Source organism: Hoplias malabaricus, chromosome 13, assembly GCF_029633855.1.
Source record: "Hoplias malabaricus isolate fHopMal1 chromosome 13, fHopMal1.hap1, whole genome shotgun sequence".
NCBI lineage: Eukaryota > Metazoa > Chordata > Actinopteri > Characiformes > Erythrinidae > Hoplias > Hoplias malabaricus.
The window spans coordinates 38,410,850-38,526,207 of NC_089812.1; the positions used below are offsets into that span (position 1 = coordinate 38,410,850).

At 41.8% G+C, this 115,358-nt stretch overlaps 5 protein-coding genes, 1 long non-coding RNA gene and 1 gene segment (V, D, J or C); 3 read left to right on the plus strand and 4 right to left on the minus strand.

Moving 5' to 3' along the window:
• Positions 1-7,877: 7,877 nt before the first annotated feature.
• On the minus strand, positions 7,878-21,104 carry farsa (phenylalanyl-tRNA synthetase subunit alpha). The gene is made up of 13 exons (XM_066642315.1): positions 20,929-21,104; positions 18,491-18,628; positions 18,040-18,138; positions 17,774-17,892; positions 15,615-15,707; positions 13,980-14,108; positions 13,702-13,817; positions 13,532-13,616; positions 13,350-13,449; positions 13,065-13,233; positions 12,826-12,903; positions 9,299-9,413; positions 7,878-8,474 (listed from the first exon to the last, which is right to left on the minus strand). The coding sequence occupies exons 1-13, from the start codon at positions 21,079-21,081 to the stop codon at positions 8,369-8,371; spliced, it is 1,500 nt and encodes a 499-aa protein (XP_066498412.1). The 5' UTR covers positions 21,082-21,104; the 3' UTR covers positions 7,878-8,368.
• A 7,552-nt stretch (positions 21,105-28,656) lies between these two features.
• Positions 28,657-29,587, plus strand: LOC136664501 (immunoglobulin lambda constant 3-like). The segment is given in 2 exon segments: positions 28,657-28,744; positions 29,271-29,587. Coding segments are annotated over 2 exon segments (405 nt in total).
• A 5,447-nt stretch (positions 29,588-35,034) lies between these two features.
• On the minus strand, positions 35,035-40,607 carry ankrd40 (ankyrin repeat domain 40). The gene is made up of 5 exons (XM_066643005.1): positions 40,104-40,607; positions 39,229-39,377; positions 38,553-39,119; positions 38,251-38,432; positions 35,035-37,582 (listed from the first exon to the last, which is right to left on the minus strand). Exons 1-5 carry the CDS (start codon positions 40,235-40,237, stop codon positions 37,436-37,438), a joined length of 1,179 nt encoding a protein of 392 aa, XP_066499102.1. The 5' UTR covers positions 40,238-40,607; the 3' UTR covers positions 35,035-37,435.
• Positions 40,608-43,313: 2,706 nt separating this feature from the next.
• tom1 (target of myb1 membrane trafficking protein) lies at positions 43,314-55,708 on the minus strand. 3 transcript variants are annotated; one of them, XM_066642884.1, is made up of 16 exons: positions 55,557-55,708; positions 53,202-53,286; positions 51,530-51,608; positions 50,964-51,113; positions 50,743-50,877; positions 49,784-49,918; positions 49,298-49,414; positions 48,981-49,114; positions 48,085-48,124; positions 47,855-47,987; positions 47,676-47,739; positions 46,787-46,859; positions 46,547-46,618; positions 45,512-45,571; positions 44,570-44,609; positions 43,314-44,397 (listed from the first exon to the last, which is right to left on the minus strand). In XM_066642884.1, exons 1-16 carry the CDS (start codon positions 55,606-55,608, stop codon positions 44,312-44,314), a joined length of 1,455 nt encoding a protein of 484 aa, XP_066498981.1. In that variant the 5' UTR covers positions 55,609-55,708; the 3' UTR covers positions 43,314-44,311. The 3 variants fall into 3 exon arrangements, 2 of the variants coding, with proteins under 2 accessions (XP_066498981.1, XP_066498982.1); XR_010795222.1 differs by having other exon boundaries at positions 44,358-44,397; positions 46,530-46,618; XM_066642885.1 differs by lacking the exon at positions 46,547-46,618 and having other exon boundaries at positions 43,315-44,397.
• LOC136665315 (uncharacterized) lies at positions 49,037-51,132 on the plus strand. Of its 2 annotated transcripts, none has more exons than XR_010795224.1 (4): positions 49,037-49,192; positions 49,304-49,393; positions 49,559-49,940; positions 50,779-51,132. It is a non-coding gene; the product is annotated as an uncharacterized lncRNA (long non-coding RNA). The 2 variants fall into 2 exon arrangements; XR_010795223.1 differs by lacking the exon at positions 50,779-51,132 and adding an exon at positions 50,042-50,464.
• A 14,012-nt stretch (positions 55,709-69,720) lies between the features above and the next one.
• Positions 69,721-105,910, minus strand: zgc:171844 (uncharacterized protein LOC100151763 homolog). Its single transcript, XM_066642760.1, has 6 exons — positions 105,775-105,910; positions 86,226-86,349; positions 80,690-80,763; positions 78,454-78,568; positions 75,365-75,435; positions 69,721-71,706 (listed from the first exon to the last, which is right to left on the minus strand). The coding sequence occupies exons 1-6, from the start codon at positions 105,851-105,853 to the stop codon at positions 71,588-71,590; spliced, it is 582 nt and encodes a 193-aa protein (XP_066498857.1). The 5' UTR covers positions 105,854-105,910; the 3' UTR covers positions 69,721-71,587.
• LOC136664332 (uncharacterized) lies at positions 96,205-98,127 on the plus strand. The gene is made up of 2 exons (XM_066641465.1): positions 96,205-96,339; positions 96,733-98,127. The coding sequence occupies exon 2, from the start codon at positions 96,809-96,811 to the stop codon at positions 97,745-97,747; it is 939 nt and encodes a 312-aa protein (XP_066497562.1). The 5' UTR covers positions 96,205-96,339; positions 96,733-96,808; the 3' UTR covers positions 97,748-98,127.
• Positions 105,911-115,358: the final 9,448 nt, after the last annotated feature.

The window sequence follows — 115,358 nt, forward strand, 5'->3', positions numbered from 1 at the left end:
AGACCAGACACAGAGGAAGGGTTTCTGAGAAAGAAGGAGGAACGTCGTCCATTAAAATGAAGGTAAGTCTTGGTAAATGTCTGTTTTAACAAAAGTAGGCTACGGGTTTCGCGGTGAGAGAAGTGTCGACCATTTTGTTGCCTCAGGTGCCTGCTGTTCACGAGCCACGTCACAGTGGACGGTCCTCTACTGAGTTACATTTGGAAGGACACATGAGTGAGAAATAAACCTTTTAAAAGCCTTAATGTCGTTTTTTGACTGAAATTGTAGGTTTTCCTTGGTCCAACCGGGGCCCAGATCTGTTTATACTTTCTAGTTACTTTTAATCCTGTCAGAACAAAACCTTTCTTATGGCCTCAGAGGCAAATTGACTGCACCTTATCTTTTACATTGTATTGAATTTTTAAATTGACCAATGCTCTGTTTGTATTAGCTTTTAGCTTAAGTTAAGGTTTTTGGAGATACAAGGCATAAGAAGCTAGGAGGCATATATATATAATCATCACTATATGTCAATTAAAACAGGTTCTGTAGCTCTGCATCTTTTCTCATACCTAATATAAAATGGGTTTAATAATGGGTCTAGAGAACGTTTGTTGAGTCTAACCATTTTCCAGCTCAGTTTAGTGGTCTAATTATGGCTTTATTCTCTTGTCCTCTCTCCTAGAAAATGATACAACACTTAATGAGACGAATGAAAGTCTTCTTTTGAAGTGACCAGGGGCAGTTTGTTAAAAACAAGCAAGAAGCTCCTCACCGTAACCGAGCGGGATAAAGGAGAGTCATGAACTCCCTGAATGTCACCAGTTTTAATTTCACAGATGAAACTGGACATGCCTATCAGTACTCCTTCCCCGACGAGGACGCTTTGTTCAAGGAGTACAAGCCAGTGACCCGGGACCTTATACCACTCCCCAAGGCAGTGCTCTACCTGTTAATGGGGGCTTTAGTTGTGGTTGCTGTTGCTTATGCTATAGTGGGCCATCTGATCAAGGACCTTGCCAATGATGTAGTGGGTAAGAAGACACTTTTAATATCTGTAATAAAGCTTCGTATTAAGATTAAATGTGTCTTTTTTAGAAATGCACTGAAGACTCAGCGAGGACATTAGTCAATGCCTCAATAAATGTGTCCCTTACAATCCATCTTACAGATACAGTTCCTCTTTATCACGGAAAAGTCATAAATTGAAGGCATGTCTTCGGTGCTGGTAATTTTTGCAGCTACTTTTTGAGTTCAGCACCAAAGGTCAGCCTCAATCTAAAATATCTATTAGTTCAATTACAGTTTAAAATACGGAGCTTTCATCATAAACAAATGTAAATATATAAAAATATTGTTTGCTTAAAGTTCCTATCTTGTCTAAAGATGCAAAAGGTGCTGTAATATTGTCTATTATTGTCACTAAATGTTGAAAGAGTGAAAATCTACTTTTAAAAATGTAACATTGATTTTAAAGTCAAGTTTTGTTCCCTAAAGTTACATTACATTCTCTTTTCCAGAATAAGAGATGAATATTTGTACTCTTTCATTATAGAACTGTGTAAAATAAAAGAACATAGAAGTCCTGTAGATGAAATAGGGCATCATTCATTCATTCATTGTCTGTAACCCTTATCCAGTTCAGGGTTGCGGTGGGTCCAGAGCCTACCTGGAATCATTGGGCGCAAGGCGGGAATACACCCTGGAGGGGGCGCCAGTCCTTCACAGGGCGACACACACACACCACACTCATCACAGACAGTCACCCGGAGGAAACCCACACAGACACAGGGAGAACACACCACACTCCTCACAGACAGTCACCCAGAGGAAACACACACAAGGAGAACACACCACACTCATCACAGACAGTCACCCGGAGGAAACCCACGCAGACACAGGGAGAACACACCACACTCCTCACAGACAGTCACCCAGGGGAAACACACACACACAGGGAGAAGACACCACACTCCTCACAGACAGTCACCCGGAGGAAACCCACGCAGACACAGGGAGAACACATCACACTCCTCACAGACAGTTACCTGGAGCGGGACTCGAACCCACAACCTCCTACCAGAGCCTACCTGGAATCATTGGGCGCAAGGCGGGAATACACCCTGGAGGGGGCGCCAGTCCTTCACAGGGCAACACACACACACACATTCACTCACACACTCACACCTACAGACACTTTTGAGTCGCCAATCCACCTACCAACGTGTGTTTTTGGAGTGTGGGAGGAAACCGGAGCACCCGGAGGAAACCCACGCAGACAGGGGGGAGAACGCACAGGGTCAGGGTCCTGGGGTTGTGGGTTCGAGCCCTGCTCCAGGTGTCTGTGAGGAGTTTGGTGTCTTCTCCCCATGTCCGGGTTTCCTCCAGGTGCTCCAGTCCAAAAACTCACATTGGTAGGTGGATTGGCTCATCAAATATGCCCATAGATGTGTGTAAATGTGTGAGTGTGTGTCACCCTGTGAAGGACTAATACCCTCCTCCAGGGTGTGCTCCAACCTTGCACCAAGTTATTCCGGCTGCGGACCCACCGCAACCCTGAACTGGATAAGTGGTTACCGAAGGAATGAAGGAATGAATGAATAAAAATTTCCCATTAAAACATGCCTTGGGGAACTCAAAGATGTTCTGTGGTCTTCATATATCTTCATATCCGGACCTTGCATCCAGTTTTTGGTCCTGGATTTTGTAAACATTGGTAGGTTTGACACTGGTTGGTGTATCAGTTACGTAAAGAGATCAATTTACCAGTTATTGGAAAATCCAGGACTAGAAACTTGATTCAAGTTCTGAAATGAATGACCTCTGTTGACCTCTATGACATTATTCCAAAAAATGATACAATTTTCAAACCAAATCATGTAACACTACATATCTCTTTTTTTTCCTCAAGACTGTGTGCTTGGCCCAAATGAGGAAGATATGGATAAAGACAGTGAGTTAAGGTGTATGTCCCCACACCACATCCCTGCGGCACTGTCCCTGTCCCACTCCAATGCCTTCCACGTGTGGGACCAAGATGACGTGGTAATACCCCTGCCCTCAGACGACAGCCCCCAGACCAGCCCGCTGCTGCTGGCTGCCATCCCCTACATCCCCTCCTTCTTCCCACATTCCGGACACTCCCACATCCCCTCGTCCGCCAGCACCATCAACAGTCTGGGGCAGCCCAGTAGTCCTGGGGCAGCCACGTCTATTCCACGAGACATCTAAAAGAGTGCACATTTATCATCTCTTGCAAACAAGGTGAACTTTACAGTTAATGTAGTGCATCAAAAGGTGTGTACACTAAACACTGGATTGGAAGTCCTTTGCAGTTTCATCCAGGATTTGACCAGTGAATGGAGACCCTCTCTTGAAATTGCCTCAACGTTGAAGGCCTTGACAGAAAATCATCTAAATCACGAACTAAGAAGATCATTTCTTTTGAGGATTGTTAAATGGGGTAGATGCTGTGGTTCTTGTCTGACAACATGCAAAGTCTTAACCATCAAGGTAAATTCACGGTCTTGTTTGTATTTGTATATATTCAGACACCACTAAAGCTTTTCTGCATGCCAAGGTCACTTTGGATATGTGAAATTTGCTCGGTTGCTGAGCCTCCATATTACTCATGTTTCTTTGCTGTTGTGTAAGATGATTTGCGAAAGCTGCACGTCCTACAAGACATCAAGACAGATCCCAAAGAATTGGGAGGATTAGCAGAAATGATTCAAGGCTTGTATTCCCAATGAATACAAGCGAAATCGAACCTCCTTTCTCGTGTTATGCAACTCCTCAAGTCTGTCCTTTACATTCCAACACAAATGAAAAACCCATCAGAGGCAATGGGTCTCAACAGAGGCTTCATTTTACTGCACTTTGCCTCTTGCAGCCTGGAGCTCAGTATTTAGACGCTCTAATCCTCTAACAGCATGTCAAAGTGGAAAGGCAATATGGGAAACCGAAGAGGAGAGCTTTGCCGTCCAGAAACAGTGGTTCGATCTGGTTCGCTATGACGACAAAGGTTCAAGCAAACACACATTTCAAGGAGCCTTTATGACAAGTGATGAGGCCTTTATAAATGGACAAACGTCACTGGACATTGCCAACAGAATAGTTCATCATCCTGTAGATAATTTAGATACAGGCTTTGGGCTAATGCGGTAGCATCTGCAATAACACAGTATTAGAATCCTTGAACGTTTCTTCAAGTCGTGCCATTGATGTTAGATCAAGAACTCTTTCTCATTTTGAGCAGGTATTTGCTTGAGCCGACCTGTTAGTTCATCATTTCACCAAGTTGCTGCTTTGGACATTTAATGTGGACCCTATTCTGCAAAACCCGAAGGTACAAGAACAAGTAGGTTGTTGATTTCATATCTTTATGGTGTCATTGGCCTATCATTTTCACCTCCTTAAATAAATCTGCAAAGCAACACTACATGTTTGTGGACACCTGCTCCTTTCTGTTCAACATTTCTTTTGAAACTAATGGGTTAATAGGTTGTTTGTCCCTCATTGATGCAACAATTTCTCAATTACTCTTCTGGGAAGGTTTAAACTCAATGTTGGAACACTTCTAGGTGATGGCAGTCAGCCAAAGGGGCATTAGAGAGGTCAGGGACCGGATCACAAGAGCAACTCCAGTTCATCCCACACGTACTGAATGGTGCTTCATCACAACTAAGAACTCAAATCCACTGCTTCACAGTGACACCGAGCATTGAACAAGGCGAATTTAATCATCAAAAGCTTCCCACTTCTTTTTAAGTGTTTGAACATCAAAGCAGCTGAAATTCAGAAATTACAAAGGCATACACAAACCTAGAACATGGTGTTTACCCTAATGTAATTTACTAATTATATTGAGTTCGTTGTTAGAATCTATTTGGAAAACTTGCCGTTTTGTGGAGGTGGTTTATATAGGTCCCAACTTTCAGACCGTGGGGTTGGAAAACATTAGCTGAAAGACTTAAGAAGTTACGACATTTCGCTAAGTAAACACGACGTATGTCTAATCCTTCACCGTCACAGAGGATTCCCTCAATCCCTAGCATAGATGGCTGGCGAGCCAAAGGATTTACATGCCATTCAGTGACTGTCTGTGTCAAATCCTGGCTGTTCAGTGACTACCAACAGACCTAAAGAGCTTCCGGTAGAACTGGAGGACAAGAAGCGTTGGCTAACAGAGGCTCATCTGTACGACCAAAGTAAAATTTTATTGAGTAACATTATTATTATAACCCACAATTATATAAGCAGATAATTGAAAATGATTTTTCTGGGTAATTTAACAAGGGCTTCACACTTCTAAAATCATTTGAACTGGTAGAGAGGCCTAGGATGTTACCATTAAAAGGAAACATACTGTGGGGGGAATTAATCCGCATTTAGCCTTTTATTGGAGTATCTGGGGTGCGTCTCAATCCAATCGTCTTTAAGGGCACGTATCATACTAATGCCACAAGTTAGCACACTTCCTTGGGGTTTTATTGGATCTGTAGCACACTTGTGGGTCAAACAACGCGCCAGTGTTCTTACGCTGTCTCAGTGCCTGTTCCTTTAAATGTTCCAAAGTTATCCAATGATAATGACCCTCTCTTTACCTCAACAAAGACACATGGTAGTCACTTCTAGACATTTTGGCTTCTTTTCCATCTCAGTTCTCACCCTTTTGCTCGGTACAGTGAAAATGTTTACGTTAATTCAATTCAAGCTGATTCAGGTTCATGTGCTGTTGAAACATCCTTACAGTCCTGAGTTCTTCCAGTGTCTCACAAGGTGTTCTTTCTTGATATCATCGTTTGAATGACTTTTATTTACCCAGTGTTGTCCTGTTACTCAATTAGAACAGACCCTTAGTTTATATAATGTTGTTTTGTACTGAAAAGGCCCAAACTGCAAGGGTTGTAATAACCCTGCAAAATGTTTGTAGTAAAAAAAAAAAGGGTGAGAAATTATGCATGTTTTTAAAGGGTCTCGTATTATATGTAATGTTCTTTTCATGGGTTGGTTATGGGTTTGTATAACAGGGAGTACAGTACATATTTCTCAGCACTCATTGTATTTGTTTGGCTCCATTTAACCTCGTCTTTGGTCTCTCACTTGACATCAGAAGCCGAGGAAATTGGAACAGCTCAATTACACTATGCTTTCTGACTTTTGTTTGTGGGTTGGTAGGCTCCAGATACTCAATTATTATGCTACTGCACTGAAATAACATTCTCATTATAATTTGTCCCTTTTAAACAAGACAACACAGGAAAAAGAGGAAAAATTCCCTATTACAAATAGGGAATCATCAAAATTATACTACACCCTCATCTGAGTTACAGCCACAGACCTGCTTTTAGGTGAGAGCAATAAGGCATGATTACACAGTGCATGGAGAAATTAGACAATTAAAAAAAAAGGCAAAATTTTGAATTCAAGGAACATGGTTGAAACGAGAGCTTCTCTGCTTTGTTGCCGCTCACTTGGGGCTGAGGTGAACGTGGCCTTTTTGTCATTTAACGTAACAGGCACTGAAGCAGGTAACTGGGAACAGGGCCGTTTAAAGATGGTTAAGAACAATGCTGTGGTGTTTGATCCTTCTGGTATTTTGACCAAAACGTGTCACAGATATTTCATTGAAACCCAGGGAACTGTGGTGATTTGTGGAAAAGGTATAATCTGTTAATTTTATCAATGATGATAACACTTTGGTAAATCAAGCCCTGGACCGTGACTGCTGGCTTTTCAATATAACTTTAGTACACACTGAATACTAAACCAATAGAGCTTTTTAAACCTGATTTCAGCACAGTTGTGTTTATGAGAACAGTATCAGTGGTTTTTATGTTAATGTTTGGAGTTAGATTTTTACTATTACATTTGTATGTGCTGTACACACTGAAGCACCTTAAACAAGTTAAACACACACACACACACACACACACCCTCCCCTTCATCTGACCGTGTGGTGGATTTAGAGGGTGACATTTAAGCTCAACGTCTTCACTGGAATTACACAAATAACCTTTAAGTAGTCGACCTGTTGAGCAGTTTCCATTCAGACCAAGAGATCCTCTCCCACACACAAACACACAAACCTGGCCTAGATGTCACCCAAAAAAATGTTTAACCTGAGCTACATTTCGTTAGATACTTTGGCTGATAAAAAATTGACATATTTATGGTGAGGCAGGGAGCAAAGCAGTTGGAGTATAAAAAGTGTTATGTGACAAAATCAATGCCACTAACGAGACACAGAGAGACAGACAGACACAGAGAGAGAGAGAGAGAGAGACACACAGACAGAGAGAGACACAGAGACGCAGAGAGAGAGAGAGACACACAGAGACAGACAGACAGACGCACAGAGAGACAGACAGAGAGAGACAGACACACACGAAGACAGAGAGAGAGAGACAGACGCACAGAGAGAGAGACAGACGCACAGAGAGAGAGAGAGAGAGACACACAGACAGAGAGAGACACAGAGACGCAGAGAGAGAGAGAGAGAGACACACAGAGACAGACAGACAGACGCACAGAGAGACAGACAGAGAGAGACAGACACACACGAAGACAGAGAGAGAGAGACAGACGCACAGAGAGAGAGACAGACGCACAGAGAGAGAGACAGACAGAGACGCACAGAGAGACAGACACACACGAAGACAGAGAGAGAGAGACAGACGCACAGAGAGAGAGACGCACAGAGAGAGACAGACAGAGAGAGAGACAGACAGAGACGCAAAGAGAGAGAGACACAAAGACCCACAGAGAGAGAAAGAGACAGACTTCAGTCATTTTAAATTGCATGTGCTTTTAAGGGCACAAACACGCAAGGCACAAACATAAAATAATGAACAATTCACACTGATTTTTCAAAATGTTTAATTTATCATTTCTATGCTCTAAATGGTTCCCTTTGAAGTTCAGTTGTATTCTGAGTTGTGAAACAAACCGGGAGAATGACAAGACGATTTTTTTGCAAGACAGCAATATAACATTAAATATAACAGTTGTTTTAAATGATAATAAAAGGAGAGTGTTGTGTGAGAGCAGGCTGATAGAAACTGTGCCCCTGCACGAGGATAAAATATGACTGTTTTATAATCAACCAAAAGCATGCTGTAACAGTGGAAATATATCATTCTGCATTTAAAAGACGTCCACATCAAACGTTTCTATCTTGCAACACTACTTTCTTCCCATCATTCGCGCGTGCGCCTCACTCAGAGACATGGACAGAGGACTTATACAGAGTGTGTTATTGAGGAGGTTTACACAAAGCACGATGCTGACCAATCCAGAACACGTCAATGAATCCATGAGGTCGGAGTACGAGGAGACAGGTTTTTGTTATGGGTGGCAGCCTGAAAGGGTCCCTGAATGCAATTTACGAGTCCAGGCGACACACCGGACTGTCATATACCATCTGTAGGTTCACTTTGTGCCCCACTAGCTCCCGGATGTTGTTGATGCCGTACTTGATCATGGTGGGTCTGAGGGGGGGGGGGGGAGAAAGTGTTGAATGTAAGTTTCATTTTTAAATATTGCTGTGCCTGCCTGTCCACACACCCACACACACACACCCACTTCCTTGTGGAGGTTACAAACAATATGTGGAATTAAAAATAAATAATAAAAAAACTCCACAAACAGTGCTTTTATCGTTGTTGCGCAACAGAACAACTAAATCTGGATTCTCCATTTAACCCATCACTGGCAGTGAAAAAACACACAGCAGTGGGCAGCACATGAAGAGCAGTTGGGGTTAGGTGCCTTGCTCAAGGGCACTAAAGGTGTGAGTGCAGATCGAGGAGATATTCCTCCCAACTTCAATGTTTCCTGCCGGAGCATAAAGTATAAATTACAGTAACCCCCAAGCTCCTTTAGGGCAAATAAATAAATAAAATGACAAACTTTCTGGATTATCTTCATATGGTTTATGACAGCTATAAGTGAATATAATCCAGCTGTAAGCATTTGGGAATAAAGTAGGGCAAACGGGAGGAGGGTGTGGACTGTGGGCAATCACACAAAGCTGGAAAGATCCAGATATTTTCCACACCCCTTTCAGGTTTGACACAGTCAGCTTTCATTAAAAGATGAAACAAACATCAGGTGACGGAAGCAGTTAAGTGGGCACAAAGCATTTAGTTTAATGTTTAATTCACTCACACACACACACACACACTGATGAAGTCGTCCAACTAATCTAAGGCTGAACTTAACAGACAGTAATGCAGAACTTTATACTGCAACCGCTGAAGCAATTAACTGTGTTACTGTATTAACACCAGACATGCACCGGCCATCTACTCACCGCTCTAAAGACAGGCCCCAGGCAATAACTGACACTCCCTCTGGCAAACCCATAGGCAGCAGCATCTCAGGTCGGAACACCCCAGAGTTCCCAACCTCCACCCACTTCTTCAGTCCTGAGAGAGTGAACGAGGGAGAGCAAGTGGGAGAGAGGGGTTTGATTAGTTCTAAAGATCAGTTTGTCATAACAGACTCCTAGCAGAATCATGGGTCCTGTAATGTGCACAAATTGTCTGCACGTTTCTGGCTACCAGACTCCACTGGAATTTATATAAAACCTTGTAATTCATCCAGAAAATGCAAGTTCTTACTGTAATGCTGACATGCATAATGTATTGCATTCATTTGCTTGCTGAATTCTTTTTGGACAATATACTATTACAATTGTTGACAGTTGATTTTCTGATACAGAAATCCTTCAAGCCTTAGACCTGTGGCATAATTCAATTTATAAAGCCGTCCTTACATCCAAATGAACAGATCACTTTAATAGAGAAGTTTGTAAAGACCATACAGTGATCCCTTGTTTCCCTTGCTGGTGACTTTAACATACATATCGACAATCCCAAGGACTGTTTTGCCAAGGAACTACTTGCCATATTGGACTCTTTTGGTCTTTCACAGCATGTTACAGGGAGTACTCATTGTCATGGTCACACGCTGGATATTGTTATCTCAAAGAGTCTCAACATATCAGTGACTGTGAAGGACGTCGCACTGTCAGATCACTACTGTGTGTTCTTTGATATGTGGGCCTCACCAGTCATCAGAGAATTAAGAAAAGGATTATAAAGGACTGCACAGCTACACTTTTCATGAGTAAATTGTGCACTACACCATGTGAACGATCCAACTCTGTTGATGATTTGCTGAATAGTTTTAATACAAAAATTGTCAGTGTAATGGATGAGATTGCGCCAGTTAAAATGAAGGCCTTGTCTTGCAAACAGAAAGCACCATGGAGAAATGCTTCTGTTGTTCAAATCCAAAAGAGGGAGTGTCGCAAGGCAGAACGCAGATGGCGTAAAACAAGTCTTCATATTCACAAAGAAATCTACAAAGATAGGCTACGTCAATACAACGCGACAATATGCAAAACACGACAATCCTATTTCTCTAGTATCATCAACAATAACACTAACAACAGCAAAATCCTCTTCACCGTGGTCGACAGACTTACTAACTCACCCACACCAATGGCCCCTGAATTAGTATCAACTGAGAGATGTAATGAGTTTGCATTCTTTTTTAACACTAAAATCCAGAATATCAGACAAGCGATTAGTACATCTATATCCAACAATGAGTCTGTACCCTCTCCATCACCTCATAAAAACTCCTTAGTTAAAATGTCAGAGTTCAGTACTGTTGATAGTAATATTTTAACTGACACAGTTAATCATCTCAAATCATCCACTTGCAGTCTTGACACACTACCAACCAATTTTTTAAAGAGTGTGTTTCACACTATAGCACCAGACATACTCCACATTGTAAACACCTCACTCATGTCGGGGGTTTTTCCGAGCTCACTAAAAACTGCAGTTGTAAAGCCTCTTCTAAAAAAGAAAAATTTAGAATCTTCTCTGATAAGTAACTACAGGCCAATTTCTAATCTACCGTTCATGGGCAAAATCATTGAGAAAATAGTTTTCAGGCAAATCACTGGTTTCTTGTCCATAAACAGTAGCCTAGACAAATTCCAGTCCGGGTTCCGGTCTAATCACAGCACTGAGACTGCTCTAATCAAGGTAATTAATGACATCCGCTTAAATACAGAGGCTGGAAAGGTATCTCTTCTATTACTTCTTGACCTTAGTGCTGCCTTTGATACCATTGACCATAAGATTCTTATAGATAGACTCGCAAACTGGGTTGGACTCTCAGGAACAGTCCTGAAGTGGTTCATTTCTTACCTGGAAGGCAGGAACTACTTTGTAGAAATAGAAAATAATATTTCAGAGAACATGCCAGTAACCTGTGGTGTCCCCCAGGGCTCTATTCTTGGTCCACTTTTATTTAATTTATATATGCTTCCTGTTGGCCAGATTCTACAGAACTATGGGCTGTCCTATCACAGCTATGCAGATGATACTCAGATTTACATGGCCCTGTCCCCAAACGACTCTGGCCCAGTTGACTTATTAAGCAAGTGCCTTGAACACATCACAAACTGGATGGGACACAATTTTCTGCAGCTGAATAAAGATAAAACTGAGATTATACTATTTGGGAATAGCACTGAGAGACAAAGATTGGCTACGTATCTGGACTCGAGAGCCCTCAAATCTAAAGAACTGGCTCGCAACCTTGGTGTATCAATGGACTCAGATCTCAGTTTTAGTCTCATATTAAAGCGGTTACTAGATCAGCATTTTACCATCTTAAGAACATCAGTAAGATTAGAGATTTTCTGACTAAACCAGACCTAGAGAAACTTATCCATGCTTTTATTTCTAGCAGGATTGATTACTGTAATGGTCTCTTAGCTGGACTTCCAAAAAAGACCATTAAACAGCTTCAGCTGATTCAAAATGCAGCTGCCAGAGTTCTCACTCGGAGCAAAAGAAGAGATCATATCACCCCCATCCTCAAATCCTTACACTGGATACCAGTCTGTTATAGAATAGACTTTAAGGTGTTATTACTGGTTTATAAATGTCTCAATGGGGTAGGACCAGCGTATTTATCAGATCTGCTACAGAGATATGAGCCGAGCAGAGATCTCAGATCTTTAGGAACTAGTCAGTTAGTCCTGCCTCGGGTCAAAACTAAACATGGAGAGGCAGCATTTAGCTACTATGCCACTTTTAAATGGAACCAGCTGTCTGAGAATATTAGAAGTGCCCCAACGTTAGACACATTTAAATCAAGACTTAAAACTCTCTTGTTTGAGCAGGCTTACAGCTCAGTTTAAAATATTCTGCACTTTTCTGTAACGGCATTTTATTTCTTTTATTTCTTTTCATCTATTGTCATTTTAAATTGTTTTAATCATTTTAATCATTTTACTCTTTTTATGTAATTGTCTTATTGGAATTTATGATTTTACTCTGGCTTTTAATGTAATTTCTTTTTCTGTAAAGCACTTTGAATTGCTTCTGTATGAAAGGTGCTCTATAAATAAACTTGCCTTGCCTTGCCTTTTAGCAGGGGATGCGTTCCAGGGCCACCCCCGAAAAACGAAGTAGAGGAAAGATATTTTTTAATGTATTTAACGAGTATTTGGACTTTTAAACCCCTCCCTGTTACTGTTAACAACCCACCCTTTGCATTAAACAGTCGTTCTCTAATGTTCTTCAGCTGGAACTACATGTGATATCCCACCAGTTTCTTTAATAGAGTCATTCCTAAGCTGTGATTTAGCATCAGTAAATTTCACTTGGATGTGGACGTGAACAACACATGTACTGTACGTAAGAAACACTTGTAAATGATATATTGTGTCACCTACAGCCCCAGTCTAATACATGGAAATAATAAAAAAGCCCCCTTGAAAAAACCTGCGAGGGATTACAGCTGTTTTACCTTCGTGATAACTGAACACTTCCATGCTGGGTTCAGTGTAAGGGTTGTAAGCTGGCTTGAAACGCAACTTGGTAATTCCTAAAAATAAAAGGAGAGAACTGCTGAGGTTTGGGAATACAGGGTTCTTGAGAAAAATGCCAACAAATATCTATACACTGCAGCTGATCACATTCAACTGACTCTTCTCACGACTCTTTGATCACTTCCCTGGAGGACTAGTGAAGAAGAGGAACGCTCACCCAGTTTAGTAAAGAACTGGTGCAGAACCCCCATCAAGTTCCCCAGTGTGAGGCCATAATCAGCCACAACACCCTCAATCTGATGAAACTCCGCCAAGTGGGTGGCGTCCAGGGTCTCGTTTCGGAACACTCTGTCTATAGAAAAGTACTTCACTGGTGTGAACTTCTCCTAAAAGAGAGGGCAAAGGCTATATCTTACTCTGCACATTACAGAAGGGTGTACTTTTAAAAGAGCTGTGAGAACAGTTGCACAGTAGAGAAGAGGGTTAGAAACTCTGCGTTTACCTGTTGTGCTAGTTTGTAGAGCATACGTGCGCTCACGGCTGTTGTGTGTGTGCGGAGAATATTTTTCTGAGCTTCTTCGATCTTCCAGTCGTACTTGTACCTGGCCCAAGCAAAGGAAAGTAGTTAATAAATGTATGTGGTCATTAGCAATGCTCTCGTCAGAGTAGAAGCAAGTATCTCACCCCTGGGATCCATAACCTCCTTCAGAGTGAACCTTCTTTACCCTTTCAAGGTAGTCCTGGGGAAACTCATGAGCCAGGGCTGGATCTGGAATATTTTAGATCAAACGGAACGTTAGCATTTTTACATGAGGTACAACATATTTAAAAAGGCAAAGTGTGACGTTTCCTACCCGACAGGAAGAAAGTGTCATGCTGGTCTCTAGCTGGATGCTGCTGGGGCTGAAATAGGGAGTCAAAATTCCAGAAGGAGCTCTCAATGAAGTTATTGGTGGGCATTTCAGTGAACCTTTATGAGCAGAGAGGTAGCCATTTTTAAACAAGAATTAACATATACATAAATTCTGCATTGAATTCTAACGTTTCTGTCCATTTTTCTGCTTTTGTTTCAGCAGCTGCATTAGAAGATTAACAATGTAGATGTAATAAAAACTGTGAGAGGTGAACTGACCCCATCTCCAGGAAGATCTGTCTGAATTGTGTCCGCACCTTCATGAGGGGGTGCAGGTGGCCCGAGTCTGGAGCCACGCCCATGGCCTCAAAATTATACGGCTTAAACTTCTTCTCCCTCCAACTTCCACTAAATGAAAATAGAAATATACATGCCTCAGTTTAAGCTGAATTTACAACTCCCACCGTTATTTTCCACTTTAAACACAACAAACAAACAAATAAAAAAACAACACAAACTACTTTTATTGTCATTTGTGGGCGTAAATGAAATATATAAAAGTTTGTGTGAATATTTACTGTTCATATATAAATAATAATTAAAAACCACTGGATGAGAATTTTTAAACGACAGCTCTCACACTCTCAGCTTTAGGGACGGTGCTTGAAGCTTGTACTAGACTAGTTTTGAACGACATCTGTAATCAAGACCTGCCAAATGCGATATTAGAACTGGCACAGTGGTTTTAATTTGTCAAGTTATTGGCCAAACCCTGCCATCACATTCTGGAACAAGCTGACCTAGGCATTTCAGGTGCTAGCCTCGTATAGTGTCATCCTGGGCGAAAGTGTTTAAGGCCCAGGCAGATCAGGACACACACAACAGGGCTGTGATTACGCAAAATATAAATGGACAATGAGCAGGTGTTTGGAAAAAAAACCAATGAATCAATGTGAAAATTCCTCTCACGAGTGAAAAGTATTAGAGAAGATTAACTTGAAGCAATCGGGACCTTTCTTTCCTGCCTGTTTGACCAGTAATATATATAAAAATCTAAAGGTTTTTCTATCAAACAGCTCCAATATAAAAGTAAATAAATGGTAATTCAAATTTAATATAGAAATGTCTGCACTGTAATTTTTTAAAGATATAAATGATTTGTCATTTGATATGTTCTAGAGAAGTAGTGTGTCACAAACGTTCCCAGCCACAGTGATCATCTACTGCTCAATGCCTTAAACATATGATTGCTGGGAGCCTAAACATACCATTTTACATAATATTTTCATAAATGCAAACACACAAACTGGCTATTTTTCTGATGTACACCCCAACCACTGGTTCCCAACCCCAGAATTTTAATTGTTTCTCTACAATACACCATTTCACATCAAACCATTCAGAATTACTGTTTTCATTTGTTAGGATTCACAAAGAACTCATCAGAATATAATCTAAGCAATCGACGACACTGCAGATAATGCCAAGTAATAAACTACAGTTCATTCAAGACTTTTCATTCATTCATTCATTATCTGTAACCCTTATCCAGTTCAGGGTCACGGTGGGTCCAGAGCCTACCTGGAATCATTGGGCGCAAGGCGGGAACACACCCTGGAGGGGGCGCCAGTCCTTCACAGGGCAACACAGACACACACACACACCTACGGACACTTTTGAGTCGCCAATCCACCTACCAACGTGTGTTCTTGGACTGTGGGAGGAAATTTAATCCTCTCCTTTTCCCCTGCAACAACACCCTCCACAATAAAAGTCCTCCTTTTGCACTACAGTTTAAGTATATACACAGTATTAACTAATTATATAACTAAACACATACGAACATTATCACAAAGGGCTCCACCAGCAAAGAGCTGTAACAAGCCCCTGATCGTATGTGAGGCCTTTGCTCACCTGGCAATCATCTCTGGAGTGAGTTCTGTCTCCTGTTTTGTGATGGTGGTGCTGAAGTTGCTGCCTTTAGTGATCCAATAAGACTTGACAGTCCTGAAACCAACCCAGAGGACACACGTTAAAAACCTGGAAGTGATTACAGTGAGCATTCAATTTTGGCCAAACAATTAGCAAAGTGTTTCTGATAAACACAGTAACAGAAAACGTCAAATCACATTTCAAATATGTTATAAACTTGTAGCTCCTTTTTTGATATTTTACTTTTACTTGTGTACCTTTATCAGTTAAAGATCCTTCACGGCTAAACGTCCTTTCAGACCCACGACACTGAGTTTTCATTTCACAAACGGAGAGAGATCCTTAAACTCTATAAGTTTTACGTTCTATCGTTCAAAGACGAAAGCTTTAAGTTCTGTTTATCCAACGGGGACAGGTTTTGTGCCCCAACAGATCTTTAGTCCTATTTTTAGTACTTTTTTGGAAACTTATATTTTCTCCCCCTTGTGCATTTCTCTTTCCCCTTCCTTACGCAAGTGGATTATCTCCTACATAATCTTCTCAGAAATATCTCCCATAAAAATGAATGCTAATACTTTATGGCCATTTGGCTGGAAATAAATGAAGGGTGGACTCTGGCTTTTGCACATTCTCCTTACAGAAAGTATGAGCTCACAAGCTTTAAAGCCAATCCTCAGAGCGTCCATAACACACTCTATGAAGAAAAAAAACTGAATTTTTCCAATAAACATTATACAAAACAGCCAAGTCTCCTAATCCTAATACAGCAAAACGGACAACACACAAACAGCTCAATCCTCATTCCTTTGAGAGCGGTTTAGCTCAAAGACAGGACACTGATGTAAGACACTGATCAGTTATGATGTGGAGAAACTGGATCTAAACGGCACTGGGCTAGGATACACATCTAACCCCTCTGGGTTCATGTGCACCGCACTGCATCCATTTGGGATATTAAAAAACCATTCGCTAATACCAGTCAAAGCTCCTCGGCTGGAGCCAAGCCATTTGGGCCACACTCACACACAGAATTGTGGGCTGAACAACTTCTACTTTACCATACATTTATTACAAACACCGCTTGCTTTAAGATAGATGAAATTGTAGTAAAAACAAGGATGCATCAGCTACAGAACTAGCCGTTAAAGCTATGGCACCATACAAGCCTATGACAAATGATTGGGAAGGTCAAAAACTCCATCTGGATTATATAAGACGGGTTTGTTTTTTTATCTTTTTTCTCTCAAGATATTACAACTCATTTGTGTTCGTCTTAACACCACTTGATCCAAACGACTTGGCCATCGCTTGAATCCCCTTTACACACAACTCCAAAAGCAGAAGGGGCTTAATGCAGTGAACAGTTACAGACTGATAAAACACTAGTGAATGTAATATCCGTATCATGAGTGATCCACGCTTGTCATACAAGTCATGTCCAACCAATCTGGAGGTCTCCAAATCTGATCCGTAACAGGCCCTGTCTGAATCTGACCATTAGAACAACACGATGTATGAATGGAGTGTGATTATCCAATCCAGAAATATCAGTTAAATTAAAACTAATAAAATGAACATGGCATCCCTTTATCTTTCGATCGTCACACATCCTTTAAATGGCCTGTTCATATGCTTTCACAATATTTCAGTCTAATGTCTAATGTTTGTGACGTTTCCTCATGAAGAATGACTAAAACCTTATGTCATTTAAGGGACATTTTTTAAGCAAATTTCCACGTAACACGCAAACCTTTAATATCAGTGTTGTGAAATAACGACTATATAAAATTATGAGTACGACCCTCACAAACACTGATTCAGACAGACAGCAGTGCACTTTCAGCCTGACAAAAGCATTCACGCACCCTGATGGAAGATAAGAACCATTTAATCAGCACCTAGCGCCCTCTGCTGGTCAATGGCTGTATAAGACCATGCACAGAATCAAATGAATTAACACCATGAGCACTACCCTTCTTTACAGCTTTATCAATGGTATATATTTGCAAAAACTGTGGAACACAGCATCCGACTTCAGCAACTGGAAAATGACGTGTCGGAGACACTGCCATGGAGACACATCTCCATCAGACATTGATTTTAAAGCTACAATAACAGCTAGAGAAAAAGGCATATCATACACTTCAGTGAGCAGTTTACGTTTCTTGAGTTCATTCTTCTCTTTCTCCTCCAGCTGAGAAGACTGACCGTTCTTCACCTGTTGCATTTTTTCCCTCACTGTGTCCTCAATGCTCTCCACCTGAGACACGGACACAGACAAATGTTTTTGCCTTTTCTCTGACAAATGTGAATGAGAATTAGATCAGTATTCGGTCAGTTAACTGTAAACTGTTTAGTCTTTATTTCATTGAAATGTACTTTCAGAGAACACTGAATAAAAACCTACTGTTCTGAAAACTCGGGGACCTCCTTCATGGCCTTTATCAAGTCGGATCCATTTGTTGGACATGGCTTTGCTGAAGCCCACTTTACCACTGGGAAGTTTCTAGAACACAAGAACAACACGTACACTGTGGGATACTAGCGTTAAATGAGTTGAATGTTGACTTACTACAGAGCGCCGTACTAATCTCTCAACTTCAACGGTTTGATTATTTTATTACTATTTTATATCCACTTCCCTCCAACAGTTTTCCCTCACTTTTAACTTCTTCCAGTCTTTCATCCTTTCTTTTTTAGGCAGCTAGCAGCTAGAATTCAAACAAACACACCATCTTCATGCCTGTAATCTTTCAGCATTATCATCATAGAAACCTAGAAAGCCCAGCTCACTGGTTCAGTTTTAAATCTTAAAGACCTTGTCGTGATGGCTCAACCAGATCTTTCCTCTTTCTCACCATGAGTTGGCTCTGGGGTAGACCCTCTTCAGGAATGGTGTTAAAAACCCGGGCCTCGTGGCTTCCATGCTCCGCGATCTCACTGCCCTCTTCGGTCAGCTCCCAGTGCTTAGAGGACCGCTGTGTCGCCTCAATTACCTGTGTTCATCAGATAACGGGGATACAACATTAAGTTTCTGATGTCACGAAACATAAAGGCCTGTGTAGATGAGCAGCACTAATGTTTAACTTACACAGCTCAGTATGTTGTTTGTGGGGGGCTTAAGAAGATGGCACATTAGTGCTCCATTACCATTAATATTGGCCCTTAAAATAACACTAGAGTCTTTCACACATGACCTCCAGAGAATTTCTTAAGCCCTATTCAGACGGGATTAGTTTTACCTGTGGACGAGGGGGTAAAGTAATTATTACCCGAGTATCTCAGTAGTTTTAACCAGAATAGTCCGAACAAACCATTCCAGTCCAGGAACGGAGGAAATGAAGGAAGTGTTTAGGGATGAAATATACAGCTTAAAGTAAAAGCTCAACAACTGAACGACACACCACACTCAAATCCACAAAACAACCTGCAGGTGGCTATGCTTTGTCCACACCAGTAGCCTCCATACGTGTTATGAACGTGTGTCGTTACCATTACACGATTTATAACATCAGTTATAATAACTGTGTGAAGGATTAGGAAAGTTTTTTGCCTCATTCCCGCCCGTTATCTGCTATGAAGGACTAGTTGAGGGCTGTATGATTTTGATGGGAATGCTGATCTCAGAACAGTTGTGAGAGTCTAAAAGCTCCAGTAGCTCTGCTGTGTATGATCTACATTGTGTGACGGCAGTGCGTGAATCGAGTAGCCCCTCCCATCTCCGTTATATTCACGGCTATTTCTGATCCAGTGCGAATCCACCATAAACTTTACATTACCCCAGCTCCCCATGGAAAACTAATTCCATCAGAATAGGACTTTAGAGAAACTCAGGAGTATTGGGTCCGAAGACGTCCCGGCACATTTTCTGCGTAAGGTGCGCTCTCGCAGCAGAAAATGTACCACATGCTTTAGGCTGACTCTGACTTCACCCACAGACTTTACCAGGGCACGAGGAGGAGAAAGTCCGGGAGGAATGTTGCAGGAGGGTTGCATTCACACATACAACTCCTCCTGGTAAACTCTGGAACATTTCTCTATTACCGTGAACGTGTGAAAGGAGCATTGATAAGATGTATTGTTATTTATGCTCTTGGGCTCCCCCTACAGCTGCAGATATTTTTGATAATAAACGAAAACGGTTCTGCACACCCAAACCGATACGTCATAATATTAAAATTGCAGTGGTGTAAGAGTTGTAATGATCTCAGTGTCACTGCTGGACTGAGAAGAGTCATCAAACCGCGTCCTGTGCGCAGCCTGCAGTGACTTAAGAAGGTAGTTGCACCTTATAGAGTGAAAACTGTGGGGGAACAGTGTTTTAAAACTCAAGGAACACCGCTTTGTCTGATCCACTCACACAAACGAATAAAACACAAGTGCCTCAATGTCACTGCAGTGCTGAGAATGATCCACCACCCAAATCACACTTACGGTGTGGTGATCTTTTGAGGGCCCTAGCCATTAAAGAACAGAGTGAAAGAGGACAAACAAAGTAATGCAGAGCAACAGATGGACTACAATAATTAATTGTAGAACTATAAAGTGCTCCTATATGGTCAATGGAGTTAATGAAATGATCAAGGAGTGTAAAAAGAAGGATGTGATTTTTTTCTGTGACTTCCCATTGTATTAGTAACGTTAATATTTTCTCGAATATAAACTGTTGTGCTCGTCAGTCATAACGTGCACTTTCACTTCTTCGAATAGCAGCCAATAAAATGTCAATATACAAGTCATACACGCACTGGCTCACTAATCACAACACTCAGGACATGACATTTAAATCTGCTCACAATTCAACCGACCGTCATTGAGCAGCAGATCAACGAATGTCAACCTACGAAAAGAAAACCGCAGCTTTAAACCATAAAACAGACATAAAACAAAATGTATACTTCGCGTGTGTCTTATACACTGCCCGTATATTTTCACCAAACGAGGCTTTCGCTGATGAATCACGTTTTGCGCTAATGTTGCATCAGTTCAGTCGGGGAGCGAGGAGCTGTGTCCCTAATGGCTCCACGCCCCCTTCGTAGTGCGCAGTGTGGGTCAGAAATAAACAGATCCTGCACCCACAAAATTAATAATATATGTAAAAAAATATGTATTCAGTCAAACAGATATGGCTATTTATCTAACATATCCGTATGCTACATAGATGTAGAAACAACGGTTTAAAGACCTACGTAGTGCACTATATAGGGAGCAAGGTCTAATTTGGGATGTATCCGCAGGGAGGCTGAGTGGCGGTTAGCTTTGGCATGTGTCCTCAGCGCCGCCGGGATAAACTCACCTCTCCAAGCGCCTGCAGGCTCTTCACAGCCCCGACCACAGCCTGGTGATCCACCCCGAGGCTGGAGGCCACGTCCTGGCTGTCCACACCTCCGTCCACCTTCTCCACCAGCCGCAGAACTGCCTCCAACAGCCCGCTGTCCGCCATGCTCATATCCGCTCGAACACAGTCAGCCGTCAGCCCCGAGAAAGCCCAGTGACGTCATCAACGAGCACCGTATATACTGGAGTAAAAGAGTAGCGAATCCATTTACCGTAAATGTCTTGTAAGAACAGCGCACACAAACACCCTCTGATTTCATCTGTGGCATATCTCTAAGATTTACTTCACATCGCTTTGGGTTGAAAGCGTGAAAGCGTGAAAATTTCGGCGTAATAGTTTAATAAGGTAAAAATATGATTTACTTGCTCGTAAATAAAACATGTAATTGTACTGTAGGCATTGTACTGAGCTACACAATTAATTAAATAAAAATAATCAGAAGATAAAATGATATTAACATCAACAACAGTACCTTTAGGGCGGCACGGTGGCGCCTCAGGTAGTGTCACACAGCTCCAGGGGCCTGGAGGTGGTGGGTTCGATTCCCGCTCCGCGTGACTGTCTGTGAGGAGTTGGTGTGTTGTCCGCGTGGGTTTCCTCCAGGTGCTCTGGTTTCCTCCCACAATCCAAAAACACAAGTTTCAGGTGGATTGGCGACTCAAAAAGTGTGTGTGTGTGTTGCCCTGTGAAGGACTGGCGCCCCCTCCAGGGTGTATTCCCGCTTTGCGCCCAATGATTCCAGGTAGGCTCTGGACCCCCGCGACCCTGAACTGGATAAGGGTTACAGATAATGAATGAATGAACAGTACCTTTAACAATTGAAAAAACTATGTAACACTAGAAATTTGTGCACATGGCAGTCCCTTTAAAATCACGTTACCTCTAATCCATGTTCATCTTAAAAAATATACTGTACACTGTGCTTTAAACCATGAGCGGTAACTAACCGAACGTTAAACAGAAGTAAACTAAATTATTAAATAAACTCTGCAGTCTTATGTTTTCTGTTTACTTTATGTACAAATAAGATACTAATAATTAATTGTATGTTTAACAGGTAACTTGCTGTTTTGTGGAAAGTCATTTGCTACAAAACTGAGGTCCTGGTTTAAGGGTCATATATAGAGCACAAAGTAAAATTCGTTTGAATGTAAACCATTTAAGGAAGAAGTAGCAAAGAGTAGGTGGAAAGAGGATCAGAACTTCATCATTTAAGGTGGGGTTTTAAACCTATTCGAACATATCTTCAGCACGAAATGGAAGCAGCTGCACCATTTAATATCCGTCTCTATGTTGGCTCATTACCAAATAATCTGCATGAATTATGATGTGCTTCATATGAATCTGTAACTGTAATTTCATGAATCAGATAATAAATGTGTTAACCTATAGGTCGTACACTACGTTGCCACCAGTATTCGCTCGGCTGCCTTAGCACACGTATGGACTTGAGTGACATACAACAATGGCATCCACTCCCTACAACTGGTACTAGTTACAAATGTGTACAATTACACACAGGCAACACTCACAAAAAACATTCAACAATTAACAGTTCAAACACGAAGCGAGTTCAACAGCACAAAAGGTAAACGATCGAGTGAGGAACCATTCCCCCCGTGTGTGACGTAACCCCCTCTTTTATAGCAGATGATTGAAGCATGGACACGGGTTCCGGCATTCAGCATGCAGTCAGTCAGGAACCCAGGACTGGATCCTAGAAGATATGGACAGGACAGGACAGAGATACAAGAGAAACATCCATGCCCATAACAGGGAGGTCCTGGCGAAAACAGTGGTGTGGTTATTTTCACTCTACCACATCCCAAACCTGAGATATGGCGACCTTTTCTAGTCCAGAAAATGTATAACTTGATATATTCAAGATGGGATTCCTATTTCCAGTGAAGGTAGGTAAACACATGAGTAGAGTGGTGTGATCAGAAAAGCCTGCTCAGTCCAATATATCCTACATTAAATTTGTATTTGCCCAGGGGGTCTCAGTTCTAATAAATTAAACAATTCTTACTTCATGTATTTATTTTTGCAATAATTCAAGAATAAAGAATAAAGTCCAGTGTGGAAAATTCCACTTCTTTCTACACAGAAGAGTAGGGCTTGATTCCTTTCTTGGGGAAGAACAGCAGTCTACACCAGTAAGAGTCATAGGGCAGGACTCCTAAAAATACAACGCCTTACATCAGCGTAACACCCGTCTGCATGGGTTTCCTCTGGGTGCTCCAGTTTCCTCCCACAGTCCAAAAACACTTGTTGGTAGGTGAAGTGTGTGTGACCCTGTGAAGGACTGGCGCCCCCTCCAGCGTGTGTTCCCGCCTTGTGCCCCGTGATTCAGGATAGGCTCCGGACCCACTGTGACCCTGAACTGGATAAGTGGTTTCGGACATTCATTCATTCATTGTCTGTAACCCTCCACCTACCAACGTGTGTTTTTGGACTGTGGGAGGAAACCGGAGCACCCGGAGGAAACCCACGCGGAGTCACACGGCCCCTGGAGCCCTTGGTTTCGGACAATGAATGAATAAATGAATGAATGATCTCCCACCATGAAAATAACCTGAGAAAACACATTCCATTTCTTAAAAGTTCTCTTGAACAAGCAAAGGGTCACCAGACTACAGTATATCCCTGATTACCAGTGTTACCTTTGAGTGCTGTTTGCTCTCATTACTGCACTTTTAATTGAATGATATTACAGATTTTCAAATCCACTTGTCTTGTGCTGGGACTAGACCACAACACTCATCCATATCTTCATCTCCAGCTCACCCAGACACCAGTGTTTTAATCTAAAACTGATACGCTCAAGTTTAGATCAAAATAACTGCATGAAGTGACACATTCTGAACACAGGCTTCAGATTTTAATAGATTTCAGATTTACTTCACACAGTCCACATGCTCGGTCAATGTATCACTACTGTATAATGTTCTGTGTGATTTCTTTAATGTCCTGGTACTGAAAATAATAAGTACTTAAAGGATGCTGCAATGGGAAATGAATTACATTTGGCCTCCAGCTTTTACACAACACAGAGGGTCATTTCTTTAACTCTGGTTACACGGTCTTCTAACTTCCTCTGAGTGAAGGAAAAGTACCTTGACAGGAGTGAATCCGTGGTTTCTGACTTAATGAGTACTGAAGACTTCCTGTGTAAGACAGTAACTCAGACAGCAGGTCTTCCAGTGCACTGGTTCTGTACTGATGTAACGTTACACAACACTCTCAGTCACTGTGTGGACACTGACTTCACAGATAACACTCAGCTCCTCACTGAGGGGGAGACCAGAGGGAACACACAAATCACAGCAGTGATGTAACCCAGCATAAGAGGGAGCCTTAAATCAACAACACATAAATATACCATATTACATATTAACCACAAACAACAACTGTAAATATATAAAATATTTGTAAACTTTTATTACAGAATTGTGTAAAAAAAAAACAACTTTGAAAAGAAATTGTGCTGATGAAATGAACACAGCTTAAAAATCTACAGTGAATAGAGAATATGGTACAATTACGGTCCCTAAATAACGTACTGAACATGTGACCGTTTTTCTGAGAGCACTTTATAACACAGAATAAGGATTTTATTTGTCTTGTTGTTTATTGTTTGATAAAAATGATTGATAGAGATTTAAACTTGGAGACAGACATGAAATAAAGGATGATAAACAGTCTATAATTTCAGAATCTAAACCTGTTTTGCTCTGTTGTGTTTTGGTTGCTGATAAATATGTAAACAGTTTTCGTATTTCAAAACTATGCTTCAAATCAGCTGTTGCTGGAGTTACATTGTTCTCTATAACGTCTGCTGCAAATGTTTGGGTGCTACGTTCTGTTGATTTTCTAACTGAAAATAAGTTCCAGTTCTCTACAGAGAACACACATCTCAGATTTTAAAGTCACTAATTATCTGCTGGATTTAACACATATTACAAGGAAAAGGACATAAATGAGGTCTGAGTAGAATTTGGGCAGTTTCTTATTGTCTACAAAATAAATTTAAAATAATTTAATGTTGTGCCTTTCATACTGAAGACTGGGCCATAATTGAGTGTGTGTCTTATAAAATATTCCTGCTTATTTTTACTTAGAGAATGAAAAATACTGAGAAAAACTTCTGAGAAAAACTGTTGTAAAATTAAGCAAAACATGCTTAAAGTCAGAAAACAAAACACTGGTTACGTATGTAACCATGGTTATGTGAATAGTGGATGACTGCCAGGGCGGTGCCAAAAGTGGATGTATCCCTGCCGTGCCACGGCCAACCGAGAGCGTATGCCAACGAAGTCACTCACGTGACACAGCGTGAGAATCCCACGCAGTATATAACTGCTCGGATCACGCTGTACTGCCTCAGGGACCTGGATCTTCTCGCCTCTCCGAGTGACCAGGAACCCTGGCGGTCATCCACTATTCACATAACCACGGTTACATACGTAACCAGTGTTATGTTTCATATCTCCTGACCGCCAGGGCGGTGCCGAAAGTGGATGACGTGTGCCAACAATGTCACGAGGAGGATTATTGACAGTCTGCGGCCCGGGATAGAACTGCTGTAGACAGCCCCTCTGCAGCTGCGATGTTCACACTATAAAATCGGGAGAAGGTGCATGGTGTGGACCACGTAGCCGCCGTGCATATCTCCTGCAAGGAAACACCTCGGAGTGCAGCCCAGGAAGTTGCAACACCCCGGACAGAATGGCATAAGGGGCTGATGGACATAGCATGGAGCTCACACCTCCGCTTAACTGTGCAGACGGCTATTAAAAAAGTGGTCTTCAGGGAGATCCACTTGAGGCTCACCTGTTCCAATGGCTCAAAAGGTGCCTGACAAAGGCTGTCTAGCACCAGTGAAAGGTCCCAAGGTGGAGACCGAAGTGTACGAGGCGGGACCAGTCGTCTCGCCCCCTTCAAGAAGGACGTAATCAAATCCTGAGAACCCAAAGAAACACCATCAGACAGCACCAAGTGGTGCGACAAGGCGGCCACATACACCTTAAGTGTAGAGGGAGACTTCCCTTCATTCAGTTGTGACTGCAAGAAGGACAGAACTGTCTGTGCATGAATGCGGGTCCAAACCTTGGCCAGCGCACCAGACCTCAAAAAACGTCCATCTGCCCTTGTAAAGGGCACGAGTAGAGGGGGCCCTAGAATTATCAATAGTGTCTTGCACCTGGGGAAAACACGACTCTAGCCCAGTGGGGGGCCTAAGGGCCACAGCCACAGTTGAAGCCGTTCCGGCTGGGGGTGCCACACCTGTCCTCTCATTTGTGAGAGCAGATCTGTACGACTCGGTAGCTCCCGTGGTGTACCTTGAACCAGGGAAAGCAGAAGAGGAAACCATGGCTGGTATGGCCATCGAGGTGCCACCAAGAGAACCCGATGGTTTTCCCAGCGTACTCTGTCCAAGAGAGCTGGAAGTAGTGGAAAGGGAGGAAAAGCATAGAGTAGTGCCCTTGGCCAGTCATGGGCTAGGGCATCCTCGCCCAGTGGGCTGTCTTGCGGCTCTTCCGAAAACCACAGGGGGCAATGCGTGGTGTCCCGTGAGGCGAAGAGATCCACCTGAGCTTTCCCGAACAACTTCCACACTGACTGAATCACCTCGGGATGCAGTCTCCATCGTCCTGGGTGTATGGTGTAGCGGGAGAGGGTGTCCGCCACGTTGTTGGAGGAGCCAGCCACGTGTGCCGCTCTGAGAGACAGGAATCTTGGGTAAGCCCATGTCCACAGACCCTGGGCAACGCTCAGGAGCTTGCGGGATCTCGTTCCGCCAAAGTGATTCACATAATACACCGCTGACATGTTGTCTGAGCGTACCAAGACATGCCTCCCCTGAAGAATGGGAAGAAAATGTCTCAGAGCAAGCCATATTGCCCGCAGCTCCAGCATGTTGATGTGGCTCTGGGCCTGCCGGTTGGACCAGAGTCCCTGAACTGCCCTTTGATGACATACTGCCCCCCAGCCAGTGGGGGACGCGTCTGTGGTAATCACTTCCCTGCGGAAGGGGATGCACCCCAGCCTGACATCTGACTGGAGGAAGGTGACCGAGGTCCATATGTTCAGGGCAGAAACACATTCTCCTGAAATGTGGACAAGAAAATGCCTGTGATGCACTGCGTCCAGCCTTAAGCTGGTGATCCACATCTGGAAGGGTTGGATGTGGATCCTCCCCAGTGCCACCACCTGTGAGGCTGCGGTAAGCAGTCCCTGTAGCCGCAAGAGATCCAAAAACCGGACCTTGCGTCCGAGTTTCAAGCGGCGGATGGCGCAGAGTATGGCTCGAGCACGAGCCCAAGGGAGGGATGCTCTCATAAGGCGTGAGTCCAGTACCATTCCCAGAAAGGTGATGGTTTGGGTCGGAGTGAGCACGCACTTGCCCCAATTTACAGTGAACCCCAGTGCCTGTATGTGCTGCAGCAACTGGAGTGCGCACGCTGTTCTGTCGGGGCGCACACAAGCCAATCGTCGAGGTAAGGCAGAACTTTCAGTCCCTCTGCCATAAGTGGGGACAGGGCGGCACATACGCACCTTGTGAAAACCCTGGGAGCCAGGGAGAGGCCGAATGGTAAGACACGAAATTGGTACACCTGATTGAAGGCAAACCGGAGGAAGCACCTGTGCTCTGGAGCAATGGGAACATGAAAGTAGGCGTCTGCAAGGTCGATAAGTGTGAACCATTCTGCCTTGTCGATCATACGAAGGGTGACTGCTGTGTGCAACATCCGGAACGGTAGAACCTTTAAATAGGCACTTAGCCGCCGAAGGTCTAAAATGGGTCTGAGCCCACCATACTTTTTGGGAACCACAAAGTAAACAGAGTAAAAACCCTCTGTCTGAACTTGAGGGTCCACTAACTCTATGGCTCGCTTGTCCAGGAGAACTCGAACTTCCTGGGAGAGCCTTGCTGCCCGGTGTGGGTCTTGAACTCTGGTAAACAGTGGGCGAGAACTTAGGGGTGGCCGGCGGCGAAACTGCAGCCTGTAACCCCTCGACATGGTCCTGAGGACCCATGGATCTGAGACCATCCTGTCCCAATAAGCTTGATGGAAAGCAGGGAGGGGTCCAGTCACCGGCCGGGATCTGCCATCTAGGGGCCGGCACAGGAACCGTGGAATCGCCTGGGCGGACCTGGGGAGCTGGTGTGCTAACCCGCCGTCCTTGGTCATGACTCCGCTTTCTGTGTGGTGGGCGACAAAAGCTCTGTGATGAAGTTTCCTTGCTTCTGTGAGGGAGGAGCGGCGCTCCAGGGCTTCCTTGGCTGCAGGGCCAAAGAGATAACCAGGAGCCAGGGGTACTGATCGTAGTGTGGCACAGCACGGCTCGGGTAACGAGGAATGGGCCAGCCACACTTGACAACGAGCATGTAGACTTGTGGCCACAAGCCGTCCAGTATCATGGGTCATATAGCCAGCTGATAAAAGAGCCAGATTCAGCAATTCTTCTGGAGCGGTGGGGTCCTCTGCGGTAGCAGGAGGGTTCTGAAGGGCTATGAGCAGGATGCATAGCGTGTTCAGCAGTGAATACAGCTAATCTGAGATAGCATTGCCAAAGAAAAAACCTCTGCGTCACGAAAGCCGTTCCTTACCGGCGTATATTGCGTGGCCTCAGTGGATTCGGTGTACCGAACACTGAGGAGCAGAAAGGAAAAACGCGTCGATGCCTAGCGCTGTAGCCCTCGGTGTACCGCGGCTTGTGCGTCTAAAGGCTGGAGAAAAGTACTCACCCGTTAGGTTCGCGGTGATTCGTACTGCATATAGGCTCGTACCTAAGCTCTGGTGTACCAGGCTATGTATGGCGGTCGGCTGACGTATCCCTCGAAGAGACGTGAAAAGAAGAAACAATAAACAGCTCTAGAGGGCGGGAAAAAATTCCGAAGCTCAAGGCCAGCTGCGCTCAGTCGGCTTCCAAGGCGAAAAGAGAAGAGGCAGTACAGCGTGATCCGAGCAGTTATATACTGCGTGGGATTCTCACGCTGTGTCACGTGAGTGACTTCGTAGGCATACGCCCTCGGTTGGCCGTGGCACGGCAGGGATACATCCACTTTTGGCACCGCCCTGGCAGTCAGGAGATATGAAACATAAATGCTTTTTCATGGTGTTTCCCTGTAATCCTCCTCACTGTAACACCATATGGAGTTTTATTAAATGTATAGGTGTTTACTATCAGGACATCATTATACTTTCAATAACAGCCAACAGTCAATCAAACAGTCTTTAATTCTCATTGTTTGTAGTGTATTAAATCATGTCTTTATCTGTTTCTCTGATCAGACGCTTCTGCTCCTGTTCTGACCCTCTTCCCTCCGTCCAGTGAAGAGCTGAAGTCTAACAAAGCCACTCTAGTGTGTGTGGTCAGTGATATGCCCACTGGGTTTGCCGATGTGAGCTGGCTGGTGGACAGTAAAGCGGTCAGCAGTGGAGTGACCACTGGCTCTGCAGAGCAGCAAACCAATAAGAAATTCAGACTGAGCAGCTTTTTGACCATTGAGAGGTCAGAGTGGGAGAAAGATAAAGACGTAACGTGTCAAGTGTCTTCTGCCTCAAAAACCGCCAGTAAAAAGTGGAAGAAGTCTGAATGTATCGTCTGAACCTGATCACATCTGATACATCTTCATTCTTTTATTCTTCACAGTAACAGAGCTTCATAGAAACAGTAGTTTAACGTGTAGTGACAGAACGCTGACGTCATTAACAAACACTGTATCATCTCCTGCTGACGTAGTCATTTATCTTTTCTGTTTTATAACATGTTTGTTTGCTGAAGTTTAATAAAATGCATTACTAAAGAAACTGTTGTTCATTTTTCATGGTGATGGAGAGTCCAGTATAATGTTTTAGATATTAATCAGAGACCTCAGCAGCTTAATGAAACACATGTAAAAATAAGAGTGAGAATGACTAAAGGAGTGAAACATGTTTCTACAGGATTATAAAATGATAAGATTATAAACTGACTGTAGAGTGAAGAGAGATATGGACATTCAGCTACACTGAGATGTTGTGAAACCTGTGGTCACTGATAATGTCACTGGAAATGAAAAATAATGATCTAAAGCAGATCAGAGTCAGTGGTCACTGTCCAGACAAGTGCAGTACAGAGAGTGAATTCAAATGTCAGGCTCCAGTGAGAGATTCAGATCCTGAGGCATAAACTACACTCAAAAAGAGCTAAAAGACTTAAGTTCATATCTTTATATTTGAGTTTTACTGCTGCTCAAACAACGCTAAAAAAACGTGTAAGTCCTTTTTATGTGACATGGAATAAACAAAATGTCGAAAAGGGGATGTGCTCAGTGACCGCGTTGTGAACCGTAGACTGTGACCTATGCACTATTAGTAAAGACCGCCGTCTGTCCGCAGAATTGAGACACACCACACATTAAGACACAGGCCACACCTGCTCAATTCTGTGCTGTTATTTTAACTCTATGCAAATCAAGACAAGTTTCCATTTCTACTTTCAAGCGTAGAAACCCATGCTGGTAACAAATGCAATGGTGTGTTATTGTTTTTTTTTATTATTATTATTGGTAAAAGAAATTAACTTAATAGTTGAAAATAAAATTAAGTAAAATTATGAAGTACATGAGAGTGGTCTTTATGGTGTTTGTATATGAGTGACCCCTCCCTCTCTCCTCCTGACTCTTATAGCACACCCCTGCTCTCTCTCCTCTATCTGCTCATTTCTTCTCTCAGCACAGAGAGTCATCACACACTGACAAGATGCTGCCAGCACTCTGCACTCTCTTCACTGCTCTCTCATGTAAGATTTCACAACACTGGAGCTCCTCAGCATTTACCTCCATCTAATGTGAGCATCAACTAATGTAACATGGATGCTGCTTTTATTGCAGGTGTCAGTGGTGTGACTGTGGTGACCCAGAAGTCCCCTGTTCTCACAGCCACTAAAGGAGAGAAGATCACTCTGCACTGTAACCTGGGGTCTGTTACTAACAGTGGAGTACGTTGGTATAAACAGGTTCCAGGAGGAGTTCCACAGAATGTTTTGTATTTTATATGGATCTGGCTTCTCGTCTCCTAAAGTCACATCAACACACTCATCTCAGTCTGATTACACTTTGATTATTGATACAGTGGAGGTGGGAGACTCTGCAGTGTATTACTGTCACACATATGACAGCTCTGTTAATGAGCATGTTTCACAGTGATTGACACCACGACAAAAATTTGTAGAATAATCTACTCTTTCTCACTCTCACCCAGTCCCTAAAACACACACACAGACACACACGGGATGTGTATGGGTACTCGAGTACTCAGTTAACAGTTTGGGCGTCAGTGATCACTCTTTAAGTCTCTGTTACCACTGGATCTCATGACGTCGTTCAGTAAATCTGGGGTTAAAAAAGAGAAATCAGGTCTGACTTAGAGAACAACAGCGTGGGGTTCACACTGCGCAGAACCAAACTACATTACAACAGTGTGTCGGTTTGATTATCACAACTAACCCCTAAAAAGGCAGAGACAGAAATGCTGTCCTTACATTTTGTAGAAGGTTGTTTACTGGTAAGAGACGTTGAGCCAGAGAATTAAAGACATAACAGAGAGAGCAGAAAGGCTAAACGAAGAGAGATAATGGTGTTTAAATGTCTGGACATTTACGAGGACAGGACAATAACACGTCGTTACCAACAGGAGTGGAAACAGGAAAGTCTGGGACAACACTGATCCACAGTGAGCTCCTCTCACAACAGCTTCTGCGGGGCTCGCAAAACACGGTTTAATGAAGCATTTGCGCCGCCTGCTGGAGGAAAGTGGATTGGCAGTTTTCATTGTTGCGTGTTTTATCCTTTCATTAACTGCTCCTGTGAAGTGAATATAAAAATTATTCGCAATGCACACACACACACACACACACACATACTTGACATGAAAAAAATCATGCTTTGTCAAAATGCACTTATGAATCTTAATATCACTTCAAATTACAAATATCTCACCAGAATTGATTCTGACCTAATCTCGTCGTGACTTGTGGGGACATTTCAGGTTTGGAGTATATTTGGGGACCGAATATTACACAAATCACCTGTTCTCATTCTTTGTGGGGACCAATTTCATTTTGAGAGAGAACTGTGTAATCTATAATTAATGCAGAAAAACAACTAATCCAGGCCGATGCATTCGTTTAAAGATTAATTTATTAACCTTTAACATTATGTTAACTAATTAGTTCTTTTATTAACCACTGAAAAAGACTGGGGATAGGCACAGATGTGTACATACTGTAGAAGCAATGACGTTAGCCAAAAACTGAGAATAAAACACAATATAAATAAATAATACCTTGAATAACTGATGAGCTTAGCTAGGATAAAGAAAATCAAAAACCAATATGAACACACACAATATACACTCAGAATCATTGACATGAGACAGTCCATCTATGATATTAACCAAGAACTCCATTACGAACACTGTACTTACACTCGCTGTCCATTATATTAGTTGCTCTTACCATGTAGGAGCACTGCCGTGTCTGATCCACTCATACCAGAGCAACACATACATTGTGCTTGTGCAATGCATGGGACCTACACTACTGGACTGTTTGGTCCCTGGTTGGATTTTCACCACCACAACCTCACCCCAAGAAATGTATCTAGAATCAAAACAATGGCATTTGGAAACCACAACAATGGTGTCGATAACATTAAGAGTTGTTTACTCATGGTGTACTGGCGTGTTGTTCCCAATCCCCGTCCTATTCCCATAAAAACACACACACACACACACACACACACACACACACACACACACATGAATCCAATGTTATTGGATTCTGAAGGGCTATGTTCTGGTCTATGGCAACACTGGGATATTTCTCAAAGGTCATTTTTCCCCTAACCCCTAACCAAAATGGCAGCGGTCAGTCCGAGTGTCCAGCTGACCCCCCCATGACTCCCTCTATAGGTTAAACTATGCATTGAACAATATATCATCTTTGGGGATCTGGGGGCCCAATGGTGATGTTTTCCCCTAACCTCAAACCACTTAAGGTGGAATCGGGTAGATCCACCTTAACCACCCAAGGGATCTGACTGAGCTCTGGAGGTTAGGGCTCTGACCAACCAACGCACCCCCAGACAGCGTACCACCCTCCCGGCCTTACTTCCGGGGACTGTGGTGGCTCATTTCATGCCTAAGATGTAAGCTCAAAGTCATGCAGAAATTTAAGGTTAAACAGGGTAGATCCCCCTTAATGGTTGCCTATTGGAGCCTATTGAAAACCTTGTTCTCCGGTTGGGCCCGTAAACCCACTCTTAAGCCCCCCTCCCACTGATTAAGGTGATGGACTGATAGTCCATTGTGCTCTGCACGTGTGGGTTCTAGTCCCACCCTCGTCGAGTTGGCGTTCAAGGGTTTGCTTACTTAAAAATACTGTTTGATGAGATTAGCGCTCAGCTACTGAGGGCTCCGTCCTCTTTTGTTGGATCCCCATCACTCTGTTTCAAAGACGTTGGTCAAATGTTCTTTGTAATTCTTGTTTTGATTGCCCATAGATTGGTTTTGTGTCAAGATTTTGGAAGGTAGACGACAAGATGAGCAGAAGTGATCTGAGAATTCTGTTTCAGCAACACTGTCAACAGCTCTGTCAATAATACATCTGTTTTCATAAATGAGCTGGTGGAAAAACAACGTGCCTGACAAGATGGCCGAGAGATTAAGGCCATGGACTGCTAATCCACTGTGCTCTGCATGTGTGGGTTCAAATCCCACCTTCTTTGACAAGTCTCTGTTTAGTAGTCAACATTCAAGGAGATGTACTAGACATGTTTACTTGGAAAAAATCTGTTTCATAACCATTGCTCACAGCTGTTATACTGTGACCTCCGTTCTGTTAAGTTGGATACCCATTGATTTTTTTACTGTTACAAAGTGCTAACGAGGTTGACGTGTTGGTCATATGTTGTACGGTTACCTGCAATTTTGGTTTTGATTCCGTATAGATTGGTTTTTTATCAAGATTTTGGAAGGTAGAGGGCAAGATAAGCCGAAGTGATTTGAGAATTCTGTCGAGAACCCTGCCTGGGTTCGAATCCCACCTTCATTAAGAAGTCTTTGTTTAGGAATTGGCATTCAAGGCGACGTTCTAGACACGTTTACTTGGAAAAATCTATTTGATAAGCATAGTGCACAGCCACTATACTTAGAACTCCCTCCTCTTACGTTGGATCCCCATCGCTGTTATTGTTACAGAGTTTGACAAGTTTGTCTGCTGTGCTCTGCACACACGGGTTTGAATCCCAGTTTCTGTGATGAGCATTGCGATAGTCGTCACTGTTATTGTTACAAAGTGTTTGAGATGTTTATGTGTTGAACGTGTTATACGGTATTCTGCAATTGCGGGGCTTTATTACCTCGAACAGTGACGTGGTCTTCATCGGGATTTTTGTAGGTAGAGGACAAGATAAGCAGAAGTGATCTGAGATTTCTGTTTGGGCAACACTTGGAACAGCTATGTCAATAAGATATCCGTTTTCATAAATGAGCTGGTGGGAACAAACCTAACAAAGTGTTCGAGAGGTTAGGGCAATGGACTACTATTCCATTGTGCTCTGCATGGGCAGGTGGCTTCTCAGCTTCATCGACATACGTGTCCCTACAGAGCTGAGAATGTCCTTTCACCCAAGTCATACCAGGTGTGTAGTGGTTTGGGCCGTTGACGTGCAGGGTGAAATTTGGATTAGAAATTAAGCAGAAAAACAGGTAGACTGCAGTCAGTAACTGGAGAAACGTACACCTGTTTGGTCAGTAGAGCTGATAAAATGAACAATGAGTATAGACATGTTTCTGTCTTCTTACATAAGAAATAATTATTAACACCTGTGGTTTATTTACTTTACAAATATAGAGGTTTAACACAATTTTATAATATGGAGCTAATAATTCAGATTTTAACTGTATTACACAGATATTGACAGGTGACACATTTATACAACCTGCTATGCTGGGTCTGATGAGCAGGTAAAGCAACTACAAATGATTGGTAATGCTTTGTTGGAAAAAATTCTGTAAATTTAATTATTTGCAGGAATGGATATTAAATAAACACCAAAACTGAAATACCCTTTCCCCTGTCAATGAACTCAGTTGAAGACTAGCAGTAAAGGCAAGATCAGTGCACATTACAGTGCAGTTTGACACCAGAATTGACTCAATCTTACCCTCTACTGGTATATCTGAGAAAATGCATACCGTTTTTTTTTTCATTTTGTCATAGACATGCAGGTATTTTTCTAAACAATTACCATTTTATTTACTGTACTTACTATAAACGAACAGCAAGCAAAAAGAATTAAACAAGAGAAATGGTGTTTGAGTGTATCAAAGTACACAAAACCTACACAGAACCAGAGTCCAGATTGACACATTATATCAAACTGTATTCGTCTTCTAGGACATAACCGGTAAGTACACTGTTAAGATTTTTCCACAAAGAAGGCTTTCATCAGTCTTACACTTGAGACACGTTTACTGTCCAGCTTCCTCAACCCAGCTCCTTGTAAGAAAAAAGGAACCAACTTCCATTTAAACATTTTAAAAAACCCAAGGAATAATATGCCACTGCTGAATCATTGCTGAATTATGCAACACACCTGCGTTCGCCCTGATTCTGCTATAAGACGGATCAATAAACATACAGACTGAGAAGCACTTGGTTTCTTTTGTCCATCCTCTCAAAATTCAACTAATACAAATAGCCGAGAAATAGAATAAAATAAACCACATAGTTTTTAATATAGATTATATAAAACTATCTATATTACACAGCATTGCAGTATGTAAGTGGGTTTAAAGGTCACAGGTTCTACATTGTTAATCACGTAATAAAATAATTTCTAGAATTTTTAAAAGAAATAATTAAAAGTTTACAATTTAGTGTTAAAATGAACAGTCTTGAGCAAAGTAAAATATATGCAGCACATAACAGCAGCCCATTCGCCTTCACTTTATACGCAGTTAATTAATGAAGACTGAGCCCAATTTATATCTGCTCACAATCTACACAACTGCTAAACTGGCTCCAAATATAAGCAAATCTTATTCTGTTGTGTGTGTGTGTGTGTGTGTGTGTGTATGCAGTTAATATATTGAATAGAAAACAGAATTTATTCAGACAAACATTACAAGGAGTTCTTGCAAATAATTAGTAGAACCAAGTACAGCACTCACTTCAGAGAATTGTACAAAGTGCCAGGGCTGCAAAAAAAAAAAAAGCATTGCTTCCAAAAAACATTAAACTTTAAAGACGTTGAAGATGTTTACAGAGAACCATATTCAACATAGTAATGTTGTCTTGCTTACTACGTTAAATAAACCTTAAGTGAGGAAAATGAGGGACATATCCGTTCATGGAAGCGCTAATTAACCATGTTGTTCCAATCTTACCTTCCACCATCGTTCTTCAATAAAAAATATCATAAAATAAGGTTTTTGCTACATTTTTCAGTAAAGAACAAATATGGGACATTGTGCCTCCACACAAGCTCATGATAATGATTTGGAACTGACAGTTTCACCCAAAATTTCTACTGGTTTTTGGCTTGGTTTATAGAGGCTGAAGGAGCAGCGGTGACACTGATAAAGTCAGGACAGCTTTAGTGAATTTAAATGAAAATTTAAAAAAAAAAACACACAAAGTATAAATCCCCATGCATTACTGAAATAGATTCATTGTTGTTGTTGTTATTTGTTTTTAAGTGCAAAGGGAATTGTCTGGCAAACACAAAAATATCCTCCTTTTGTACTTCTGCCTGAAGCATTGAGTAGAGTAACTTAAACATGCCACTGCACTTTAAAAAGGAGCTCTCATTCAAACCCATTTGCAAAGTGTTTTGCCAACGCAAACATTAAGGTATATTAGCCACTAGATAGAGGACGGTGAATACGTATGCTGACGGGGGAGACTTAAAAACTGTAACGAAGTGCTGGTACAGGTCGGTTTTCCAGGTGTGCCCTTTTCAAACCACACAGTGGCCTGAAAAACACTCACAGCAATCTGCTTACTTCACATAGCCCAACAGCAGGGGAGCTGGTAGTACTGAATACTGTAACCCAATGTCAGAAACACTCTCAGTATTCAGAAACAGTGGGCTTCACAGCATGAGGACGCCATGATCCATGATATATATCTGTGTGGTTTTCAGACATGAAATGAAAGTAACAAAAGTTACACGAGAGTATGAAAAAACTCAAACAGTCCTCTAAATTGTTGCAGTGACCATGCATAGGTAAAGTCCACAGGTTTGGGGCAAAAGGCATGTGGTTAATATAGTAGACACTGATGAGAACAAAGGAAGAATGGCATGTGACTTTAAGAACTGAAACTAGGTATGAATTGGGCTTTAAGGGCTAAAATCCCCAGGTGGGGAGCAGATTAGGCCACCTCATAGTAGGTTCAGAGCAGGGAGTTAATAAGTCAGTCGGGATGCTTTCATGTTGTAGCAGGGCCTATCAGTCAGGCCTCCCGGGCCTCCAGAAAAGAGAGACAAGCTTTCTGCCTTCTCCAGCACAACTTCCAGCTCCTGAAAATCTTGTAGTCTAGCTACGTCTTTGTCCTGCCACGTCAACACAAGAACAGAACAAAGGATAATTAGTTGTACATATCAAACGGGACTTGCAACATACCATCTGACCTCTGGAACAGTTACTGGTTAGAGAATGACACCATTTATCAGACACTGCGCAACATGTGATCAGTGATAACATCTTGCTGGTCTGGTCTATTCGGATTCCATAAATGCTTATCCTGGGCTGCTCACTAGCACACACAATACTTTCCCTGCACATTATTTTACCTTCAACTGTTGTAGAAAGTTTAATTCTTTCTCTTTTTCTACACTAAACAAATAAAATAAAATAAAATAATCACTGTAGATCAATGCAGTTAAACAAGTACTGCTCTCCTGGCAACCACTGGATTGCCGGACGGAGAAGCATGATTTGTCACTCCAGAGAACACGTCTCCACTGCTCTAGAGTCCAGTGGCGGCATGCTTTACACCACTGCATCCAACGCTTTGCATTGTGATGGTGATGTAAGGCTTGAATGCAGCCATTGGATGGAAACCCTGGAGCAGTATTTACCTTTAATTCTTTGTTCTCTAACTCCTCTGACAGGCGCAATTGTAACAGTCAACGACTGGTTAGAGGTTATAACATTGTGGATGATTGGTGCACAATAGACCCTTATTTGCAACTGACCTACAGATATAAAACATACATACCTTTCTGAGCATGGTGTTAGGCAGCTTGCGAATCTTCTCTACATGTTCGGCACTGATGTCAAGCTCACGACAACAGACACGTAGCAGCGCCCGGTACGTCAATTCCTGCCGGTCAAGCTCCACTTCAATGAAATCATTTTCTCTGGCATGAGGGTTCTGGATCCTCACCTTCAGCACTAGTTCTGAAAGAGGGAAAAAGACAGAAAGAAAAATAAATTAGAAAAACAATAGTTACAGTTACTTCAAGCACCTTGCAAGTCTTTCAATACATTGTTTTCTGGATAAACATCAATTTCACATACCATGCACATTGACGGGGAAGGTGCTGGTGAAAAAGAACGGCTGAAAAGCAGGCATGGAACCCCCAGGCTGTGAGCAGTTTATCTGCTGAGGCAGAGATTGCTGTCGGGTAACTGCGGGGTTAGAGATGGGTGTCTGACTCGTGCCTGCACCTGGTGAGGAAAGTGGAGGGCACACGGGGCCATTCTGGGCAATGGTATGACTGTGGGTGTATTCACTGTGGTTGTTATGGTGCATTTCCGGGGGCACCTCCATTGACACAGATCCGTTAACCACTGGATTTGGCACAACGCCGTTCTGCTCCACCACAGAAATAAACGGCACCGCTTGCTGGTTCTGGGTGTCTGGATACAGACTCTGGGGCTGCTGTGGTTGCTGTTGCTCTTGTGTGGGAGACAAAGTGGCCGGCTCAGAGTCTACAGCCACAGAATGATCGCTGGTGCCATTATGAGATACATGATGCAGATCATCTTTATTCATCTTACTGAAGAAGAACGGTGGGTTAGACAAATAGTTTGGAATGATTGGCAGCTCCGGTTCCTTCACTTCAGGCACATCATCTTCCTCGACTGTAGGAAGATAGACATTGGTAAACTGCAGCTACTGGAAAAGGGAAAAAAAGGTGTTCAACCATAATATAAAGGTTCAAAAAGGCAGATGTTTTCGCCGTATACATACCTCCAAGTAATCTTCTGATTTCGGGTTTGGAGGTTAATTGAACAGCTAGCTCATCTTTTGCGGTGAGTATTTCTTTGTCAGCTCCAGAGTTCAGAAGGTATGCCACAATGTGTTTGTGGTTTCTCTTGCATGCCCAATGCAAACATGTCCTGTGTTTGAAGAAAAAAAAACACAAAATCATACAAAATAAAGTGTATACAAACATATAGCACACTACATTAAAGAATTAAAGATACTTAAGCATGTTAAACTATCGTAACATACTGTTAGAGCTCAAACCTTGCTGGTTACTACGGTCTTCTCCATCAGTGGAATTTCACCTGTCAGCTTCATCTGACACAAGAAAAGTCGCCCTTTTGTTTTATTGTGTGGTATAATTGTTTTTATTTTTAATGTGTGTATGACCATGAAACAATAAACAACATTTACAACATTCTTAGACTCTTTATAAACCTACTGCTAATGAAGAGATGAGACAGTTTAAAGAAGTGACAGTTTAAAATAGATTCCCAGGGTCTTAAGCTCCTTATTTATGTTCAGCAGGCAATTAGAGAGCGGGCAAACGTCCTAGAACTCTTACAAAACAAACTCTAAGCGGTGGGATTTATTTATTGCGTCGTCTTTGTGTATAAGACGGAAAAGTACGACTTTAACTGCATCAACAGAATGCCGCTAGGACCAGGAGACAAGTCTGTAGGACTGAGCTGGGAGCTATGCGGCTAAGCTGCTAGTGCTAGGGTGGAGCTGAGATTTATGCGCTTTCCAGTGGAAATGAGGTGAATGTTAACCGTGTAAACACACTAATGGTGTCTACCGATTCCGACCAAATAACTCAACACAACCGGCTATGTTCGTAGGCGTGTTTTCCCACCTACCATCCGTTGATTTCGTTCTGAGAGTTGACGTTGACTCCGCTCTCGACCAGAGTTCGCACTTCGTCGAGGTCTCCGATAGCGCTCGCCTCCCTCAACCGCTCCTGCAACTCTTTATCCAAAGAAGATGTGGACATAATTCGGCTCTTCGGCGTTTAAACTCTCATAAGAACAGGTCTATGTACACAGTCCTCTGCGGAGAAGTCGCTAAATGATTCCAACCCCCCGACAGTACGCGCCGCTGTAACGCTCATGAAAATGTTTGCGGGCTTTTACGTGATATTAACGGTTGTAGACCCTCAATACCTCAGCGAAACACGTAAGAGCATCTTACATTTGTCAGAAGAAAAAAAATAGAAAAAACAACAACGTTTTAAACCCACTTCCAGCAGGGAGGTGTTTATTACCCTCGCCGACTCGACAAGTCCCCTCCCGGCTCTGAGCGCTCTCCCATTGTGGGGGTCAGTTTACAGTGAAACACAGAGGGCGAGACATTGGTTCCTATCCTCACAGCGCTGCTCGGCGGCCCCTGAGAGGCCTGCGGACTGTTTACTCTTTTTACGACCACACTATAAAAGCATTGTTTAAAAAAGAAAACACTGCATGTCAACATACAAATATATCAAGTTGTTTATATTGTTACTATTTGTTTTAATTTGTATTTCCCAGGCGAGTATAGGCTGTGTATTCAATAACTGTCAGCTCTCAATTCAAACGATATTTTCAGTGAAACTGCTTAGTACTGAGCTGTGAATTTCTATATATATATGAACTGCAGTGTGCCCTTAAAACTAATTTGAATAAAGTTGATATTTCTTCACGTGACTGTTGAGACTGTAAAAGTGGTTCTTCATAGGTAAAAATAAGTTTCATAGGTATTCTGAAACTTACAGGCAGCTTGTTTGAACTACAGTGGATTTATGTTTTGTAGCAGGAAGGTTAGTGCCACCTGGTGGGCTTTTTTTTTCTTTTTCCCTTTTTTTTTTTTTTTTTTTTTTTTTTTTTGCTTTCCAATACAATAAATAAATAAATAACTATATATGTATTTTATGATTTTGGCAAGCAAATATATATCCGCGAACTTACATTTCCATTTCGGCATAGCTGCTCGAGATGAGGGTGGGTACATGAGCTTTGCCTGACGTAAACAAGGACTACTGACGTGCAGACTGACCAATTAAATGTTTACAGAGAAGGTTATCGACCAATAACGGTAGCTCTACAGTCAGACCGTCCAATCAGAAGATTCTAGGCTACTTCACCACGCCCCCTTCTCACTCAGGCGAACCAAATGGAGTAGGAGAGGGCGGGACTAGTTTCTAGAAATTCTGTGTAAGCTCTAGAAAAACAAAATTCCGGACGTTTGTGAAATTCCGCCCGGACATTTGTTTAAGTCTAAAAAAGAGGACATGTTCCGGTAAAAGAGGACGTCCGGTCACCCTAGTGCCTAGTCCCTATAACGGCACAAATACACGGACACACCTGACCGTTAACGACTTTCTGACGAGTTATCGCTAGCTAATCAAGTTGCATCTGCGCAGTTTTTGTGTTTAACATTAACTTAAGAAGAAAACAGGCCATTCACTCATTAAAGCCAGAACATGGTACTGAATTATAGCTCTCACACACAGCACGTTTTATCAGCCAGACCTTATAAAACATGAAATAAGTATTTTTATATAAATGTCTGGATCCTAGCCATGATCTGACGATTTATCAATTTATTATTAATTCTGGTGGATAAAATGTGGTGCTTGCTTTTAATAACGTTTAAAAAAAAACAGTTAAAAGGTAAACTCACCAGTTTCTGTCATGATCACGAGTTTTTGGCGTAAACAAGTCGCTTTAATAATGGGCTTCAGTTTTTATGTTTGGTATGAACAGAAAATAACAGGTTTCAATGATAATAAAGAGTCAAGAAATGACAAAAATATTATTTTATTGTTTTTGCTTAGGGCCAAACGTTGAATAGAAAGGAATCTGTCCAAAAAGGCATTTGTTATTTAGCTATCTTGTTAAAGAATATCTGTTTGTGTATTAAATTTCAGCAGCATGGTTGTTTGGTTATGGAAGCATTTGTGCTGCCAACCTGCGCCATGAGTCCTCTTTTTTGAAAACTTAAATATGGCCACCCTACCCTAGAGGGAGCATGAGGCGATGTCTTAAACCCACAGAAGTTGCTCAGGTAGTGCAGCTCATCCAGGATGGCACAGGGAAGTACACCAGGCCAGACGTCCACAGCTTACAGCCCAACACAGTGCAAGGCGATTGGCGTTTGCTAGAGAACACCAAGATTGGCAGATTCTCCATTGGTGCTCTGTGCTTTTCACAGATGAGAGCAGGTTCACGTTGACCACACGTGAGTCTGAAGACGCTGTGGAAAATGTTCTGCTGCCTGCAACACCCTCCAGCATGACCGGTTTGGCAGCGGGTCAATCATGGTAGGGAGGTTTTTCCTTGGAGGGCTGCACAGCCCCCCATGTGCTAGCCAGAGGTACCCTGACTGCCATTAGGTACCAGGCTGAGATCCTCAGACCCACTGTGAGAACATATGCTGGTGCAGTGGGCCCTGGGTTCCTTCTGATGCATGACAATGCTAGGCCTCATGGCTGAAGTGTGTCAGCGGTTCTTGAATGATGAAGGCAGACCTGACCTGGACCTGAATCCAATCAAGCACATCTGGGGGGACATCCACCAACACCATGTCGCACCACAGACTGTCCAGGAGTTGACTGACACTTTTAATCCAGGTCTGGGAGGATATCCCGGAGCACATCTGCCGCCTCATCAGGAGCATGCCCAGGAGTGGAGTCCATCGAGTGCAGTAGGATGTTAATTGCTCAATTATAGTTATAATTTAATTATTGCTTAATAAAATATGTAGTAAAGCTGTCTGAATTATCTGCAGTCATTGGGTTTCTTTAATCATACTACAATTTCATATATTTTTTGATGCCTTAAGATTTTTATTGCATCACTGTGGAACAACAGCTGAAGAAATTCTATTAACCAGTAATATGGCATTCCACCTTCCCTGGCCACTTTTCCAAGAAATGCTCACCTATCTGTGAGGCCCTCTGTGACAATGGTTCAGTAGGGTATACATCAGAATGCAAGGGGAAGAAAAATAAATATTCCCATTTATGTTTTTGACAATATGAGAAAAAGAGCTGTTGGAAATGTAATAAAACATGTTGGTGTTCAAGTAAAAAATAAATAAATAAAAACAATGCCAACATTTCTGATACTTTATTAAGGGAATATAACATGTTGTTGTAACATTAGAAAAGAAATGCAAACCACTGAAGAGCTATGCAGGGATATTAAGCATCCTTAATAATAAATACAACCACTCCCCAACTTAGAACCTTCATTTATGATGGAGGTCCTCAAATGTGGTAAATGTTGGGCCTACCAAGAAACGAAAATAAACTACTGGGTGATAAATGTTCTTCAAAAAAATAAGTTAAAACACATTCAGGGGCTGACAATTTTCCAAACCTTTTGTTAAATTGCATGTTTACTTGATTTTCTAAATGGAGAGAAAAAAATAAAACTAATTTCTTCAATCCAAAATCTAACACACAGGGAATGGACCTGTGCAAAAGTTATGGCATATTTAAATTTTGGTTTATGTTCTCCAATATGTCAAACCTCATCCAATAATGGGGAAAAAATAAATAAGATCTGAAACAAATAATATATTAACGATGTTCCATGTAGAGATTAACTTATTTTCACAAAGTAATTCAATAAAACATGTCTCTTGACCCAGAGAAACCAGAACTACATTACTGTACATTTCGAATTAGCTTTTTTTCGCATTCTTCCCATCGTGGAAAAACAGACATTATGGTAAATATTAATATATTACATTTTTTAGTGTACGGCACTGTTGTAATATCAAAACATAACCGTTACTGTAGTGTTAAATAACAACCCAGTGACTACCACGAGATGAAAAATATAATACAAGAGTCTGGTAAACGGGAGAATGGCACGGAATGAGTGCCAGAGCCCTAATATCAGGTGTGCTATTCAGGATATGAAGCACCTCTTGAGGAGTTTTTTTTACATTAATGATTTCATAGCCCTGGCATAATGTCACAAAACACCTAAACGTATTATTATTAACTTTTGTGCTACTGATGATCCTGGCTGGGCATTTGTGTTAGTTATAGATGACCACATTTCTGTAATCATTATGATTTTCAGGGCATGTTCTTATGGGATGAAGCTTTCACGGAGGGAAGACGCTCGGCTGCTTTTGCCCTTTCTGCCAGAAATCTATCAAACTCTGTACAAAAAAGGAGTAAGGATTTCAATATTAATGAAATGTTTTCAATTGAATGCATGTCAAACAAAACATACTAATCACTGCTATCTGCTATCATTAGCATTTCACATTCTGTCCTAACCTGTTTTTGATTTGAAGAGTGTGTGCATATGAGAAATAGTTTGACTGATACCTTCACTGGTCACACCCTCAGAATCTGCCAGGTCATCATCCTACACCACAGGAACAAGCAGAAACTGAAGTTCCCCAGGCTCCAAAACACCCAAATGGCAAAGAGACATTACGGTAATCTGAAAGCCCATTTGAACCCATACTAGAAATAGTTGTCTCCCCTTCATTTCCTTTTGGAGTAATCACGGGCATATCCTGTGATAAATCATTAAATAGGTATTTCCTGTGATAAACATGGATTTTAAGAGTGATCTGTCATGGTTGCCTTTGTTTAAAATGTTTTTCAGAGCACTATCAAATTTAACAAACTGTCTCTTTTTACCAAAATGTAAATACAGTGACATGTTTACTGTCCAATATCTTTAGATTTGCACTGGTGCAAAGAATGTTAAGACACCAGTAAACAGTTTTTAAATTGCATGCCTCAATCACACGTTTGCTTCCAAACTATATCATGTTCTTAAGACATTTCTGTACAACATACACAAAAATGAAAATATATCTTTTAAAATGCCACGATTTACAACTTGGTTGTTGTTGCTGATAAATGTAGCCCTTTAAATGCTTCCTGACTTAATAGCCAGTCTTTAAATTAAGGTTAATTCAATTCCTATAAAGCTGTAAATCTGAGAACCTGCAACATATAGAGAACTGTGTTTCCATAGATTGTCATCCAACTGTATACAAAATATGTATTTTGTAAGTCAAAATGTTATTTCTATCCTTTTTTCTGTAGTTTAAAAGCGTTTAAAGTTATATTTTATAAGTTATAAGTTATAGCAAGCATTTGCACATCAAAGTTAAACAAATCAGAGGAGTGAAACCTATGCATTGCAAATTTGTTTGATGTAGTTTCAAATCTGGTGATCATCACCTTTAACTTCATATAATCTTCAGTAAAACAGCCTGTTGTGAAATGGTTAAACATTTAATTAACACTCACATCATCCACATCAAGCCATTGCTCGATGTCGTCCATCACGCCACTCTGATTGACTGGAATCTGAGGAGCAAGAAAAAAAAAAAAGATTATATCTGCAACTGGTGACACGGGAAAATGAAGCCCCGCAAAAACCCCCCTGAGAAAAGACACCCAGAAGGCACTTCTGCTCAGAGCATTCTTACATAGGACAGTACAGCAGATTGCTATCAAGATTTCCATAGAAGAAGACAAATCCCCAATCAAAACCAGTATTATATAATCAGCTCAGATGGAGTTGCATGAGTAATGCAGAGCAAAAACCACCACCTGTCACCGTCACCACACTCAAGAAAACACAGCACAGCACTCAACTGCACTGTTACTCAGCTCCACTCTGCATTTTTCCACTGAACAAATTGTGGGTCCTTATTACACTGCAGCATTGAAAAAGTCCACTGGTTTATTTCCTGTTCATTATCAACATCCATTTAGTTTATTATTTTCCAGCATCAAAAAAAGCAGCTTTCAATTTTTCAATTTTTGCAAATTTCAACTTTAACATGTCCATTGTTTTGATAAATTAGTTCCTTTTTTTTCTTGTCAGTAATAACTAGACATCAGTTCAGACTCAACGCTGTGTTGTCTTCTTACAGTAGAGAGGAGGACAGATACAACGGCGGGTTTTATAAAAAAGGAAGAATGAGCTGAGTTTTACTTTGTCACCCAATGACAAGAGCTGAGTACTGTTATTTGATGGTGACAATTTTGGTGGTTCTTTTGTGTGGCTGTTAAAGAGGTCTAATTTCTCTCTTTTAACTATTGTTTTCTACTCTTTTATTTTCACCATTGACGTTTTAATTCCTACCTGTGGATTACATTATAAAAATGTACTTAGACATATGTCTTTATAAAAGGGTATGATTTTGGCTGGAAAGGAATGACACTCTTAAAAAAGACAACACACAAACCCCCCCCTGGAGCAGAAGGCATGCAAGCTCAGCCAAAACACCAGGACACACCACAATACTGACTACCTCACCATCCAATTAGACCCACCATGCCCTTTTCCACCATCCAATAAAACTGAGGAGAGGTGCCGAGGGGGGTGGAGTCTAGGCTGTCATCCTTCTAACAGACAGACAGATTTTTCAATGACTGACATGCACAGGTACTGACAGACAGAGGTAAGCATTCGACAAGAAGACAATCAAAAACACAAAGCTGCAAACAGGTTTACAAAACAAAGAATACATTCTTTAGCAAGAAAATATATATAAAAACACAAATATAACTTACCACTCCAGTGTTCTGTAATCGAGTGTGTGCTGTAACTAGTTCATCCAGTACTGTAGAATTCTGCTCACTCTCTCTGAGAAATACACAACTCGACTGTTATTACACATCAGGCTGATTCCACAGACATGGAATAAACATGGAATCATTTCATATAACATCTTACATCAAATATAAGGTTACACAGACATGGCAATATGGACACAGAGTGTAGCTGAACAATGCAGGGAGATATGCTGGAAGACACCACAAATTACTCACTCAATTTCTGTTTATATTTTCATTTATTTTATAAATAACTGTTAATGTTGGAATTTTATAAAATTGAATAAAAAAACAGTAGTACGTTCATAAATAGAAACAAGTGAAATCTCCAATCTCCCATGAATATGGGAGTAGATTCAGAATTGGGTATGACACTGGTGACTAAAGTGGCTGCCTGCTCTGGTCAACTGCATGATGAAGTTCTGTTTATCTTTACAGTTCATATAAAGCTATTTTGTTATTTAAAAGACGCTGACATGTCTGTGCATACTTATTATGATCTGGATGTGATTTTGAGAGGGGAAGATAAGTTGTGGGTTTGTATTTACAGAAAGAATTTGGTTGAACGACTGAAAAGTTTGTGTTTATTAGTAACTCTAGTCTTGACTCTAGGCTGTAGCACTAAATTAATGGAGCACCATTTGGACACTTAACATGACTTGGCTGATTCACCACATCTGCTGTAATTTGGAAACTGAATATAAATATATATGTATATATGTATATGTATCCATAAATATATGTATTTTCTTTTATTTTCTTCTTAGGAAATGTTGATGTTTACTGCCAATACTCCAATACAAACATGCATCTACATATTCATATATATTAAGGCGACTGTACCTACCTGTCTTTGTTCCCTGCTGAGGAGCAGTGTTGTTTTTGACTGTGGTTTTCTTCTGCCTTAGTGCCTGTAAAAACATTTTTTTTTTGAAAAAAGCATCTATAGCTGTCATGTAAAATAAATGAGTTTCACATATAAGCTCCAACAGGCCTATTGCATCAGAGCAAAATATCAATACTTACTTAGGCCCGCTATGTGACCGGACAGTGAACTGATATCATGACTGATTGGCTCAGGCTTAGGAGTTGACTGCTCTGATGAGTTGTGCGTTTTAGAGCCAGAGTCGAGGTCAGTAAGGTTCACATAAGTAGAACACTGAATAAAAACAAAATATAGAGAATATAAAATTAGATTTAACAACCCATGACTAATATGAAGAAAAATTATATTTATATAAATGAAATATTCTTACTGTTTGTCCAGAGTTCTTTCTGCTTAGATGCCTTTCAAAACTGAGAAACAGAATAAAGACTGTTCATAAAACAACACATAATTCAACAACAAAAAAAACCCGATACTGTCATGTATAGCCCTGTCTAGTGTGCTCCTGCTGTCGGTCTCATTTGTCTCCGCCTTTGCTCCTCCCTCTTTTGCCTCCTTTGTGTTCCTGCCCCCTCGTTATCTGTCCCAGGTGTTTCTTGTTTGTGTTGTCTTTTTATAGTCCATGTCAGTGGTTCCTGGTTGTGGGACATTGTGATTGTATGTATGGTCCTGGTCCTTGGCATTGTTCTATGTTTAATGCTGTGTTCGTCTTTCTCTATGTTTAAATTTGCTATGTGTTTCACCTCTTTGTTCTGTTTAGTCCTTGTCTAATGCTTAGCCAGGTTTGTTGTTCAGAAGCTTTGTTTAGTGATTTGCTCTGTTTAGCATTTAGCCTTGTTTAGTGTTTAGCACTTAGCCTTGTTTAGTGTTAGCTTGCCTCTGTCTTGTTACCTTTTGTTTATTGTTATAAGTCTCCTGCATATACCTCATCCTCTTACTCCTTGACTGCTCCAACAAACCCCCATTATTACAGACACATAATATTCTAAACATTTCTCAGACTTTCACAAGAGCATCTGCAAGAATATTTAAGTGATTTGGATCTAAATTCAGACAACTTTTAAAAAACACCCCTTTCTGTTATTTAACAAAGATAGAACAAATATTGTTGCTGTTGGTATGAAACTGTGGGTATTAATGATTTTTTCCCCCTCTAATGACCAAAACTCCCTTTCACATCCTGAATAAGAAAAGAAAATATTCATGCCATTACTTCCACTTCAAATATTCCATTCTGTAATAAAAGATTTTCAAGCTGATTCTAACCTGTGATATCGTGAGAAGGTTGCATTCATTTCATCATTGACATCCAACAGGTGCTCTACCAGCTTCTCCTCTGTTACTCTGGGGATGAGGTGCACTACTCGCTCCTGTGTTTCCTTACATGTGGAGTACAACTGCTACTGACAAGGATAAGAGAAAAACAAGGGCTTAATCAAGCCTCATCTACTGGACACAAGATAACTGTCAAGACTGAGGTTTATTGCCATGATACTGTTTTGTGTGTGTTTGCAATTGTAAGCGTTCCTTTCTTTGTTTATAATATGTACTTTGCTGGGTGTGTTCATAGGAGTGTCTCTTACCTGCAGGAATTTTGTGTCTGACTGCTGGATTCGACCAGAATCCATTTGAATCATTAAGTCAGACATTACTCTGAGGTTACCGCGAACTACTTCCAGGTCAGTCTTCAGCTTCTTCAACTGCAACAAACAACAGCACCATAATATAAAAAATCACTTTAGAAATGTAACAGTTCATATACTGCTAACTTGTAGATAAAACCCCTGGCAATTTTTCCAGAAACATCTAACATAAGCTAGTAATGTATCTTGTATTTTGTAAAGATGTTGTAGATGACCCCAACTGAGGGGATTTTTGGGATCTGGAGTGCCTACCAGGCCACAAACTATGAAACAAGACATTCATTGATTGTCTGTAACCGCTTTTCCAATGGAGAACACACCAAACTCCTCACAGACGGTCACCTGGAGCAGGACTTGAACCCACAACCTCCAGCTCCCTGGACTGTGACACTACCTGCTACCAGCTTTTAGACATATGGATGTTACCTGATCAGTGGATGGAGTTATGGGGTCTTCTGAGTTCTGCTGATTTGGAGTCTGCAGTGGGGGCTGGGCTGGGTGTGTCGAAGAAAGAGGAGCTTCACTCTTTTTGGATGCAGGGAAATCATGGCCAGGAACGCGCTAATGGAGACAAATCATCAAGGTAATGAAAACATTTGTGGTGCAAGAGAACGTATACGATAGTAAGACTGATCCATTCATTCATTAATTCTTTCATTGTCTGAAACCGCTTATCCATTTCAGGGTCACGGTGGGTCCGGAGCCTACCCGGAATCACCGGGCGCAAGGTAGAAACACATCCTGGAGGGGGCGCCAGTCCTTCGCAGGGAGACACACGCTCACACATTCAAGACTGATCCATGTTATCTGCTATTTGTTTTTGTTTGCTATGTTTAATTTACCTTTCCAAAAAAAGGTTTGTGTTTTATGTATTTTCAGTTCATAAGGAGTTAAAATGAGAGGTTTTGACATAAATCAGATATACACTGTTTTATCCTCAATATCTGATGACTGTCTGTGAGGAGTGTGGTGTGTTCTCCCTGTGTCTGCCTGGGTTTCCTCCGGGTGACTGTCTGTGAGGAGTGTGCTGTGTTCTCCCTGTGTCTGTGTGGGTTTCCTCCCACGGTCCAAAAACACACGTTGGTAGGTTGACTGGTGACTCAAAAATGTCGGTAGGTGTGAGTGTGTGAAGGACTGGCACCCCCTCCAGGGTGTATTCCCGCCTTGCGCCCAATGATTCCAGGTAGGCTCTGGACCCACTGTGACCCTGAACCGGATAAGCGGTTACAGATAATGGATGGATGGATGGATGGATTTATTACATAATACAATACGCTCAATTACCTTTGACTAGAATACTGAATGACTAGAAAGGTGGGTTAAGACAGATTTTTATTCATTGGAAGTGAAGAACAATGTGTGACCTAATCTAATATCACATGTACCTTTACTGGGGTGTGTATTGGGGAACAATTATCCAGCTCAGTCAATGGAAACTCCAACCCTTTTCTTCTGAGGTCTTCATACACAAAGACTACACCTGTTAAATCTGGAGAACTGCGGAAGGCATCAGCCCAGGCCTACAAAGAGAAAGGGAGAGACATATTAAATACAAACCCAGTACTTTGCCTGACATATTAACCACACAAATAACAACATTTCTTACCTGAATAATACTCAGTACCCTGTCGTGAAGAACCATAGGAGGGTCATTTTTAGGTAAAATTGTTCGAACCAAAACCCCCTCTACAAAATCCCTGGTTGACACAAGGACATGGAACCTGTGGCCGCAGTTCTTTACACAAGCCTCCAGAACCTGAGTCACCAACAAGGAGAAAAACATTTAAAAAATGTTTAAAAGATGCTTGAATGTAAAACAGTTGGTTATATATTATTTTAATAACACTTACACGTTATTTTCTTCCATAATACTTACACATTGTTGCTGTCCAAAAAAAACATCTATCTCCAAAATAGTAACTTTACATGAGAAGGAATACACCTTATATATCAACGGAAATCATGGTAAATATATTTTTTTCCAAGTAATTTTGGAGCATTTCTACTGGTCCATTTGCCATGTAATTTTCATACAGTGAAAAGGGAGTTGAAATATATACTAAAAATGTAGATACATGTTATTCTTGGACAGCGGTGATGTAAAATAATGTATTGCATCACAGATGCAGACTCATACGAATAAATAAATACACAATAAATAGAGTTACTCACAGTCAAAGCAAGCATGACCTCTTTAAAATTCCTATTCCCAACAATTCTCTTCTTTATTGCTCGAACTGCATCTTTAGGCCTGAAAACAGGACAATGTAATAGTAATATTATCGTGATAAAGAAGTAATATGCTGTAAGCACACAGTACTAAACCACTGGGTGAAGACCTACTGTATGCTACAATATGCCCATCTTGGTCAGGATTGGTTGATCTTTGTTTCAAAAAACAAAAACAGCATATTTATTTGTCTTCGGTCCGTTTGTGCATACATACTGTATATGATTTTGTTAATATATCTGTACAAAAATGTTTAAATTATGAAGTGTTCCGTTTGTTAACTTCCAGCTGGCTCTTCTCTGATTTCATGCAAGGCTTCAGATTATTAATTTAAAATATCAGTATATTAGTGTTATTTAAGGGCGGCACGGTGGCGCAGCAGGTAGTGTCGTGGTCACACAGCTCGGGTGACAGTCTGTGAGGAGTGTGGTGCGTTCTCTCTGTGTCTGCACGGGTTTTCCTCCGGGTGACTGCCTGTGAGGAGTGTGGTGTGTTCTCCCTGTGTCTGCGTGGGTTTCCTCCGGGTGACAGTCTGTGAGGAGTGTGGTGCGTTCTCTCTGTGTCTGCACGGGTTTTCCTCCGGGTGACTGCCTGTGAGGAGTGTGGTGTGTTCTCCCTGTGTCTGCGTGGGTTTCCTCCGGGTGACTGTCTGTGAGGAGTGTGGCGTGTTCTCTCTGTGTCTGCACGGGTTTCCTCCGGGTGACTGTCTGTGAGGAGTGTGGCGTGTTCTCTCTGTGTCTGCACGGGTTTCCTCCGGGTGACTGTCTGTGAGGAGTGTGGTGTGTTCTCTCTGTGTTCTCTCTGTGTCTGCGTGGGTTTCCTCCAGGTGACTGTCTGTGAGGAGTGTGGCGTGTTCTCTCTGTGTCTGCACGGGTTTCCTCTGGGTGACTGTCTGTGAGGAGTGTGGTGTGTTCTCTCTGTGTCTGCGTGGGTTTCCTCCGGGTGATTGTCTGTGAGAAGTGTGGTGTGTTCTCTCTGTGTCTGCGTGGGTTTCCTCCGGGTGCTCCGGTTTCCTTCCACAGTCCAAAAACACACGTTGGTAGGTGGATTGGTGACTCAAAAGTGTCCGTAGGTGTGAGTGTGTGTTGCCTTGTGAAGGACTGGTGCCCCCTCCAGGGTGTATTCCTGCCTTGCGCCCAATGATTCCAGGTAGGCTCTGGACCCACCGTGACCCTGAACTGGATAAGCGGTTACAGATAATGGATGGATGGATAGTTTTATTTATCATATCTAACTGGAAATGTGCTAGCATGTTTCATGTGTTGACGTAGCATCCACAGACTGAGCAAACTGCTTATTTAATAATAATGTATGTAATATATCATAAACGTGACCCTAAAAATCATTACCTTTCTTGAATCTTCTGAACTCATTTAATATTTCGTACTAATTTCACAGCTTTCACTTTCTAATTAGTTTTAATTAAAACATTTTGCAATGGTGATTCCGAATTCTCCAAAAAATTGCAGGATAAAACACAGCAGCACAAAACAACATAGAGGAGGCGTATAAGGCTGCAATTAACTGTCCCTTTAAAAACATACAATGCAATCTGGAAATAAAAGAAGCCTTGTGTGGCAGGCACAAAAACTGCTTTTAGGATGTGAAACATACCCTTCCTCTGTCTCGTTGATGATGTCACAGATTTCCATGTTTAGACCCCAGTCCTCTGACTGCAGGGTGGAGCTGGTAGCATATTCTATAATGCACACACACACACACACACACATATGAATGCATACAATTTTTACCGAATATACGAAATGAACACCAACCACAGAACTTCAAAAGACACGAACTTAAATATATTGCCATAATGCGTATATAGTGCTATTAATTACCTGACTTCCTGAGGGGAGTGTGTTATATGCCCTAAGGAATAATCCCCTGTAAAAGCTCAACTTCAGTAAGTAGCCTACGACAACTGAAATAGCTTTCAGCCAATAGCATAAGTGGAAGCTTATTTTACAGGAGGTGTGTTTCTCTTAGCCTGTATATTATGCCAGCATAAGATTACCTTACTTCTCATCACAGTAACAGCTATAACCTTGAAACCGCACTGAACTGTTTGTGGACAAAATAACAGCACAGAATAAAGACAACCTGTAAAATCTCAAAAGAAACTGTGCATTACCACTCAAGGGTCCTGCAAGTTTCCTTGCATTTCAGTATGACACTGTTGCAAGTCTTTTTACATTACCACGTTATATCCTCTTATTATCAGGATTTGTTACAGTGCCTCTAAGGCAGATTCTGCTCTATAGCATGTAGGTATTCAAATGCAGTGTTTCAGAATTCACGTTCGTTAGGCAGAGTTGAGAATGTGTTTAGTTTGTTGATCAAAAACCTGTTTTAGTCTGCTACATTATAAACCTACATGGGATTGAGCAGACTGGTTGAGCTTGCCCTTTAATGGACACGTGATTGCAGAGGCTTTTAATGGCTAAGGGCAGGGATGTGGGTAGGGCAGGGCTAACCCTATATTAGCAGCTCCCAAACAACAGTCTTAATGCAGCTTTAGCCATTCAGTCACTCACATCAAACCAGGCTTTTAGCTCATTCCTACTTGCGTCCCTGGGTGACTTTAAATCATTCTTTGTTCATTAAGACTGGCTTTGTGTGACTATCAGCTGCCTTGGCACACATGTTTATTCAGGCAAATTAAATGTTCCCCTACTCAACTGAAAGTGAGGGGGTGGAGCCAGAATGTAGGTGAGGTGCACAGCACTTAAAACTTGTTTAGGCTGTGGTTAAGAGGTGTTTTGCTAAATCCTTGACTGGATATGACTGAATTTGGCCTTCCTTAAGGCAACAAACCCAGGTTTTGCAAAATGCTAAACGCAATTTAGTGCTGACATTGGTATCAAAACACTTTAGCACTGCAGATACTGGTTACACTTCTTGAATTATACTTTAATTGTATAAATGTGAGGTGTAAAGAGTCAGTACTGCACAAACAATTGGTGATAAGAATCCTAAACGATAGATTCCTCTAAAACTGACCAAAAATATGCTGTTATTTGTGAAATACATATATGCTTCCTGATGCCTAAGACATTGTGGTGTGACAGTCCTTTAATATCCTTTGCGCTAACGTCTTTTCCCAGTAAACAAGGAACGTCTCTGGACGTTCAAAATAGGTCTAAAAATAGTCTGTCCGTCAAGGACATATTTTAAACGTCAATGGACGTCCAAAATCCATCTTAATAAGTTAGTTAAGTGGTGACCAATTGATAACGTCAGTGGACGTCCAAAACGCGTTTTATACAAGTAATTTATTTCGGGACCAATTAATAACGTCAATTAACGTCCAAAATACGTCTAATAGTCGTCTTTTCAATGTCTGTGTTTGGACGTCTTTTCAACTTTCACTTTCAACCTTAAGAGAACGTTGATTAGACGGCAGTCATTACGTTATTTCAACGTTGAATCAACGGCTGAATTCACATCAGGCCACCCTGAATTACTTTGTTTACGTTATAGGCATTGATATATTTATGCATTTTAAAATTCCACATCGCATTGTTAGAATGTGACAAAACAGCCCTTTGAGGTATTTTCCAGTAAAAGATTTAACAACTAGGTCACACTGAATTTACAAAGAAAACTTGAGATGCAGAGCAAACAACACTATTCCCACCCACCACTGTTTATCAACGGCAATAACCCAACCCAGCCAACCAATAAGAAATGGATTTAAAGCCTCTGGACCCTCCCCCTCGGTTTGTGATTGGTGGAATCATGGCAACTCGCTAGTTAATCCACGATTCTGCCGTCAATCTTCATCAGTTCATTATACAGCGTATTTTCTTGCAGAATGTAAACTGACAAGACAAGATGTCACTTTGATACTAAGTAAATGGGAACATGTAATGATTTAAAGCGTGAGTTACATTGTACTGTTCGAAGTAAACACTTTAAACACGGTCCAGCATCGAAAGCAACAGGCTACCGCACTGCTCCACTCACCTATTCGTTGACCTACTGGTGTGGAGAAAGGGTTTCCTATTAAGAAGTCCATGTCTGCTGTGAGATAAACGTGGCTTCTCTAGGTTTCCTCTCCTCCCGCTCCACAGCGCTGACTCCGCTGAAGCTGAGGCTGAGGCTGGAGGAGCTTCACCCGGCCACGGGCAAACTGGAAACTCAAGGAGGTCACGTCATCTCTTAAAGCAACATCACCAAGGAGTGACCCAGAGCTGAGACACACATGGAAACTTGGTGTTGTGAGTGAAAATAAGTACACATCGGTTCCCTGTACACTGCACTGCATTTAACTCCCCAGCCAACACACACACGTCAGACCAGTTCTGGCCACGTGTTAAATATTATTAGGTAAGTGATGGGTTAAACATAAATAGCCCACCTGCAATAAAAAAAAATATCCACCCATGTCACAGTGTATGGGTTGTTTAATTGTTTTCCACACGGTTAAACTTCTGTTCTGAATCTGTGGAAATGCAATATTTAAATGTACTAAATTATTCGTTTTAGAAGGCTCAAATTAGTATGAATTGAGATAATCACTAAGGTTGAACGTTCAGAATCTTGTTGTAGGTCTTTTTCAAACAGAAATTTTAGTTATGTACATAAATCCCAGTAAACGTTTAGCCGTTGATTCAACGTTGAAATAACGTAATGACTGCCGTCTAATCAACGTTCTCTTAAGGTTGAAAATGAAAGTTGAAAAGACGTCCAAACACAGACATTGAAAAGACGACTATTAGACGTATTTTGGACGTCCATTGACGTTATTAATTGGTCCCGAAATAAATTAATTGTATAAAACGCGTTTTGGACGTCCACTGACGTTATCGATTGGTCACCACTTAACTAACTTATTAAGATGGATTTTGGACGTCCATTGACGTTTAAAATATGTAATTGACGGACAGGCTACTTTTAGACCTATTTTGAACGTCCAGGGACGTTACTTGTTTACTGGGATATATCATTCATTCATTCATTCATTCATTACATGTAACCGCTTATCCAGTTCAGGGTCGCGGTACTGGGATATATGAAATACGCATTTCATTCTGCATTGCAATCTGGCACCGGTAGATGGCGAAATCTACAACAGAAAATCTGTGTTCAATGCTGTTGTTTAAAAATAAGCGACAGTCTGAGTCTGAATCACTTATTTATAATGCTTCAAATAAGCAAAACACTGATTAATATAAAAACAAAAACTACAGTATTTTTTGTATTTAAAGAAAACAATAATTTATAGGAAACATTTAAAAAAACTGCACTCAATAATCAGGATTTTAATATTCTGTTAGGTATGCCTTAATGTTGTAATGTCTTTGTGAATCAGGCCAAATGACCCCAAAAATTAAACATTAAGTACAGTTCAGTATGATATCTTAAGTCAAGTTCAGAGGGCAAATAAAAAACTTCACATAAAAATTCTCTGTTGTGATTGTTTTCATATACTGTTAAATTTAACAGACTACGTTTATTTCTATGTATTTATTTATTTATTTTTAACTGAGTAGCCATTCATTCTTTTTCTATAAACACTTCATGCTGTTTAGAGTTGCAGTGTGCTTGGAGCCCAGCTGGAATAACTGGACAGGTACAAAACCTGGACTGGGTGCCAGTCCTTCACTGGACATCACACACTCACACATTCACTCACACCTATGGACACTTTGAATAGCCAGTTCACTTACCAAAATTTGGGTTCGAACTGTGGGAGAAAACCGGAGCTCCTAGAGGAAACCCAAGCAGACACAGGGGGAACAGCCCAGGTAACTCCTCATAATTACCTGAGGCAGAGTTTGAACCCAGAACACTAGGTATGTGCTGTACTGTAAAATGACTTGTAATGGAGGCTTTTGGTAACCTAATACATCTATATTCATATGTTAATTTCAGATTAAAAGACTATTTGGTCATGAGTATACAGCACTCTATAAATTAGGCAACATGTACAATTCTCAGATTTTTCACGAGTCAAGTTACAGTATACTGCAAAAGGTATTAATTATTCATTCATTCATTATCTGTAACCGCTTATCCAGTTCAGGGTCGCGGTGTGTCCAGAGCCTACCTGGAATCAGGTGGAAATACACACTGGAGTGGGCCCCAGTCTTTCACAGGGCAACACACACACTCACTGACACTTTTGAGTCGCCAATCCACCTACCAAAGTGTGTTTTTGGAGTGTGGGAGGAAACCGGAGCACCCGGAGGAAACCCACGCGGACACAGGGAGAACACACCACACTCCTCACAGACAGTCACCCGGAGGAAACCCACGCGGACACAGGGAGAACACACCACACTCCTCACAGACAGTCACCCGGAGGAAACCCACGCGGACACAGGGAGAACACACCATACTCCTCTCAGACAGTCACCTGGAGTGGGAATCGAACCCACAACCTCCAGGTCTCTGGAGCTGTGTGACTGCAACACTACCTGCTGCACCACTGTGCCACCCCTAAGTTTTAATTAATCCATCTAAATAATTGAATTTTGGTGTTCCAATCACTTCCATGGCCACAGGTGTATAAAACCAAGCATCTAGACATGCAAACTGTCACTACAAACATTTATGAAAGAATGGCAAAAGAATGGGAAAAATTGGCCTTAAGATTAGCTCAAGAACAGTTTGTCTTTACTATATTGTCTCGTGAACTGCTCCTGTTCCCTACAAGAGCCTACAGTCAAGGTGTATTCAAATTCAGACCTAAGCAAAGTGCAATTAATGCCCTGTGGTGCATCTGAGATGATGCAGTCCTCTCTTTGATGAGGTCACCTCTGCTCCTTGACTCTACTTGCCTCTCTGGAACTACCCTGGGATGAAGGGATACAGGGCCTCACCACCTATTTGGGGTTTCTGACAGCGGCTCATACGAAGCCTACATTCTTGATCCACGAGGCAGGCATACCTTGACAGGCATCTTCTCCTGCTATGTAGGTAGCTGTACGCTTTGGTGGCTTTGAGTTGAGGGTGAGCTTGCTTCACTATAGTTCTATGCTGCTGGTCTCTCATAGCTGAGAGAACTGGGTCCTTTGTCATCGTCTGTCTTTGTCGTCTTATGGTGTGTTTATTGTTGAACTCATGGATGTTTGATGCCATTTGCCTAGAATTCGATGCTCCGCTGAAGTGTGCCTTTCTTTTTAACTGCACCCACTTCTGACACCAGTAGAGCACGTTTGTTGAAGAAGCTAAATAATCTTTATTCACAAGCACACACAGCTGAAATATCAATGCAACACTGAATTTTCTAGAACTAATGAAAGGCTCTTAATCAAAGTGGCAGGGAGGGGGGAGGGGGGAGGGGATGCATGCATCAATTGGGCAGCTTCCTACAACCCTACACCCAACTCCTCAGAACATGCATATGGATTTATGATATTTACACAGCATTCAGCATTTAGTGTTATAACCACTGCTGTCCACATCCTGTCAAATCTGGTGTAAACATAAATATATTTGTCTATAATGCACCACAGCACATTTGAATGGCTTTGTTTGAACTTTATTGGTCACATTATGCACATATATATAAAACCATGCACACAGGACCTTCAGTCCCAATGCTCTCAATGGAAAATGGTTCTTTCACAGCCTTACCTCAGAATACCCCAAGCCAACACCTTTGTTTTTAAAAGTGCAAATTGAACTTATTCTGCTTAACTTTTTTTTTTTTGAATTAGCAACAGTTAGAAACATTCTTCAGGGCCAGGACCTTTGACTAAATCTGGAATATGGCACGGTGGCTTGGTGCTGAGCACGTTCTCCTCCCAGCGCTGGGATCTTGGGTTCAAGTCCCATCTGGGTGGAGTTTCCATGTTCTCCCCGTGTCTGCGAGGGTTTCCTCCGGGGGCTCTGGTTTACTCCCACAGTCCAAAAACATGGAGGGTAGGTGAATTGGCTTCTCTAATAAATGTCCTGGTTTGTGAGTTAATGAGTGTGAATGTGTGTGTGCCCAGATATGGATTGGCGCTCTGTCCTGGGTGAAATCCTAGTGCCCGATGCAGTCCTCCAGGTGGACGGTCGTTTCTGGTCGAGAGTACGCTGTGCGCGTTTGGCTGCCGCTTCTCGCCAGTGTGTGTGTGAATTGAGCAGTGTGGATTGTAAAGCGTCCTTGGGTGTCTAGAAAGGCGCTATATAAGTGTAACGATAATAATAATAATAATATTGATGTCAGAACCTACAGTCTCATTGATCTCCATCACGTACCTCTCATCTGCAGGTCAAAAGCCTCGTCATGCAAGTTGACTGAGTTGGTTCTGTAGGTTTATAGTGTACATCAACACTCAGCATTGGGGAATTTGCTGTTACTTCATACTATAAAGTCTTAACAAAACCATTTAAAAGGCAACACGATTAATAGCCAAATGCACATATTAGTTTTAATTAGTGTTGAACACCTGTGAACACTGTGTGTCATTAGAGGAGAGATGCTGGAGAATCTCCTCCTGTAATTGACATGTAATGCACTTTTATTTCACAACGGTCAGGAGTGAGTCAGAATGAGTCATAACTCCTGCGTATGTGTGGGTGAGAGAGAGAGAGAGAGAGAGAGAGAGCGCAAAATCACACACAGGCAAAATATGGTTGATTTATTTTCTTAGTTATACATTTATTCGTTTACACATCCACATTCTCACAAGAAGGTGGGACTTGACTAAGATACAAAAGAGAAGACCTTGTTTACATTTTAGACCGATACACTGTGATGATCTAGTGTGGTTTTGTAGACTCATTAGTCTTTAATTTATACTTTTTAAAACTATTTGCATACATAGTCAGTACCATCTGTTCAGCAGCCTAATCATCTGTCAATGTTGACTGCAGATCTTATGAAACCCCTTAAAAAGCAAGGGCCTATAAGTAGAACCTCACTCTTATACTTTGGTGCTAGTTTTATAATAGATACTGAATCGTTTAGAGTCATTTCTACAGTGATCGCATGCTACATTGTGTGCTCATTGTTTCTGTACAGAATGTAAGAGCAGAAGATGGTTCAGTTTCTGGTCAGTAAACAGCCAGAGGCCAAATAGGAAGAATGGCTTATTGGTTTATTTCAGTGAAAAGGTTGCCAGAATTTGTATGTGAATCCACTGTGGTCAGCAGATCCACTGAAATGTCACAGACATTGCGTCATCAGTATGAGCGTAATAAGAAATACTTTTAGCATTCACTGAGGCAGACTGGCAATAAACACTACACGCTTTCTTACTATAACAAGGGAGTTGATCAGCAACCGTATAAATGCTTTTTAAACTGTGTTTTTTTATATATTCTAGACTTGCTAACATTGCCATCCTGGAAAAAAAGCATGAAATTGAAATGTAACCTATTCTGCCCATGTCACGTTTTTTAACCATAATGTTAAACAGTAATTGTAAAACTAACTCTGCCTCAAAGTGAGGGCCAGCTGGAGCAGGAGTGGCTCTCAGTTGCTGACTTTCGTTCTTCACTGTTAGTGTGCCTCAACCTCACATCACAAGCCACTTTTGCGTGACATGTTGCTAGGGAACAACGCAGAAAAGCAGTCTTTGGTGCATGTCCTTGTACCACGCTGCGTCTTAGTAATCGGCCGCACAAATCCCTCAGCTGTCAGACGCTCCCCACTGAGATGTCCAAACCATCTCCCTTGGTCCTGGCTCTCTCACACAGCTATTTAAACTACACTCTTCCTTTCCCTGGTAGATATTGTCAAAGCCAGTTGTAAGAGCTGCCTGGGACAAGCACAGTCTCACAGTGGCATGTACAATGAACCTGTTTAGGTTGAGGTACCTTTCTAGTGTGGAGATTGACATGCCCAGACCGTCCAGTCTGAGTGTTTTACACATTAATGTGTTGTCATGTATCATTTGCCAGACTCTTAAACAGAGCAATTGGGAATTTTAAACATGTTACAGAGCTCTGTGATTGCCCACAAGTGTAATTTTCCAAGTGGGGAATCAAACCCTAGTCCACACTCTCAGAAAAACAGTCACTGTGGTGGTACATTTCCAGCACATTAGGTTAGAGAACAGTACTGTACCTTGTTCAATTATAATTGTAGATTTTATAGATTTAATTTAACGCCCCATTTCATCTTGTCACAGTTGAAGGAGAATGAGGAGGTGGACGTACACGCAAGGAAGATTTATTTAAACAAAACCAAGGAAAACACAACAAACAGAAAACAAACAGGAGCAGGGAGACAAGAAAACAAACTAGAACTCAGTGGAACAAAACTAGGACAGGAACATAACTGTGAACTGGTGGTAATGTGTAAGAAAACAGACAAAGAAACACATCTACACACAACACCAGACCAAGGAGCACACAAACTACAGGGGTATATAAGGAAAAGACGAACAAGGAACACCTGGAGACAATAATGAGACAGATGCAGGACTAAGGTGGGGCTAGGGTGGAACAAGGGCAGAGACAGAGACAACAACAAACAGGGCCATGTGCTACATGAGCACATGACGGGGAAAACAGACAGGACTGGGCCAGGATGTGACAACACAACTGGACTTTAAACACACTGTTGTAACTTTAAAGTGAAAAGAGTATACCTCTACTCTAAGCTTTTTTTCTGAGAGTGTACTGTAATTCACCACACTATACCAACAATAATGCTTTAAACAGTGAGCGTCATTTTGGCTGAAATTTGAAGAGGAGAAGAGTTGAAAAGAAATGGTGAAAGTCATTTAAAAGATATGTTCATTCTCACTTTGATAGGCTTCTAACATATTTTTCATTGGTTAATCACAATTACCAATTATTTCTGCCCAAAGATGAGCTCATTTTTTTATTGAAAATCCACTATTGTATATTCACTGGCAAACCATAGTTCAATTTTTGTTTAGTTCTTTTCATACTATTGTTTTGCTCTAATGTCAATAAGCGGAGGATGGAGTCCCTTTATAAAGCTTGGCTTTTCTGGAGGTCTGTGTTCTGAGGGAGGATTTTTCTTGTCAGTTGCCATTGTTGATGCTACCATAGGACTAAACCTTTATTTCCTTAGAATTGATTTGTAAAAGAAAATAAAGCATAATGTAAATACAACTGAGCTGAGTTTAAAATGTAAAAAGCTGAGTTTGAATTGAAATTGTGCTAAACTAGGGTGACCAGACGTCCTCTTTTACCCGGACATGTCCTCTTTTTTAGATTAAAAAAAATGTCTGGGCAGAATTTCACAAACGTCCGGGATGTTGTTTTTCTAGAGCTCACATAGAACTTCGAGAAGTTTCGTTCACAAACTAGTCCCGCCCTCCCCTACTCCGATTGGTTCTCTTGAGTGAGAAGGGGGCGTGGTGAAGTAGCCTAAAATCTTCTGATTGGACGGTCTGACTGTAGAGCTACCGTTATTGGTCGATAACCTTCTCTGTAAACATTTAATTGGTCAGTCTGCACGTCAGTAGTCCTTGTTTACGTCAGGCAAAGCTCATGTACACACCCTCATCTCGAGCAGCTATGCCGAAATGTAAATGCAAGTTCTTGGATGAATTAACAATGAAATTGCCACGTTTTCCCATGTGTAGCAAATAAAGGTGTAAAGGACCTAAAAGCACACATAGGTTCAGGTAAGTATACAACGGCAGCGAGGGGTGGGAGCTCATAAACCCCCCGCCGAGATCTCATATCTGGCCACCCTAGCTAAACTGACCATTTAACTGTTATCTCTCTGCACAAGACTCTGTTTAATGCCTTCAGTGTTCACATGACAAAATTCAACCAGTGTCATAACATGGCCTTGCTAATGTGTCCTTGTGGGCCCAACACAGTCCAGTTTGGTCTGCATCGAAGCCTACAGCGATTCATTTGAACTTCCGAAGAAATTCCAAGGACATTGTGAAGACTTTATATGTCACAGAGCTCAGGTAGTGTACCTTATCAGGAAGAACATTTACAATGATGTTGCCAGTGCTGGTTAATGGCTAGGCTATTTGCAGTGAAGTAATTCTACACCTGTGTGCATTTCTGGAACATCATATGATTCGTTACGTAGTACAGACCAGTGTTAGGAGTATTTCCTAAGGACTCTTAGTGGTACACAGTGATATGTTTGCCTGAGTCAGGAACTACACGAAAAGCATTGGTTTCTCCATTATAGTGTACCAGCCATTCGCTTGTCTGCATATACAAATTTATCAGGATTAAGCCTCAAGTGAATCTGATGTCTATGAGCTCTATAGACTGTGTGGTCCGGGTGACTGTCTGTGAGGAGTGTGGTGTGTTCTCTCTGTGTCTGCGTGGGTTTCCTCCGGGTGACTGTCTGTGAGGAGTGTGGTGTGTTCTCTCTGTGTCTGCGTGGGTTTCCTCTGGGTGACTGTCTGTGAGGAGTGTGGTGTGTTCTCCCTGTGTCTGCGTGGGTTTCCTCCCGGTGACTGTCTGTGAGGAGTGTGGTGTGTTCTCCCTGTGTCTGCGTGGGTTTCCTCCGGGTGACTGTCTGTGAGGAGTATGGTGTGTTCTCACTGTGTCTGCGTGGGTTTCCTCCGGGTGCTCCGGTTTCCTCCCACAGTCCAAAACCACACGTTGGTAGGTGGATTGGCAACTCCAAAGTGTCCGTAGGTGTGAATGTGTGAGTGTTTGTTGCCCTGTGAAGGACTGGCGCCTCCTCCAGGGTGTATTCCCGCCTTGTGCCCAATGATTCCAGGTAGGCTCTGGACCCACCGCGACCCTGAACTGGATAAGGGTTACAGATAATGAATGAATGAATTAATGAATGAATGTTGTTAAAAATATTAGACAAATATTTTTAGATATCCTTTATTTGTTTATATTTTCATAGATGATGCATTTTGTCCCTGTCCAGTATTTCTCCATTTGTGTGGATTTTTAGTTTGAACACTGCAGCTGTCCATCATACTATGGGAGAATGTCACAATGATTCGACCAATTGAAATGCTCCAGAATTATATGTAATAAAATCTTTTTTTGCAATGACATTCACTGAAAGTTAAGAAGATTTTTTCCTTTCCTGTCAACGTACTGTTTTGGGAGATACATGTTTTTCATTTGGCAACAACAATATTTCTGGTTTACTATTGAATGTAAATACCTAAGGTGTTACCTTAGAGGTTTTGATGTGTTTTGAGGGCAGTGCAGACTTTCCTCCACCTGTCTATGAATCACAATGAACCCCCTCTCTCTCTCTCTCTCTCTCCCTCTCTCTCTCTCTATGAGTCATCATTCCAAGCAGATGCAGCAGAGTGAAGAACCAGCAGCAGAACAATTTGGGCAAGGGAATAGAACAGCTGGATTGGCAACTGGCCACATGACAGTCACCAGATGTGGCTGTACTGTTTAACTGCTCACTGGGATTAGATCAATTGCCAAAGAAGCTCATTCATTCCTACTGACAGTAACCTTATGTAGGGACATACGCATGGTTAGTCACACAACAGATGAAACAACACGTTTTCCTTTCATCAGCATGCAGATATACTAGTAAAAAAAAGAGCATAGTCAGAAGGAACAAAACCACAAACAAAGGCAGATGTGTGATTTAAATAATAAGCAATAAGTAAACTGTAATGAATATGTAATCCAGTGATTACAAATGAGGGATGTGTATATTAGTGTAAGAGTACAGCTCGTTTGGGTGTAGTTTGTTGCATTAGATGTTGATATGATATAGGTCTGGTGTTTCTATACAGCATCATGTAGGTCACGTTAACAAAGTGTATAGTGCAAGTAATGAGTCTAGCAGCCTAGTGTTGAAAATGTTCAAGTATAAAGAGTCTATTGCTTAAGTAGAATGCACAGTACACAGCATTATACAGTAGGAGATCTAGATCATTTGTAAAGTGCGTACTCTCCCAGAGTTAGTGGAGCTCAGTGTGGGAGGGTCATAGTGATCAGCAGTGATCTGTATGTGTGTATTCGGTTTTTGATTGGTGTTGCTGGTTGGTCAGCCTGGTGGTTCTGGTTCTGACGTTCCTGTACCTCTTTCCGGATGGCAGGGGTTGGAAGTGGGCGTGGCTGGTGCGTGGGTTCGGAGGAGATGTTGATGGCTTTCGTTTGTCATTTCTTGTTGTAGAGAGCTGTACGTGTGGGAGGGCAGCTGCAGTGCTGTACTGATATGTTTAGTGACCTGGTAAGTTTCTTGAAGCTGCTTCCTTTTTCCAACATGTTCCCCTCAATGCTCAGGGGTTTGTGTGTGCTCTACTTCCTCCCCCCCCACAACTCTCTCTCTCTCTCTCTCTTGCCTGTTGCCTTGTCTGATTTTTTTGCATGGCAACTTTGCCCCTGCTTTACCATGAACCTACTAACCCCTTAATTTTTCCCCCATGTCTAGTTTTCCTTCTTCTGTCTCTCTTATGCTTTGAGATGACCCACGCAGACACAGGGAGAACACACCACACTCCTCACAGTCACCCGGAGGAAACCCACGCAGACACAGGGAGAACACACCACACTCCTCACAGACAGTCACCCGGAGGAAACCCAGGCAGACACAGGGAGAACACACCACACTCCTCACAGACAGTCACCCAGAGGAAACCCACGCAGACACAGGGAGAACACACCACACTCTTCACAGACAGTCACCCGGAGGAAACCCACGCAGACACAGGGAGAACACACCACACTCCTCACAGACAGTCACCCGGAGGAAACCCACGCAGACACAGGGAGAACACACCACACTCCTCACAGACAGTCACCCGGAGGAAACCCACGCAGACACAGGGAGAACACACCACACTCCTCACAGACAGTCACCCGGAGGAAACCCACGCGGACACAGGGAGAACACACCACACTCCTCACAGACAGTCACCCGGAGGAAACCCACGCGGACACAGGGAGAACACACCACACTCCTCACAGACAGTCACCTGGAGGAAACCCACGCGGACACAGGGAGAACACACCACACTCCTCACAGACAGACCCTATGTATCCTGTACATGATCTTAGCCTTGTGTCATCTACAGTATCATGCTTGGCCTTATCCCAAATTAACTCTGCACCTGCTTTTACCCTCACACAGAATCACTGACCACCTCCTCCTTCCTCATACACATACACCACTAATATTCTACCCTCACATTACTATAACTCATTTATCTCTGTCAGTTCACTTTTACTTCTGTTCTGTTATCTGTTGTGTTCTCCAGTGTCGACCCGAGGAGGATGGGTTCTCCCTTATGATGTTACTCTTGGCTCATAGGAGGCTTGGACACTGATCTCTGTAAAGCTGCTTAGTGACGACTCTGTGTTGTGAAAAGCGCTATATAAATAAAAATGGTATTGATTGATTGACTGGGTACACTCCCTTGTTGTCATATTTGGTCAGTAAACAATATCAGCAAAATGAAGCATTATCTACTGCAATATGTATATGTTTGCATCATTTTAAAACACAAACAAAAACAATCTAGCTTTTGTTGAAGTTAAACAATTTATTTCATTGCAAAGACACGTTCTAGAGAAAGGATCTGACAGGTTTTCAGGCTGTTTGAAGAAGTCTTCAAGAACATTCTATTCACTTCTATAAAAAATGAATAAAATAAGCTGTAATACATTTAACTAGGATAAAAGTCATTCATTTATAATCAATTATTAATAATTAGGAACAATCATAGAATTTATGAACGCACATTCACTAGAAGCTGGGATGTTTTAGATGTGAACGTCACTCAATCACAAAATGTTCCACATGGACCATAAATCATTGCTGATCATTAATAACACTGTGTCCTTTTTGGATCTGAATATATTGGCTACTTGATTTTGGACTTAAGCATGCATGAGTTTTGTGAATTCAGGTTTTAGAACCAGGAAACATAGATTAAAGGTTCTCAATGTTTCTCAATATGTTCTCATGTTCTTGCTGGACATCATCATGTAGTAGCAAAGGTTAAAGTACTCAGACGTTGTTCTTGATACACCCCAAACAAGGAGGCATCAGCTTGTGATTGCCAAAGAGAAGGACATGACTGTCCCATCACTCACTGCAGCATCATGAACGGGGTTTTGAAAGGTGAATTGTTAGGTGAAGAAAACGTTACTGATTTGTTGTTTTAAAAATCTGAAAAATGACCGATGGAACCAAATCGTCATTTTCACTTGTTTGTGTCTCGCCTTTTAATTCGTTCCGGAGGTTTTCTCCTATTATATTCTCAGCTCCATTCTGCGAGTGAATCACATTAACACTGTAAAGGGCTAAATAGTCTGCAGTAATTACCGACTAAATCAAAAGCCGCCGTACTCTAATGCCACAGTAGAAAAACTAAAAGACACTGAAATGATTGTTCATTCAAGTCTTCATTTACTGAAAAATTCAGTTTCATTTAACATGTCTTACATAACCACTAATAGCATCAGACTTTACAAACTGTATTTAAAAAGACAGAACCATCTTCTCTTTTTCATATGTATTAGATTTCACTTCAAAAGTGTTGTAGCACAAAGACAGTGCACAATAATGGAAAAAGCCACTGTGAATAGGTAGAGAAAGACAATCAGTAATAAAGCATTAGCCTAATGTATTTTATTCAGCACATCTTCAAAGTGCTGCCAGGTCATTTATGATACAACATCATCCCACAGGTGTGTTCTCATTTAGTCAAATTGGAAATCTCGTGCACAACACAGTTTGGATATGTGGACTGTGTATTTGTATTTCTTTTCAATTAATACATACATTTTCTTTTCCGCTTTTCCATTTCAGGGTCGCGGTTTTCAATTAATTAATTCATTCATTATCTGTAAGCGCTTATCCAATTCAGAGTCGCCAATCCACCTGCAACGTGTGTTTTTGGACTGTGGGAGGAAACCGGAGCACCCGGAGGAAACCCACACAGACACAGAGAGAACACACCACACTCCTCAAGGTCCTTGGAGCTGTGTGACTGAGACACTAACCTGCTGCACCACCATGCCGCCCTTTTCAATTAATTCTTCTTTTAATTTTTATTTTTTTAAGCATCAGAGACATAGGTCATTTGTCTACCTTGTTGAAGCAGGATTTATAGTGGGAAAGTTAAAACCGCATTTTTAAACAAACGGCGCAATATGAATATTTTACATCTATTTATAAATAGGCCAAAATGGTATGTTGAACTTTAGTTTCTCATTCAGCTGAATGGGAGTTTCACCAAGGTGCTGTTGAGTTCCACTGACCATTTTCTAAATGAGAATAGACATGCCTTAGTTAATAATCTCTAAGTGTGCATTCCTCATGCCAAGGGAAACCCCTGATAACATGTAGAATCAAAACAACAAAACATCACTGAGAGGGAAAATCACTCTCCTCTAAATCTGTCTGAATTTGGAGCAATCTATTTTCATATGTGTTCCAGTAATCGAGCATTTCCCTTCCAGCAGTTACATCACTCAGTAGTTAAGAGTTATCAAAAGCTGCTTAGCAAAGTGATAACTGCAAGTATACGTCACTTTCAAATCTCAAATTGCTTCTTCAGAATTGCTCTGTATAAAGAAAAGAAAACCTGGCAGTAAAACCTCAAGTTTTACAATGAATGGTCTGAAAAATGTGAATTGATTTATTTTGCTCATGTGACCTCCCTGCATATTCAGCCTTGTGGAAATTTGGTTAGTTGAACTCAGATTCATATTTGGGTACCAGTGATCTAGAGTGTGATGTTTTTATTCAGTCCAGCAGCTGAAAATGTTTTGGATTTAAGTTCTTTCAGAGCCACAGTTGAAGGACGGTGTTGTCTTTCAAGTTTCAATTGCTTCACATTCTTCACGTTCAATTATTTCTGTTGGTAACATTGCATTCAAAACACACCATTACCTAAATATAACAGAATGTTGCTTATACATTCTAATGGCCAAATCTGGGAGACATCTCTTTTTAAAAGAACCCATTCATCAGTTGTCCACACGTAGAATTCCCCCGCCCCAACCATGACATTGCTTCGTAGCACTGGAAAACATGTCTATTTAAACAATTTTTACATCATATAAAGTTACACTTGTCCTATGCTTCTTAAGAAATGTTCTTTTAGTAATAACAAAAAACATTGAATCTGAAGCAATTGATTTGTCCTCTGACTCTTAAGTATCTAAAGCCTGTTTATTTGATGTGTTCCAGGTAAGGACCTGTACGGCTGTTAAATGCCCCATTTTCCTTATATCTTTAAATATTAGCTTTGAAGGCTAGCTTTTGAGACTCGTACACTCTTTGTCTAAAGGCTTGATGGATTTGGCTGCGATGACTAAAGTAGCTGGAACTTCTCCAAATTTCGCAAATGGTCAGTTGACGACAACAAATCAGAATGCTTTCTTTTTTAATAACACATTTGTACTCTGAACTCACATTAAGAAAAGCTTAATTTTTTTCAACAAAGCTGTGTTCAAGGTGAACTACACAACATCACATAAGAAGCGTATGGACATAGAAAACATAACATGAATATGGTGTTAAATTGCCTTTAAACACTGTACTGGGAATTTCTCAGTGTCTAACCAGTACATCTGTTCGTTTTAATTCTGTGAAGTGGGCTTCTAATGTAATCTGTTTCATCTTCTTTACTCCTCTCGCTCCTCACTCTCTTATTCACTCTGGCTGTTTAAGTGTCAGGCCCAAGGACATATTCGTACAGGGAGCTGGACTGAAATGGAGTTATATTCAAAGGTGGGAGTGAATGCAACTGGTTTTTGAATATTTTAAGAATACCAAGGTTGCTTTAGCACATACCAATCAGCCATAAAATTATGACCACCTCCATGTTTCTACGCTCACTGCCCATTCTCAGCTCCGCTGACCATACAAGAGCACTTTGTAGTGCTACCTGTTGCTGTGTATACATTGTGACAAGGTGGTGACGTGTTAGTGTGTGTTGTGCTGGTACAAGTGGAACAGACACAGCAGTAGCTGCTGGAGTTTTTAATGTCCTCAGTGTCACTTCTGGACTGAGAATTCTCCACCAATCAAGAATATCCAGCCAACAGCGTCCTGTGTCACTGACTGAAGGAGAGGACAGATGAGCTACTCTCTCTCACTTTACATCTACAAGTTGGACACACATGGTAGGCGTGTCTCATAGACTGGACAGCGATTGGACATAGTGTTTATAAACTCTAGCAGCACTACTGTATCTGATCCACTGTACCAGTGCATCGCACAGTTAATACAGCACCACCACGTCAGTGCAGAGAATGATCCACCACCTAAATCACACCTGCTCCGTGGTGGTCTTATGGGGGTCCTGACCATTGAAGGGTGAAAGGGGGCAAACAAATGAACTACCTTCTGTAACGTCTGAAGCAACTTATAATTTGTAATCACCACAAGTTTGTATGTTGGAATAACACAATGATAAATATAAGTCGAAACTTACTAGACACTAGCTACTTTAAGGTACACCCATTTTAGACACAGACATTCAGCTTGTATAATCTCCACAGAAAAGCGGGGCAGACTGGAACAACTGCACATGAGATAAGCTCACCATACTCAATGCCAAGTGTCAGCTACAGGAGTCTTAACCTCCCAGCACTGAAGAGTGAAGCAGGGGAATTGTGTTCTTTGGGATGAAGTGGATTCACATTTGTCTTTACAAACTGATCAGGAACTAACCAAGAATGCCATCAAATCTTCATAGAAATGTTCCATCATTTAGTGTAGAACTAATTTAGTATTCTTAATTTTAGAAAATATAGTTTACATTGAACTGCTTAGTGGAGGGTCTGCGCATGGAACTGTTTAACTTCAGCCTCTAACACTTCACAATAGGAGAGTTACATACACACACTACTGCTGAATTACAGTGACTTAACAACCACCAATTTGCATAATGTTGATCTCACTGTTGTGATCTGCACATCAATAACAGGTTGAAAGAATAGTGTTCAGTATCTAAAATAGAAAGATATTGTCATGTAAAAGGCCCCCCTGGCTGCCTGTGTGAGCGTGTCCACATTACAGACTCAGAACATATTCTCTCTGTGTGCTTTTGCTAAAGTCCTCTTCATCCACTCTTTTTCTTATACCTCTCCAGCTTGGTCTCTCTCTCTGTCATTCTCACTTCATTTTTCTTATTCTCTCTATCTCTTTCTGTTTACATGATAGAACAGGTAAAACCACAGCATTCTTTAAGAAGCGTGAGCCCAGTCTTGGTCATGTATGGAGAGGAGGTCTGTTGGGCCCTGGAGGTCACTCTTCTGTCCTGAAAGGAGGCTGAGCGAGAGAGAGAGCGAGAGAGAGAGAGATAGATAGAGAGGTAGAGAGAAAAGAGACACAGAGAGATATATATTGAACATTATTTAACATAAAAATATTTTATCAAATGGTGTGCTATTGTTAACACTATACCCACTACAACTACTGTTACTACTATTGCTAACAATAATAATAAATTCTGCTTACACCAGATATGCAACGGGTCAAAGTGTTGTTCCACAGATTAATTTAAACATATCCAGTGTATTTACTATCCTCATGCTGCAACTCATGTGAGTAAACAAGTGGTAGCATGTGCTAAGGTGATACACAGGTTTGAATGGAAACAAAGGCAAAACCACAGACTAGGTATACATACACAAGCTGAAAACAGTCAGGCAAGACGATATCATTAATAACACAGAGGGCCAGGAGAATAATGAACCACAACTAGAGACTGCACTGAGAGTTTAAATAACAAGACCTAAAAGGATGTACCTGTGTGTGTAACACTTATCCAATTCAGGGTTGCGGTGGGTACAGAGCCTACCTGGAATCATTGGGCGCGAGGCGGCAATAGACCCTGGAGGGGGCGCCAGTGCTTCACGGGGCAACACACACTTACACACATTCACTCACACATTCACACCTACGGACATTTTTTTTGAGTTGCCAATCCACCTACCAACATGTGTTTTTGGACTGTGGGAGGAAACCGGAGCACCCGGAGGAAACCCACGCAGACACAGAGAGAACACACCACACTCCTCACAGACAGTTACCCGGAGGAAACCCACGCAGAAACAGGGAGAACACACCACACTCCTCACAGACAGTCACCCGGAGGAAACCCACGCAGACACAGGGAGAACACACCACACTCCTCACAGACAATCACCCGGAGGAAACCCACGCAGAACACACCACACTCCTCACAGACAGTCACCCGGAGCGGGAATCAAACCCACAACCTCCAGGTCCCTGGAGCTGTGTGACTGCGACACCTACCTGCTGCGTCACCGTGCCACCCCTATATTTGTATTTATTTATTTATTTATTTATTTTTTGAAAACCCAGTACTGCAAAAAAATATACACAATTAGAGATCTTTCATTGAAAACCCATTTGTCAAAAGAGTTTGGTACAAATATGGAACCATTTGGTCTAACTTATCTAATTACCAAAGCATTGAAGCTTGGAAAGTACTCACTGCAGGGCAGTGGGTCTCTAGTGCTGAGATGAGATGTGTTACACATTTTCAGGGTTTTGAAGGAGATAATAATAAATTATTAATATTCCACAGACTTGAATATACTTGAATAAATGTAAATAAATTAATTTGTTTTCATTGATTACTGGACTGTGGGTGGCACGGTGTCGCAGCACGTAGTGTCGCAGTCACACAGCTCCTGGAGGTTGTGGGTTCAATTCCCGCTCCAGGTGACTGTCTGTGAGGAGTGTGGTGTGTTCTCCCTGTGTCTGCGTGGGTTTCCTCCGGGTGACTGTCTGTGAGGAGTGTGGTGTGTTCTCCCTGTGTCTGCGTGGGTTTCCTCCGGGTGACTGTCTGTGAGGAGTGTGGTGTGTTCTCCCTGTGTCTGCGTGGGTTTCCTCCGGGTGCTCCGGTTTCCTCCCACAGTCCAAAAACACACATTGGTAGGTGGATTGGCGACTCAAAAAGTGTCCGTAGGTGTGAGTGTGTGAGTGACTGTGTGTGTGTGTGTGTGTGTGTGTTGCCCTGTGAAGGACTGGCGCCCCCTCCGGGGTGTGTTCCTGCCTTGTGCCCAATGATTCCAGGTAGGCTCTGGACCCACAGCGACCCTGAACTGGATAAGGGTCACAGATAATGAATGAATGAATGATTACTGGAATGTTTCATTTTTATATAATACAACTCTGTGACATCTGAAGTTTTTACAAATCTACCAATGTCATTCTCAAGTGAAGGCCCTTCTGAAATTGATCGGTCCATACTACTTCCTAATTGTGTTCTTTAACTGCAAATGTGAGGTAGACAAGACAGAAGATCAGTGAAACTTGTAATCAGCAGTTTTAACCTGTAAATTCAAAATTATATGCATTTTGTATGTGATGAATGTTCACACTGTTGGCATCGATTGGTAGCTTTTGGTTGTTTCTGCATTTCCTACACATAAAAGTATAGTAAATATCTCTGTAGGTTTGTCTTAAGAAAAACAAGATCAGACGGGAAGACAGTAGAGATTTTAGCTGCAGTTTCTTGCTGCTCAGATATTTCTCCTGAGAAAACAAGAAAAAAGCTTTATTCTTTAGTGGAAGACTCACTCTGCACTCAGATGTGCTGAGATAATAAACTCATGTTATCTGCAGATGAACTAAAGACCCAAACTGAAGAGCTTCTAATTCAATCCTTCTCTGTGAGCCTTCTCAGTTTTGATGTTGTGAAAAACCATTAAATATATTTCACCTTAGCCAGAAAAAGTCTTAGGTCATTTTTACTATTACTATCCTGAGACATCAACGAACACATTTTGACCAAAACTACAATTTTGACCATTTTTTTCTTATATAAAAAATGCACAGTACGTCTGAATAAAAATAAAAATTAAGCCTCTTTTTGACCTCATCCAACTTTGTAATTCTTTATGGAGAGCAGAACATGGGTTCGTTGGTTGCATAAACGTGGATTTATAGCCGTCCTGTTTGAATCAACCTCACGGTTATGCAATCAGTCAATAGACTTTGAGTGCAGTGTGATGTTGTTGTTGAATGTGTGGCTGATGGGTTATTCTGATGTAAAATGATTTCTAAAATTTAGAAACCACAGACCACAGTTTTTAGACCACAGTTTTAGACCACAGTAATGTATTAGTGTGGTGTAGGGCCTCCTTTTGCGGCCGATACAGCGTCAGTTGGTCTTGGGAATGACATACACGAGTCCTGCACAGTGGTCAGAGGGATTTGAAGCCATTCTTCTTGCAGGATAGTGGCCAGGTCTCTACGTGATGCTGGTGGAGGAAAACGTTTCCTGACTCGCTCCTCCAAAACACCCCAAAGTGGCTCAATAATATTTAGATCTGGTGACTGTGCAGGCCATGGGAGATGTTCAACTTCACTTTCATGTTCATCAAACCAGTCTTTCACCAGTCTCGCTGTGTGTATTGGTGCGTTGTCGTCCTGATACACGCCACCACCTTCAGGACACAGTGTTTGAACCATTGGATGCACATGGTCTTACTGGTGCAGTGTGGAGTTAATGAAGATTGTCCACCAGGCTGCTCCAATTTAGCCATGACACCTCCCACACTACAATGACAGGGGTTTCACTTTCACTGTCCAACCCCTGTACATTTAATCCTTTATAATTTAGCTTTTTAGTCTGCATTATATAAACTCTGAAGTGCTGAGGAAAAAAATAGAATTTTATGGCTGGTTGCCAACAAATACAGTATCTTTTGAGTTTTGAATGTTGATGTGCTGGTCAGTAGTAAGATAATCTGTTAATCTGATTATTCCCAAACCAAAACACTACATACTAAACCATACTAAACATGGTTTCCCCCAGTTCTTCTGTTTACGTAAGCAATGGAAAACATTCCAGTCACTTTGGAGGCTTTTAAAGAACATACTGCAATTAACATGGAGAATAAAACAGTACGTTCAAAGCTGCTTCCCTTACACAAATCTCTTTGATACCTACTTTTTTTGGCGGAGCTGCTAGGAAATTTTGCTCGTAAGAACTCAGCCATTTCTTTGTCCTCTTCTTTCTCTCTGTGTGAAAACAATAAAGACCCTTAGGAACAAACGCACAGAAAACACAATTGTACAAACACTACTATCACAGCGAGATATAAACTGAGGCTCACACAAACATGTAAAAAGGGGTACATTATTTATGTGTGGGACTGGAGCATAGAGAGAGAGAGAGAGAGAGAGAGAGAGAGAGACAAATCGTTTGGAAGTTAAAGAGGCACTGTTATCTCCTCCACATTTTCACATGTATACATGACACTCTGCCCCAAAACAATAATTTATTCTCTCTGAAGTCCCCAGCCAACAGACAAGAAGAGTTTCAATTATTGAAATCTCTTTGACATCTCTTTCATTTTCTCTCCGTCATCCTTCTGCCACCCACCTCCAGGAACTGACAGTCATGGGATTTAGTGGAAAAGAGCTCATTAACACAATACACACCCCCTTCTCTTTATTTTGATAGCAGTAAACCAGCAAGACAACGATCATCCGGACGAACTGGCACCTGAATCTGTAATACTACTTACACTATTTAATATGCTCTTAACAAATCCTCACAGAAATGTGCCAACATCTAGTCTAAAGCCTGCCTCAGGAGGTGATGCTGAGAAGGCAGAGCCATTTAGGAGCCTGAGCCAATCAGGAATCACGTTGTTAATGATTCATCTTTCCGATTGACATCTTTCCGATTGTTAGTTGTGATCCCATTGTGAGTGGTTTATCATCGACTGTGTGCATTTAACGAGAGCATGTACATCTGTGCATTAAACTTTGCACTTTATGCAGTTAGTCTATAGTCTAATCAGAAGGCGTTGTTGCAATGCATCGAGTAGCTAATTCGGGTCTCTGGTATTGGCACGACTGTAGTTATAATAGATTGTTGTACAAGTGTCCATGAGGATTCACTATTACATTTATATGTTTATTCATGCAGTGTGTTCCTATAGCTATCAATATGTTTGATATTAAAGTGAAACTTCAGCTACCTTTATGCTACCTAAGGTCCAGTAAAAATCAACTTCTGACTTAATCCCGGGTGAACGTCCATGCCTTCAAGGGCCTGTATGGGCTGTCATTGCAGCTCTATTAGTGTTAAATTAACACTGAGAGTTATAAAGAGAGTTATATTTTAACACTCACTGTGTTTATTTAACATGAGTGATTTTCCTATGTGACCACAAACTTATTATGTATATTGTGCAGCACTAATTATAACTTTTACCAGAGCTAAATAAAAATGAGATTACAAGGCATACAGATAAGGCCAGAAAATGAGCTGTTAGTGACCCTTTCTATTTTACTAAAACTTATAGCACAGGTCTGTATTATGTAAAAGTCCTATTATCCATAATGTGCAGCAACAAAAACCATATCATAAATGATTACATAATAAAAAAAAAGCTAGGGTTTTGGAAAATCTGGAATAGGTCCAAATAAGGGAGTGCACTAATCTCTGAAATACACAGTTTCACTCTGTCTTTCTGTTTCTGTCTTTCTGATTAGAACTGGGCCAAAGTTATTAAGGCTCTAAAACATTGTAATTGAGAGGGCTCTGCAATCATGGGTTCTATTATTGTCAGAGTCCCATGAGAACCCAATTTGTGGAGGAAAATTGTTGTTGCAGGAAGATAACGGCTGAGTGCAGATGCTGTACTTTAGTCTATGATTCAAGTGATGATTCAAACATGTACTCGGCCGCCTTACTCTCAAGGTCTGGTCCCTCCATGCGGCGTTCGTTAAGTGAGATTGTTTTAAAGATCCTTCAGATGCCCGTTTCAAATATGCTCTGAACTGGACACTACGACTGCAGAGCTCCAAACACAATGGAGTCTAAGGTTATTGCCTTAATTCCTCAGTGATCTTCCCCACACTTTTACATATAGGATGCCCTCATAGGGTTCAATTAAAATAAAACGTCCTTAATAAGAAGGCCACCATAGCTTGGCACTAGATACTGTGTTTTTTAGAATGTTGCAGCACCAGTCACAAGCGGTGTGATCCAGAACTCATCATCCATATTTTGAAGGCCATCTAGTTCAGTGGCTTTCCAGAGGAACAGTTAATAATTTTATCACCAAACCCTAGAAAATCATTCTTGCTCTTTTAATACATCTGTAATGTGTGCATTTGTCTCCCTAGGGGTAGATTACACACAGTTAAACCTCTGTTTGACCCTCAACAGGTAAAAGAGACATAGCAAAACTGAAAACAGATTGTTTAGTCTGGTAAACTTGTTGCAGTGCCAAACAAACTGTCTCCAGCAACATCAGCAAAGAGAAACACACCATATTAATTTTCTCTCCATTTCCGTTTCTCCATTCTCTTGTCATCTAGCAGACAAAACACAGTGCTTTGAGTCAGATCTGTCTATTTGGACCAATTAGTTCTTTGGCAGTATTTGTAACTATTCACAGTTTGGGTTCACACGGAATCTCAAATGAGCTCGACGGGTTCCACTTTCGTGACTCACACGACCTGCACTTTGTCAGCTTTATGAACAAATAAAAACTGTTCTGTTAAGACTCCACTACACAGTGCCACAGTTGGGTGTATTCTCTTTTGATTGAACTAATCAATGCCACAAAACCCCTTACAGTAACTCAGGTCTGGAAATGCTCTCCCTGCCTGAGTTCGTCTTCATTTCTTTAAAGACCTTGCCCCCCACTGGTGGAATGCACTTCCCTTGAACACTCCACTTCCTGTTCCCTTTGCTTTGTCTGATCTGTATCTCTCTCTCTCTCTCTCTCTCTCATGCCCATTTCTCACCGGTAAATCAGTCTCTTTCTCCAGACCCCTAGGCACAGCTGACAGTGAGATGTGAGGACTGAAGTGAGATGATTAAATGTGTGTGTGTGTGTTCGTGTGGCAGTCTAAAAGGACAGATGTGATAGTATTGGTGCGGAGTGGAGAGTAATTGGATTGTGATGGCACGGTCAAGAGGGTGGGCATGAATGTCACTCTTTTGGCTCTGAGTACATCTTCTGAGCCAATGTAAGGTACACTCAACAAACTGAGCTCTGTTACACAAGAACAAACCTCAGCCTCTCAAACTCTACATCGTCCACCAGAAAGTCCCGGGTCTCCACCAGCTTGTGTATCTGCTGAAGAAGCTCCTCCTCCCGCTGCCTGTCCTCATTGGACTTGTCCTTATCTGCCAGGGCATACATTTAATCAGACACACAGCTCACAATGGGTTTGTTAGGTTTGTCCCCCCAAAAAAACCCTGACAACTCCATCTAAACACAAACTGAAAATAGTATCAGTTCTAATAGCACTGATACAGGGGTTAGACAATGAAACTGAAACCCCTGTCATTGTAGTGTGGGAGGTTTCATGGCTAAATTGGAGCAGCCTGGTGGACAATCTTCATTAACTCCACACTGCACCAGTGAGACCATGTGCATCCAATGGTTCAAACACTGTGTCCTGAAGGCGGTGCCGTGTATCAGGACGACAACGCACCAATACACACAGCGAGACTGGTGAAAGACTGGTTTGATGAACATGAAAGTGAAGTTGAACATCTCCCATGGCCTGCACAGTCACCAGATCTATATATTATTGAGCCACTTTGGGGTGTTTTGGAGGAGCGAGTCAGGAAACGTTTTCCTCCACCAGCATCACGTAGCGACCTGGCCACTATCCTGCAAGAAGAATGGCTTCAAATCCCTCTGACCACTGTGCAGGACTTGTGTATGTCATTCCCAAGACGAACTGACGCTGTATCGGCCGCAAAAGGAGGCCCTACACCACACTAATACATTACTGTGGTCTAAAACCAGGTGTTTCACTTTCATTGTCCAACCCCTGTATATTAGTATAGCTCTAACAATATCAGTTTCTCACTTTCATAAGCACAAATAATATTTCATTCCAAGCTATTGTTCAACTTTGCAAATGCTACTGCAAGAAGATTTGTTGTTGCCTCATTGACCGATCAATCATCTTAGTCCTACCTAGGTCCAACTTTTCAGCTATTACCACAAAATAACATAGCTGTGGGTACTGCAAGGTACAGTACATACAGGCCATTTTAAAGCTTTTGTCTGGCACACTTACATAAGTGATAGTTGAGTTTATCTTATATGAATCACCAGAACATAATTGCATATTTAATTCTTAATGTTTAAAGCATTTTTCTCAACATTTGCCACAATCTGTGGTTATATGAATTCAGCTCAAGTAGGAGGCCGGTTTAAGCTAGTTCAAGTGAGGCCACACTATCTGTCTGTAGTTCAGGGAATAAATGGACCTCGGTTCTGGTGCATGACTTTTGTCTTGAGATGAAAATCACCGCTATTCCCCTGAGCTGTGATTTCACTGGCTTATGTACAAGGGTCCAGGCTCTGTATGTGCTCGCTGCTAATGAGATGGTAGCTAGAAAGAGAAAAACCTTCAAACTACACTTTTGTGTCTAATCTCCAAGGAAACCAAAGACTGTAAAGTCCAGTTGGTTATGTAGCACTCTTACAAATCTAACAAAGGCTACTGGGTTATGCATGAATAACCTAAAGTACATTTGGACATTAATAAATAATACTTTCTAAAAGTTTCTTGCAAAAACTCAGCGTAGATACAAACCGAATAGAACATTTACAACGTTTTCCACACATCTGTAATGCTATGCTACAACGTGTTTACAATTATTAATGGATTGATAATAATATATACACCACAGCTTGTGGACATATGGCTGGTTAATTTCTTTCCCTAAACTTTGATCTCCAATTTCAAGCTTCTACTATTATGTGACTAAAGTATCAAGTAAATTTACCACGAAAAATAGCAGACACTATTTCTGAATTGGTTTATTTATTTAATTTCTTTATTAATTAACCTGTTTATGCTCTATAGAGTGAGTCCTTCCCATAAGGGTAGCCTTGGTGCAGCCAGGATTATAAGAGTCAGTGTATTATTAATATACCCTGTATTTCCAAAACTTTTTATTTAATAAGTGCTTTTCACTTATTCACTTGTTCATAATGTGAAGAAGAATCACTGGTAACTCACCAAATGTTTAAACGTGTAAATAATGGTAAAATTTAAAGAAATGTGTTTATATATGTGTAATATATTTGTGTATTTATTGTTGATAGAACAATTGCCCTGGAGGAACTATACTATGTTCTTCACAGAACACATGAGAGTGTGGTGAGAGAGAATAACAATAAAAGTGAACCTGGAACATCTGAATATGTTTACAGCAGTAAACAATAGTGTGATGCTACATTATTATGATGTCAAAAAATGCTTTTAGATTTTGAGGGCCTACCTGGGATTGAGACCAATTTCTGGAGCTCCTTTTTAAGCCTGGTGATCTCTTTACATAACTGAATATCATCCATCCTGAAAAAATGAGAGAGAGAGAGTTAATCTGTTAGAGGTTAGTCTTATTTTGTGAACCCAAATTCGTGTACGGGCGGCACCGTGGGGTGGCAGGTAGGTGTCGCAGTCACACAGCTCCAGGGACCTGGAGGTTATGGGTTCAAGTCCTTCATCTTGTGACTGTCTGTGAGGAGTTTGGTGTATTCTCTCCATGTCAGAGTGGGTTTCCTCCCACGGACTGGCGCCCCCTCCAGGGTGTGTTCCTGCCTATCGCCAAGTGATTCCGGGTAGGCTCCGGACCCACAGCGGCCCTGAAATTTCTTGAGTATGAGAAAGAAGGCCTAGATGTGTGCTGTTGCTCTAACCTACAGTTGTTTTCTGAGAATTTCTCAAGTTGTAGCATTGATGCTTTAAAATTGTGAAACCATATATATATCATGTCTCCTCTATCCTATTTTCCTTTAGTTTAGAAAATAATGAGAGTTGATCAGTGATTCAAAATACGAGTCCAATTTCATTCTACCTGTGCTGAAGGGAAACACACATGCTTTGGCTCCATACTAATGTGTGTGGTAAATGAACCCATACTGCGGGATTTTTCTTGTCCAGCTGATTCCTAACTGGAAACAAGTTATGAAGGACTGAATCAGAATCAGCAGGCCATGAATTCAAGAGAGTAGAGTTAATATTAGCTGTGAATCTACAGTGATAATGGTCAGTGATAAATGTCTACTAATGGTGCGTGAAGATTTTATTTTGAAGAGTCGTTTTGGATCATTTCCAATCTTCTAGTCTTTGTAAAATATTAACGTAGTGAATATGACGCAGAAAACTCTTAACATTCAACGGAATTCAATGTAATACAGATTTTACTCCGAGTCATTTTGGAGCATTTCAGTTTGTCCATTGTTTATGAAACTTTCACACAATGTGAAGGACTGCTGCTGTGTTCAAACGATGTACTAAAGTAAAAATACACTAAAATTGTTTTTCTTTCATTGATCAATGATTTTCAAGGTAAATTTTACAAAATGTGAGTGCACCTTAAAGTACCAGATATTATAAGTGTTATAATTATTTGGACATGTTTCATAGTCTTATGTTTTCTCAGTATCAGATGTTGTGTACAATATTGGTATATGTTTGAATTTATTAAAGACAAACGGAACCACAGTGGGAGGTTCTTCACCTGAAAAACACTCCACAGAACCATTTAACGGCTTTGGCATAAATGTCGGCCATTATGAATTTTGTATATTACTCTGAGAGCTGCTCTGAGTGGAGGCTCAGGGTCTGTTTGCTAAAATAACTCTAACCCCCCAATGCCCTCATTTCAGTGATGACTCAGTGCGAGTCTGAGTGTCTGCTGTTTTCAGAGCAGCTCTCTCTCACACATTCAGTGTGATCCTGGTCACTTCTCTCAGAGATGAATAAACACACCCCTCTCTTACTCTGTCTCATAAATACATACACATTACTTGAGCAAGGAGTTCTTAACCTGGGGCTGTGGTCTCAATGTGCAGTCCTCCTGGAGTGGAGGACAGAGGTGTTGATTAATTCCATAATGCACATGATTAGTTATCCTGTGCAGACATCTCAGTCATCATTTCCCATTAAAAACAGAGTTTACACAAAATTCTATAGCATTCATTCATTCATTCATTATCTGTAACCCTTATCCGATTCAGGGTCGCGGTGGGTCCAGAGCCTACCTGGAATCATTGGGGAATACACCCTGGAGGGGGCGCCAGTCCTTCACAGGGCAACACAGACACACACATTCACTCACACCTACGGACACTTATTTTGAGTCGCCAATCCACTTACCAACGTGTGTTTTTGGACCGTTTTTGGAGGAAACTGGAGCACCCGGAGGAAACCCACGCAGACACAGAGAGAACACACCACTCTCCTCACAGACAGTCACCCAGAGGAAACCCACGCAGACACAGGGAGAACACACCACACTTCTCACAGACAGTCACCCGGAGGAAACCCACGCAGACACAGGGAGAACACACCACACTTCTCACAGACAGTCACCCGGAGGAAACCCGCACAGACACAGAGAGAACACACCACACTCCTCACAGACAGTCACCCGGAGGAAACCCGTGCAGACACAGAGAGAACACACCACACTCCTCACAGACAGTCACCCGGAGGAAACCCGCGCAGACACAGGGAGAACACACCACACTCCTCACAGCCAGTCACCCAGAGCGGGAATTGAACCCACAACCTCCAGGTCCCTGGAGCTGTGTGACTGCGACACTAACCTGCTGCACCACTGTGCCGCCCTTCTATAGCATTAAGAGGCAAAAATCTAAGTGAAACTAAACTGTATCTTCCAACTGTGGACTACTACTGCTTCACGAAATCTATGTTTCATTATGGTGAAGGTCTTGTGTATCAGATCTGACACTATTTTTCTGCCACAGCATCACAAATTGAATTGAATGGGGGGCAATGGAGGTTGTTGTCAGTTGTATTGTCAGTTGAGTTTTCTTATATACGCACCATCTTATTGCCTTCTTATCTGAAGTGTAAGGGGAAATGTAAATAATTTTTCACCTCAAAAAAGGGGTCACACTGTGAAAATGGTCAATTGCCCATGACCTAAGCCAGCATTTCTCAAAGTGTGGGCGCGAAGGTACTGCAGGTGGGGTGCAGAAAATCTGGAGAAATGAGCATTTCTTTATTAATGCCTCTATTTTGCCTATAAAGCGTACTCAGTAAAAAGCACTCAATCGCAATGGATTCTTTAATAGCCCTTAAACATAGAAAAGAACACTAGATAGGACACCAGAAAAAAAAAACGTAGCTCGCCTGGAACCAAAATATACTTTTATTTGCAAACTTTTACTTAGAAAATGCACCACTGAGATTAACGGGTTTTGGCAGCGAGTGGGAGAAGGTGGGTCTTCTTTCAGCATTCGTTAAAGCGCCTGTTCAAATATAAACCTGCTCCAATCATCAGCTTCACCGTCAGAGTCTGGTTTATAACATTAGCTTTTACCAGCTCTGGGCTTGAGGTCAATAACGAGAGCACAACAGATTACAGTGACGGATAATTACAGTTATGAAAGCCTTGGCTCCTTTTTGCACAGATTGAAAAGTGAGAACCTGAAGCACAGTTTGAAATGTTAAACTTCCTGTATTTTTGAATGTTTGAACATTGCTGTTAATGTTGTCTCTGGTGTTATAAAGTTAAGCTACTGATTTAGAGATAGAAGTTGATGTTACTTGAATAAATTAGAGAATGGTAAACTTGCATGTGTATTATATTAACATTTTTTGGGGGCGATATGGGACAGGTGGGGCGTGCAAATGATAGAAAAAGTTTAAGAAACCACTGACCTAAGCCCATTGCTTAGTGTTCTATGGTGTGATGGAGCTCTGTCCTACACATTAGCAATGAGTTGGAGTGCTGTATTTCATCCATAAACATCCAACATCAGAATCTGACAACAGTCTCATTTTTTACAGAAAGATGTGCATGTATCTAGAATATTTTGACCATATCCAATATATATCATAAATACGTAACGGTTGTCTCACACATACACACAAACATACACACACATACCTATTTAATGTGATAATACAAACAAATGTTCACCAGTCTTTGTTGTCCTTGCTTGACCCAGATGTGCTGGTTCCCATCGGAAGCTATTAGCACAAATAGCAGAAGAGGAATTACAGGTCCTCCACTGTGTAATTATCAACCAGTGTGTGTGTGTGTGTGTGTGTGTGTGTGTGTGTGTGTGTATGTCTTTCCTCACCGACCAAATTGAAAATTGAGAATTCCACTTCCTCTGAAACTCAAGCCCATTGTATGTGTAGCACATTTCATACAGAGATGTGATTCAATTTGTTTTAAAATGTAAAAACCTCTCAAAAACATGAGATTAAAAAAAAATTCTTAGCTGAAATTAAAAAAGAAGTAAAGTTCAAAAAGAAAGCAGGGGAAAGGATGTTCGCTTGTAGCTGCTGCTAAAAGAAAACCCTGAAGACCCTCACTTTCATGTGTCTGGCAGCTCGGAGCAAGGATTAAGGGGCTTGAAATGAGGGGAGTAAATTAAGGGATATCAAAGAGCTTGATCTGCTTAGGTTAATTATTCATTCACCTGAAGCCATTTCACTCAATAAAAAGCTAAATATAAGAGAAAAGGATGGACATAATGTATTCCTGTCACATGGGCAGAAATGAAAAGGTGAGTAGATTTGGCGTGTGTGTGTGTGTGTGTGTGTGTGTGTGTGTAGAACTGCAGACAGGTTTGGTTCAGTGTCAGGACATTAGATGAAATGCCACAGACAGAGGTGACAAGTGTACACACACATCACACTGCACCAGTCCACAGAAGGAAATAACTCTCTCTCTCTCTCCTTTTTTCCTTGAGTTTAGAAAATAATCAGAGTTGATCAGTGATTCAAAATATGAGTCCGATTTCATTCTACCTGTGACGAAGGGAAACATGTCATGTGTGACAGCTTTAATATTTTCTCCTTTCTGATATTCACTACTAATATGCATCATAGGGAAAGCAAAACAACACCTCTAACCAGACATGCCTCAGACTACATCATCCAACCCATTACAGTGAGGATCAGAGCTTTAACATTTTCTCTTTTTTGTGGAGAATGTTTGCTAGGTGTGTGTTTATAGCATGGGTCCCCAGTCTTATCCACAAAGGGCCAGTGCGGCTGCGGGTTTTCCTTCTCATTAAGCAGGAGCACACCTGATTCTAATGGTTTAATCAACTAGTCTCAGTCTCTAAGCAGTTATACAGGGTGTGCTCCTGTTGGGTTGGAAAGAAAATCTGCAAACCCACCGGCCCTTTGTGGATAAGACTGGTGACCCATAGTTTATAGTTTTACTTTTTTTTTTTTTTACATGATAATGTGCTTATTTCTAGCTGAAACAGCTTCTCTATTACACTTACTCTCCTTCTCCCATGTGATTACAGCTGTCTGCAGAGGTTTGCAAACCCTTGGACAAATGTTTTGATAACAATAATTGTAACATCCTCTACAGCAAAGCAACTTAATACAGCATTTACCAGCAAGAACCCCGCCCCCCCAAAAAAAACCAAATCCAATGCATACTATTCATTCATTCATTATCTGTAACCCTTATCCAGTTCAGGGTCACGGTGGGTCCAGAGCCTACCTGGAATCATTGGGCGCAATGCAGGAATACACCCTGGAGGGGGCGCCAGTCCTTGACAGGGCAACACACAAACTCACACACACACTCCTACGGACACTCTTGAGTCACCAATCCACCTACCAACGTGTGTTTTTGGACTGTGGGAGGAAACCCACGCAGACACAGGGAGAACACACCACACTCCTCACATACAGTCACCCGGAGCGGGAATCAAACCCACACCCGCCCTCAATGCATACTACAGTATCAAATTTAAAATCTCAGGGCAGACACTGAGTATGTGTGGTGTGTCCAGCGGAAAGTATCTCACATGTATCTGAGCTCAGATTCTCTTCGCACAAGGACGTCTCGTATCCTCTCGATTTTGAACAGCTCCCCCTCAATGTCGTCAACAGTGATGGTTGAGTCAGCCATAGAGACAATGTCTTCTTCATCTGTGAGAGAGGGAGAAGGAGAAAGCAAGTTTACATCAGTCTACACAAAGACCTACACTAATCTTCTAAGGGTGGGAAGCACTTGTCATATTCATTCAGTACTACACTATTAATGTGTAAATATGATTATCATACACGTTTTATTTTCTTGCTGGGATCCAATATTAAACAACAAATCATTTCACTGTGTACGGCCTGAAGGTATGTGCTTTGGCAAATCAACAGTGCAATGAGATTTGAGACTGAACTGATGGCTATGATTAAGCACTTTATTGAATGTGTTTATGTTCCAGTGCTGAAATCAAGGTCTTCTGTGGGTAACACTTTAAATTACAGTCCACTAATTACTGGGTAAGTACAGAGTAAGCACCTGTGAAGTAAGCCGTAAGATAAATTAAGCACTGAGTATGAGAATAGATGTATACTTTTATTAACAGGAATATTACAAATATTTAAAAATAAAGCATGTATCTACAATTCTGAACCTTTTGGAATACCAGCATATGTATAGTTTAGTATCTTGTACTTTCCTGTAACATAGGCAGTGCAGTGTAACTTCCTGTCTGTTTTCCTCACCATGGCTCTGGTTGTTGTGCTTGTCTCTGCGCTAGTCTCACCTTAGCTCCGCCCTCTCGTTAGTGTCTCCTTTGTAGTCCTGCCCTTTCGTTATTGTCCCCAGGTGTTCCTTGTCAGTGCTCTGTGTATATAGTCCCTTTGTTTTAGTGTTCCCTTGTCGGTTCTAGTGTGTGTAGATGTGTGTTTCTCTTTCTCTGCGTCTCCCATGTCTACCCCTGTTCTCAGTTGTCTGTCTGTTCCTGTTTCGTTCATGTAGTAAGTTTGTGAAACTTCTTGGTTTTGGTCCTGTTAAATAAAAGATTCCTTGCGTTTACGTCCACCTCCCTTGTCTGTCCTGCCCAACCGTGACATGCAGTAATTAAGGGTAAGTTACAGGAAAGTACTGGGTACTAAGCTGTACTAACATAACACTATCGTACCCATGTGAGCAGAAGAGGAACACCCATTTCCTCACTAGTAATCTATGTACATATAATGCCCCAATACAGATAAGAGTGTTAAATATCTCCTAAGTATGTGATGATGATTATTTTGGTAAATGACGTCCTGAACCTAATGAGTACAAAGCACCGTGAAACTCTGCTAGTGCCTGTAATGACAGTAGCTGACCATGTCCTTCTCTATATGTGCACTGTAAATCATTTTAAAGGATCTATAATTACATTCAGAACTAGAGTGAATTGAAAATAGTAATGACATTAACAGTCACTTGCTTAAACTGTCACTTTTAAATCAATTATGTAATCTATAATTATGCAGTACAAGGGGTTTGGAACCTCGTTACGTGCCTTATTTGTAAAATTTTGTAAGAATTTCCAGTAATTTCCACATATTTCTACAATCCTACCCTTTATTTACTCTGTACTTACATTTTCTCACACCTTACTTAATAGGGACTTACATTTTATCGCCTTTTTGTAAAATGTTTGTAAGATACCTAGTAATAACTTTCTAGGTATCTTAATTAACAGGTACATACTCTGCATTTCCCCAGTAATTAGCGGGCTGTAATTTAAAGTGTTACCCTTCTATGGACAGTGTTATTCTGAATCACTGAAGTAGTCAATGTGGCCCCTCTTTCTCTCCACTTTGGGCATCGGTCTACTGTTGAAGACCAGTGGCATTCCAACAGCAACCTGTCCTCACTGCTTAATACATCCCCACGGAAACAAGCAGAAAGTTACTATTGGTTCCACTGTATGCATTGCCTTCTCCTATAATTCAGTCTGCAGGTGGAGGGGGTAAAGATATTCAAAGATCACTCCTTTAAAAAGAGACAGTTTAACATTTTAACACAGAACAGTGAGTGTATGTTATGTACAAGTGTACAGTACTGTGCGAAACTCAGAGACCACCCGTCAGTAATGAATTTCTAAGCAAAAAGGCCATTAATGTCAAGTGATTCAATTTTCAGCGACAGAAACCCTACATCTAACTGACAGGCTTGATATAATACCACATTTGTTCGGTAATTAATGTGTCCACTTTATTCATCATATTCCTACAGTTTCTATTCTTTTCAGAAGACTTGCTGAATATAAAACATTTTAGAAACGTGTTCATTTTCAGCTTCTCACAGTCCAAGTCACTCCAAACACTTGGGCCATGGGCAGCCAGTCCATTATATTGTAATCGTATATAATATATTTTTAAATTTATTAATAGTTTCTTAAACTCCACCTCTTTTCAGACTGACAGTGTGCAGCTGGTTCAGTGGAAGAATGGATCTCAAAGATGAACGTTTGAATTGTTGTTGATCTGATGGTGAGTTTTGGTAGTCTGCCAGGTCTTGTTTGTTTTTTAACATACGTGTTGTATGTTCATGTAGTGCACAATTAAATGAATGAACAGCTAAATCCAATGTGGCGAAGTATCAAAGTCTATCCTTATTTCGTTAAAGCAAACACTCCAGCAATTTTCAGCCTAATCACTATCTATTGCCTCTGTACCACACGAGCAGTTACCATGGACAATAATGTTGACTCATTTCAATGTAATCAGTAAAAGAACAACAAACCTATTGACTCCAAACACAGGATAGAAGCTAATGAGCACATGATGTACCATCTGCCTACTGGATTACATGGTGGTAATAGAGCCAGGGATCACGATATTGACAACACAAATGTACCCAGTTTATTTACTGTTCAAACGACCAAAGGAACCAACACATGGGTTCTGAGTTTTTATGTGTAACGTTTGTAATGGTAAAACAGAGGATTTCTTTGGGGAGTATTTGATTGTTTGCATGTATCCCTCTACCAAATTTTAATAGCATGTGCTTGGACAGACTTTGTTGCAGATATTAAGATCACCCAGCTTCTGAAAGTAGTAAAGGGAGCTTTTAAATGCAATGTAATGTGATCGCTTACCCAGGGATGGGTTAAAACCAAGGAACCCTGAGTGAGCTACTAGTGGAGTAGTTCATTAATGGACTAAATTCAACTAAAAAATAAAAAGGAACAAATTAAAGAAGGAAAAGACAACTAAATAGGCGAAGATGCCAAACCAAAAGATTTGAGAAAAGAAGACACGTAATAAGTTTAGAAACCTTTTCACAGGAAAGAGACCCAGGAGAACACTCTAGGGACTTTACCAAAATCACCGGCTAGGCTTGTGTGGCACTCTTGAAAAGAGAAGCCCAAGACTGAGCACTGAGGTGTGTGTTGGCTTTCCTTAAGTACGAGACAAACAGGTGCTGCTGATTTCTCTTAACTAAGGTGTGTTGGCTCCATGTCTCCCTCTGTTGGCTGGGGTTGGCCTAGTGGGCAACCGGGCCCCTGTCTGAACCCATATAGTAAAGTATTGAATTCCCATTCAACTGGCTTTCCACAATTATCCAACTTTTCTAAAAATGGTGTTGTGATCTGCACAGTTTAAAAAGATCTTTGATATCAGTGATGCACAGTAATATCACTGGCAGATATTTGCATGAAAAAGGGCATTTTAACCCATTGTTTATTACCCAATCTTTTGTTATTTCAATTTCCTACCAGCAACTAGTTTTCCTTTAATCACAGATTAATAAATAAATGGGTAAGATGGAGGCTAGGATGTGTTTCCTCTGAGCCATGTGAAGCCACACACAGCTTCTTTTAAAATTACTGTAATTGGACAGCTCCGCATTCACTCATTCATCTTCTGTAACTTCTTATCCAGTCCAGGATGGGTTCAGAACCCAGCTGGAAGAACTGGGCACAAGGCAGGAACACACCCTGGATGAGGTGATAATCCATCAAAGGGCAGCACATACTCACACATTCAATAAAATAAATAGAAAAAAAGAAAGCGATAATCTAAATAGCGTTTTGATATATTGTCCCACCCCTCGTCAGTTTGGACTCTTTCTACTGCAGTATTTCATAATAAAGTTTAACATAAACTAAAAGGGCAGCTATGTAAATAAATAAATAAAGATTTGATGCAAGGTGTTGGTACAACTCCAATAATTCCGCTGGCAGATAAACACGAAAAACACTGGATATCAGCATTAAGTCACAATTTATATATTGCTTCATCTCTGCTCTCAGTACATTCTACATGAGGCAGACACAAAGCAAAAAAACCACAGCCTTTTACTCGGAAGGACTCTGAGGAAGCGAATAATAGAAACCAACAGGTGTGCGCTCCTCGCCTGGAGACTTGAACATCCCTATACAGCTGCTGTTTCTCCCTCTCTTCCTCTCTCTCTGCTCCTTTTCTTGCTCTCTTTCTCATTAAAGCTAGAAGCCATGAGTCATCTTGCAGCTCCACACTGTGATTGGCTTTTAATTGCTTGACCTTGTCAGAGAAGCGAAGATTCTGAGCAAACCGCTGCAATATCACTGGGGAAAAGAGAGGAAGGAAGAATGGGATCGAAAACAAGGTTAATAACATAAAAAGATAAGCCTTCGCCACTGCTAGATTCTCAGGTCATTTGTGCGTGTGCATGGATTTGCATGTGTTGTGCCACACTGTCATTTCTGGCTTGTGCTTCTGAAATTGCTCCTGACAGGCTGATTTCTCCCTGTCCCTCCATTTATCGATAATTTCAATCCATTTCCTCACACCTTCAGCACTGTGCAAAAGCCAGAGGACACACACCATTCTTCTTTCATTTTATTTCTGAACAAAATGGCCATTAAAGTAAATGTTATTCATATTTGGGAGAGATGTCTGAATAGTTTAAAAAATAGATTTTAATAAAATCATTAAAGGATATTGAAAAAAAAGACCTGTGTTGGTAAGATTCATGGGTCATTTATTAGACGTGATTTATCCAGTGTATTTGTACGTGTGCATGCATTTGCATGCGTTGTCCTATGCTGTCAGTTCTGGTTGGCGCTTGTGAAATTGCTCTTGACAGGCTGAGTCCTCTCTGTCACTCTGTTTATCAGAGGTGAAGCTCTGAGCATGCTCTGTTCTGCTCACTACACTATACTACACACTCCACCACTGCTGCTCACGTCCATTCCCCTGTCCATCACAGGAGCCTTTATTCTGAGAGAGGAAGAGAGAGTGAGACAGAGAGAGAGATGGAGAGAGTGAGAGAGAAATAGCTCTGGACACTAATTCGCAAGCGTGCTTGAGGTTTTAGAGCCATTAAAAACATCTTTTAGTTACTTTCCAGACATACTGGCCAGTTTTTCATTTATTTCCTAAGACATTAGATAGAAGATGGGCAACACAGTGGTGCAACTGGTATTGTCACTGTCACACAGTGTGGTGTGTTCTCCCTGTGTCCGTGTGGGTTTCCTCTGGGTGCTCCCGTTTCCTCCCATAGTTGAAAAGAAACATGTTGGTAGGTCAAAAGTGTTGAGTGAATGTGTGAGTTTGTGTCACTCTGCAAAGGACTGGTGCCCACTCCAGGGTGTGTTTTTTGGGAAACTGAAATAATGGAAAATAAACAACTTTAAAATCATTGTGATGCTTCACTGACCTGCAATAGGGAGAATACAGCCTCTGTTCTCTCTACGTTGGGCTCAGAAATGCAGAAACAAGTGCAAGAAACAAAGGAAACCCCCTTCCTCCTACCTCCTGGTGAAGGACAGTGCTGTATATTGTATATTACACTCTGCAACTCTGGGAACCCAGAAACAATAATTCCAGATCTTACCTAATTTTCCTTTAATCTTATTAGAATGAATGCCCTGCCCAAACAATGGTAGAACACGGCCATTTTACATTCATACAGCTGCCCAGTAGATGGAGCTAAAGAGACAATCAATGGCTTAAATTGAAGTAGACAACTTACTCCACCACATCCCAATAAACTGGATAAAACCGCAGGGCTGAACTTCACTAAATTTCAGTAATGGATTTCAATGAAGATCTTAAAATGAATGGAGATGATTTTCCATCCTCCAATAAAAATAGGTGTTACTCTAAAACAAATAATTTAGAAACTTCAAATAACATTTGTTTGTCTAAGAGCTTTGAGCCCTTTGTATGGGAAGAGGGTCATGTGACACATTAAACTTATTGGGAATTTCACAAGAAAAAGCAATGGTGTGCTTGGTTTTAACCAGAGGCGATTGCTCTAAGTCTGCAAGTGAAGCTCAGCTTCCCCTAAAATGTCAAAAAATAAGTGATCAAATATATACTGTTGTATGTACAGGTCAGTGAATAAATATTCACTACAACGCGCTCAACTTTTGTTCAGAATCAGCTTCTTATCACTGGTAAAGACGCGGCTTTCCTCTCAATCATTCCCGCAGCTTCACAGTGCTTTAAACAGTGAGGACACTGAGCGTCCACAGAGTTCAATAGCGAAGTGCAGCGAAACGAGACGAGTCATTGGATAAATGCTGGGCTTTGTCCCGCCCATCGGACGCTCAGCGTCTCTGGGGGTCTATGGGGCAGTGGGCTGGCCTCGGCTGGCCCGGACGCTCAGCTTCTGCATGATGATTGGATGATCTGTCTGAGGCTGAATCCCTTTTTGATTGACAGCGAAATGAGCGAATCAGCGATCCTTTGGTGTAAAGATCCGTGGGAGCATTACATTTTCATTCTGTTCTGAGTTGAACCGGAGACTTTCTTAAACCTTTTAGCGGCATTTTCTTTGTTAAAAACGACTAGCGACGAATCGAGCTTCTATTTCTGGTGGGTTTTTTGTAGCTGCTTGTGTTTGGAGACTGACTTCTATCACTCTTTCTGACTTCTATCACAGTTTCTGTCCAGCGGGTGCTGCTGAGCCCCTCCACCGTCACAAAGCACTCACAGGCGGACACACTTCACATGGGCCGAGGCCGTTTAAGCAGCCTAGCTCTGCTGGCCATTGAGAGGACACTAGTCAAGTCCCTGGAAAAGACGCCTTGTTGGTACGACAGGGTCACAGATCATTTTGTTGAAAAGGAACGGAGGGTAGAATTTACGTATAAATAAACCCACACATTTTATGATGTAGGCCGAAATTGAGCTTCCCCTCCTTGAAAGACCAGCATCCGCCACTGGTTTTAACGTAACTGTATTCTTTCATGAGTTATTTACAAGTTTCTGACCACTTATAAAATGTGTTCAAAGTGCTGCCCATTGTGTTGGATTGTCAATGCAGTCCTCTTCTCCCACTCTTCACACACTGATAGCAACACCACAGGAGAAATGCTAGCACAGGCTTCCAGTATCCGTAGTTTCAGGTGCTTAACTTGTAAATAACTCATGAAAGAATTAAGTTAACAATAAGTTTGATGTGTCACATGACCCTCTTCCCATTGAAAAGACAAAAGTTGGATCCAAAATGGCCGACTTCAAAATGGCCGTCATGGTCACCACCATCTTGAAAAGTTTCCCCCCTCCCATATACTAATGTGCCACAAACATGAAGTTAATATCACCAACCATTCTCACTTTATTAAGGTGTATCCATATAAATGGCCCACACTGTAGATAATTTTTATTTATTTATTGACTTTTTGATATGTTCATTCATTGTCTGAAACCACTTATACAGTTCAGGGTCGAGGTGGCTATGCCATAATCGATGGTTCTATCAGTAATTTATAAGCATCACGGTGCAAAAATATTAAAGTATGACAATGCAGATTTTTTAATGTAGGTTTTAAAGAGTTAAATGACAACATCTTGAAACTGACTAATTAGGGGTCTGTTTTAGTGAGTTTTGATTGATATTTTTTAAGTTATAACAGCAGGTAGGGATTTATTTTAAAAACCTTTCCATTTGAAATTAATGCAGCTGGTAATAATATTGTGCTGTCATTAACAGTGATTAGAAATTTTCATCTCTCTTGTTTTACCCCACATTGCAGCTAAAAACAACCCAGACAGCGAGCATATATCAGTGCACTGTCATAAAAAGGCTGTCACATCACTGACTGTAGACCACTGCTGGTCCACTATCGGACCCCTCAGATTACTGTCCTGTACCGGATAGAACTCATTTACAATCTCCTCACACAGATTTTACATTCACAGAGACTTTTATTCTGGAAAACACACTAATACAAATATTACCAACAACTCTGAGAGATATAATAATGAGTGTAAGACTGATATAAAATGATTAAATGATAAAAATGATGACACTGTGCTGGATTTAAATTATTTACTAATCTTATTTATAAAGAATAACAAAAAGAACCTAATGAAGGGGAAAAATGTAAATTGAACTGTGAATGGAAAAGTGCTAAAATGTGGCATTTTGTCTAAAATTCTGTTTAATCAGCAGTGGTCCGTCCAGAAAACACTGTGTAAAACACTAGTGGACCTCCAACTTTGTCCTCAGTGGGTCAGCAGTGGTCCGTCCAGAAAACACTGTGTAAAACACTAGTGGACCTCCAACTTTGTCCTCAGTGGGTCAGCAGTGGTCCGTCCAGAAAACACTGTGTAAAACACTAGTGGACCTCCAACTTTGTCCTCAGTGGGTCAACAGTGGTCCGCCATTTCCTTGCTCTCAGAGAACATCCCTTATATAACTGTGACACCTTAATTTTCATTTGCTAATTTTTAATTTTTAAAATTTAATAATTTTTAATAATAATAATAATAATTATTATTATTATTAAAAACAAACAGTTCCAGATAGGACAGATGCTGCATCACCTGAACTGCAGACTGCACATGGCTCTAAAGACCCGCTCAGTGTCTTAAGCAACCACACACACACACACACACACACACACACACACGAACAGTCAACTCTGTGTGAGTCATAGTACCTGAGAGACCCTCACACAGTCAGCCGTACATTAAGTCGTTCTACACACACACACACACACGGCTGCCGTTATAGCATCGTTATAGCATGCATAAACTAACTGAAAAGACTGAGGGGTAATGATGAAATTCATTAAGTGAACATTCACCCACTTTAAGATACATCAGTGTTCCCATTTTCTCAAATGCATCTCATTCAGCCAGACTCCATTTTCCAGAACGCTAAACCCCAAGCCCAAGGCTGTAGGCCAGTTTGCCCAAGTGCTTCATTTGGAACCACTTCAGTGGAGCAGCATAATGCTTATGAATGAGTATGACAGGAATAAACTTGTGAGCTGAATCCCCCTCAGAAAGCATTTTTACCCCACCCTGAAGCTTTGATATCAGCCCAGGCCTCCTGTCTCTGCTACCTCTCTCACATCATTAAAGTGCAACAATCTCCTCATGTGAGCGTGAAAGGAAATGGGATGCTCTGGAGCAGGTGCACATGAGCCTAACGTCAGCAAGCCCAATCCCAAGTGTTGGCCAAGGGGCTATAAGAGCCCCAGCACTGGGCTGTGTAGCAGTGGAAGTCACTGAAGCAGCACCATGCAATTCGTGTGGGATACAGTGGATTAGTGTCTGTGATCCAGAACTAATCCTCCAATATCAGTATCTGACCTCATTAAAGTCTGAGTGTTTGAATGCCATCAAATCCTTAAAGAAATGTTCCAATATCTAGTGTAAATCCTTCCTTAACGAAAACATGTTATTAACAGGTAAAGGGGGGGAGGACTCAGTCTCAGCCAAAACATTAAAATGGCCTTGTGTCTACATTCATTGTCCATTTCATCAGCCCCATCCTTTAAAAAAGGCTGACTTAGGTCTACAATTACAGACTGCTGTCAAGCTGTTCTTTAATGGTCAACGCCCCCTAAATGAAGTCGGTCTCTCTGAATATTTTGGTGTGTGTTTGTGGGTTTCCTCCGAGTGCTCTGTTTGCCTCCCACTATACACTTCATTTGGCTGTGCATAGGTTAGTGTGTGATGCCCTGTGATTGACTGGCACCCTGCCTTTTGCCAATTGAATCCAGGTTGGCTCCAGACCCCACCATGGCCCTGAACAGGATAAAGCAGTTATGGAGAATGTATAAATACAGCCAACAGTGTCCTGTGGAACGCGTCCTATGACCACATGACTGATTAGAGGACAGTCAACACAAAGTGTGCAGCAACAGATGAGCTGCTGTCTCTGACTTTACATCTACAAGGTGGACAAATGAGGTAGGTGTGGCCATCACTGTGGACAGTGAGAGGGCACAGTGTTTAAAAACTCCAGCAGCACTGCCTTGTCTGACCCACTTGTATCAGCCCTAGACACAATAACAAGTCTTTGATGCAGCTTCACCCTTAAAAATGACTCACATGAAAAGTAAGTACCTCTAAAGGCAATATGCTAATCAGCAAAGGGAATTTAATGACTCAGGAGGGAATAATGTGTATCATGTCCGTCATGTCTGTTTCACAACCCGTTTGGCTGTTTCTGTACCCGTTTGGAAGCTGTTTTGATCGCTCGGGTTTTCCTGTTTAATCGTTTCCATTGTTATTTCTATATTTATATCTGTTTTTATAACCTACTAACCATCCATAGATCTATCTTTTAGATTGTCTCCGCAGGAATATTCATTACAGAGGCACTAAAACTGCCACCGGACCCTGGAGTAACGTTCTTGGTGTAAGTTACTAAAATTCCATGGCTACTACTGGCTGTTTTGCCTGCTCAGAGTGTGGCATGTTTAGTTTAACGCCCTTTTCCACCTCTAGCGATAAATATAGTGGTTGTATTTGTAGTAAGTGTCAGCTAGTTAGCTCTCTGGTGGATAAAGTGGACCAGCTAGAAGTGCGCATCCGGAGCTTATTATTGTTGAGGGATAAACAGCGAGATTCAGTGTTAGCAACTCCGGGTGCCTTAGGGAGAGTTAGCACCCCCACGGCTCCGGCGTTAGAGCCCTCACAGCGGAGTGAATGGGTGACGTCTCGGCGTCATAGCCGGAAAGCTAAGGCTGATGCTAACGCTGAGGCCAAAGCTAGCCCACCGGGACACCACGCTCCTCCGATTCGCGTGTCAAACAGGTTTGCCCTGCTCAGCGAAGCACCCGCTGAGGAGCCTGTTAAGAGTGCTCTGGTTATAGGAGACTCTATTGTTCGGCACGTGAAATTAGCTACTCCTTTAGGGGCGCCGGCAGTAACAGTTAGCTGTTTATCGGGAGCCAGAGCGCCGGATATTAGTGGCAACCTTAGACTGTTAGCTAATAGGAGATATTCGAGGGTAGTCATTCATGTAGGGGCCAATGATATTCGTCTGCGGCAGTCTGAGGTAACTAAGGGTAATATTACAGAGGTGATTAAACTGGCCCAGACGATGTCCGATGCCGTAATCTGCTCTGGCCCCATACCAATGCGGCGTGGCGACGAAGCTTACAGCAGACTTTGGGCGTTAAACTGCTGGATGTCCAAGTGGTGTTCCGAAAATCAAGTGGGCTTTATAGACAATTGGTTACGTTTTGAGGGCAAGCCTGGTCTTATAGGTAGGGATGGTATCCACCCCACGCGGGAGGGTGCTGCCTTACTTTCTTGCAGTATAGCACATAGTCTTTTAGTTAGTCGGCAGAGTAGTGTAGATAGCTGCTGACAATCCAGAGCCGGGACCAGGCCGCAGACAGACAGGCTAAACCGACCGTCTGCGAACTGTCTTGAGGCGTCACCCAGGTTCAACTGTATTGAGACTGTGTCTTTCCCCCGAACTAAATGTAAAAGTAGAAAAACAAAATCAGCCTGTTTCAGCAACCTAATCAATATTAAATCATACACAACACCTAGCAGCAACACCTCAGAACTAAAATTTGGGTTACTCAACATAAGATCACTAAACTCAAAAGCACTCATCGTAAATGATATTATAAGTGATCATAAATTCAATGTTTTCTGTCTCACGGAAACATGGGTTAAACCAAATGAATATTTAGCACTAAATGAAGCCACCCCCCTAGGCTATAATTATGCACATAGCCCAAGAATATCGGGCAAAGGAGGTGGAGTATGTGTAATTTACCAAAATACCCTAGAAATTAGTCTTAAACAATGTGACATCTTCTCTTCTTTTGAGGTTCTCTCCACTATTATTACAAATCCGGTCACAAAAAAGGACGCATTTTTATTATGCAACATTTACAGACCACCAGGGCCTTACTTAGAATTTCTGAAAGAATTCAGCGATTTTGCTACAAACCTAGCGGTGTGCAATCATAAAGTTATAATTGTAGGAGATTTCAATATCCATTTTGAGAAGGAAAGTGACCCACTAAAAAAGGCATTTACCTCAATCTTAGACTCTATTGGTATTACTCAAAATGTAACAGGGCCTACACACTACTGCAGCCACACTTTAGACTTAGTTCTGACACTAGGTCTTAACATTGACAAAATTAATATCTTACCGCAATCCTCAGCAATCTCCGATCATTACTTAATTTCATATGAGCTACGTTTTATCCATAATATATGTAAGAACCCTCGCTATTCTACAAGGCGTATAATAAAACCATCTACCGCCCTACAATTTATAGAAAACCTACCAGAACTATCGACCCCAGTTCCAACTCCATCAGACCCAATGGACCTAGATGTACTAACTGACTACCTAGAAAATACCTGTCGATCTACTTTAGAAAAGGTAGCACCACTTAAACATAAAAGTATAAGACAGAAAAAGCTCGCACCATGGTATAACGATAAGACCCGTACTTTAAAACAAACATTACGAAAACTAGAGCGGAAATGGCGATCAACCAAGCTTGAAGTGTTTCATTCTGCCTGGAAGGACAGCCTTATAGAGTATAAAAATGCCCTCACTAAAGCTCGCTCAGCATATCTGGCCTCGCTGATCTCCAATAATAAAAATAATCCGAGAGCACTGTTTAGTGTGTTTTCTAGAATTACAAAAAATCAAGCAGGTTCTGAACAACTAATTCCAGCAACTCTCACCAGTAAAGATTTTATGGACTTTTTTAATAATAAAATTGAGAATATTAGACAACAAACTCTAGCCACAGGATCAAATCCATCCTGGCTGCCACCCGATGTGAATGAAATAAAACATAATATAACTGTAAAAGAAAGACTTGAAACCTTTTTCCCACTCCCACAATTAGAACTAGAGAAGATTATCACCTCCGCAAACTGTACAACTTGCACACTTGACGCAATTCCCACAAAGTTGCTCAAAGAAGTACTACCAGCTATTATTGATCCTCTTTTAACTATAGTAAACTCATCGCTTAGTCTGGGCCATGTACCCAAAGCTTTTAAACTAGCAGTTATTAAACCTATGATCAAGAAACCAAATCTTGATGCTAGTACACTGTCTAATTACAGGCCTATTTCTAATTTGCCATTTCTGTCTAAGATCTTAGAAAGAGCTGTGGCCCAACAACTTAGTTCATATCTACATAAGAATCATATATATGAAAAATTCCAATCTGGATTCAGGCAACATCATAGTACAGAGACAGCTCTAGTCAAGATAACAAATGATCTTCTTCTTGCCTCTGATCAAGGCCACGTATCCCTGTTGGTGCTTCTTGACCTAAGCGCAGCCTTCGATACAATAGACCACAATATTCTCATAGAAAGGTTAGAAAACATGGTTGGAATCACAGGGACAGCCCTATTATGGTTCAAATCTTACTTAACGGAACGTTATCAATTCGTAAAAGTAAACAATCTAACTTCAAATTATTCTAAAGTAAGATTTGGAATTCCACAAGGCTCTATTTTAGGACCATTATTATTTACATTATACATGTTACCGCTAGGCACAGTTATAAGAAACCATGACATTAACTTTCACTGTTAAGCAGACGACACACAATTGTATATTTCAGCCAAGCCCGATGACAAACACAGATTAAAGAAAATAGAGGACTGTGTAAAAGACGTGAAAGGCTGGATGTTGCGTCACTTCCTCCTTCTAAACAGCAACAAAACAGAGGTCCTGCTTTTGGGTCCAAAAGTGACAAGAAATAAATTATCAGATTTAATTTTAAATCTCGCTGACTTTCCAGTTAAACCTGGTTCAGCAGCAAAAAATCTTGGTGTCATAATTGACCCGGATTTATCATTTGATCAACACATAGGTAGTATCACTAGGACAGCTTTTTTACATCTTCGCAATATTGCTAAGATTAGAAATGCCTTATCCCTCCAGGACGCAGAAACATTAGTACATGCCTTTATTACTTCAAGGCTTGACTACTGTAACGCACTACTGTCAGGATGCACCAGCAGCAATTTAAGAAAACTTCAACTAGTTCAAAATGCTGCAGCTAGGGTCCTCACTAAAACTAGAAAATTTGAACATATCAGCCCAGTTTTATCATCACTTCATTGGCTGCCTGTTAAATTCCGCATTGACTACAAAATTTTGTTATTAACATATAAAGCTCTACATGGGCTTGCTCCTGAATATCTTCAAGATACAATTTCCTATTATGAGCCTCCACGTTCACTCAGATCACAGAATACTGGATTTTTAAATGTTCCCAGAATTCAGAAGGCCTCAGCTGGGGGAAGAGCCTTTTCTTATAAAGCCCCCCAACTCTGGAATGATCTTCCAAAAAATGTTCGGGACTCAGACACAGTCGCAATCTTCAAATGTAGGCTAAAAACTCATTTGTTTAGTTTATCATTTGGTAGCTAATGCTCCCCCATAGATAAAGGCGGCAGATCCGGGGGGTCCATGGACACAGGGAATTATAGTAAACTGAGACGCTGGTGCTGTCGTCCCGCCGCTTCTCGCGATCACTCAGGTTTGTTGACGGTGGAGCGGAGGGATGCCAGTGTTTCAGGATGCTCCCGTGTCTGTGTGTCCTCCTGGTTCTCTCCTTTTAGTTAATGCTGTCATAGTCAGATCTGCCGGAGTCATTAGCCACACTCTGGAAATTTTTATATTTTCTACTTTACAAACACAAAACAGTTCAAAACTAATTCCATCCCTTTACATCTTTCCGAGTAAACGACTGCCCACCTGTCTGTCTGGACACTGATGGATGACTGTCGAGATCCTCCTCCACGCTTCAGACCAGCTGCCCACGCTCCAGCAACCACCAAGTGCCTTGAAGCTGTCCCTACACTGAAGTTCTCATGGACTACTATCATCACCAGTAGATTGACCAGAGGAGGATGGGTCACCCCTTGTGAGCCTTGGTTCCTCCCAAGGTTTCTTCCTCAGCTGGGGGAGTTTTTCCTTGCCACTGTCGCCCCTGGCTTGCTCACTTGAGGGTTTTACATTTGTCTTTACATTTCATGTCAAATCTTGTCTTACTGGAATTCTGTGAAGCTGCTTTGTGACAACATCAGTTGTGAAAAGCGCTATATAAATAAATTTGATTTGATTTTGATTTGATTCACGCCGTTACACTGACCCACAAGTGACTCACTTTGGTTGCACTCATTGGCGTAGGAACCGTGGGGGAGGGAGGGAGGGAGGGATGGGGGGACGTGTCCCCTGCAAAATTAGAAACAGCTGCATTTGTCCCCCCCAAAAAAATAATACCACAGGAGAAAAAACATGCTTTTTATTTTCTACTTTTATTTTGAAAGTGCACCACCGAGATTAACACGTTTTGGCAGTGAGTCAGACACAGGGTGGGTTTTCAGCCTTCGTTAAGGCGCCTGTTCAAATATAAAGCTGCTCTAATCATCAGCTTCACTGGCCACCGTCAGAGTCTGATTTACAAAGTTAGATTTTACCAGCTCTGGGCTTGAGGTCAATAACGAGAGCACAACAGATTACAATAACGGCTAATTACAATCATGAAAGCAGCTTGTATATAACTGTTAGGGAAACAGCATCTGAGAGTTCATTCATTCATTGTCTATAACTGCTTATCCAGTTCAGGGTTGTGGTGGGTACGGAGCCTACCCGGAATCACTGGGCACAGGGCAGGAAAACACACTTGAGGGGGAGCCAATCCTTCACGAGGTCACACACACACACACACACCCTACGGACATTTTTGAGTTGCCAATCCACCTACCAACGTGTGTTTTTAGACCCGGAGGAAACCCACACAGACACAGGGAGAACACACCACACTCCTCACAGACAGTCACCCGGAGGAAACCCACGCAGACACAGTGAGAAGACACCACACTCCTCACAGACAGTCACCCGGAGGAAACCCACGCAGACACAGAGAGAACACACCACACTCCTCACAGACAGTCACCCGGAGGAAACCACACAGACACAGGGAGAACACACCACACTCCTCACAGGCAGTCACCCAGAGGAAACCCACGCAGACACAGAGAGAACACACCACACTCCTCACAGACAGTCACCCGGAGGAAACCCACACAGACACAGGGAGAACACACCACACTCCTCACAGACAGTCACCCGGAGGAAACCCACGCAGACACAGAGAGAACACACCACACTCCTCACAGACAGTCACCCGGAGGAAACCACACAGACACAGGGAGAACACACCACACTCCTCACAGGCAGTCACCCGGAGGAAACCCACGCAGACACAGAGAGAACACACCACACTCCTCACAGACAGTCACCCGGAGGAAACCCACACAGACACAGAGAGAACACACCACACTCCTCACAGACAGTCACCTGGAGCAGCAAGTTAACATTGGCCTCTGGCTGTGTCCATACACACACACACACACACACCACATCATTAGGCTGGGGTTTTCAAGTATTTCTGCCAACAAAAATTAGTACCATGTTTGTTTTTTTGTAAATTGATCTTGTAATGGATTTGTCTAAGAATAACAGAAACACATTTTGAAGCTGACAATTGTTGTCAATAGTTACCTCTTTATTGTAATTCCTCAAATGCTATTCCACGTCACTACAAATGCAGTATTTACTGCCTTATCTACATAGGAATCAGCTTATAGCTATCTAACGTTTTGGGTATGGGGTAGGTCAAACTCACTCCTACGCCCTTGGTTTCACTAATCAAAAGAAGGACACCAATTTATTTGAGTGAGAGGGCATCATCCTGAAGCAGCGAAATGAACTCACGTAATCATGTTTCAGCAGCTGGGGACGCTAATAGCATTATCTGGGAAACAGAATTTGCATTTCCTCTAAAGGCAACTTAAAATGATGCCAGACCAACACCAGATAGGTGTGATTACTGTGCAAAAATCCATCCATCGCTAATTACATTTGCAGTGAACATGGTCATTAGTTACCAACTCTACCCTGTTTTAGGAGACTAGATATTACCACAAGGAAAGGAAATATAAAATACCCAACAAAAAGGATGGGAATGACAGTCTCAACACCGTGCAAGACCTGACAATTCCCCAAAACCTTCACTGTCAAAAAGCACTTATAGTTTTCAACATGTTTCACTTCTGCATTAGATCGGAGAAATCCACACAAGTTTCTGTCCATCCACTGTGAGAAAACACCCTGCAGATTGCTTAGAGAAACCTATCAGAATGGAAGCTTTATAAAAAATGCACTGGTGGAGCAGAATCACTGGAGTAGGAACACCTACCTTGTATCAACATTCACTGCACATTTGATCAGCTCCACTGACCATACAGGAGCTCCTTGTAGTTCTACAACTACAGACTAGCCCACCTGTTGCTCTGCATACTTTCTTATCCCCCATTTTAACCTGCTCATCAATTATAAGAACCCCGACCCCACCACCACCACCCCCAAGCCTCCGTGAACACTGACGTGGTGCTGTGTTCGTGTGTGTTGTGCTGGTACATTGGATCAGACACAGCAGGGCTACTGGAGTTTTTACAGCACTCCATCCAACAGCATCCCATGGGCGGCATCCTGTGTCCAGTGATAGCCTAGAGAACAACACAAACTGTGCAGCAACAGATGAGCTATACCCTCATCTACAAGGGGTATAACAGAGTGTGTCTAACAGAGTGGACAGTGAGGGGGGCACAGCGTTTAAAAACTCAAGCAGTGATAGTTGAGTGTATATTTAGATGCTGAAGCCTTGATACATATTTTCTGTTAAACAAATTCATTCATGCGTCTTCTGTAACAGCTTCATTACGATCACGGCTGTGGCGGGTCTGGAATAGTTGGACAAAAGGGAGGACCACTGTGGACAGGGCACCAGTCCATCACAGTGTAAAATACGTTAGCTCTTCTGTTTACATGCTACAGAAAACGAATAAATAAGGTCGCTATGAATGGAAATAACCAGTGAAATGTGGTCTCTGACTTTTGTACAATAGTGCAGAATATGCCATCTGTTGGGGGCTTCAGTTTATTTTGAAGAGAACTTTTAACAAGGTTTGCATTGTTGTCAGGGAAAATAATAGAATGATATTCAATTTTTCTCACATTGAATCTATTCAATACCAGCCTTCACTAGCCCTGGACATTACAAAATTAATGCGAACTGGACAAGAGAAGCCCAATGGTCAGCCCAGTCTTAAGTGGATTATCACTAATCCTCTGGTAATTAGCCCACATCTGGCCGTCTTAAATTAAGTGAAGCACGCACCCTCTCAGTAAACACATTACCCATATTACCAACCCCAGGTAAACCTCTACAAACATATCCTTGCATACAGAACACATTCCCGATACAATCTGTCTGAATGAGTAATGTCCCGTTAGTATGGGCCAGTGGTCAGTCTAATGGCCTACAGCTACAGCATTCTGCCTAGACATGGATCGGCCTCATGTTTCCTATGTTTATGAAGTACAGTTATGAGGCTAGGACATGTATTTTCACAGCTTTCCAGTGCACATCTAATATTAAAACCGATGCAATGGAAATTATGGACTGAAACCACACCTCAGGACACAAGTCAGCCTTTAAAAAACAAAACAAACCAATCTAGAAACTAATCCATACGTTCGTTTAGTGTAAACACATCGTTCTGATCAGGGTATAGGTACTTTTTGGAATCATGGGGAGTAAGGCGGGGGAAAGGCACCCTGCACAGGGCACCAGTCCATTACAGGGCATCACACACTCAACCAGTGACTCATACCCAAGGAAAACCGAGCACAGCTGGTACAAGTGGATCAGGCACAACAGTGCTGCTGGAGCTTTTTCCTCTCACTGTCCACTCTGCTAGACAAACCTCCCTCACTGGTCTAACTTTGTTGGCTGGATGTTTTGGTTTGGTGGACAGAAAAAGCAGAAACATAATAACTAGACTGCATTGGCCCTGATGAGCAAAGAGCAAACACAGTATGCAGAGCAACAGATGAACTACAGTCTGTGAGTGTAGAACTACAAAGTGCTCTTGTAGAATCAGTGGAGCTGGCGTAATCTTCAGACTCAGGCTCCAAGAACATACATTGTTTGGACGGCTGTCCACAGGGAAGAATTTACACAAGATGTTGAAACATTTCTGTGAAAATTTGATGGCATTCAGCCAAACAAAGCCAAAGTGTGGCACAATTCCCCTGCTTCAAATACATCCCATTGCATTTCTTGTTTTTCTAAGGAGGCTGTGTGTGTGTGTGTGTGCCTGTCTACAAACTTTCGGTCATATAGTGCAGACCAAATCGAAAATGTGAGAGATGTGGACACTGCTGCTGGGGTTGATTCACTTCTCACGCGCGCTACAGTTATAGTTCTCAAAAGCTAATGAGCATCACTCAATTCACCTCAACTTCAGAGCCGCTCTCACCTGCTTTACCTGCGCCCTCCGCCGCCTGCGCGCTCTCCACGGAGCCGTACTGCTTCACTGCTCTCCTCGCTTTCTCCATTCCGCTCAGCACTGCTTCTCAGCGCCCACCGTCCACTGCCTGAACACTCGCTTTACTCTTACTCTCAGAAACGGAGCTCTGGAGAACAGGGTTAATACAATACCCCTCTGTGTCCACTGCGCATCTGCACCTCCACACTCAGAGAGAGAGAGAGAGAGAGAGAGAGAGAGAGAGAGAGAGAGAGAGAGAGAGCTGAGAGAGAGAGAGAGAGCTGAGAGAGGGAGAGAGCTGAGAGAGGGAGAGAGCTGAGAGAGAGCTGAGAGAGGGAGAGAGCTGAGAGAGGGAGAGAGAGAGAGAGAGAGCTGAGAGAGAGAGAGAGAGCTGAGAGAGAGGAGAGAGAGAGAGCTGAGAGAGAGGAGAGAGAGAGAGCTGAGAGAGAGGAGAGAGAGAGAGCTGAGAGAGAGGAGAGAACCCCGATTGATGAATGGGCTCCACTCGCCTGAAAAACGCCACCTCGTGAGAAACACGGAAAATGCAGCCAATAAAAACAGCGCTGACTTACGGGTTATGACTCAGAGGGTTTAAAGGGACACTAGGTGATATTTTGTTATACTTCACTGACGTGTAATAAAGAGAATACGGTCAGTCTTTCCTACTCGTGGCTCAGCATTGGAGAAAGAGAACTATGTAACTTCAGAAGGAGGGTAGCAGAGACAGCGAGCACATATCGGTCCACTGTCATTAAAAGTCTGTCACACCACTGACTGTAGACCACTGCTGGACCACCATCGGACCCCTCAGATTACTGTCCTGTACCGGATAGAACTCATTTATAATCTCCTCACACAGATTTTACATTCACAGAGACTTTTATTCTGGAAAACACACTAATACAAACATTACCAACAACTCTGAGAGATATAATAATGAGTGTAAGACTGATATAAAATGATTAAATGATAAAAATGATGACACTGTGCTGATTAAAATTGTTTACTAATCTTATTTATAAAGAATAACAAAAAGAACCTAATGAAGGAGAAAAATGTAAATTGGACTGTGAATGGAAAAGTGCTAAAATGTGGCATTTTGTCTAAAATTCTGATTAATCAACAGTGGTCCGCCCAGAAAACACTGTGTAAAACACTAGTGGACCTCCAACTTTGTCCTCAGTGGGTCAACAGTGGTCCACCCAGAAAACACTGTGTAAAACACTAGTGGACCTCCAACTTTGTCCTCAGTGGGTCAGCAGTGGTCCGTCCAGAAAACACTGTGTAAAACACTAGTGGACCTCCAACTTTGTCCTCAGTGGGTCAGCAGTGGTCCACCCAGAAAACACTGTGTAAAACACTAGTGGACCTCCAACTTTGTCCTCAGGGGGTCAACAGTGGTCCGCCCAGAAAACACTGTGTAAAACACTAGTGGACCTCCAACTTTGTCCTCAGTGGGTCAACAGTGGTCCACCCAGAAAACACTGTGTAAAACACTAGTGGACCTCCAACTTTGTCCTCAGTGGGTCAACAGTGGTCCACCCAGAAAACACTGTGTAAAACACTAGTGGACCTCCAACTTTGTCCTCAGTGGGTCAACAGTGGTCCACCCAGAAAACACTGTGTAAAACACTAGTGGACCTCCAACTTTGTCCTCAGTGGGTCAACAGTGGTCCGCCCAGAAAACACTGTGTAAAACACTAGTGGACCTCCAACTTTGTCCTCAGTGGGTCAACAGTGGTCCACCCAGAAAACGCTGTGTAAAACACTAGTGGACCTCCAACTTTGTCCTCAGGGGGTCAACAGTGGTCCGCCCAGAAAACACTGTGTAAAACACTAGTGGACCTCCAACTTTGTCCTCAGTGGGTCAACAGTGGTCCACCCAGAAAACACTGTGTAAAACACTAGTGGACCTCCAACTTTGTCCTCAGTGGATCAACAGTGGTCCGTCCAGAAAACACTGTGTAAAACACTAGTGGACCTCCAACTTTGTCCTCAGTGGGTCAACAGTGGTCCACCCAGAAAACACTGTGTAAAACACTAGTGGACCTCCAACTTTGTCCTCAGTGGGTCAACAGTGGTCCGCCCAGAAAACACTGTGTAAAACACTAGTGGACCTCCAACTTTGTCCTCAGTGGGTCAACAGTGGTCCACCCAGAAAACACTGTGTAAAACACTAGTGGTCCTCCAACTTTGTCCTCAGTGGGTCAACAGTGGTCCGCCCAGAAAACACTGTGTAAAACACTAGTGGACCTCCAACTTTGTCCTCAGTGGGTCAACAGTGGTCCACCCAGAAAACGCTGTGTAAAACACTAGTGGACCTCCAACTTTGTACTCAGTGGGTCAACAGTGGTCCGCAGTCTCCTTGCTCTCAGAGAGGAAACCACAGCAGCCATTTTTCCACCTTGAGTTCAGGACAGTGCTACACTCTGTGACTGTAGAGGGAACCCAGGAGCAGATCTTACATAGTGTTCCTTTAACAAGTGTCACAAAAAACAGGAAATGTACTGTCTCTGAAAAACTGTCACTGTGGTGGTAGCCTCAAGGAAACACAACTGAATAGTTTTAGTGAGAGAACATAAGAGTACATTATTTCAACGTGTCCCATTTCATCTCCAGGACTTACATTTAAAGGTACATTTACACTGTATCTACCTTTAACTCTATCTACGTTAACTGTATGATAATCCAACAGCAAGCTAAATGCTAGTGAAACACAAAGCAGTGATTCGTAGCTTATTTTACTTTTCAGAAACACACTGTTATAATGTTTTCCATATTTTTTTGTTGTTTTTTATATACATTAGGCCACACCCATTCCAAATTTGATGCCTGCATCATATTCCAAAAAAATGTGTTCAGGATAGCATACCTGTCAATCAGTGCCTTTACTTTTATCAAACTTAGATACAGATTAATCCCCTAATAATTTATGTTAATCAGAATTGAATATTTGGAAGCCACCAGAGCAATATCCCCCAAAGCCTTAGAAGTGGCTAAGATATAACTCTAAATCTTTACTCCCATTGTGTACAGATCTATGATTACTCAGCTAGCCCCGCCTTCACCTCTACCCACGCCTCACTTGCAAAGAGAAAGCAAAAAATCTTTAATGAATTGCTCAGGGACAATTAACACCAGCTGATCCAGTTTTTGAATACATGGCATTTCTTTCCTTATACAAGCTCTCAGCTGCTTTACTGGTAAATGCATGGGCTTCTGTTGTTGTGTTTAGTTCTACATGTTGTGTTTAGTTCTACATGTACTCACCCATTTATCTCCAGATTCTCTAATGTTTTGATGATTTTTTCTGCTGTAGTTTGAACTCAATTCAAATCCTGGCACTTAATTCAAAACCACAGTAGTGTGAAATTGTCCAGATGTGTGAGGGTGTAATGACCTGCGACCAGATTGTGTTCCTGCTTTCTACCCAATGATTCGGGGTAGGCTCCAGACCCATTGTGACCCTGATCAGGATAAAGTGGTTACAGAAGATGAACAAATTAATAAATCACTGAACAGTGTAGAGAATGTAAATAAAAAAAAAAAGAAAAGGAAAGTGGGGGCAGAATGGTGGAGCAGCAGGTACTGTCACAGTCACACAGTTCCAGGGACCTGGAGGTTGTGGTTTCAAGTCCTGCTCCAGGTGACTGTCTGTGAGGAGTGTGGTGTGTTCTCCCTGTGTCTGCGTGGGTTTCCTCCAGGTGACTGTCTGTGAGGAGTGTGGTGTGTTCTCCCTGTGTCTGCGTGGGTTTCCTCCGGGTGACTGTCTGTGAGGAGTGTGGTGTGTTCTCTCTGTGTCTGCGTGGGTTTCCTTCGGGTGACTGTCTGTGAGGAGTGTGGTGTGTTCTCCCTGTGTCTGCGTGGGTTTCCTCCGGGTGACTGTCTGTGAGGAGTGTGGTGTGTTCTCTCTGTGTCTGCGTGGGTTTCCTCCAGGTGACTGTCTGTGAGGAATGTGATGTGTTCTCTCTGTGTCTGCATGGGTTTCCTCTGGGTGCTCTGGTTTCCTCCCACGCTCAAAAAACATACATTGGTAGGTGGATTGGTGACTCAAAAGTGTCCGTAGGTGTGAGTGTGTGTTGCCCTGTGAAGGACTGGCGCCCCCTCCAGGGTGTATTCACACCTTGTGCCCAATGATTCCAGGTAGGCTCTGGACCCACCGCGACCCTGAACTGGATAAGGGTTACAGATAATGAATGAATGAATGATTTTTAAAGTGACTTTGATTTGATTGTAGAGTTTGTGAACACAAGATAATTCATGCTTTATCTGGTGAGCATTATTTTATTTGTTAATATACATCCATTTCTGCTGTTTAGGCCAACAAATCAGACAACCAATGAGGTCAAATAACTAATGGTGTAATCCTGATACAGGCCTAGATCTTTAGGAGCACAACTGGGCTGAGGATCACCACTTTGCCAAAAGAATGTTTGAAACAATGATTGAAAGGTTTGAAATACAATTTTCCTTAAGGAAAGAGGGGAAGGGTTTATATCCTATGGTGCATAACAGTGTAGCTGGAGATATGTTTTATTTGATTATTTTCATATAAAAGATTTGATTTTTATGGGACTTTAATCTAAAGAACTTAGTCTAGTCGATCATGTGTTTAAAACAAACTTTAATCATGATTCACCAGCAGCTATCTAGATATTATATGTGTGTCATTTTGTTAAAATTATGTAAAACATGGTTTTGTCTGAATGATATTACTTTGTGTTACCATATAATCTTTTATACTGCATCTTAATTAATCTCTCTCAAATGTAATCCACTCACTCGGGGCTTTCCTGAAATAATAGGCTCATGTGAGAGATTCGTGTGTAACTTTTTATTTCATAATAATTTCAAATTCATTCATTCATTATCTGTAACCCTTATCCAATTCAGGGTCGCGGTGGGTCCAGAGCCTACCTGGAATCATTGGGCGCAAGGTAGGAATACACCCTGGAGGGGGCGCCAGTCCTTCACAGAGCAACACAGACACACACACACACGGACACTTTGGAGTCACCAATCAACCTACCAACGTGTGTTTTTGGACTGTGGGAGGAAACCGGAGCACGCAGACACAGAGAGAACACACCGCACTCCTCACAGACAGTCACCCGGAGGAAACCCACACAGACACAGAGAGAACACACCACACTCCTCACAGACAGTCACCCGGAGGAAACCCACACAGACACAGGGAGAACACACAACACTCCTCACAGACAGTTACCCGGAGGAAACCCACACAGACACAGGGAGAACACACAACACTCCTCACAGACAGTTACCCGGAGGAAACCCACGCAGACACAGAGAGAACACACAACACTCCTCACAGACAGTTACCCGGAGGAAACCCACGCAGACACAGAGAGAACACACCACACTCCTCACAGACAGTCACCTGGAGGAAACCCACACAGACACAGGGAGAACACACCACACTCCTCACAGACAGTCACTACTGAATTGAAAGAACTCCCAATCAGAATTCAAACAAGGGAAAGGATTTACCTCCTCAATCCCTGAGGACCAATGGGTCCTGAGGCCTGGTTTTAAACCATTGGCTCTGAAACATTTGAGTCACTTTTGGTCAGTCTTAGACAAGTCAGTCGCAGGCAGTCATGAAGTCTAGTTAGTCATGAGTCTTTATAAGAAAAAGAGTCATGAAGTCAAAGTCAGTTAAATGGTAAGAAGAAGTTTGTCTTACGAGTCCAAGGATTTAGTCATGAAGAAAAGAGCTTGTTCTTAGTCAGTTTTAGCTCTTGGAACATAGAGAAAGAGAGAAGAAAGATTGGGGGGTGGGGTGGGGTGGTGGTAGTCACTATTAATACTAGAACATATCACATGTGCTTTCATTGTTTTCCATAGATGAGGAATTTTGCACACTTTACAAAGAAAAGGCATGTCTGTGGAGTAAGATCGTGCAGGTGCTGGACTACGGCTGCCTGTAGTCTTTACAGGAAAACGGGTAAAATCCCCGGATTATTGAAGCCAGAACAACAGAGCGAGGTGTAACTCAAAATAAACGAGGCTGTGAATTTGTTACAGCACTGTTTAATCAGTCGGACCCTTATAGAAATGTAAGTCAGTAATAAACTAGTTCCCAGCGATGCCCAGTTCCTTTATCAAGTGTAGATCACTTGGTCGATAAAATGTTTAGGTGCTTAGTTTCAGAAATCTTAAATGCTATCTTGTTGGTTTCTGGTAAACGAGTTGCTTTAATGTCATCTCAACACAGTGCCTCAGTTTTGTAGTTTTGTATGAACAGAAAATTTCCGTGATCACACACACACTGTCAGCAACTGACAAGATAAACTGTTTTTATAGTTTGTTTACAGTAATAAGAAATAATAACAAAGATATTGATACAAAACACCATAGCTTCCCCAGACCTTCCAATGTCAAGGGTGTGTATTTTGGGCTTTCCTGTTTTTGAAATGCCAGAAACACCTCTGTGACAAAGGCTAAGGCTAATGGCGATCTGGCTAAACTAGGCTAGGCTAATCTAGACAGCCCAATATGTTCCATGGCTGCATCTTTCTGGCTGTTCCCATTCTGCTGGAAGTACATTATGTCCAAAGTCACATAGGTTTTATCGTTTCACAAAGAGATACATGGTTTTAGCAGTAGATGGCAGTAGACTAACGCCATACTCGTCCTCCCTGACCGGTTCAGGACGGTAATAATAATAATGCAGATACACAGAGCCACCGTTGTTAAGCAGAAACGGTCAAAACACAGGCACAGACACAAATCTATTTGCATTTTGAGGAAGGCATTAAAGTTTGTGTGTATCAGTGTCGCCACAACAGAGTTCACCCCTCCCTCTACATTCTAAAAAGACGGTACATTTGAACACAATTGGGGAAACGGTTAAAAAATGCAATATACATATTATCTTCTCAAAATAAAGGGGACGTATATAAGTGGGATATATATAAAGCATGGTAGCGTCATTTCTCCATTTAGGCGGAAGCAGGGGCCTCTATTTTCTGATCGGGGGTTTCTGCCTTTCTAGTTGACCGACTTATCACAGTAATATAATGCGACAAAAAATTTTCAGGCCGTCGCTCACCAGCCTTAGTGAGCTCAGGTACGAAATGAGTTGCTCTCTGTACAAACCATGATCAAATTTCAGAGCATGTACTGAAGTCTATTCCAAACAAGTACCTATTCTTTAGTTGTGTTTGAACATAAACATTGTCCAAAGAAAACCATAGATTTCAGTTTTTCAAGATATTCAGTTTTGTGCTGCATTCAAACGCACCAATACAAACATTTACATTAAATAAAGTGTATTTGAGCGTTCTATATAACGTCAAATGTGTACAAGAGTTTGACAGACTGAAAATACTTCCCTTTACCTGTGAAGGTTATTCTGCAGGTTTTGCCCTGAGATGATATGCTAGCAGTTTTCCAAGTGACCGGGATCATAAAAAAATGTAGTAAAGAGTAGGGGAACCGACCAACATTTGTGTATGAGAGGGTAAATAAAGATCATATATGGTTTTTAACATCTGGCTAGAGGCCTGTTTTGCTGAGAGTAAACATTATTTCAGTGTTTGAGCTTGCTGATAGCCCCCTATCACTCAGGTATACTGGCACTGCCAGCCTTTTTCACTGACCTTTGAGTTTTTACAGCATGCCATATCAGAGTATTGATTCAACATTTTCTGTCCAAAGACAACCAAAACTATGTGGCATCATTATGGGCTGGTAAATATTGAATATCACATAACACATCAAATAAGAACCAGGAAAACGAGTGAAAAGTCTTTTCAAACAGACGCCAACAGGTGATAAGACGTATCAATGGGGCCAAGACATTAATTCAAGAATACATTTATCTCTATGCTTTGCGGCGCCTGTTAAGACATGTGAGCGTCTGTCATAGAAATTATACTCCTGCCCTCTCAGGAGTGGTGCAGCAGGTAGGTGTCGCAGTCACACAGCTTCAGGGACCTGGAGGTTGAGGGTTCCCGCTCCGCTCACAGCGGGTCTGTGAGGTGTGTGGTGTGTTCTCCCCGTGTCTGCGTGGGTTTCCTCCCACAGTCCAAAAATACACACGTTGTTAAGTGGATTGGCGACTCAAAAGTGTCCGTAGCTCTGTGTGTGTGTGAGACGCCACCTCTAGGGTGTGTTCCCGCCTTGCGCCCAGTGATTCCGGGTAGGCTCCGGACCCACCACGACCCTGAACTGGATAAGCACTTACAGACAATGAATGAATTTCCAGAGTAGCATTTGTTTGGTGGTGGCACGGATGTAAGCAGTGCCATTTAATAGAAAGCTTTTAATGATAGTTTGAGTTTCCATTTCTGTGACTTTTCCCATGCTTATGCAAACGGATTCTCTCATATCTAATCTTTTCAGGCATAATTCCTGAAGAATGAGTAATTTGTGCATAACAGTCATTCTGAATATTTCAAAACACCCTATGCTTTAGATATTTGCCAGTCATTTTATAGCATTTCTACTGGTCCATTTATTGTGAATGTTTTGTGTAATTTACGTTTGTTGTTGATATCATTCATTATCTGCAACCCTTATCCAGTTCAGGGTCGCGGTGGGTCTAGAGCCTACCTGGAATCATTGGGCGCAAAGCGGGAATACACCCTGGAGGGGACACAGGTCCTTCACAGGGCAAAACAGACACACACACACACACACACACATTCACTCACACCTACGGACACTTTTGAGTCACCAATCCACCTACCAACGTGTGTTTTTGGACTGTGGGAGGAAACTGGAGCACCCGGAGGAACCCCACGCAGACACAGAGAGAACACACCACACTCCTCACAGTCAGTCACCTGGAGGAAACCCACACAGACACAGGGAGAACACACCACACTCCTCACAGACAGTCACCCGGAGGAAACCCACGCAGACACAGGGAGAACACACCACACTCCTCAACCCACGCAAACACAGGGAGAACACACCACACTCCTCAACCCACGCAAACACAGGGAGAACACACCACACTCCTCACAGACAGTCACCCGGAGGAAACCCACGCAGACACAGGGAGAACACACCACACTCCTCAACCCACGCAGACACAGGGAATACACACCACACTCCTCACAGACAGTCACCCGGAGGAAACCCACACAGACACAGGGAGAACACACCACACTTCTCACAGACAGTCACCTGGAGGAAACCCACGCAGACACAGGGAGAACACACCACACTCCTCACAGACAGTCACCCGGAGGAAACCCACGCAGACACAGGGAGAACACACCACACTCCTCACAGACAGTCACCCGGAGGAAACCCACACAGGAGCGGGAATCGAACCCACAACCTCCAGGTCCCTGAAGCTGTGTGACTGCGACACCTACCTGCTGCGCCACTGTGCCGCCCTGTTGTTGTTATGTTTACTAAAAAAAATATATATAGAGGTTAGAAATTAATATATTTAATAACTATAATATATTTAACTTGGCTTTCTTTTCCTTTTAAATAAACAATAGTTGCACAATTAAATATTTGCAATCTAAAGGCTTAAAATCTGCTGCACAGGCTTTATTACTCATAACTTTTAATCATATGTACTAATATAA

Excerpts from the sequence above, each read along its gene's own strand:
- LOC136664332 (XM_066641465.1), top strand. The coding sequence starts at position 96,809 with ATGGCTACTACTGGCTGTTTTGCCTGCTCAGAGTGTGGCATGTTTAGT.
- ankrd40 (XM_066643005.1), bottom strand. The coding sequence starts at position 40,237 with ATGTCCACATCTTCTTTGGATAAAGAGTTGCAGGAGCGGTTGAGGGAG. Across the intron at positions 39,378-40,103 it reads CAGAACGAAATCAACGGATG|GACATGTTTGCATTGGGCAT; the intron begins GTAGGTGGGAAA and ends CTTCAAACACAG. Across the intron at positions 39,120-39,228 it reads AATCAGAAGATTACTTGGAG|TCGAGGAAGATGATGTGCCT; the intron begins GTATGTATACGG and ends ATCTTCCTACAG.
- zgc:171844 (XM_066642760.1), bottom strand. The coding sequence starts at position 105,853 with ATGGAGAAAGCGAGGAGAGCAGTGAAGCAGTACGGCTCCGTGGAGAGC. Across the intron at positions 86,350-105,774 it reads GGAGGGCGCAGGTAAAGCAG|ATGAAGAAGACATTGTCTCT; the intron begins GTGAGAGCGGCT and ends CCTCTCTCACAG. Across the intron at positions 75,436-78,453 it reads GTAGAGTTTGAGAGGCTGAG|AGAGAAAGAAGAGGACAAAG; the intron begins GTTTGTTCTTGT and ends GTTTTCACACAG.
- farsa (XM_066642315.1), bottom strand. The coding sequence starts at position 21,081 with ATGAGCATGGCGGACAGCGGGCTGTTGGAGGCAGTTCTGCGGCTGGTG. Across the intron at positions 12,904-13,064 it reads CCAGTTCTTTACTAAACTGG|GAATTACCAAGTTGCGTTTC; the intron begins GTGAGCGTTCCT and ends TTTTATTTTTAG. Across the intron at positions 8,475-9,298 it reads TGGGGCCTGTCTTTAGAGCG|ACCCACCATGATCAAGTACG; the intron begins GTGAGTAGATGG and ends CCCCCCCCTCAG.
- tom1 (XM_066642884.1), bottom strand. The coding sequence starts at position 55,608 with ATGGACTTCTTAATAGGAAACCCTTTCTCCACACCAGTAGGTCAACGA. Across the intron at positions 48,125-48,980 it reads ACCTTCTCACGATATCACAG|TTTTGAAAGGCATCTAAGCA; the intron begins GTTAGAATCAGC and ends TCTGTTTCTCAG. Across the intron at positions 46,619-46,786 it reads GATTACAGAACACTGGAGTG|AAGGATGACAGCCTAGACTC; the intron begins GTAAGTTATATT and ends TCTGTCTGTTAG.